Source organism: Balaenoptera physalus (genome assembly GCF_965194825.1).
Source record: "Balaenoptera physalus genome assembly, chromosome: 18".
NCBI lineage: Eukaryota > Metazoa > Chordata > Mammalia > Artiodactyla > Balaenopteridae > Balaenoptera > Balaenoptera physalus.
Window position 1 is genome coordinate 27,211,899 of NC_138899.1, and position 144,179 is coordinate 27,356,077.

The following is a 144,179-nucleotide window of genomic DNA, read 5'->3' on the forward strand; positions in this document are numbered from 1 at the left end:
GTATACAAACACAGAAGACCCTGAATAGCCAAAGCAATCTTGAGAAATAAAAACAGAGCTGGAGGAATCAGGCTCCCAGACTTCAATACTATGACGCTACAGTAATCAAGACAGTATGGTACTAGCACAAAAACAGAAATATAGATCAATGGAACAGGATAGAAAGCCCAGAGATAAACCCATGCACATATGGTCACCTTATCTTTGATAAAGGAGGCAAGAATATACAATGGAGAAAAGACAGCCTCTTCAATAAGTGGTGCTGGGAAAACTGGACAGCTATATGTAAAAGAATGAAATTAGAACACTCCCTAACACCATACACAAAAATAAACTCAAAATGGATTAAAGACCAAAATGTAAGTCCAGACACTATAAAACTCTTAGAGGAAAACATAGGCGGAACCCTCTATGACATAAATCATAGCAAGATCCTTTTTGACCCACCTCCTAAAGAAATGGAAATAAAAACAAAAATAAACAAATGGGACCTAGTGAAACTTAAAAGCTTTTGCACAGCAAAGGAAACCATAAACAAGACTAAAAGACAACCCTCAGAATGGGAGATAATATTTGCAAACAAAGCAACTGACAAAGGATTAATCTCCAAAATTTACAAGCAGCTCATGCAGCTCAATATCAAAAAAACAAACAACCCAATCCAAAAATGGGCAGACCTACATAGACATTTCTCCAAAGAAGATATACAGATTTCCAACAAACACATGAAAGAATGCTCAACATCACTAATCATTAGAGAAATGCAAATCAAAACTACAATGAGATATCCCCTCACACCGGTCAGAATGGCCATCATCAAAAAATCTACAAACAATAAATGCTGGAGAGGGTGTGGAGAAAAGGGAACCCTCTTGCACTGTTGGTGGAATGTAAATTGATACAGCCACTATGGAGAGCAGTATGGAGGTTCCTTAAAAAACTAAAAATAGACCTACCATACGACCTAGCAATCCCACTCCTGGGCATATACCCTGAGAAAACCATAATTCAAAAAGCTACATGCACCCCAACGTTCATTGCAGCACTATTTACAATAGCCAGGACATGGAAGCAACCTAAGTGTCCATCGACAGATGAATGGATAAAGAAGATGTGGCACATATATACAATGGAATATTACTCAGCCATAAAAAGAAATGAAATTGAGTTATTTGTAGTGAGGTGGATGGACCTAGAGTCTGTCATACAGAGTGAAGTAAGTCAGAAAGAAAAAAGCAAATACCATATGCTAACACATATATATGGAATCTAAAAAAAAAAATGGTTCTGAAAAACCTAGGGGCAGGACAGGAATAAAGATACAGACGTAGAGAATGGACTTGAGGACACGGGGAGGTGGAAGGGTAAGCTGGGATGAAGTGAGGGAGTGGCATGGACATATATACACTACCAAATGTAAAATAGATAGCTAGTGGGAAGCAGCCACATAGCACAGGGAGATCAGCTCGGTGCTTTGTGTCCACCTAGAGGGGTGGGATAGGGAGGGTGGGAGGGAGATGCAAGAGGGAGGAGATAGGGGGATATATGTATATGTATAGCTGATTCACTTTGTTATAAAGCAGAAACTAACACACCATTGTAAAGCAATTATACTCCAATAACGATGTTTTAAAAATAAATAAATAAAATGAAATAAAATACATGTAGGAAAGTCCTTCTGGTTTTTCTCATCATGTGTAGTTTAATACTTTAAAAGAAATCTTGAATTCTCTGAAAAATATACTCATGTTCCTGCTTTGGCGCTTCAGCATATATCAGTTTGTCTATTGCATTATGCACTACTGTTGCTTTAGGGAACTACAAATACTTTAGTGTGGCAGCACTGTAGAGTGTGAAAGGTAATGAAGTAAGAGATAAAGCTGGAGACTAGGCAAGCACCAGTTAATGAAAGATCTAGTAAAGATGTAGTTAAAAGATGTGGTCTTTGTTGTCCTACTGACCTGGGTTCAATCTCTGCCATGCTTGGGCACTCACTGTATATGACTGGGCAACTCAAAACCTTAATTTCCTCAGCAGTAAAATGGAAATGCTAAGCTGTGATGATTAACATAATAAATATAAAGCGCTTAGCACAGTGCTTAATATCGTGAAACACACTAAATTTCAGTTAGGTATTTTTGTTAATAAATTTGCTCTTCAGCCTGAGAAATGGAGAGTCAATAAAGGGTTTTAAGTAGTGATATGATTAGAATGGGATTTTATGGATTTCTTTGCTGCAGTGTATAGTCTAGGTTGAATGACAATGAGTAGATTCTAGGTGTACTTAAGAGGAAGAATCAATAGATAATAATGGGGCTTCCCTGGTGGCGCAGTGGTTAAGAATCTGCCTGTCAATGCAGGGGACTCAGGTTCGATCCCTGGTCCTGGAAGATCCCACATGCCGCGGAGCAACTAAGCCCATGCGCCACAACTACTGAGCCTGCACTCTAGAGCCCCCGAGCCACAACTACTGAGCCCACGTGCCACAGCTACTGAAGCCCACGTGCCTAGAGCCCGTGCTCCACAACAAGAGAAGCCACCATAATGAGAAGCCGTGCACCGCAACGAGTAGCCCCCGCTCGCCGCAACTAGAGAAAGCCCACGTGCAGCAACGAAGACCCAATGCAGCCAAAAACAAACAAACAAATAAAGTTATTAAAAAAATAATGATTGGATGGAGGTTGAAGATATATATGCATATATCTATATGTTGCATATATACATATATTACATATTCATACACACACACATTTATAAAGTCTCCTATATAAACTGCCACAGATGATGATAGGTGTAAATCTCAGTTTCCAGAGGAATCAAATATGTAATATTATTAAAATCATCTCTCAGTGAAATGATGTGATAATCTGTCAAAATAATTTTAAATGGGCTAAGGAGAGAAGATGGAGTGTCAATGAAATAAAATTGACCAGGAGTTGATTACTGTTAAAACTGGATGACAGGAAAGATTATACTTTTTTCTGCTTTTGGATACATTAAAATTTTTCCATAACAAAAAACATTAAAAAAAATATACTAAGGTAGGGAGACCCAGAAAACAAAAAGATCCCTGGGGGGCCTAATAGACTGGCTAGAATACAAGTTCCATGAAGGCAAAGACCTTGCCTGTCTTGTTTACATCTGTATCTCCAGGGCCTGGAGCAGTTCATAGCCACACAGTAGGCTCTCAGTATGTATTTGTTGAAGGAATGAACAAAAACCATAACCTAAGTGAGTCTGACAGCTTAGACTGAGAGCCAAGATTCCTGGGGATCATCTTTTATGCTACATATGATATCTCCCTAGCTACTGTAAGGAAAAAGAGCTCGAGAAAACCATCCCAAGAGAGAGCAAAGCAGATTCACAAACTTCACTTTGGTATTCCATGAGAAGTAGGTATTTACAATGGTAATATGCATATGATCCCTAGAAAGCTTCTCCGGGGACTCTGTCGTATCATTTCATGCCATTGCTTTTTAAAAAACAAATATTTATTGTGGAGATGTCTTTGTCTTGTCTTCAAGCCAAGAATCAGAAGAAAACTATGTATACCCTATCCTCTCCTTCCCTCTCTTATGGCTAATACTACTATGGCTAATAGAAGAGAGGGAAGGAATAAACAGTCTTTTGAAGAAGGTTCACCTCTACATTTTGTTCTCATTTCCTTAGTAGCCTTACGACAAAACTGTCTATTACAAAAGTAATGATGTAGAACCTTAAGCAGGGTTTTTGAAATTCAAGCCCACTCTTATGGGGGGCAGAACCTGAGCAGAGGAAAACGACCAATAACACTGAAACAACAGGCATCAGGTACAAGTAAATGCCCACATGAGGCACCGTCTAAAGTTTTAAAGCTGCACTGTCCAGTACCATAGACACTAGCAATGTGTGGCTACTGAGCATTTGTGATGCAGCTTGTCTGAATTGAGATGACCTGTAAGTGTAAAAACACACACCAGATTTCAAAGACTTAGTAACAACAACAAAGTAAAATATCTCAATTATTTTTATATTAATTGTACAGTGAAGTGAAAATATTGTGGATAAGTTAGACAAAATATATCATTAAAATTAATTTCACTTTTTTTTACTTTTTGAAAAAGTAGCCACTAGAAAACTTAAAATTACATATGTGGCTCACACTATATTTTTATTCGACAGCACTTTTTTTTTTTTTTTTTAGTACTTTTCCTCTCCTTATGTGGAATAAGAGCTCAGGGTATTAATAGCACAACTCCTAGTCTTCTTACTCTATACTGTTTTGGGTCCCTTCTATAAAAGTACTGCTATACGGAGTCATTATAAGCAATTATAGGTATAAATGGAGTGCCCACTGAAGAACTGGTGATTGTCCCACAAACTCTTTTTTTGCTAGAAGTGCTCTGAACTTATTAAGGGGGAAATGATAGAATGTCCTCTGATCCCAATTTACACTATCAGCAATTGCTGAAGTGTTTCCTCTTAAATTACCTAAGGATATACCTTACCACAGCAAGCATTATTTTTCTTTCCAAGTCATCAGTGCCTAGTCTCAGATGAGAAAACTGTATTCCCTTTATTAACATGTTCTTGATTCACTTTTTTTTTTTTTAAATAAATTTATTTATTTATTTTTTGGCTGCGTTGCGTCTTTGCTGCGTGTGGGCTTTCTCCAGCTGCGGCGAGCGGGGGCTATTCTTCGTTGCGGTGTGCATGCTTCTCGTTGCTGAGCACGGGCTCTAGGCGCACAGGCTTCAGTAGTTGTGGCACGTGGGCTCGGTAGTTGTGGCTCACGGGCTCTAGAGCGCAGGCTCGGTAGTTGTGGCGCACGGGCTTAGTTGCTCTGCGGCATGTGGGATCTTCCCGGACCAGGGCTCGAACCCGTGTCCCCTGCATGGCTGGCGGATTCTTAACCACTGCGCCACCAAGGAAGTCCAGCTCTTGATTCAATTCTAGCAAAATAAAAATCCTGGCATTATTATGTTAAAAGTGATTTGCCTCCCTTCTCTTTTTATTTAAAAATTCCCAAATTTAATTGAACTTTTTCTTTTAAAAGAAGTATGTACGTATGTTCATGCTTTCAATTCATCCTGTCATACTGAAAAACTTTCAATGGTTGTGTATCATATTTTAAATAAAATCTAGTTCACAAATCTTAATGTGGCTCTTGTTTACCTAATTTGACCTACAGCCATGTTTCCCCCTAAGTTGATACCCTCCCACCTCTCTGGCTTTCTTTAAGAGCCTAGCTCTTCCTTACCTCTGGAACATCCCACAAGCTATTATGTCTGCCTTGAATGTTCCTGTCTTTATTTTGTTTCACATGGCTAACTTCTACTCATTACTCCCTTTCTTAACCATTTAAACACTATATTCTAAGAGAAGCCATGCTTGAGTCTTTCCAGTCTAAATTGTTATAATGGTTCATATTTCTATTTTCTCTCATAATACCTAATATAATTTGTATTAAAATTTAAAAATTTAATTATAAAAATTAAAAATTTTTTCCTATATGATTTTCCGTTAAATGTCTCCCTTTCTAAATTAGGCTATAAGCTCCATAGGGCAGATACCATGCCTTGTTTGTCCATCACTGTATTCTCAGCAAGTAGTAGTATATCTGAAACAGAGCCGACCTTTAGTAAACATTTGTTGAATGATGAATTGGAAAGACCCAACAGAGTACAAGAGTTGCAAACATAAGATAAGGAAGTAACTGATGAAACAAGGTACTAAAGAGGCCACAGGGGATAAAGTATATGTGCATTAAAAAATAAAACAATAGGGGCTAAATCAATGATGGCCATAGAAAGTCAAAGGTTTGTTAGAATGTATGTCCTGAGAGACATCATATTAAATGAAGGTGGCTAGGGATGGTTTCAAAGAAGTAATTGATTGGGCCAGAAGGGACAGTTAGATTTTATTAACTATAATTTTTTTTAAAAATTTATAAAAATAGAATGAATCAGATGACTTGTGTCATAGGTTAGGTTCTCTGGGAAGTAGATGCTGAGGTGGAGTTAGAAGCACAAAAGGTTTACTGGAGGATAGCATTTGTGAAAGAGAAACGGAGAAAGTAGGATTAGGCAGGGGGACCCATCAGACTGCCATGCAGGCCTGAAAAAGCCTCTGTCATCCTAATGTTGACATTAGGTCCTTATACTATGCCTTACTCAGTCTTTAGTTGAGGATGGGCATGGAAGAGAGGGGTAGCCCTGAAAATAGTGTAACTTCAGTTTGGAAGATGAGGTGAACCCAGAAGAAGTTAATGACTGAAGGCTGTCAGCTAACTACATGCCTTGCAGTTGGGCAGTGAGTCCTTTCTCGAACGTAGATCTGAGCAAAGTACCTCTGTGACTGCCAATTCAACCCAATTCAACCCAAATTAATCTATAAATTCAATAAAGGATCTTTTTTTTTTTTTTTTTTTTTTTTTTTGCTAAGCTCAACAATTTTGTTCTAGGAAGTATTTAGACCAAGGGTTCACAGTTAGCTAAGTCAAATTTGAAAGACAAGAGCAAAGGGGAGGGATTTTTCACTATGACATATTAAGACAGTCTATAAGACAATGGTAAATAAAAACAACATGGTCGTGGCGTCATCATGGACAAAGAGACCAACTGAAAAAGAGGTCAGAACCAGAGCCATACATAAATGGAAATATGAATATATGATAAAGGTGGCATTGAAAATCAATGTGGAAGGGAGAGACTGTTCAGTAGAATTATAGAGAAGAATTGGCCTGCTGTTTGGAGAAAAAATAGGCTAGATCCCCACCTTACACCAAATAAAGGCATGTATCCCAGAGAGAATAAAGACCTAAACGTGATTCTCGGGACAGAGTACTGACTATAAAATAGAAGAAAAAATACAGAATACGTCTGTGATGTTGAAATACAGGCTAAGTGTTTAATCAACACCCCCAAAGCACCACTGAGAGTAATAAGATTGTCTCCATCAGCTAGGTGAGAGAACTGAAGAACCTAAGGAGGAGTTAAGTATACTCTAGAGAATATTCCTAGGATCAGGGCAGCTAAGTAAACTGTAAGGAGACATAGGCCTATTGGGAGATATATCATTATGACTTGCCTATCGAAAATATTTCCCCTGCCTCTACTTCCTTCTTATATCCTTCAACAAACATTTCTGAGTTCCAGACACTATGCTACGTGCAGAAAGAACAAAGAGGAATAAACTTGAGTCCTAGTCCTTAAAGAACTCATAATCTAGTTACACAGACAGATGAAAAACTAAATAAGACGTTTTAACTCCTATTCTACAGGTAAGAACCAAGAGGCAACAACCTTTGCCTAGGGCATCTGGTATTTGAGCAATAAGGAAAGTCATTCCAGGCAAAAGGAACAGCGCTAACAAAGTCACAGGGCTTTGAAGGAACATGGTATGTTGGAAAATGTTAAGGAGGTAACCTAAAAATGGACATTCTGAAATGTTTGTTACTGAATACATAAAGTAGTCTATGCGGGTTGTTTTAGTCTTTTCTTAGTTGCACTGCTTATCACATTAGCTAGTTATGACCTCTGAAGACAAAGCCAAAGAAGATGCAGCACTGAAGCGATGAGGGATAAATGATAATAGTTAAGAAAGAGAATCATGCTAGGAAGCACTGATGACTAGTCGTGGAGTGATAACAAGCACTGTAACTAAGGATTTAGAGGAGGAAGAGATTGCTATCAGCTACATCGTTCAGGGAAGATTTCATGGAAGCAGCAGGGCTTCGTTTGATCATTCAAAAAATTGAGAATTGAGAATTGACTGCATATATCAGGGGCTGTGCACGGAACAGGAGATTCAAAACCATAATCTACTAATGAAAAGATAATCAGATAATTGCAGAAATAAAGCAATGAGTGTTATAATAGATGCAAGCACAGGCTGATGTGATAAAACCTCAGAGGGACTCCTGCTTTAGAGCAGGGAGGTCAAGGATGGTTTTCTAAAGGTGATGCTGTATGCACTGAATTTAATGGATGGGTAGGATTCAAGTGCAAGGGAGGGAAACACATTTTGCAATGAATCAGTTTAGTGAGAGAACACACCTCTTTCAAGGAGCATGAAGTAGTTCAGGGTGGCTGAAGCAAAGGCTGAAAGGCAGTGAAAGACGTTTCTAAGGCATATAGGAAGAGTCTGATTTTAAAAGGTCCTTTATAGATGTTAAAGAATGTAGATTTTTATCCTGAAGACAACGTGGAAGTTGATGAAGATTTTAAGCAGGGAACTAACGTGATTAGATCCAAATTTTACAATAACTGCTATTAAAGGCAATGATGATGAAGGCAACTGAAGATGAACTGATAAGCGGGCAGCTAAGAGGCAGAGAAATTAAAAGGCTGTTACTATTGTTTAGGAAAAATAAGGAAGGATTAAAAAATACAGTAGCAGTGGTACTGAGAGAGAAGGATGGGCAAGGTTTGAATAGCCAGAGAAAGAAGTAAGTGGAAACATTCCCTGTGGAAATGATGTGAATAAATGTTTGGAGGCGGGAAAGGTGAGCAAATCTGTTTCCGTGGATTATATAGCATTTAACAGAAGAATGATCATTAGCTGGAGTGGAGAGCCAGAGTTACCCAACAGCTGGCGATGAGGTTGAAAACTGGAGTCAGTCTGTGGCAAGGCTATTAAACAGACAGGCTGAACAATTAGGATTTTACATTTTCCCTAGCAATATTAAATTTATAAATCATTTTTTTATTGTGGCAAAATATACAAAAATTTTAACCATTTTTAAGTGTACGGTTCACAACACTCACATTGTCGTGCAACCATCAACACCGCCTATCTCTAGAACTTTTTTCATCATCCCAAACTGAAATTCTTTACTCATTAAAAAATAGCTCCCCATTCTCCCCTACCCCTCTTGCCCCTGGCAACTAACATTCTATTTTTTCTGTCTCTAGGAGTTTGGCCACTCTAGGTACCTCACATAAGTGGAAACACAGAATAGTTGCCCTTTTGCATCCAGCTTATTTCACTTAGCTAAATCACTTGTTAATCAACAGCCTGGTTAATCAGTAGCAGGCTTCTAATTTGCATACTACTTTATATGCTATATTTTAAAACAAATGTCAAGCTTTTCTGACTTTATCAAATCTTTTCCACTTATTGCTTAAGGGCACTTCACTCCAGCAAATTATAAACTCAGAGTTCTTAACAATTTAGTCTACCACTGTGTCTGCCATAAAAAGCTTTTTATTGGTCTACTTTAAGTGTCTATATTGTGAATTATTTTCATTTCATTACAGTTAACAGGCACTAGACTTTTTGTAAAATTCCACCTAGTACCTTAATGGAAGTAAATAATAGCAAATAGAACAACTGAGGCAGGAATCAAACTTATTTGACCACCCAGGAGAAAGGAAGTTGCTTTATTTAGGATGCTGATATGAAGGCTCTCTCTTTTGATATTATGTAATTTCCCTATCTGGGGCTGAATCGGCTCTAAACGGAGAGAATTAAAAACACAAACACTTATTTCTAGCTGGGGAAAAGTCCGGAAGTTTCAGATGTTTGGAAACTATTTCAGAACTGTCAAGGGTTGGAGGAATCCCTAGGTCATTAGTGCTCTGCCCATGCATGAAGTCGAGTAATTCTGGACAAGACTTAACTATGCCTCTGGAGGTCTCAGTGCGTTACATGAGACCAGCCCGTTCTTCCCAATCTTGTCCACAGCACAGCACAGCACATGCAGAATATAGTACTGCAGGACCCTGAGGTAAACGGAGGAGGCAGCACAGCGCAGCACACCTGTAATCCCCAGGTCGCCTGCATCCCGCCACATCCGAGTGGACGCTCTCAGAGGAGCGCTCCCGTCGCAGGGTCGTTCCAGCCGATGCGCCACGCCGTCTGTTACAGAGGACGGGCTGGGGTTCCCGCTGATCCTGAAATCAGCGGCCTTTCCCTCCTTGCAAAAAAAATGAAGTCTTTATTCCTTAAGAGAATCAAGGCGTGAAAAAGCACAGGGCCCACAAGCCACGCAAAGACGCAAAATTCGCCGTACTTGCCTAGCGCGCTCTCCGCTGATCTTACGTCTCTTCCCAGCAGGCTCCGGGAGTCACCGCGACACTACAACAATTCTCGCGAGATTTATCGGCAGCCATCTTCTTGGGGGTGCTGGGAGCCGGGAAGACCCCCCGAACCGTTCCCATTCAGCTGCCCTTCGTCTTCGCTTTCTTCACTTTTGCCTCTTCTGCGTTGCCAACCAGCACCTGGTCTCAAAGCTGAGAGAAAGCCCGGGTCTAGGAGCGTGTCGCTCTCTGGTCCAGGAAGATTCGCTGGCGTGGAGAGAAGGGGGAGGGCCCGGGCAAACCGTTGCTGCCTCAGCCGGGGTCGGGTTCCGGGGAGGGGGAGCTCCTGGCACCCCGTGGACTCGCGGCCTGCGGCCGTCCCCCCGGAACTGTTGGCCCATCGGGGCTCGCGGGAGCCTGCCACCGGCGCCTCCCACCGCGGCCCACGCGGGCGGCGCGCGGAGGAGGGGGCGGGGGCAGCGGCGGCTGTAGCGGCCGCGACCTGGGCGGGCGGACTAGTGTGACGGGCCTCTGGGCCGCTGTGGATGGTTTCTAAAATGATCATTGAAAACTTCGAGGCCCTCAAGTCCTGGCTCAGCAAGACTCTCGAGCCCATGTGAGTATCCGGGGGCTATTTCCTTGCAGGGGTGGAAGTGGGAGATAGGTGGACTCACGGTTGCCTCAAGTGCCTGCTGTGGAGGCCGAAGCGGTGAACGGAGGTCCCAGGGCTCTGTGTTTTCTTCTCTACCACCCTCGTTCCCAGGTTCAGAATACGCCTGGGAGCCTGAGCTGACCTTTACCTTATCGCTGAGTTGGTTCTTAAACCAATGTCTCTTCCTCTTGTTTTCCCGTTATTTGTAGACCGACCCCAACAACCTACACACACAACTCGTATTTGCCGAGGGCCCCCAGATCGGTTTCTTCTGGTGGATCCGAGCATAATCCGCTGTCCACTAGACTATTTTTGTTTCTTTAAATGAGGTGAATAGCCCTTATTACGGATTAGAACAGTTCTCGTCTCAGCCACTCGCGTTTTACCTACATTCAGTCCCTGAAAGAAAGGCCATGTCTCCCATGTGCTGTCTGGCTCATCAGCACCTCTGTTAGCTGAAGATGTAACAGGTGCTAAGGTGCCCAGTAAAATTCCCCTTTCTCACCTACAGGTTTGTTAGCTTGGAGGAAGAAAATGCAGTCTATCCATATGGACTATTTAGCAGTTTTAAGTAGGTTTCTATAGGTGACTCTGTGTGCGTGTGTGTGCTTGAGGGGGTTCAGAGTGCTGAAATGTATTAGATTGGAAAAATTGAGTGTTTTAAGGATTTATCTTTTAATACACGCAAAATGGGCCAAGTGTTTTATCAAAATTGGTTGATTTACAATAAACAGCTTAAAACACAACGGGGAATATCCACTCATTTAATAAATTTATTAAGCTCCTTATACGTACTGTGGGAGGGTCGGGGCTAGAGTTTTTAAATTCCAAAATCAGCAAGACGTAATAAACAAGTAAATAAGCTAATTTCAGGTAATAAGAGTAATGACGATTGTAACAGTAGAGGATCATGTAAAAGAGTGACTAGAAGGCCTCTCAGAGGAGGTGACATTTGAGCAACACCTAAGGAGCAGAAGGAGCTCTGCATGAAAGTCTGGAGAGAGAATGCTCCTTACAGAAGGAACAGCAAGTGCAAAGGCTCTGTAGTGGAAATGATCACGGTGTGATCCAGGAAGAGAAAGCAGGCAGTTGTGGCTGCAGGGAACCTTGTGATGGGGGAGAGGATGGAAGGTTGTGAAGTTTGAGAAGTAGGCAGGGGCCAAATCATGTAGGATCTTCTAGGCTGTGGTCAAGAGCTAGGATTTAATTTAAACTATAATGGGAAGACATTAGATGATTTAAAGCAGGCAGGGATTGATTTGATTTTGTTTTAACTCTACCTGCTTTGTGGAGGTTAAGGGGTCAAGAAGGGAAGTAAGGAGACCATTCTGAAGGACGTTGTAGGCAGAGCTGTAGATAGTTTGCGTTAGAGTGAGAGTGGAGACAGAACTAAATATGTTTAATGAATAGATCTGGTAGAACTTGCTGATGGATTGGGTGTGAGAGATAAGGGAAAGGGAAGTGGAGGGTGATAACTAAGAAGTTAGCCTAAGCAACTGAATCCGTGTTGGTAGAGAAGGCTTGGAGAGAACAGGTTGAGGGGAGAAGGGTAGGGTGGTTGGTTTTGATCATTAAGTATAAGGTGTTATATATCTAAGTGAGATGTCAAATAAGTAGTTGGGTATGAGTCTAGAACTCAGGCCAGGACTAGAAATATTTGGAGTCATGCAGATAGTGTTTAAAGCCATGAGACTGGGAAGTTTCTGAGGAAGAATGTGTAGATAGGGAAGAGAAGAGAGTCCAGGTCTGAGGTAGGAAGAAAATTGGGATACATGTCACTAATAAAACAAATGTATGACAAAAGAGGAGGGTTGTCAATTTGATGGGATACTGCATAATAGATGAAAAAGGTGGAGGCAGATTAGTGGCCCTTAGGTTTGGCAAGGTAGAAGTCATTGGTGAACTTTGTGAAAAGTTTCACTGGAGTAGGATGGTATGGATAGAAGCCCTGTTTAAGTGGATTGGAGAGAGAGAGTAGGCAGGAGTGTAGTAATAGTGGTTGAGAGGGGGAACCCTGGACCCAGAATGGCTGCCTTTGAATTCTGCCTCTGCCACTTACCAGCTGTATGATATTAGGTAAGTTACTTAGCTCAGTGCCTCCTTCCTCATGTCTCAAATGGGGAAAATAATGAATATGTATTAAGAAAATCTTTGAACACTGCCTGGTTTGTAATTAGCACTCAATAAGTGTTAGGTGAACAGAAAACTAGAAGAATGTTTTGAGTTAAAATAGCATTCCCTTTTTTAAGCATTCAGTTCTCAAATTACCAGCTTTATTACCATTTCCTTTTTTTTTTTTTCCACTAATTGAAGATTATAGCTACTTTGCCTGTCATTTTTCTTGAGTTTTAATAAAGCATCTTCAGGTATCATATAGCCTACTCAGATGACTGTAGCAGTGCAGTCATTACTGCTGGAATAAAGCACTACTTGTAGAACCTAGACAGTGATGGGAGCTGGGATGGGTCCTTTTACAATGCACACTACTGTGGTAAAAATGTGCCCTTATCCAAGTTCCTGTCCCTTTAATTGCATTTCAGGTGAATTCTTTTAGATGACTTTTAAAGCTGATTCCAGTTATTTAAGACCTATGGTTTCTAACCTTGGTTTTGTGAAACTTGAAGACGTGTTTGTTATCTAAAGAGATTTTTTTTTTGCTTTACTTCGTAATTGCCATATAGCACCTATTTGAGGCAGGACCATATGAAGGACCAAGGATAAGACAGAACTCGAAACGTGTATAGAACTTTTTTAGCTATTTGTGCTAGTAAAGTATCTGATGGTTTTGGACTTGCCTCGTAGTTTAAATGTATTAATTCAGCACATATTTATGGAGCACTTAATCTACTCTGTGCTAAGCACTGTGTTAGATATTGGGGAAATAGTAGGAAACACGACATGAAATGACCATCTTCATATTGTTTACCGCTTAGCACAGAAGACAGATGGTGAACAAGTAACCATAAGACTAGTGAGTGTTATAAATCCAGAATGCTGTCAAAATATATGTCTGGGAGGTCAGGAAAGGCTTTCCTGGCACGATAATACTTCATCTCAACCGGGATGGATGAAGAGCAGTTTGCTGGGGCAAAAGGTTGGGAATGGAGAGCTGTGACAGCAAGGTTTTGGAGGGCAGATGGTATGAAGGCCCTAAAATAAAGGGAAAAAAAGGTGTCTTGGAGGAATTGAAAGAAACTGAAAAAAGAGCCAGTGGATAGCTCCAGAGAGAGAGGAGCCAGATCGCACAAGACTGTTGAGTCATGTTAAGGATTTGGGCTCTCATTGAAGGGTAGTGGGAAGCCAGTGAAGGGTTTTAGGGGAGGAAAGTTTTCAGATGGACATTAAGAAAAAAAGTCAACCTGGTTGCAGTTTCAACATGAAATAAAAGTTGGTAAATCTGTATTTTATTTGATTATAAGGTCTGTAGGTATATCAAGATTCTGAGTTTTTTTTCATAATTATTGAAAATATAGGTGTTAAAATTGTCATCTTGAAATACTTGATGTTTTTGTTCTCCCAAACATTTGCTTAGTCATGCATGCTAATAATAAAATTAGATGTTGGTCTTCCCTTTAACATTGATTTCTTTTTCATAATGTGCAGTCCTGGAAAAAAATTAAGCTATCTTCTTTCGATGTTTTTTTGTTTTTTAAACAGAAGAGGTTTTCTGCTGTATTTTAAAACTTTTTCTGAGTTTACACATCACTAAATGTGGTGATTTAATAAAATCATGGATTATTTTTAGTTTAAGGGAAACCTCAAGATCTAATCAAACCTCTTAATTTTTCAGAAAATAAAATTGAGAGACAGATGGACTTAATGATGTGCCCAGATTTTGTTGAGTTTAGTAGTAAAGAACAAAACACCTAGCTTTGTGCTCCTGCTACTATGTAGTGCTGTGGAGGTAGCATTGTGTAGTGGAAAGAAAACATTTTTGTGTCCCCATAGACCAGTGTTCAAATCTCAGCTCTGCCACTTATTAACTGAGTAATCTAGGCAAATGAACCTCCCTTTTCCTTGTCGGTGTGATAGGGAGAATTATACTTGTTTCTTTCTGTAGTTGAAAGGATTAAATGAGACATATTTTAAAGAGCCTAGCCCTTCCCTCCTTTCTTAAATACCGGGTTGATTAAACACAAATAGGTTGCATTACTATTATTGCTACCATTAACATTTGTATGCGTTGTTAAAGTTTTGTATTACTTTCAAGTTCTGTGAGGTAAATACTGTTACCTCCATTTTGCAAGTGATGACCCCGAGGCACTAAAGCATGAAGTTGAGATACTTGCCCAGAGTCACAGCTTTTACATGTGACTAAACAGTGATTTAAACTCAAGTTTTTGACTCTGGAGCCTTGTTCTTAATTTACTACAACACAATACAGTGTATTCTTTCCTATTACTCTGTGTGTGTGTGTATACACTTTTTTACTATTACATTTTTGGAGTAGTAGCTGCTATTGTAAAGTAACAAAGTTCTAAAGCATCATGGTTATCAGTGCTTTAGAGTTTAAGAAAGAAACCTAGAGTTTTTGTAGTCTTTTCCCCTTCACCCACACTTGTTATTAAACCTTTCTTACCACATTAAAATTTATTTTTGTTCCTGTTTTACAGGAAGAGCTGAAAAGTGATCTTTTTATTTCTGAACTTTATACCTGTTCCCTCCCTCGATCTTTTCTTTTCTACAGATCCTTTGGGCACAGAGTCAGTCTCCCATTCCTTAAGGAAGAAAAGCTTAGCAACAATAGCAAAAAATAAAACAAAAAATTAAATCATACTTCTAGTCACTTTCATGCTAGCTTTCTTTTCCTGTCACTGTTAAATCTTGAAACAGTAGTCAGCCTTTAATTTTTCACTCATTTGCCCCAGCCATTTACTTCTTAATACCTTACAATATAGTTTCTTGCTACTTGTATTCAACCAGAATTGCTTACCTCAATGTTACCAATGAATTTGTTTATTAAATGTAAATACTTTATATAAATTTTAATTCTTTGACCTCTGTGTATAACATTAGACAGTGTTGATAGCTGCCTTTTTTTTTTTTTTTTTAAACTTCTCATGTCTTGGATCCATAATATTTTGGTTCTCTTCTCAAATCAGTCCTATCTCCCTAAGTTCTTTTTCTTGCCTTTGAATTGTATTATTCTTAGTTCTGTTCCCAAGACTTTTTTTCTTAATCATTTCTACTCCTGCTCCCTCATTCACATTCATTCCTATGGATGGTTTCTATTGTAATACATGCCTGTGGTTTTTAAAAACTTTGTGTGTGTTGTAGATGCTTTGAAAGTTTGATTAAAGACTGTTTTCCCCAGGATATTGCATATACACATTTGCATTTGAATCTTAGAGCTTTTCCAAGAGTACCTGTATGCATTTATTTTTCACACAATTATGTTTAGGCTTAACCACTTCAAAGTTGTAAGCTCTTAACTCCCGATTACTAGCTCTGTACCTGATCCTCTCATCTGAACTTCAAACTACTGTATGTTTATGAAAATAAAATGTTCACTTATTTCCATTTCATTTCTCCAAATTATCTGGGCTTGAAGTTTCATTTTTTTGGCTTCTCCTCCCTTCATTTCTTTTCTCCCATTCAAGTTGGTCATTGGGTTCTGTCTCTTTCTTTTAATAATTCTTACTAATGACAGTGCTCAGTAGGGGACTCTTCACTCCTTATCTAAACCATCGCAGTTTGTTTCCTAACAGACCTCCCTATCTCCAGTCTTTTTCTCTCTTCCAGTTCTTCTGGCCTGGTTGCCCGACTTATTTATATCCTATTGTTAGATCAAAATCTTCAGGACTCCTAAGTAATTAATTGCATACTTTTTAACTTGGTTTTCAGAACTCTAATGTCTGTTTCAAATTATCTTTCCAGTTTATATCTTCCTACTTTTTATGTAAGTCTTAATTTCAGCAAAACTGAACTTTACATTCTGATTCTCTATCACATTGGTCATACTGTCCTTTTCCCCCCAACTTTAAGTAGAAGGTAACATTCATTGAGTGCTATTTGCTAATCCTTGTGCATTCATTGTATGTGAGCTAGGTTCTGTTATACCAATTTTAAGGATGAAGAAATTGACTCTTAGGAAGATTAAGTAATACATTTCATTCATAGCTTATAAATGATAGAGACAGGATTAAAAACAAGGCATTTCTATTCCAGAGCTTTGTTGTGCATTATGATGTACTGCCTTTATCCGTTTCTTTTTTATATGTTGAAATCAAAGGTCAAGTGTGATTTTAGTTCTTCCAGAAAGCCATTTATCATCTATCCAGTTGGAAGCAGTGACTCTCCTCCATGACTCTCCTCTCCTAGCTCTAGTTTGTACTCATCACTTGCAAAGTTGTTCAGTAGTTAATTCTTACTTGCTTTAGGGTTACTGTTAGAGTCTCAGGTCCTTGAAAGTAAACTCCGAATCTTAAGGTTAAGTGTCCTCCTGTTCTGGGTGAGCACCCAGCACAGTGCCGTGTGTGGGGTGTGCATCTGAGTTTCAGATGCATTAGTTGAAATTTCTACTTTGTGCACCCGTGACTTAAGAGAGAAGAGGCATTTGTGTAAAACTTTTATTTCAGAGAAGCAGGTACGTGAGCAATTTGAAGATTTACTAATCTCAGGGTCTGTTTTGCTTTATTTTTGCCTTTCAGCACTTTCAAATAAACTAAAGCTTAAGTGATTTTTTTTAAGGGGGAAAGGACACTGAAGAGTATTAACATTTACTCATTAAAGTATTAGTGAATGCTGCTATGTGCAAGATTGCGCACCTCCATGGAGCTGCACAAAAAATTATGTATGGTAATTCTAGTCTGATGAATTTTACAGCTGGTAGAAGAGTTTTTCTGTAATTATTGGCTAAAATATTTTTCATGACCTTCATTACCACATTTTACTGCTGCAACCTTAGTTGGGTTTTCCATCTGAGTGATGAGTAGTTAAAATGCATTTAGCAATTTTTATCTGTTTTAGCAATTCCTTTTCTTTGGCTTACAGTTCTTTTCAAATGAATTATTTTACATGCATAAATCAAGATACAGGGATAGTATTATGAACAAAATGGAAAATAAGATATTCCGGTGTTTGGTGTGTACATATTGAGAATGACTAACTAAAACTTGAGCTAAATGTAGCCTTCTAGGAATTTTTTTTCTTCCTCCTGCTTCCTTAGTCCCAGAGAATAGAGAATGAGTGAAATGAGTGGATGGTAAATGCTTCCTACTAGACTTACTCACTACCCTCCCACCACCTTGTTTCTGTGGAAAAATCCTTTTCAGTTTACAGATAGTAACTTCTGAAATAGGTAAAAGTTTATTTTTAACTTGGGGTTATATTTAGTATTTTGTGTGTGTATGAAACAATGGAGTATGTTGGAGATACGTTACTCATTGGTTCTCACTGCGATATTTTGCTTATGTACAAGCAAATATGTTTATATATTTTTCATTCTTTTTTATATAACTGGTATCATACTTGGAGGTCATTTGATATAATACATAAGAGACCTGCCCCCTTTTTAAGGGTTGCATAGCATTTTAATGTAACGGGTGTACCATGATTTATTTAACCAGCCTTTATTGATTTACTGAACAAATAGTACTATGGTGTATATATCTATCATGTGTCAGTTTATACTTAACATAAACATTAGTTGCATAAGTTTTGACAGTTATATATGCCTATGTAATCACCGTATAAAACAGGATCTAGAACATTCTCTGGAAAATTCTCTTGTGCCTCTTTCTGGATTTTTCTTTCCCTCTCCAACAAAGGCATCTACTTTCTAACTTTGGCATTATGAATGTGGCTGCTATGAATATTCTTATTCAAGTCTTTGTGGAAATATCTTTTTTTGGGTAAATACCTAGGAGGATATTTGCTAGATCATAAGGTAGATGGATGTATGTTTTCTGTTATAAGAAACTGCCAAATTGTTGCTACCTGTGATTTATGAGAGTTCCAGTTGCTCCATATCCTCAGCAATATTTACTATTGTCAAGGTTTTTTTTTGTTTGTTTGTTTTTAAACCTTTAGAGTGAGTATAAAATGGCATCTTTCCTTTTTTAGACTGACAGTTTAATTCTCTTTATGGTTTTAATTTGTATTTTCCTGATGACTAATGCTATTGAGGACCTTTCCATGTGCTTATTGACTATCATATCTTTTGTAAAGTATCTAAGTCTTGCTTTTTTTTTTTTTTTTTTTAAGTAGGGATTTAGTGAATTTCACTATGTCCTTATTGTGATGTGTATTTCTCCTCTCCATTTTCTTTCTGCCTATTGAATACTCATTTCTTTGACTGATCTTCCTTAGACCCTTTGCTTGCTCTCTTTCTTATTTATTTATTTATTTATTTATTTATGTCTGTGTTGGGTCTTCGTTTCTGTGCGAGGGCTTTCTCTAGTTGTGGCAAGCGGGGGCCACTCTTCATCGCGGTGCGCGGGCCTCTCACTATCGTGGCCTCTCTTGTTGCGGAGCACAGGCTCCAGACGCGCAGGCTCAGTAGTTGTGGCTCACGGGCCTAGTTGCTCCGTGGCATGTGGGATCTTCCCAGACCAGGGCTCGAACCCATGTCCCCTGCGTTGGCAGGCAGATTCTCAACCACTGCGCCACCAGGGAAGCCCGAAGTCTTGCTTATTTTTAAAATTGGGCTGTCTTTTATTGTTGACTTATAGGAGCTCTTTATTCATATACAATACATGTACTGCAGATTTTTTCCCCACTCTGTGACTTTTATACAGTAGTCCCCCCTTATCTGTGCTTTTGCTTTCTGTGGTTTCAGTTACCTGTGATGAGCTGCGGTTTGAAAATATTAAATGGAAAATTCCAGAAGTAAACAGTTTATAAGTTTTAAATTGCATGCTGTCCGAGTAACATGATGAAATCTTGCACTGTCCTGCCTGTGATGTGAATTATTCCTTTGTCCAGCATATGCCACCTGTTAGTCACTTAGTAGCTGTCCTGGTTATCAGGTCAGCTCTCGTGGTATTGCAGTGCTTGTGTTCAAGTAACCCTTATTTTACTTAACAATGACCGCAGCACGCGGGAGTAGTGACGCTGGCAGTGTGGATATACCAAAGAGAAGCCATAAAGTGCTTCCTTTAAGCAAAAAGGTGAAAATTCTCGACTTAATAAGGAAAGAAAAAATTCAGTACTGAAGTTGCTGAGATTTACAGTAAGAATGAATCTTCTATCTGTGAAATTGTGAAGAAGGAAAAAAATTCTTGCTGGTTTTGCTGTCACACTTCAAACTGCAAAAGTTGCAGCAACAGTGTGTGATAAGTGCTTAAGATGGAAAAGGCATTCAGTTTGTACAATAAAGTATTTTGAAAGGAGGAGAGAGAGACTACACTCACATAACTTTTATTACAGTATATTGTTATAATTGTTTTATTTTATTATTGTTGTTGTTAATCTCTTACTGTGACTAATTTATACATTAAACTTTATCATAGGTATGTCTGTATGGGAAAAATTGTAGTGTATATAGGGTGTATTTGTGGTTTCACGGGTTTCACACCTCCCCCCCCACAGTGGGTGTCTTGAAACATATTCCCCCCATGGATAAGGGGGGACTATTGTATAATGATGTCATTCGTGAGCAGGAATTTTTAATTTTTATTAAGTCCAATTTATTTTTCTTTTATGGTTAGTGCTCTTTGTGTCTAAGAAGACTTTATCTCCTCCAACATCATAAAGATATTCTATGTTCTAGAAATTTTCTGCCTCTTGGTTTTATGTTTAGGTCTGTTCATCTAAAATGAATTTAAAAAAATGGATATGGAGGAGTTTGGGTTTTTTGAGCACAAGCCACCTGTTCTTCTTACTTGGCCCTGCAGTAATCATTTCTCAGTGCCAGACTCTGACATTTTGGTTTGTTTCGCCTAACTGTGCGTCTCTCAGGCACATGAACTTGCGTTTGGTATCAGTTTTGGCGAGCCAGCCCAGTAGTCTATTCCTGTGGCAGGTTGACTGTGGCCAGGAGCAGCCTCTTCCCTGAGTCCCCAGCAGCTGCCAAAGCTCATTTCGTTCTGGGGCACTCAGAAGGACTCTCCTGGACAAGCACTGGCTGCCCTGGCTCAAGGCTGTTTGGAGTTGAGAAACGAAAAACAAACAAAGAAAAATGCATGTGGAATGAGATAGGGCTAAATGGCTCCTTTTTTTTCTTTAATAAGTATATTAAGTTTTCCAGAAATGGTTCCTAAAAAGACTTTCCTTTTCCCATGGGATGACTTGGCACGTTGGTGGATAATTAACTGTATGTATCAGTCTATTTCTGGATTCTGTCTTGGTCCAATGATATTTGGCATGTTGGTTGATGATTAACTATATATGAGTCTATTTCTGGACTCTGTCTTTGTCCAGTGATATTTATTTATTCTGATGCTTATACCACACTGTCTAAAGCCAACTACCTTTATAATAAGTTTTTTTTTTTTTTTTAATCAATGCTTTAACTTTTTTGGGGGGGCTGGATTTTTTTTTTTTTTAATAAATTCATTTATTTATTTATTTTTGGCTGCGTTGGGTCTTCGTTGCTGTGCTCAGGCTTCTCATTGTGGTGGCTTCTCTTGTTGCGGAGCACGGGCTTCAGTAGTTACGGCACGCGAGCTCAGTCGCTCCGCGGCATGTGGATCCTCCCGGACCAGGGCTCGAACCCGTGTCCCCTGCACTGGCAGGCGAACTCTCAACAACTGCACCACCAGGGAAGCCTGGGCTGGATTTTTTTAATTTATTTATTTATTTTATTTTTTTGGCTGTGTTGGGTCTTCGTTTCTATGCGAGGGCTTTCTCTAGTTGTGGCAAGCGGGGGCCACTCTTCATTGCAGTGCGTGGGCTTTTCACTGTCGCGGCCTCTCTCGTTGCGGGGCACAGGCTCCAGACACGCAGGCTCGGTAGTTGTGGCTCACGGGCCTAGTTGCTCCGCGGCACGTGGGATCTTCCCAGACCAGGGCTTGAACCCGTGTCCCCTGCATTGGCAGGCAGATTCTCAACCACTGCGCCACCAGGGAAGCCCTATAATAAGTTTTAAAATCAGGTTATGTAAGTCCTCATAGTTTGTCCTTTTAAAAGATTGAGTTATGCTGGATTCTTGGCATTTCCCTATAAAGATGAGAATCAGCCTTTCAGTTTCTGCAAGAAAGCCTGTGTGATTGTTGATAGGGATTGTGTTGAATGTAGAGATCAATTTTAGAAGAAAGAGCATCTTCATAATATTTAGTCTTCCAGTTCATGAATGTGGTAATCTCTCCATTTATTCAAGTTTAATTTCTTCTGGCAATGTTTTGTAGCTCTCCGTGTGGAGTCCTTGTAAATCTTTTGTTAGATTTTTTTCCGTGGGTATGTGATGTTTTATAAAATCATTTTAAAATTTAATTTTTCAATTTTCTTTGTTATTTATAGAAATATGATTGATGTTTGCATATTGACCTTATTCTGCAACTTTCTAAGTACACTTATTAGTTATAGTAGCTATTTTATAGATTCTTTGGAATTTCTTATACCAGTCATGCCATCTGTGATTAATGACGGTTTTACTTTCTGATTTTTTATGCCTTCATTTCTTACTGAACTGGTTAGGAACGACAGACAGTACAAGTTAAACTGAAGTGGTAAGAGTGGACATTCTTGTTTTGTCTCAGTCTTAGGGGAAAGAGACTTAATGTTTCAATATTAACTGATGTTAGTGCTAGATTTTTATTTTTTTTTTTGGCCGTGTCAGGTCTTAGTTGCAGCATGGGGGATCTTCGTTGAGGCATGCGTTATCTTTCGTTCTGGCGCGCAGGCTTCTCTCTAGTTGTGGCGTGTGGGTTTTCTCGCTCTAGTTGTGTCATGTGGGTTCCAGGGCGCATGGGCTCTCTAGTTGTGGTGCACGAGCTCAGTAGTTGTGGTGTGCAGGCTTAGTTGCCCTGCAGCATGTGGGTCTTAGTTCCCCGACCAGGGATCGAACCTGCGTCCCCTGCATTGGAAGGCAGATTCTTTACCACTGGACCACCAGGGAAGTCCCCAGTGCTAGATTTTTTTTATAACTGCCTTTTAAATACCAGATTGAGGAACTTCTCTTTTATTCTTACTTTGCACAGTGTTTTTGTCATGAAAAGGTATTGAATTTGTCAAATTCTTTTGTCTGCATTTATTAAGATGATCATAGGGGTTTTCTCTCTTTTTCTGTTAATATTGTGTATTACATGGATTGGTTTTCAAATGTTAGGCCAGACTTGCATTCCTGAGGTAAACCCTGCTTGGTCATGATGTATTATCGTTTTTATACATATTACTGGATTTGATTTGCTAATATTTTGTTAAGAAGTTTTGGTTTTGCTTATGAGGGCTATCTGCATTTTATTTTTTCTTTAAAATGTTTGGTAGACTTCACTGATGAAGCTATCTGAAACTGAAGATTTTGTTGTGAAATGGATTTTTTATTACGAAATCAGTTTCTTTAATAGGTATAGGTCTATTTAGGTATTCTGTTTCTTCTTGTGTCACTTTTGGTAATTTATGTTTTTCAAGGATTTTTCTCTTAAGTTGCCAGATTTATTGACATAGAGTTGTTTCTGTTGTCGCCTTACTATTCATATAATGACTATAGAATCTATTGTGATGCTCCCCCTCCCCTTTTAAAAATTATACTTGATGTTGGTAATATTACTCTTATTTTCTTGACCAGTTTGGCTAAGTTTATCAATTTTATTCATCATTTCCAAGAACAGTATTAGCTTTGTTTTCTGTTTGCTGTTTCAATATTATATTTTTATTATTTCCTTTTTTCCTACTTTGAATTTAGTTTGCTGGCCTTTTCCTCTTTCTTATGTCATTGGTTTTATATTTTTCTTTTAGTTTCAAAAGCTGGGAGCCTGGAGGTAAAGCACAGGCAGGTATCCAGAATCTTGTTAATGCTGAGATTCCAGTTTTTTTGAAAGGGAAAATCCTGATCATGCCCTCAAAACATTTGAAGCCAGTGGTGAACTGAATCACACTAAAGCTTCTTACAAAGCCCAAACCATGTCAGTTACAGAACAAGTGACTCCACTCTAGTGGCCTGACGAAAGGGCATGGCATTTACTGAAGATAAATCTTATTTACCTCAGTCTCCATCCACCTCAGTGTTCCTTTACACAAAACATTCAACATAAGATCAAATAACAAGGAACACAAAATAGTAAGAAAATAAGATCCACATGAGAAGAAATAGTCAATGGAAACATACCCATAGATGACTCAAATAATAGGATTATTAGACAAGGACTTTAAAATAACTATGATAAAAATGCTAAAGAATTTATTTGAACATGTGGACAGCATGCATAAAGATATGGGGAACTTCAGCTAATACACAGAAGCTATTAAAAAGAGCTTAATGGAAAAACCTAGAAATGAAAACTATAACAGAAATAAAGAATTCTGCTTTGCAACAGACTGGACACCATAGAGGAAAAAAACAGCAGTGAACTTGAATGTAGGAAAATAGAAAATATCCAAACCGAAAACAAAGGGACAAAAGTAATTTTAAAAGATACATCTGAGATCTGTAGGATAGTAGCAAGTAATCTAAAATACAAGTTACTGGGGCTTCCCTGGTGGCGCAGTGGTTGAGAGTCTGCCTGCCAGTACAGGGGACACGGGTTCGAGCCCTGGTCTGGGAAGATCCCACATGCCGCGGAGCAACTAGGCCCGTGAGCCACAATTACTGAGCCTGCGCGTCTGGAGCCTGTGCTCCGCGGCGAGAGAGGCCGCGATGGTGAAAAGCCCGCGCACCGCGATGAAGAGTGGCCCCCGCTTGCCGCAGCTGGAGAAAGCCCTCGCACAGAAACGAAGACCCAACACAGCCATAAATAAATAAATAAAAACAAAATACTTTAAATAAATAAATAAAATAAAAATAAAATCAGTGCTTTAAAAAAAAAAAAAAAATACAAGTTACTGAAGTCTTAGAAAAAGGAAAGAAAAATGAGGCAGAAAAAATGTTGGAAGACATAACTACCAAGGACTTTCCAAAACTGATGAAAGACATCAAAACATAGATCCAAATTGGCAAAACCAAACAGGATAGAATACACACACACACACACACACACACACACACACACACACACACACACACACACACACACACACACACACACACAGCCTTAAGCATATTGTAGTCAAACTGCTGCCCAAATAAAAAGAATCTTAAAAGTAGTCAAAGGGAGAAAAAAAGACAGATACATACAGGAAAACAAAGACTCAAATGGTAGCTGATTTCTCATCATAATCAGTGGAGGACAGTGGCAGTAGAACAATATTATAAAACAACTAAGTGTACAACCACTCAACACTTACCAATTAAAAACACAGGAGTAGGCCTTCCCTGGTGGCGCAGTGGTTACGAATCCACCTGCCAACGCAGGGGACACGGGTTTGGGCCCTGGTCCAGGAAGATCCCACATGCCGCGGAGCAACTAAGCCCGTGCGCCACAACTACTGAGACTGCGCTCTAGAGCCCGCGAGCCACAACTACTGAGCCTGCGTGCCACAACTACTGAAGCCCGCGCACCCTAGAGCCCGTGCTCCACAATAAGAGAAGCCACCGCAATGAGAAGCCTGCGCACCGCAACAAAGAGTAGCCCCCGCTCACCACAACTAGAGAAAGCCCGCGCGCAGCAATGAAGACCCAACACAGCCAAAAATAAAATAAAATTAAAAAAAAAAAAAAAAAAACTGTAAGAAAAAAAAAAACAAAAAAAAACCCCACAGGAGTAGTTCTGCAAGCAAGGAAGGAGAAGTAGAAGAGATCTACCAAGGCACTCCCAGCTTTCAGCTAGCAAATTGAGAGTAGAACAGGAGGGATGAGCAAAACTCCTCTTAGGCATTCCAGGCCTTCACAGAGAATTGCCTGGTTACCCTGCAAAAGAAGAGGGAAGGAGCAACAAAACAACTGCTCTGCCTATATTCTCCATTTATTAATTTTCCACCGCTTACTGGCAGTATAAAAGTTGATACGGAAAAAAACCTCCAAAATCTTTAAGTCAGTTATTATAAATAAAAAACATTTGAATGATTTCAAGTCCTACATATAAGCACTAATAGCAGTTCAGCAGATCATTTGTTGCTCTTTTTAATAAAGTTTAAGTGCAGGAAGTATTTTGAAACCTATAACTTAACCTTTTTAGGACATTTTAAAAAGAAATTGTCAGTGTGACTCTTGTTATTTTTATATATTTAATGAGAGCTAAAGTACTTATTTTACGTTTTCAAAAAGTTTAATTTTTTATAATAACAGACTGTGAAAGAGATAGATCTTATTTTGACAACTGTTTTAGAAACTTGTACTTACCAGGCTGTGAAAGTTTTTCAAGCACTTTCTCAAATTGGATTGTGTTAAAGTTTTTTTTTTTTTTTTAATAAATTAATTTATTTATTTATGGCTGTGTTGGGTCTTTGTTGCTGTGGGCGGCTTCCTCTCATTGCGTTGAGTGGGGGCTACTCTTTGCTGTGGTGTGCAAGCTTCTTATTGCAGTGGCTTCTCTTGTTGCGGAGCATGGGCTCTAGGCGCGTGGGCTTCAGTAGTTGTGGCACACGGGCTCAGTAGTTGTGGCTCTTGGGCTCTAGAGCACAGGCTCAGTAGTTGTGGTACACGGGCTTAGTTGCTCCATGGCATGTGGGATCTTCCTGGACCAGGGCTTGAACCTCTGTCCCCTGCATTGGCAGGCGAATTCTTAACCACTGTGCCACCAGGGAAGTCCCTGTGTTAAAGTTTTGAAGCTTCTGATGACATTGAGTGCCCCAAATTGGATGAATAGTTATGTTCTATGAGGAATTATAACCGTTCATTATGGGTAGGAAAAGGTTTTTGACTCCAGCTAGCCTTTGTTGGTTTCAAATTAAAAAGGTTTTATTACTATGTTGAAGTGTTTGGACATTTTGGGGACTAGGTTATGGGATACTGGGAAGGTTAATTAAAGTAGCAGAGTAACTTGGTCACATCTCTTTTTAAGAATGAAACTATGGTGTTTAGAGATTTGATTAAGTTGTAACATTTTGGAGACAAGGAAGACTAAATAGTTTTTTAATTCTAGTTTTAAGAGTGAGTTGTAAAATGCCTAAATTTGGGCTTTGGCAGGAGGTAGGAAGAGAGAGGTAATATACTTAAAACATATGTACTGGATATATGAGGGCCATTGCAGCAGTCAGAATATGGAAGAAAAAGCAACTAGGGAGGGCTTGTCAGAATGCTTGTGGGCTTTTTTATTGACCTTTTTTGGTATCTGTGACAGCTTTTTAAACTTGTTGGCACACCTTTGTACTTGTAATAATTGGGTTTGACCTAAACTGAGAATTGTTTTTTTGTGAATTTTGGTTGATATGCCCCTGACTTAGTATGCTATTGCATACTGTGATAATTAGTAGATACTTCTCAACCAATGTGATTGGTTCTAGGGAAAAGGTAGACATAGTTACCTAGTCTGAAACAGACAAGCACACCAGTAGTAACATTTTAACAGTGGTAGAAATATGTGCAGATCTTAAGGTCTGGCAATTCAGAAAAATTATGTAAAGTGTTTCTACCTAGTAGAATTTAGTTATTCTTTATCCTTCCCAGAGGCTCAAACTTTGCTCATGAGTGTTCAGAAAAGGGAATTCTATGGCTTTTGAAAAAGACCTAGAGGAAAGAAATTTTTTTCAAAAAATTTTTTTTCAGATTACATACTGAATTATTTTTAAGTTCAGTTAGAGTTCCTGGGAATGAGAGTAGGGGAGTGCAGTGACGGTGAAAGCTTTGCACCTTATTCCTAAAAAAATGACCCACTTTGTCAGATTGTATGGTTCAGCACCTTTGTTTTAAAAATGAGAAAACTGAAGCCTAGAGAAATAAAATGCTAACCCAGGATTATGTAACTAATGAATAAAGTAAGATGACATCAGACTAGAAATCTGAAAACCCCTGGGTTTTTGGAGTTCATTTCTGTGCTTTTTTTTTTTTATAATACCAGACTGCTTCAAGGAAAAGCTGTTAGTTTGGCTTAGAAGACAACATAGATTTGAAAGGGAATAGTGCTTAAAATATAGTAACTAGATTTTAACACCTATTCTAAGGGGGTGGCAATAATAGGCATCTTATTACTTCAAATTTTTATTTTATTTCATTCTTTAGTGGTCCATTTGTTTTGGTGTTTGGCAGGTTAATAAAATGCTTTCTTGTTTGCAGTCATATTTATTTGTAATTATTTCTAATTTGTCAGAGCAGCTGTTCTCAGATAAGGAAACTGAAGCTTAGTTTCTTTAGTCCTGAGATTTGTGAGGTGAAAAGTATCCCCTTTTTAATGAAAAAATTTCAGCGTGATTTGATAGCAGTATTAGAAAACTGTTGTGGCAATATTAGAAAAAACCCAGAAGTATACCATACAGCCACAGAGCATTAGCCCGACTTTTTTTTTTTTTTTTTTTTTTTTTAATATATGAGGGAACAGTTTGTAAGAATTTAGTTGAAAACAGAATGACAGAACTAGGTTTTTCGCATTTCTAGTCTTAGTGCTATTTCTTTTGGATAATTCTGCCCCTTCTTGGTCAAGAGAGAAAATGTTCCCTAGCCTCTCCTGTCTCTTAGTAACTGAAGGGATGAAGCGCTTCAAATCTGTTTTGTAACTAGGTAAATGTGAATCCACATATAAGTAACTGAAGGGGTGGCCTTTGGAAGCCCCAGAGCCCTTTCCCAGAGAATGTGATTCTTCCTCAGCTGTGAATTAGAATGTAAAACGTACAAGAAATAATGGAGTTTTGTTGTGGACTGCCATATCAGCATTTCACCTGCAGTTCCACTTTTCTTTTAAGAGAGAATTCTATGACATGATTCTATAACCACACCTATCTGTGCTCAATTTGCTCTTTGGGCTACTGCTTTTTGCACTGAGCAGTATACAGTCTGATTATTGGGTCTTTGGGAGTGTGAAGACTGACTTTGTCTTTGAATTAGATGCTTAACACATACTTTCTGAATCACTTCTAAAGCAGCGATTCTCAAATGTGGTGTGAGGACTCCTAGGGCTTCCTGAGACCCTTTCATGGAGTCTGTGAGGTCCCCACTTTCCCAACTGTATACCTGTGTGAGGCCAGATTTTATATTTCAACCAAAACAAGGTAGCACAACAGATTGAATATAAAAGTAGATGTAAGTATCAGTCTGTTATTTAAGGCAGACATTAATGGTATTTGCAAAAAAAAAAAAAAGAAAAAGAAAGAAACATTGTCAATCTTCTTACTAAATTTTTGTTTTGGTGTGGGAATATAACTTTATTCACAAAAAAATATAGGGTACAGGTTTCCCCTGATATGTGAAAGTAGAGTGTTCCTATGAAACTTTTCGTAAGCTGAAATGGCGTAAAGTGAAGAAGCAGTTACTTTAGGACACATCTTGTCAATGGATGCACAAAATAAATTGAGATAAAACATAGATGCTCACAGACACAGTTCAAAGCTATGGCAGCTTGATGCTGAGGTGCCCAGTGTAGTTCTTGGGGAAGGATCTGGGCAGTGCCACTCTGGCTGCTCATGATACGGGCTACCTCTATACAACTTGCTGCAAAACAAATGCTGGACACTATTTTTGTTTTTCGCCTGTTCTCATAAAAGTGAAAATCCTTTCTGAATTTCTTGTGGTTAGTAGTTACCAATGTAGGTCTTCTGTAAAAGCTTCACAAAGTGGCATAAAGCAGACTTTTGAAAAGCAGGGGATTCCTGTGTTTAGTTTCAGGTGAGGCTATTAGTTATTGAGCTCTGCCCATCCCTGCCTTGCAGTGGGGGTATAGCTCAAACTGGAGAAGGTCAGTCATTTTCAAGGACCAATATGATGCTCTGGGAGAGAGGGGAGGCTATTTTCTCTGGCTTCACTAGCTGTCAGAATAATGTAAGCCCAGAACTGCTCAGGGCTATTTTTGTTGCCACATGTGCCTGCCTCAAAATAAAGCAAGTTCAAAGGAAAGCAGAATAGAAGGGGAGTGTCCTGGTAACATCATCTGAACTCCTGGATCCAGCTATGCCTAAAGTCAATCCTACTATTGGACTTCCCATTTATTTATATCAATAAGTTCCTCCTTTTGATTACTCCTCCTGCCCCCCGCCCCCAAGTATTTATGTTAAATCATAATGGATTTATTTAGTTATTTTAAACTAAATAATTTAGAATTTTCTCATTTTTAAATTTTAATATGGTAAATACTGGCAGATATAACCCTTTTAAATAAAAGCTTTTCCGGGTTCTCTGTCATTTTTAAAGTGTAAAAAGATTCTGAGACCAAAAAGTTTGAGAACCACTGCTCTCAAGGTAAGGAGGAATTTCTGCCATTTCTTGGGGGGTAATATAAGGGAATGAAGGAACTCACTGAATAGTTTTCAGCATTATAATTACATGTTTTGTGCTAAGTTTGTGCAATGATAAGTGGTTCATGTGATGCTCATGGATGTATCACGTTTACATATGCTTATTTTGTGGTGGTCATTTTGTAGAATAAAGTGGGTATGTAATCAATAATTCTTAATGAGTAACCTTTGCTGTAACTAATTACTACATACAAGTAATCTATGTTTTACTCTTTTTGAATTGGATGAAACTGTATAATAAACTGGTAATTGAATTTTTCAATGTATATAGTATGTTTGTTGCAATGGAATTTGGGTTTTTAAAAGAGTAATTCTATGTACAGAATATAATTGCATGACTTTGATGTAAATTAGATATTTTTCTTGAATATAAAGTGAAAATTTGGTAGGAACAGACGTGGGTGTATATCCGTGTTCTAAAGTGACTGAGTTAACATATTTAAATTTAATTTTTAATTCCCACTGCCACCTCCAGCTCCTCCTTCTCAAGATTACTGAAAATGGAAGCTTGGGTAAAATTTCATCAGTTATCTTCCTCTGAATTTCTCAAGCCTCCAAAAAACTTGGGCAAAACAAAACAAACTTCTTTTTAAAATATTGTACTGGCGTGTTAGCTTTTTGTTTTTTGCTTCACTGTCTCGTTACTATTTTGAAAGTACTAAATTAAAAAGTAAAAACTAATATGATGAGTGTGTTAGGAAGATTAATTAGAACCTTTATATCTTGGGGTGATTCTTTTTTAATTGAGGTATAGTTGATTTACAGTGTTGTGCCGATCTCTGCTGTACAGCAAAGTGACTCCGTTATTTGATTCATGTTTTTTGAAGTCTTTCTTAAGAAAATTAAGTTCTTTCGGGAGATTTTATTAAAACATTTGATTTTCTGCATTGCTTTGGCCTTTCTAACTTATTTAGTGCATGTGCTCTCCTCCCCAGATACAGCTGGAGGAGAATGACCCTCTTAGATATTCACCCATGCTTTTCAGGGGTATTATTGTTAGTTGTATCCTTAACTGAGTATATTCAGAGATTGATAAAATTTTATTTTTATGCCTTTAAAATCATTGGTTTGAATGACTTCATAGTGATATGATGTAAATTTTAAATCCTTACAAAGGTGAGAGATTAGAAATCCAAATGTGCATGACACATCTGGATGGAATGGAGCACTTTGCTCCATTGCACTGTACTCCTACCCCTCATGAGTCAAGTATCAGTAGATACCCACCTCAGCCCTGTTGGTTCCTTCTGCCTGGGCTCACCTTTTTCCAGAAAGCCAAAAAGCTTGCTTGCACTACATTCTGTTCCCTATTTAAATTCTGACCCTGTTTAAATATCCTTACCTGATAATCTTATCTAGGATCTACTCATTCATTCCTTTTCCTCCCTCCCTTTTCTTTCTTCCTCTTTTTTTCCCTTCATTCCTCCTCTTCTATACTTTATCCCATTACCTGGCATTTTTTCTCTTCAGAGCACTTGTTTATATGAGAATGCCTTCTGTGTGCGTATTGTCTGGCTCCTTCCTGCACAAGAATCCCTAGCAAGTTATCTGATAATGATATGCGTTTACCATTCTGGTCATTTTCTAAGAATGTTTGACTTTGTTTATATATTTATAAAAGGTGGCACCTAGAAGTGAAAGCAGTGGCACTCCCTACTGCACGGGAGAGCTGCACTGTTTCCTCACTGGTTATGATTTGTTTTCCTCCATTTCAACGCCTTATCTCATTTGACTTTTGTAAGTTGAAATACTTAGTTGCTTCCCCTTCACCCCACCTTCCACAGTGCTAGTGGTAAGCCATGTCTTCTTTATTTTGTAGTTTCTGGTTTTCTTTGTGTTTTCCTTGCTCCCCTCCTTCTATCCCCTCGCTGCTCCCACCCTCCTGCCCCCAGCACACACACAGAAGGGTAATTGAAGTTGGAGCACTCTGTGGTCAGAATTGTACTTTATTGGCAGATTCTGTTTTTGCTGGGCTTAGAAGTACTTATGGAACAGAGACTTAGTGTGAATTCAGCCTGTTTTCTAAGGTAGGAGTGAAGTTTGTCACTCTTTCAGTATTATTTCTTTGTCCTTAACATTTTCAAAATCTGATTCTTTTTTTCTCTTTCCCTGATCTGAAAGAAGATTTCAGCCCCACTTTTCTTTCACATGTTTCTAGAATGCTGGCAGTGTAGCAGAGGGTAAAGACTAGCTTTGACAAGTTAATGTGTCATTCAGATCACAAACTTATTATCAGCAGTACCAACTGGTATAGTAAAGTACCTCGTGAACAATCTTGCTTACCATGGAGACAGTTTTTAAAAATAACCCCTTACTATCAGAATATAGTTTTCTTTTGATTCAGTAATTTAAACATTTTTGCTTCATTAATTTTGCATAGCAGGCTATTATTGCTAGATGTTCAGATGAAGTAGCATTGGTACTTTTAATTAAGATAAATAGAAAAGAGAACACACAGTTTGCCTTTTGTCCCTGATCCATAACATTTTGGTATATTATTAAACTTCTGTGGTTCAGATTATTTTTTACTTAGCTGTAATTTGTAACTACATACCTTTTTTTGTTTTCAAAAGTTATTAAAATAAAAATGAAGTGGCTTCCTGTAGGACTTAAGAAAAATTACCTCCCAAATGCATATTTACCTGTTCTGTTCTTAAATATGAAATTGTAAACCTTGCTTCTACTATGTAATTTGCAGTCTAACAAATTTTAAAAAGTGATCTGCCTTTCAGACTATTTTAAGTATTTAACATTTTTTTGTATGGTAGTTAATTCATTATGATTGTTGTGGCTTTTATTGGTCCTTGATTTGGTTTGAATTGCTTCTTTTTTTTTTTTTTTTTTTAAAAGAAATTCACGTTCTTTTATTTATTTATTTATGACTGTGTTGAGTCTTCGTTTCTGTGCGAGGGCTTTCTCTAGTTGCGGCAAGTGGGGACCACTCTTCATCGCGGTGCGCGGGCCTCTCACCATTGCGGCCTCTCTTGTTGCGGAGCACTGGCTCCAGACGCACAGGCTCAGTAATTGTGGCTCACGGGCCCAGTTGCTCCGTGGCATGTGGGATCTTCCCAGACCAGGGCTCGAACCCGTGTCCCCTGCATTGGCAGGCAGATTCTCAACCACTGCGCCACCAGGGAAGCCCTGAATTGCTTCTAATAGAAGATGTTGAGCAAAGATTGTTCAGGATTCTATCTTGCTGTTTTATAAAACTGTATTCTAGGCCACAGTAATTTTTTAAAAATGGCAAAAGTCTTTCTCCACATTTTTAGCTGCTAACATTTTAAAGTGTCTTGTTTTAAAGTGTCACTTTTAAAGTGTCTTGTTTAAAAAATAATGGAGGGAATGGAATAGATTTGGTGTTTAGCTAAGAGAAATGTAAAGTGACAGTTATTAGAAAGGCTGTTATTAAGTTGAAAATTCACCACAACAGTCAAACCAATACTCAGTCAAACTATAGCATTTGGACTCAATGTAGAGATTCTGAATTTGTTCATTAACAGTAGTTGCAATAAAACTGTATAACACAGTGATAGTATTATGTATCACAGTGATTTCCAGTAAACTGAAGTACGTTCAGCTTGGTGTCTAGTTAGGTTAATGTTTAGTTGATTGTGCTTATTCAGGTTACCTAACATGAAAAAGTACTGTTTCATGGTCTCTCATGCAGTGTTACCAGATTGCCAGATGTAAGTGTATCTGTAGATACATCGTAAGGTTATTGTCCCATTTCTTCATGCTTATTTCATCACAGAGGTTGACCCCAGCCTCTCCAGTTTCTTTGAATTCATTGTCCAGCTCTTTCCTATATCCTTATCTGTGGACTTTTTACTAAAGGAAATTCCTTGTTTAATTGGTGTTTCAGAAAAATGGGAAAATTCATGGCCCATTGTCTCTGGAGTCATATCATCATCTTCACTAGCAATTAAGTGAAAAGCAGGCTCTAAAATTTTTCTCACAGAATTACCAACATGAATATTATCTTTAATATTGTGCATTTAATATTAATGCACAATATTAACATTAGCATTGTTAATATTAGCATTATTTAATAATGCTCATTGTGATAAACATGAAAAAATTAACTTACCACAAATCACTTTGCATTTAAAAAATTGTTGGTATAAATAAATATATTGAAATAAATTTCAAAGAGAAAATGTTTAAAAATCTCATGTACCATTGAAATGAATTTTTTTTTCTTGTTTAGGTTATAACCCACTTCAAGTCTTTGTAAGTAAATGGAAATAGAGCTATGAGAAAAGTTGATAGACAATTACTAACAGATTACCCTGAAACTAAGCACAGCAGACATTTATCATCTCATGACATATATCATTCCTGTGGGTCAGAAATTTGGAGCAGGTTAGCTAGGTATTTCTGGCTCTGAGTCTTTCATGAGATTGTGGTCAAGCTTTTGGTCAGTGCTGCAGTCTTTTCAAGGTTCCACTAGGTCTGTAGAATCGGCTTCCATGTTCATTCACGTATGGTTCTTGGCAAGAGACCTTAGTCTTCCCTGGAGCCTTCATTTCATAGCCACATGGTGCTCTCTGTAAGGCTGCTTGAGTGTCCTTGAAACATAGCAGCTGATTTCTCTAGAATATATAATTCCAAATGACCTAGATGGTGTCTGACCCTAAACGTCAGACACCATCACTTCTGCCGTATTCTATTTGTTTAGAAGCAAGGTACTAAATTGAGCCTACTCTCAAAGAATGGGGAATTGGGCTCTGCCTTTTGAAGGGAAGATTGAAGAGTTTGAAGACACAGTCACCACAAAGATGTACACTAAGGAGTCTCAACATTATATAATAAATGCTGTACTAGTTCCTTAACAGAGTAATTCTCAACTCTGATACTGTATCAGACTTATCTGTACAGCTCTTATAAAATAAACAAAGCAAAATGCAGATGGTTGTATTAGACCTGTTGATTCACTTGCAGTCAGATTTTCCATAGGTGTTTCTACTGTGCAGCCAAAGCTTTAAGATGTACTTTTTGATTCAGTGACATGGTACTGCTATAATTCTGTAAAACTGTTACATTCCAGATATGTATAGGAATTAAGACTTTTTGGTATATGTATTAAAGTATTTTCTAGCTTTAATGTGTATAAGTTCCTTATTAATATTCTAGCATTTGAACTTTTGGTAGAACATGTGGAATTTCTATTTTGTGTTTAGTATTGTTAGAGTTAAAATTGCTAATAGTTGTTAGAATAAAGAGCGATAAAAATGAATTGAAGGATGTCATGTGTCATGTATGTATCTGTTTTTCCTCAAATGAACTATTAGGTTATCCTATCTCTCCCCCTCATTTGTAGTCATCTCTCCCTACTGTAATTCCCTAATGTATTTCTTTTTTTTTTTAAACCATGATTGGTAAGTCTTTTTGTGTCATCAGTATCCTTTGAAAATTTAATTTACTGAGCATTATTTGTGTTACTGGCATGAAACTAAGACAAGCTAGGAAGTTAAATCTAAGCTGAGGGTGGATTCTAAGTTGGGATTTTGCCAAGTTGGTGGCATAGAAGAAGAGTAGAAAGAAAGTGAGGCAAACGTGGCTGAGGAATTTAGAGGTTGTTTGAAATAGTGGACTCTGAGGGGAGAGTACAGGAGGAAGTAAATTAGAGGAACTGTGCCTTGGACAGCAACTAAGGGAGGTATTGTAGGGGGCTTTTACTAGGATGGATAGGGAGTTGGTGGCTGTAACTAGATGTTTGTAGCAGTAAGTTAATTGGAGGTCTGGTTTTTGGGTAGCTCGTTGTAAGAAGCAATTTGGTGTAGTGGTTAAGAGAGCGGACTTTAGAGTAAGAAATTTAGGTTTAAATCTTGGTTCTGTTACTAATTTACATGTAGTCTTGGGCAGTTTGCTTAGCTTTTTCCTGAGCCTCAGTTTCATCAGTAAAATGAGAACTAAATATAGAATGTAAAGTGTGGAGCACCGTTCATGGCGCAAATGAGGGTTCAGTAAATGTTAGTGCTTAGCTATTGCTATTATTTTATTATTATTTACCCTAACTTGTAAAATGATCTTTAATTAAATAGGTAGCAACTTTAGCTTAGTTGAAAAACAATTATCTGCTTTTTAGCAATTGGATGGGCATGGTTTGGGCATCAAAAACTTTCCCTCTTCCCTCCTGTTTCTTTTTCACTTCCTACTCCCTACCTGCGTCAACAAATAACCATAGTTACTTGTTTATACTTATACCTATTCATTATTCAGACATAAGCCAACCCAAATATATAATCTCCTTTTCTCTCCACACAAATGGTAATACACTATACAAGTTTTTTCTCTATCTCGCTTTTTAAACTTAACAAATTGATAGGAAAATTTCTCCATGATATGAAAACTTCCTCATTCTTTTTTGTCCTTTTGTTGTCATTCCCTTGTGTAGATTTGGTATATTTTCTTTTTCCAGTCCTCTGTAAATAGACAGTTGCAGATTTTTGATTTTACAATCAGTGTGGCACTGAATGACTTGTACACATGTCATTTTGAACATGTAAGTATATCTGTAAAGTTAATTCATTGAAGTAGAATTGCTGGGTCAGTTGCATTTGTGATCTTTTTACTGCCATACCCTAGGAGCTACCAGTTGACTCTCAGCAGCAATAATGTATGAAAACTGATTGTTTCCCTATAGTCTTGCCTCCAGAATATGTTTCCATATATTTAGATTTTATCAACTTTATAACAGAAAAATGATATTTCAGTATAGCTTAAGTTTGAATTTCTCTTATGGATGATGTACTTTTACTCATATTTAAGAATCATTTTTATTTCTTTTTCTGTTTAGTATTTCATTTGACTTAAGTCTTTTTTACATTCTTAAGTTTTTGCTTCTTTTTGTATAATCAAATTACTCTTTTGCAGTATATGGATTTTCTGTCATAATTCAAAAGGTCTTCATTACTCCAGAGTTGTAAAATAACTTTTTCTTGTTTTCTTCTAATACTTTAATGGTTTCATGTTTTTACTGTGGTATATGGAATAAGTTATGGGTCTAACTTAATTTTTTAGAAAGGCAGCTGCCAAGTTTTCTCAATACCATTTATTTTGTAGTTCATCCCTTCTTCCTTGACTTGGATGTCACCTTTATAAAATTTATGTTTCTATATATATTTGGGTCTATTTCTAAACTTGCTTTTCTTTCGTTAAAATTCTGTATTGTGTGGTATGTTTTCAAGTTTCCCTTTATTGTCCTCTTTTTCAGGGATTTTCTGACCTTGTTCTGGGGGAGAATAGCCTCTTGGTATTTTTATTGGCACCACACTAATTATTATTAGTTTTTGATGTTTTGGCATTGTTTATAATTTGTTATAACTTCTTTTTTTAATAATAGAGCCTACTGAATCTTTAGTACATGTATTAGTGTGTATTTGGCAGAATACTGAATGATGACTACATATACCATGTAAAGCATATTAAGATAAGGGAGAGAAACTTATATTTCTTCATTGCTTTCTATGAACCAGATGCTTTTTTACATATATGAACTCATTTGACTATCATACTGTTAGTTTGTAACTGGAATTCATAGACTGTGCAATTGTTTATGGTTAAATTTCCTTCAACATTGCTTTTTTCTTCAGCTGTGATGCAGATCCATCAGCCCTGGCAAAATATGTTCTCGCTTTGGTAAAGAAAGACAAAAGTGAAAAAGAGTTAAAGGCGTTATGTATTGATCAACTGGATGTATTTCTTCAGAAAGGTAAGATCTTTGGTTTAAAAATACTACTTTAAAAAGTTATTTAAGATAAGATTCAGAGAGTGTTAAAGGAGTTCAGTAAGAGACAGACTCTAACTGTAACAAAGTTGAACAAATAGTATTATTACTGATTATATTCATAGCTTATTTATAATGGAAATCTTTTCTTTCATTAACATCCATATGCTCATTCTTAAAGAATGCTGTTATTTTTTTCTTAAGAGATTAAGAAAATCACTGAAAGATAGTACTGCTTAGGAACCTACTTTGGATATTGTCTAGCACAGTGCTTCTCAACTTTTTTCACCTTGCCAGCATCTAGGTAATGATAATATTTCTGTTTGGCACACTAGGCAGGGTACATGGAGACTAGTGATGGTTGGGAGCGACTGACCCAGAGGCTCTAGCCATTCTAGCCCTCAGCATCCTGAGAACTGAATGGATCGGTATTACCATGGGACTTGTGCCGTAGCACACTGGTTGGGAAGCTGTTGGTCTTAGTATAATTTTTAGATTTATAAAAATCAAGGCATATTTCATCATACTGATGTGGAGAAGTAGAGGATAAATATCTTAGCAAATGTTTTTTAATCTATGCTGGTTTTGGTTTTATTTTTAGAGACACAGATATTTGTGGAAAAACTTTTTGATGCTGTGAATACAAAGAGTTATCTACCTCCTCCAGAGCAGCCATCATCAGGAAGCTTAAAGGTAGAATTTTTTCAGCACCAAGAAAAAGATATAAAAAAAGAAGAGGTAAGAATTTGTGTTAAACTTTACATGTTCTTTAAAAACATATTTGGAGTAATTAAACTGAGTTTTATTTTTTGTATCTGTGTTGGGAGTCCTCGAGACCACCTCCAGGTTTGATTATTTCACTAGGAGTACTCACAGAACTCAGAGCATATAGTCATGGCTATGGTTTCTTACAGTGAAAGGATACAGAGCAAAATCAGCAAAGGGAAAAAAGTGTGTGGTGCAAAATCTGGGGAGAAACAGGAACAAATTTCCAGAGGTTTCTTCCAGTGGAGTCAAAGAAGATGCACTTAACAAGTAGTGACAACATGTGTGAACCAGGGACGCTCATTAGAGACACAGTGCCCAGGGTTTTTATTTAGGGCTGGTTACACAGGCATCTTCAGCCTAGTATGTACCAAAATTCCAGACTCTGAGGAGGAAAGCAGATGTTCAGCATAGACCATATTGTTTATCCAGACAGTTTAGGCATAGTGAGCTGTTGTTATCAGAGAATGATGGGAACCTTCGAGAAATCAGTGTTTGCAGATGCCAGCCAAGGGCTTACCTTATCAGCAGGTCTTTCTAAAGATAACAGTCTCAGGAGTGCTTTTAACTCTTTTCTGCACAGTGTCTTATAGGTATGGACTCTTATTATCTGTATTCTATGAAAATAGTTAGATTGTCAGTAGATCTGTTTGCTTCTGCCTACATGCATTTTGTAGGGGACTATTTTTTTTTTTTTAACAAGTTTTCTTTTTTTTTTTTTTTTAATTTTATTTATTTATTTATTTATTTATTTTTGGCTGTGTTGGGTCTTTGTTTCTGTGCGAGGGCTTTCTCTAGTTGCAGCGAGCAGGGGCCACTCGTCATCGCTGTGCGCGGGCCTCTCACCGTCGTGGCCTCTCTTGTTGCGGAGCACAGGCTCCAGATGCACAGGCTCAGCTCATGGGCCTAGTTGCTCCGCGGCATGTGGGATCTTCCCAGACCAGGGCTCGAACCCACGTCCCCTGCGTTGGCAGGCAGATTCTCAACCACTGCGCCACCAGGGAAGCCCGTAGGGGACTATTTTTAAGGTAGTCAAATAAAAGGACCTTCACAGGGCAATGGAAATGACTTCATACTTTAAGAGGTGTTTACCTTTTATACAAGATTACCACTCTTGGTTAATAATCATATAATAATTCAAATTTCCTCAGTTTGATGTTTAAAGATTGTAATTTTAACAAAAATAATTGTTGACAATTAAGCTATCAATATAATATATCCATGGTTAGCCTAGTTTTAGGTCAAAGAAATCTTGGTTAAAATTTTGCCACCGTTTTGTGACCTTGAAATTACTGCTTTTCCAACCCTTAGTTTACTCAGCTGTGAAATGGAAATATTATAGGGCTGTTGTGAGGAATAGTAAAATAAGGTCTGTGAAGCACTTGGCAGAGTGTGTGGCACAAAGTAGGTTCTCAGTAAATGATAGTTGCTATTATTGTTGAGGCATTGTTGTGTGGTGGCTGATGTGGTTGTGGTTGTGGCCTTTGGTTTTTTTTCGTCTGATACTCTGTTTTTTTCCAGATTATGTAAGTAATATATGTTCGTTATGTTTACATATGTATTATATAATAATATTTACGTATGTATGATATGTATTGTAATTTACATATGTATTTACATATGTATTATATAATTCTCAAATGTATTTTTGTCTCTGTATATCTGAACATATTTGCACACATGTATATGTATATAGTTACACGCACTTATACATAAGACACCCCCATCACTTCTGTCTTCAGAGGAAGACCAGAAATAATTTTATAACTGCATGTTTTGTACCTAACGGTATAGGGGTTCTGTTAGTAAGGAAGAATGGGATAGTGGATATTGTCTCGGCAACTGCTTATGCAACATAGAGATATACAATAATTTATTTAAATTTTACCCATTGATGGAAGTCTGGGTTGGTTCCAGAATTTTTTCCAGATAATTGCAAATTATATTTTAATTCTTGGAAATCTTGAGTAAATCATGGGCTCTTTGTTTGAGAAGCAGTAAGCCTTAGTCTTACATCTGTTGATACAATAATATTTCACCACAGTTGTCTTGAGCAGTTGTGAAGGATATTTATCCCTCATCTTTCAGAACCGAAATGTCAGATGGCAGTCTGGATTTTAAATGTTGTGGGTGTTGTGAAAGTTCGCAGTTGGGCAGGTACCATGGAATGTGACAGTCTGTCAACCTGACTTACTTACAAGAGTGCATGGAAGCAAACTGAAGGGAAAAAGTGCATCAGGAGGGTTTTTTGTTTTGTTTTGTTTTTGCAGGGGGGAAGGTTGAAATGGGTAGCAAGAATAGAACAAAAAAAGTACTTACAAGAAAGAAAAAAAAAGGCAAACTGTTAAAAGAAGGCTTTTAAGTATTGTTTCTCAGAGTTTGGTCTGTTGATAGGATTTCCATTTAATTTATCATCCAGTGTGGGACACTTGACAGTGAGAGGCTTTTACCCAAAGGAATGCTGAAACAACTGGCATAAACTGGGACATATTTATACTATCTGTAGACTATGTGCATCAGAATATCTTAGGGTTTTTATTAAACATGCAAAATCTTGAGCCCTATCATATTTACAGAAGCTCATGTTCAGTATTTTCTCAATTTGTTTATCCTCTGAATTCTTTTTTCTCTAATAACACCTCTTAATGTCCTGTGGAACCAGTTTTTTGGGCAGCATGGAAAACTGGTCTAGATAAAGTAGCACTGATCAAGGGAATGTTTTTCAGGGCTGCATTCTATTAATTATATAATATGAATTGTAGGAAAGAGGAATATATAGCTGTCATACTGCTGTGAGAAACTAGAGAACTGTTTTCACTTGTTTGTTTATTTTCACAGGTATTGTTTTCTCAAATGTTTTCTTTTTCTATGACTTGGTTAGTTCTAATGCATTCCCCTTTAGTCCCTAATGTGTTTGGTGCTAGATCAGATCCATGAAACCAAAACTTGAATGGACTTTTGAAAGAAGGAGTAAAATTGACTTTCCATGAATGGTGTGTAAAATGAGGACACTTGCTTAAAATGTTTTTCTCGCTACTGTTATCTAAGATAAGCATTTATGAATTTCTTTACCATTCACTTTAACTTCCAGCAAGCCTGTCTTTTATTGTTAAATTAAATGATTGTACTTAGAACACAAATTTATTTTGTTCAGTGCTTTTACAAGAAAACCCTATTGCTCATATTTTAATATCAGTTAAGTCATTGAAACAGTAACATGGCAAAGAATAACTGTTGTTAAACTTGCACACATTTTTCTTTGTATATCAGATCACAAAAGAGGAAGAGCGAGAGAAGAAGTTTTCTAGAAGGCTAAATCACAGTCCTCCTCAGTCAAGCTCCCGATACAGAGAAAATAGGTGATTGATTCTTTGAACCATGTTCAGTGTTTAGACACTACTTTTATTTTATATGAATATTTAGACTTGATTTTCTTTTACATAGGGATAAGTAATGTCTACTCTTTTATTGGTCTAGGAAAGTGGTAACTCAATCCTTTTCTACCAAAAATATCTAGGTGAGATTTGTTGGTCCTGGAAGTGAGATTTAGAACAGTGCTCAGCATATGTTAGTTATTGTTATTATTTTTATTCCTAACTGCAAATTCCAGTGAAGTCTTAATGTGAGACCTTTTTTGCCCAAAGTTTCCCTTTAGAGTGAATACATTATTTTTCCCATTAAGGCTTCAAAAGCATTTAGAGTGCAGTGTGTGTAATATATGCCTATAAGTATGAGACTGTGTACAAGACAATATATACTATAGGACATATGTACAGATCCCTTAATGTATAGATGCATTTGTGTATAAAATGAAGACTTCAAAAGAGTATTGTTTTTTTTTTTCCTTAGAAGGGGTTTTAGAGTACTTTAGCAGATCATGTTCAGTTTTTCAGTTTTTTGAGTTTCTTATGTTTGTATTCTGATGGTGGGATAAAGAATCATGACGGTACAAGAATAAAATAGAACTTTTGCATTTAATTGGAGTTTTTCCTGTGTCCACTTAAATATTTTCGTAAAAGTGATCATATATTTCTTTAGAAGTCGTGATGAGAGAAAAAAAGATGATCGTTCTCGCAAAAGAGATTATGATCGAAACCCTCCTCGAAGAGATTCATACAGAGACCGGTACAATAGAAGACGAGGGCGAAGTCGCAGTTACAGCAGGAGTCGGAGTCGAAGTTGGAGTAAAGAGCGGCTTCGTGACAGGGATAGAGACAGAAGCAGGACTAGAAGCAGAAGCAGGACGCGGAGCAGGGGTAAGTGATCCACGTCCACGTACGTGTTGGCTGGCACTTGCATGGGGAAAACAATCCTGTATTTGAGGGCTTTAAAAATTGTTGTAATTTTGTCACTGTTATCTTTATTTTTTTCTATTTTGATGTATTTTGTGTGTCCAAGTGAATACTTTTTAAAAATTTCTTTAAAAATTTTTATTTTATACAAATTAAAGCCACAGTGAATTACCACTGTACACCCATCAGAATGATTGAAATTAAAAAGACTTGCTCTCCCCAGTGTTGGTGAGGATGGAGATAAGCTGGAACTCTTTGGAAAACACTTGAACAGTATCTTAAAAATGTTAAGCCTATACCTACCAAATGACCCAGTCAGCCATTCCACTCCTAGGTGTTTACTTAAAAGAAATGAAAGTGTATTTCCACACAAAGACATATACAGATGATCACGGCAGCTTCATTTGTTATAGCCAAAAGCTAGAAACAATCCAAACGTCCATCAACAGGTGAATGGATGAACAAATTATGGTATATCCATAGAATGGATAAAAAGGAAAGAACTATTGATACATGCAGGAAAATTCATGAATCTCAAAATAATTATGCTGATTGAAAGAAGCCACACAAAAAATGTGTGTGTGTGAGAGAGAGAGAGAGACATAGAGACATAGAATTTTAGAAAATGCAGACTAATCTATGATGACAGAAAACAACTCAGTGGTTGCCTGGGGTAAAGTAAAGGAGGGATGGATTATAAAGGGGAACAAGGATACTTTTGGGGGGTGATGAGTATGTACAGTATATACCTTATTTTGATTGAGATGTTTGGTTTCACAGGTGTATACATAGATCAGAATTCATAAATTGTACATTTTAAGTATGTTGAGTTTATATCAGTTAGACCTCAAAACTATGAAAACAGTTAAAAATTTTCATTTTAGATGTGTGAGTTTACAAGAGCGTCCATTTCCAACATGCATATTTTTCTTTCATTGTGTATTATTGAAAGGAATATATTGCAGGCAGTAAAACAACTAAACACCTTAAGAGTAAAACACCTTTACTCAACTTAGATTTTTACTACCCTTGCAACCTTTATTGTATAGTTAGTTTTAGTCTTTAGGAAATAATATTTATGGCTTTTGTATAAGCCCTGTATTTCTCTGTTACTCTTAGAGTTTTTTCCCCCTGTGATCTAGGTGTAATAGGCCTTTCTGCACATTGCTTCACTTAACTGATCTCCTTAATGTCTTTTCTCTTTCCTTGGTAAATTTTCTTTTCTTGACCCAATTAATTTCTTTGTGTTTATTATGTACTCCTTTTTCTTCCTCTTTACACATCCATTCTCATCTTCAACAAATAGTGTTCAGTGTATAAAGCCATGCTAGGACCTTTGAATGGATGACAACTAAATGTTCATCACAGAAAAAATAACCATACTTATATTGTAGATTTTGTTTTGTTGGCTAAAGTTATGCATACTAAGATTGCAGTGAAGAAAATTAAAAAATTCTCTGCTATAACTAAAACTCAAAGAAAAATCTCATTGGGTACAGCAAGTTTATGTGTGTGGTTTTTTAGTTTAGGTCATATTGAAAAGAAATAGCTTATCTTGGAACATTGTATATACATTGAATAGTTTTTAAAAGGAGGATTGTGTAAAATTTGAACTTTTTCTCTATGTTTAGCAAAAATATTGGGTTGGCCAAAAAGTTCGTTGGGGTTTTTCCATAACGTCTTATGGAAAAACCCAAACGAACCTTTTGGCGAACCCAATATCTGTTTCTTAGATTTGGGACATGTGTGTTTTTTGTTTTTTTTTAAAATAGAGTGTAGTTTTATAAGTCATTTGTATTTTGTTGCAGAAAGGGATCTGGTAAAACCTAAATATGACCTGGATAGAGCAGATGCATTAGAAAACAATTATACTCCAGTCTCTTCGGTACCTAATATTTCATCTGGCCACTACCCTGTACCTACTTTGAGCAGCACTATTACAGTAATTGCTCCTACTCATCATGGTAATAATACTACCGAAAGTTGGTCTGAATTCCATGAAGACCAAGTGGACCATAACTCGTATGTAAGACCACCAATGCCAAAGAAACGGTGTAGAGACTATGATGGTAAGCCTGTCAACTATTTCATGAGGTATCGAATTAATATTTCCAGCTGAGTAAATTCTGTAAATTTAGGTTATACACAGTTACTCAAAGACTTAACCTATTGGAGATAGTGGGAAATTAGTTTTAAGCACTTCATGAATTCCTCAGTATATTACTGAAGTCTTCATTAGTCACCACTGACTATTGAATATCAATTTAAAGATAGTGTTTATTTGCACCAAGTCTTACCATATTTTTGGAATTTGCCAAACAAGAGTAATATCTACTGAGTTACCTACCAGGGAATTGGCTACTGAAACATTCTTGACAAAACTTACTTCTTTAGAAATCAGTGGTTATTAGCATGTAAGTAAAACCTAGAAATATGAATATCACCTATGTAATCATTTTATAAATGAATTGAAGACTCTTTAAGATTTTACTATAAAAGTTTTGTAAACTGTATTAAAGCTGTATCATGTTGCTAGCTGGGTATACTCATTTTAATTTGGTGATACATTTTTTAGGGGGTATGTTAGCTATATTTTCACTTAATATGTATTTTATATTACTGGAAATGAGTAGGTAGCTCTTGTGATATGGTTACTTATACTTGCCCAGTATTAAAAATATTCCTATTTTTAAATATCTCCACTTCTGTTAACTTAGAGAAAATGTATATGTCCAGCACTTTTCATATTTCTTTCTAATTGTTCTTCCTCACAGAAAAGGGTTTCTGTATGAGAGGAGACATGTGCCCTTTTGATCATGGAAGTGACCCGGTAGTTGTAGAAGATGTCAATCTTCCTGGTATGCTGCCTTTCCCAGCACAGCCTCCTGTTGTTGAAGGACCACCTCCTCCTGGACTCCCTCCACCACCACCAATTCTTACACCCCCACCTGTGAATCTGAGACCCCCAGTGCCACCACCAGGCCCATTACCACCCAGTCTACCACCTGTCACAGGTAAGTAAATATGTTTGCCTGTACTTATTATCTGTTCATTCATAGTCTTTTATTAAAGTTAATAGTTTGATGCTTGCTTTTGTTAAAAGTATCTAAAGTAATCCTGTAGATGCCTGCTAGAAACTAAGAATAAGATGCTCCCATCTGGAATATACTCCTTATTTTTCAGGCTGTGCCAAACCTGTGGTTTACTGTGGTTTAGGGTGGCCCTGAATTATGCATGTTACTGATGAATCCCAGCTATCTGTAGTCCTTTATAGCTTAAGACAAACCTGTTTGGAATGCATTAAATGAACATTTTACCCTGAAAAACTCATATAGTTGTAAGAGCTTGGTGTTTGTAGATATTATAATTTGCTAAAGGAGAATATCACGTTTGGATATACAATAACTTATTTTATTTGTTTGCTTTCAGATGATATTTCTTATTCTTTGGTTTTGACAGGACCACCACCTCCACTTCCTCCTTTGCAACCATCTGGCATGGATGCTCCCCCAAACTCTGCAACCAGCTCTGTTCCTACTGTGGTGACAACTGGCATCCACCACCAGCCTCCTCCTGCTCCGCCCTCTCTTTTTACTGCAGGTGCGGTTTTGGCCCTTTCTATATTAATAATGTAATGTAGTTTAGAGAAGAGTTTTAGGTGAGGAATTTAAAAATGTCTAGAGAGTGAATTGCTCTATCAAGTCTATTTTTCTTACTAAAATTATATGGAATAAAATGTAGACATGGTGAATGCACATTAAATATAAGTTCTCAGTTACACTTTTTAAAAAACTAAGTTTTTAATAACATTTAATTTTTATAAGACTATTTTAAAAAATGCATATACATGTTAGTTATGAATTAGTAATATGTTATGTAGTTGACTTTTTCTATTATCAATATAAAAAAATTACCAAGCGGAGTTTTATAATTGTTTTTTAATTGCAGTTTTTGTGTTACCAGATACATATGACACAGATGGCTACAATCCTGAAGCCCCAAGCATAACAAACACTTCCAGACCAATGTATCGACACAGAGTGCATGCGCAAAGGCCTAACTTGATAGGACTGACATCAGGGGATATGGATTTGCCACCCAGAGGTACTATGATGAATCTTTTCTTCTTATCATTTTCATAATATCAAGAGTGGCAGAGCATTTAAAAAGAACAGTAGGTCCTGTGTTTATTGGGGTTGAGTAAGGGATGATGATTATGTTTGTTCCTTGGATCCTTTGGTCTCACATGAGAGAAAAGGTAATGTGTGGTACCCTATTTGTGGTGTTGGTGACATTTTATTCTGTCATCCAAGGGGAAAGGAATTTCCCCAAAGTCCTTATTTTCTAGCTTTTTGGGGGCATATGCTATCATTTGCAGTCTTAATTGGTTCATTTAAACTCAAGACTGATGCTTTAATTCCTAAAGATAAATTATTTTGTAGTTTAGATAATGAAATTAGCTGTACAAATTTAATGCTTGATACATATTTTATTTTTGTTTGCTTTTGACATGTTAGAATTTGATACTGGTTTGCTTATAATATTTTAAGCAAAAAATTATATTTTAGAAAGTGACTTGTTAGCTTTTAAAATTTTCTTAGAGGAGACAGACTTTTTGGTATAATTTCTAAATGGGAGAAGAAGATAGAATTTAGACTGGTCCACAAGCCAGGGCAGGGAAAGTGCTATACAGAGGTGCAAACTGATACAAAGGTTCAGAGGAGGGAGAGTTCACATTAATTTGAAAGATGGAGCAATGTTGTCAGACATTATAGAAAATATTACACAGGCCAATAAAAATATATCTTTTTTCCTAACTACTTCAACTAACTTTTAAATCCCATATTCTTTCCAGTCTTTCCTTGCCATCTTTCATTTCTAGTAATAAAAAAGAAAAAAAAAGGTCATGCATTGTCAGTTGTGAATAAAAGTCCAACTTGTTTAAATAAGTAATAGTCTGTACCTAATGTGGTTTAGTAAACTTGTGTTTACTTACACTTTGCACTTTTTTTGTTTGTTCATTAGAAACTGTCAGATTCTGAGCATCAACCTTGAGTGTTCAGGGAACTTTCTGTGGTGGTGGAGTGAGGAACATTTTAATTTATATCCTGTGAGATCACAGGACAACATTTCATGTGGATGTCCCTTTCCCCCCACACCTTTTAAAGTCTCCTTGAGGCATTCTAATGACTTTCATTAATAGCAATAGAAAAAAAAGGTTTCTTAACAATTTTTATGTAAGGGAAATAAGATTGCTTGTAATTGAAAAGTAGCCACTTAAGATTATGGCTGTTCATGGTATTTACTCATCCCTTGAGTGTCTCCTACCTGACTAGTTCAGAGAAAACCCCTTCCTTCTTTGGGTCACTACTTAGCACTCATTTTCTTTTCATTATACCAGTATTCCTTGCTCTTACTGGAACCTCTGACATCAAATCATCTCTTTCTTACCTTGCTGCTTTGGAGTGGCATAAATGTATGCCACTATAGATCAACATTTATTAGACCCATCCCAAATCTAGGACAGTTTTTTGCTGGTGATTGAGAGAAGACAGAAGGATCAAACCCTTTGCACATAAATCTTACCGTATAGAAGTTGGAATTATGGTAATTTCAGCTCCACATGCATGTAGTTACAAGTTATAGGAAATGGCTCTATTGAGATATAAATGTCTGGTATGCCTACTTAGAAATTTGAATGCCTTTTCTCATAGAATCATTATACATAATTATTATTTTAGTACTTTTTAAAGTTCGTTAGCTATATCATGTACTATTTCTGTAAGCTGGTTTAGGAATATGTTTTCCATTAATAACATTGTTTTTATGTACCAGACAACTGATTTAGCAAACCATTTAAATTGAGGATTACCTATACTTCTATTGCCTTATCTTTTTTCAGTCCTCCTCCCCTCAAAATGTTCTCATCTATTGCCCATTTGGTTTGAAATTTACTGGCCTGGATTGTGACATATACATAATTAAAAGTTTATAATATTGTTCATTATATAATTATTATACATTTCTAATAGCCTATAGATGGCCTCATTTATATTTGTCACAGACTATTATGTGATAACTATATTTTTATGCTTCATACTTTCAACTTCATAGGAAATTATTGTTACTAAACAAATGAAAAAACTTTAGGCCTTTTGATGCCTTGGAATCAAAAAAGTGACCTAGAGGTCCTGATAATGGTACTTTCTAGATTTCTAAGGCAGTGGAGAACTTGATAGACACTCCCTTGACTGGATACAGATAGGTAGGAAGAAGGGCTAAGTGGTTTTTCATTTGCCATCAACAAAACCAGTGCTGAAAACGTTAAGCAGAAAAACAATTTATTAAAAAGATATCAGGGGAAAACACAGTAAATACAACTAATAGACACATTTACTAATTGTATATCAAGAGGAACTTGCTTCTGTGTGTTTAACACTCCTTCTTTTAAATAAATAACAATGAAAGAGAATATGAGTGAGAGAATACAGATGAGTTGGAGCAAACACATCACTGCCTTTCTTGGTGAACCTTCAGATAAAGAACATATTAAAGTACAAAAGGATATTGGATAGCTCAAAGACTCTTTAAAAGGGCTAGTGAACATGTTTGGGAGGCAGGAATAAGGCCAGAAATTCTGTTGCAGAACTGGTCCTGTGAAGATACCACTCGGCAAAGAAACTACAACTTGCACTGTGAATGCCTGCAGTGCTAGATACTGGATGTTTCCACCTGATGTGCTGTAGAGATGTGGGATAAGTCAGAGTTAGCCAGAAAAAGGGGGTCGATAAAGCACATATATCCTGTGCTACTTTTGTGAAACTGGAAGATCTTTTTGATTAGAAACAGAGGGAGTAAGGGATATGGGGGCGGGGAGATGAGAGGCCAATTAAAGGCGTTTGAAAAATTCTAGAAAAGAGATGATAAGTAGCTAGACTAGTGTAGTAACAGTGGGAAGTAAGAGATTTAAGTTTAGTGGAAAGAGTTGACAACACCTTTAACTTATTGAATTTGGGGACTTAGAATGGGGGTAATGGAGAAGGTGAAATGAAAGACACCAGGTTTCTGTTTTGGATAATTGGGCAGATGATAATATCATTCATTGAGAGGAAGAACAGATTTGGTAGGAGGATCTCCTGCATGGAGATTATAGTGGTAGCCATGAGAGAGATTGTGCTGAAACAGATCCTAAGTTCTTTTGGTTAGTTATATGTTTAGAAATACTCAGAATAGGATTTATATAACCAATTTATCCATCTTTTAAGAAAGGAATCTTAAAATATATTTTTTCCGTGTGGACTAAGGTTAGCATGTTTTAAACTTTGGCGTCATTTGGGAATAACAGGTTAAATGTAGTTTTGTGTTTGTCAAACTCCATCTAAGTGTATGTAAAATGTTGAAAGTAGCACATATTTACAGCTCTTTTGCACTGCATTTCAATGTTGAATCTTTACCTTTTTAAATTTAACATGATTTTATTGTGTTAATATGCTGATGTTTAAATAAGCAACTCATTTCAGTCACAACTTCAAGTTATTGAGTCTTAAGGTTACTAGACTAGTGTTAAATTTTGTATCTTGTAGATTGTACATTTAATTTCAAAACTATAAACTCAGAGCCCCAAGATGATTTATTTATTATTAATTTGACATATGAGAATTACTGATTATTCTTCAGTTAAGTGTGAAAGGAATTCAAAATAAGTTAAAATCCCTTAGATGACTATATTTAGATGTACATATATTTCTATTTCTTCTAAAATGTATATTTGGACAGAAATTCAGAACTTTGTTTTTAATGCAGATTTAAGGAGGTGGCTATGATTAACAGAAAATATTAATCTATGCTTTCTTTTCTTTTGTTTCAAACAGAAAAGCCTCCTAATAAAAGCAGTATGAGGATAGTAGTGGATTCAGAGTCAAGGAAAAGAACCATTGGTTCTGGGGAGCCTGGAGTTCCTACAAAGAAGACTTGGTTTGATAAGTAAGCTGGCAGGGGAAATTGAGGAATTTTATTATGCAGTGATCTTTAGGATCATTGCAGTATTATTGTGACAGTATAGTGGTCTCTTTCAAAATAAAATTTATTCTGTAGGCAGTCCCCAACTAAAGCGTATAGTATTTGTTTTCTAAAAATGTGTTAGTTAGTTGTCTGGTACTTGGAAGGTACTTTCTTATAGAAATGGTGCGGTGGTTGAGCACATAAGTTTTCCTATTTGTACCTCCCCCTACCTTCACAAAAAAAACAACAACCCACCCCTTAACTTAGCGATGTTGTTGAATACTAGCTGTTTAAAGGATAGTCATGAGCCTACTCTCAGGGAAGGAAGGAAGGGTTAGGTATGAAAGGAGGCTTTACATGTGGGCAATTCCTGTTAGGAGTTAGAAAGCAGCCTTTGTGGGGGTAGGGGAGGCTGTGTGTTTGATGATTCATTTACAAATTTGCATGTTTGAGGAAAGACTGGGATCACACTTTTAGAGCTTTAACATATGTTTAATAATGGATAATTTCTAGTTCTGTCTCTGCCTTTAATTCTGTGATTTAGGGCAAGCAATGTAACCTCCCTGGGCCACAGTTTTGCCCCCCTTTCTTCAAGTGTCAAACGTATGGTCGACAGTTCTGACTTTTTTTTTTTAATTGGAAGGAGGTCGAGACAGTCATTTCTTGCTTTTAATCAATGTTTTGAAGTAGGAAATATTTCAATAAGTTAGCCTTTGCAGAAACGGCAAAGATTATATAGGCAAATTGACTGAAAGAGGGTGCTAAGACCTTTCCTGCTAAGAATTTTAAGTAGGAGTGGAATAGAAGTGGAAAGGAACAAATGATATGGAAGAACCCTTCTCACTTGGCTTCCATGAAAGATAATGAACACTGCTCATTTGGAAACTTCATTTTTTGAGGAAAAAAAATAAATTCCCTTTATCAACTAGCAATTTCAATTTTGAAAAAAAAATTGAACTTAAGTTGCAAAACTTTATTCTTTTGTACTTGATAGGGATCAGGATTTATAAATGAATGTATTAATTAACTTGATTTTTGTTACAGACCAAATTTTAATAGAACAAACAGCCCAGGCTTCCAGAAAAAGGTTCAGTTTGGAAATGAAAATACCAAACTTGAACTTAGAAAAGTTCCTCCAGAATTAAATAATATCAGCAAACTTAATGAGCATTTTAGTCGATTTGGAACCTTGGTTAACTTACAGGTAAGAGCTTTAAAGTGATTCTGTTGTCTCTGCTTAATTATTTACAGAGGGAACCTTAATATAGTAAGAAAAATAGTTTTATAAGAAAATATTATGGAAACTTTGGTAATATTCTAAGTTTAGAAAATTGGATATGAAGTGAAACTTTTTATTTTAGGAAAATGTGTGATTTTGAATAACATATTTACTTTCAAAAGGCAGGAGACTTGATTGATCTTATTATACACTTTTTACCTAATAGAGATTATCATAAAATTACAGCAAAGTTAAATAACCACAGTGGTAAAATCTAATCTTACAGTAGTTTTCATTTCCTTAGTTTCACGTTAGCAGAATGCTTCAGTCAGATTTATTTTTGCTGCCCCTATGGTGGGACACATTTAATAGATACTTTGGGGGCCCAAATACCAGGTAATCCATAATCAGTTTAAACATTTACTTTTTTCTCTTCCACTTTTGAACATCTTTTAAGATAAATATCAGTGTAATTTGTATTTGATTTCACCTAAAATAAGACCTTGGCTTAGGTGTATGTTACTTGTGAGGTTATTTAGTATTGAGTTGACATTATGTAATATGTTGAAAGTGTTCAAATAATGTTGGGCTTCTTTTCCAGTTTGTGCAGCATTCTTTTGAACTAAATTATTTCCCATAATCTGATAAAAATAAGAATAAATGTTAGAGAGTACAGCTTAAGTTGATATTTTGGAAAAATTTGTTTTCTTTCCATTTAAAAAATAATACTATAAAAGTAATAGATGAGGGACTTCCCTGGGGGCGCAGTGGTTAAGAATCCACCTGCCGGGCTTCCCTGGTGGCGCAGTGGTTGAGAATCTGCCTGCCAATGCAGGGGACACGGGTTCGAGCCCTGGTCTGGGAAGATCCCACATGCCGCGGAGCGACTAGGCCCGTGAGCCACAACTACTGAGCCTGCGCGTCTGGAGCCTGTGCTCCGCAACAAGAGAGGCCACGACAGTGAGAGGCCCGCGCACCGCGATGAAGAGTGGCCCCCACTTGCTGCAACTACAGAAAGCCCTCGCACAGAAATGAAGACCCAACACAGCCATAAATAAATAAATAAAATTAAAAAAAAAAAAAAAAAAAAAAAAGAATCCACCTGCCAATGCAGGGGACACGGGTTTGATCCCTGGTCCAGGAAGATCCCACATGCCGCGGAGCAACTAAGGCCGTGCGCCACAGCTACTGAGCCTGCGCTCTAGAGCCTGTGTGCTGCAACTACTGAGACTGCATGCCTAGAGCCTGTGCTCCACAACAAGAGAAGCCACCGCAATGAGAAGCCTGCGCACCGCAACGAAGAGTAGCCCCTGTTCGCTGCAGCTAGAGAAAGCCCTCAGGCAGCAACGAAGACCCAACGCAGCCAAATCAATCAGTCAGTCAATCCCTAAAATGAAAAGAAAGTTCAACAAAAAAGGGTGGGGCAGTAGAGATTTATATAGAATTTAAAGAAAATGTGTTCAGTTCTCTGTCTCTTCCATTCTTCTCCTCATATATACCCATAATATTATTACGTTATTGGTAACAATTTACCATGTGTTATTTTGGGTTTTTTGTTTTGTATTTCTGTGAGTACGTATCTACCTATAAATCAGTATGCAAACTTAAAAATATGTACGTATTTAAAAGTATGTAGGTCCCTAGTATACATATTACCCTGTAGTTATTTCCTGTATCTTGAATATCTCTAAATATCTTTTTATGGCAATTCAATTTATCTACCACGTTTAGATCTAGACTTTAAAAAGTTCTTTTCCTTACACAGTTAACTACATTAGTAATATTAAATTTAAAGAAGTTTAAAGCTGAGGGTTAAAACATGGTATCTCACTATTGTTTCAACTTGTATTTCCTCAGTTACTGGTAAGATTGGTATCTTATCTCTGTATAGGTCCTATTGCTCTATCTGTATACTACCTGCATTATTATTTATAAAATACATATATTTGAAAGTTAGTTTAAAGAAACCCTTTAGCTTTATCCTAATAGAACTCCCCCCCCCCCACCCTGCTCTGTTTTACATGAATTACTATTTAATTCTTAACAACTACTGAGTGGGTATTGTTATCTGGAGCGAGGTCGCTTGATTCAGGGTCTGTGTGCTTAATCCCTATTTTGTATTGCTTTGCATCACCAGTAGTTTATATAACACACTTTGGAAAGTACTGGTGTTATTGAAAGAACAGGAAATTGAACACTAAAAAGCCCTGGATCTACTACTTATTCGTTGTATGGATCTACAGAATCACTTAGTCTTTGAATCTTAGTTTCCTTATGTGTAAAATGTGATTGTTGCTATTGTTTTGTAGATCTTACTCCCCCCCACCCGCCTTAAATTTTCTTATGCTCTTGGAAATATTTTTGTGAGAGTTACCAATTTGGAAAATTTTACAGATAGATTTTTCTGTAATTTTCAATTAGAGATCACTCCTTTCAAAGTAGTTTACTGCCTTTTTCTGACTCTGGGGATCTAAGTCATGTCACTCAGTGACATAAGGATTATTTCTCGTAGCCTTAATATTGGGGGTAGAAAGTGAAACATTCTAATGTTTGTATATAACATTTGTGCAGTGAGCATTCTCTACTAAGTGTTATATAGAGGAGGCTCTGATTCCACTCTGAACGGTCCTCAGTTACCATTTCTTCTGGAGTGAAAGTAGGCTACGGTAATAATCTAGATATAAGGAGTGTAAAGATAGACTCTTACTTGGAGGACCAATATTTCATTTCTTGGGGAATTTTACTGTATGAAGCAATAGATTCATTTGCAAATTCAATGTGCTTAATATTTTAAATCTTAGGTTGCCTATAATGGTGATCCTGAAGGTGCCCTTATCCAATTTGCAACATATGAAGAAGCAAAGAAAGCAATATCAAGTACAGAAGCAGTGCTAAATAATCGCTTTATTAAGGTTTATTGGCACAGAGAAGGAAGCACCCAGCAGTTACAAACTACTTCTCCAAAAGTAAGAGAGAAATTTGTGTGAAATTAAATGCTTTTCTTGGAACGCTCTTGGCACAGTGTTTTTTAAAAGCAGAGGTATTGCAGTCAGGTCGACTTGAATTCAGATCCTGCCTCTACCATTGTTAACTGTATGCAGACTTAAGGAAGTTACTTAACTTCTCTAACCTGTTCTCTCATTTTATTATGACATTAATCCCTAGTTGAGATAATTATAAGATGATATGTGTAAAGCATATAGAACAGTTCCTGGTACATGGGAGATACTCCAGTACGTGGTAGCTGTGTGTATTCTAGAAACTCAGACTGTGGGTTCATATTGGAAATCCTTCCTTCCTCTCTTTTTCTTTCAATCAGTGAGTCAATGAATATGTAAAGTTTAATTGTTTGCAGAGGTGTACTGCAGCAGTTTGTTTTTCTGTTTAACTTTCTTCTGTTAATTAAAAAAACAGACAGAAGATAGTGAAGGTTAGATTTTGATTTTCTCCTCTACTTTATAAATATCTTATGCATCTATATACATGCATGAAGGAATTTGGGAGGTGGTTAGGTTTTGATTATAAGCTGCACTTCTAAAACTTTCTCTGCATGGGCAACTTAGTAACAAAATAACAAAGGTTACCTTCCATGCTCATGAACTAATCAACTTGTTTAACATGTTTTTCTTGTTCTGAGGTAATGCAGCCTTTAGTCCAGCAGCCCATTTTGCCTGTTGTGAAGCAGTCAGTCAAAGAGCGGTTGGGTCCGGTACCTTCAAGTACTATTGAACCAGCAGAAGCCCAGAGTGCCAGTTCAGAACTTCCTCAGGTAAATGAAAAGTCTTACTGTGCCTGTCATGTAATAGGTTCTCAGTCAATTAGTTTGCCTTGGTGATTTGAATTATAATTAATTGTGTGTGTGTGTGTATATATATATATATATATATATATATATATATATATATATATACAGTGTATTATATATACGTTTTATACAGAAATATGATGGTCTATTCATATTTGAACACCACTTGTAAAATTTTTTTTTTTACCATTACCATAACGTTTTCACAGTCTACTTTTCCTATAGTATTTGAATCTTAAATTCTTTTCTGTAGCTAATACTTATTTATGAGAATAAATACTTTTTCACTTTGTAGAGGAGACATTTTCCAGCAAAACTGTCTAAAATGTAAAGTTTTAGTACATTAAATTTTACTTTTCCCATCATCTTTTACTTAACTAGAATGCTGTTCCAGAGATAATTATGCAGTAGACTGAACTGAAAGCTTTTGGGAAGGGAAGGCTTAAACCTTGAAGTTACTTATGCAGCTCTCTCAGAACTTTGCATCACTTATTCCTGACTCTCAAATTCTCTCTCCATATGCCATTGCCTTCCCTCCCTTCCACACTTGAGTGGCACTTTCTTGTTTCTGCACCCTCAGTCTCTTAGGTTTCAATATTTGCTGTGTGAAATAGGATGTAGTATCCTACTTAGCCAATGGATGCCACCTTGTTAAAATAGTCTTTGTAGATAATTCCTGAAGAGTAAGATATTGAGATTTTACAAAAACATGCAGAATGTAAATTAGTAAATTATTAGGTACTAAAAAAAACCCCTCCAATCCTGCTATCCCAAATCATCACCAAATACAGTGTATTTGGCTATAAAACAAACATACTTTAGGAAAGAATGGCGTTTGTTTTAAGCTCACAAAGCAGGCACGTATTTTAACTACTCAAATCTAATATTTAGAATGTACAAACTTTCTACTTGTCAACATAGGATTCTAAGAATGTATGGTTCTGTATCACTGGAGGGGACTTTAGCAACCACCTGGTTCAAACCTCTTATTTTACATCATAATTTTCCATGATTGAGTAATACTGTATACTGTGTATTTTTCCAAACATTCTCTTTCTGTTTCTGTCTTTGCAGAAGGCCCAAGGTTTTGTTATTAACATCAGTATACTTACAGAGTCAATATATGTTAGTAGAATCAGAATGTTCAAAATCCCTACAGACTTATATATGTTTGGGGAAACACTGAATATGTCCATTTTAATTTTTTTAGAATGTAACTAAGTTATCTGTGAAGGACAGGTTGGGTTTTGTATCAAAGCCATCTGTTTCAGCAACTGAAAAGGTAAGAAGAATAGCATGATGTGTGTGTCTTGGCTTCATAAATGTTTTCAGGTGGCACCTTAATTTTTTAATTTTTTTCATAGTTCCAAAGTCTTGCTTCTTAATTGTATCTTTTATTCCTACCTTTTTGCTTTCCATTTGCTGAAAAAGAAAAATATTTGCCTACCTCTTTTTACTTTTTGCATCAACATTTTAATAATTGCTGCTCACTGTATTTCCTTATGCTCCATTCTTTTTGTTTTTAGTTTTTATTTACTATTTTTTCTTTAGAGATACCATACATTTTAATTTGAAAACTCTGACAACCTTATAGAGAGGGCCATGAATTAGGAATTTTACCTGAGTTTGAGCTCTGGCTGGCTCTTCACTTACTAACTGCATGACTTTGGGCAGTGCTCTTAACCTTTCTGAACCCTTTTCCTCATCAATAAAATGGTGATGGTAATATTTGTCTTGTGGGGTTTTAATGATGATTAAATAAAATCAGTTATTTAAAGAGTATTTTGTAAATTAGAAAGAATGATATAAATAAGTTTTTTATTTATTACAAACAGGTATTGTGTATAGCCTGACAATATAGTTAGTCATTTCTTTTTTTAAATGAGGGGAGCAAATGCTGATTAAATTGAGAACATTTTTGGACCTGTCTTATAGTTCTGTGTAGATGTGTTATTTTTTTCTGTTTAGGTATGAGTGAATGGCCCTGATCTTTAGTCTTTTTTGAGGTATGTCGAATCACAGAATATTAGAATTAGATAATCTTTCTCATTTCTTTATCCTCACCTTAAGGAAGGTAACCCCCAAATAGTTTTATGGTTGACCTATACACTATGAGTTACTGAGCTAGGACTGGAATCTGGGTCTTTGATTTCTTCCTAGTCCATGGCTCCTTCCATTATGAAGATTACGTGGGAAATTGACATTATAGATAATTAGAGCATCCCGTGAAATAGCTGACCTGCTCTCTTCACTGGTTCTTCAGTATATTATTTTCCTTATTTACTGTGTTAAACTTTGGCAATTCTAGAAATTTGAGTATGAATCTCATTTTGTATATCACATTTTCTTCTTGGGCACCTCAGCATTACTTTAGGCATAAAATGCCTAAAATGATTCATTATTTCCCCTATAAGTTAATTTCTCCTCCTAGCCACCCACCTCTGGAAGTGATGCCACCATTTTCCTTGTTGTGCAGTCTGGAAGCCTTAGAGTCATTCACTTGTGTTTGTAGTCCAGTTGTCTCCTGCAGTTCCCTGGCCTCTGGGCTGGCATCCCCCTCCTCTAGTTTACACTGCCACCATTCTACTCTCAGACTTATTTTAATGTTAACTTCGTACAGAAACTTTCATTTCCTCAGCGAAATTTGCTTGATTCATAACTCATCATACCTCAATTATTGTGGTTCTGTTACCTCTGCTTTAGTTGTTCCTTTCTACCCTAAAGAGCCCTTTTCTGTTCGTTGTCTCTTGCTATTTCCTGCCTCTTTTTTCTTTTTTTTGATGGTGGTTTTTCTGGAGTGATTTCCTTCTGCCTAACAGATTTCTAGTCATTCTTTTAAAGATTGAAAATCTCTCTAACCTCTACTATGAAACCTCCAGATTTTTCCATATATGCACCCCCCCAAATTTGTGTGGCTTAGTCTATGCCACTAAGTTTAGCAGCATCTAAACATTTACTTTGATTATTTTTATCCTCCTTGATAATAAGTAACTAAGGAATAAAATAACAATATAAGGGCTGTTACACTTAGTATAGTGCTGAGCAATTCTGGTGAGGTCTACAACCCTGATTATGTTTAGGATCTGTTTATGTCAAGATTTGGATTCTGAAATTGAAGTGTACTAATTATAGCTTTTACAAAACTTTTCTAGTGTGTTTTGCTACTTGTTCTCATTATTGTTTTTTAACGTGTTTTGTATAGCTTTAGATAAAAGGTGTCCAAATTTGGAATTGATAGTATAAATTTGCTAATATAGTTAGCATTAAGTATATTTGTGAAAAATCACTAATGGTAGTGGGCTATTTATTAAAAAAAAATTAGTCAGTAAATATTGTAAAGAATCTTCTAAGGAAAGCAATTATTTACAAGTATGTAACTTCCTGTCATCTTCAGTGAACCTGTTTACAGAATAGCATTTGGTTTTTGCTTATTGTTGGTTATTTCTGTTCCCCTAGTCCATAGGGGTTTTTACTGCATAATCCTTAGAGCTCAGTGATTCAGAGACGTCTTAGGAAGAGTAGGAGAATATTCCCCATCATCAAATGTTATTTAAATTTTTTTTTAAATCGAAGGCTGGGGAAAACTCAAACCTTGCATCTAAACAATATCTTTTGTCATTGTTAAAGCAAACAAGTACACAAATGTAAAATTTTATCCCCTTCCTGTAAATAGCACCCACTAAACCCTCTAGTGATTCTTTGTTATTCTAAGATTGCATGTGAGAGGGCTAAGAAAGAGGAAACTTAAAACCTAATTTTTACTGCTAAATATTAAGATATTGTAATAGCTGTTAAATAAGTATTGTTTGAGTAGAGTGATCAGTAAAATGATGTTTGAGTGCCTCAGCTTACTCTAGAGAGATTTATGAAGAATAAAGGTGGCATCTGCATATACCATCCTGGTTAGTTTTTTTTTTTTTTTTTTTTTTTTTTTTTAATTTCGGCTGCGTTGGGTCTTTGTTGCTGCATGCGGGCTTTCTCTAGTTGTGGCAAGCAGGGGCTACTTTTCATTGCGGTGCACGGGCTTCTCATTGTGGTGGCTTCTCTTGTTGTGGAGCACGGGCTTTAGGCGCACAGGCTTCCGTAGTTGTGGCATGCAAGCTCAATAGTTGTGACTTGCAGGCTCTAGAGCACAGGCTCAGTAGTTGCGGCGCACGGGCTTAGTTGCTCTGCGGCATGTGGGATCTTCCCAGACCAGGGATCGAACCCGTGTCCCCTGCATTGGCAGGCAGATTCTTAACCACTGTGCCACCAGGGAAGTCCATCCTGGTTAGTTTTTTAAAAAAAGTTTAGACTGTCCAAATTATCCCCGTAAAGCTCTTCTAAATTCTAAGAAGGTAAACTGACTAATCAGTTGAATATTTAATGTTCTTATATCAGTTTCAGGTATATCAGACTTATGGTACAGGATGTTATTGTTCCTTAGCAGGGTTTTTTTTTTGGTAATCTAAAAATATATCCTGGTCCCCTTGCATGATGATAAGCTGACATCTGTACCATGGAACTTTTAAAAGGGAAATTGTGTGGCATATTTGAAGGAACATTGCATGTCATATAGAGAATTTGGCTGTTGGGATTTAGCAGCTGACATTCTGGATGATCCTGGATAAGTCTTACTCTCTCTGTTTCCTTAACGATAAAATACAGTCATTTAAGTAACCCTTTGATTTTTAAAATTTGTATTTGTTGTGTAATTTTGCTACTTTATTATAAAGATTAAGGAAAGGTATGATCATTTCTTTTCATAACTGTTATTGACTAATTTTAATTTTAAAAAACGAATTGTCCTCTGTCAGGATTATTCTGTGGATTACTCAGGATTATTACCAGGATTATTTTTCTTCCAGAGAGATATGATTTATATAAAATTATTTGCTATGCTGAATTTTCTGGGAACCAAGCTGTTGTAGCAAAAATTGATTACTGACTTAAACATTTTTTTCTTTGATGTTAAAATATTTCTCTGCAAGATCTTCAATCCCTTTGTCTCATTTAAGCTACTTGGTATTCTTGTAAGAAATAAAATCGTTAATTCCTGAAAATATTTGATAAACTTAATTTTAAAGTAAATTCCTGTTGTCCTCACTAGAATTCCCAGTTAAGTTTTGCTACAGAAAACACATCTGTATGCTGCTTTAAGGGAATATCATTAAGTGAACATTGAGATTTATTGAAAGGCTGATTATTTACTTAATATGAAAGTTGACTATATGGTAATTATATATTAATAAGTTTCCTACACATAACTCCTCAGAATACTGTCTTTTTATTGCGTTTAAGCAAAGCACTTCTGCTTTAGACACCTGTGAGAACTAGCTTATTGGGAGTGTTGCTTTGAGGCATACTAACTATGTTTCTTTTGTATTTGATTTTAACTTGGGCACTTGTTATTAAAAAATGATACTTGGATGACTTAATTTGTAATAACCTTCTTTTGCAGTAGGTAATTTTTACAAGATACTTTTTTTATTCCGGTTTTATCCATGAGAAAAATCTATTTTTCTTTTTTTACAAGTACTAGTAATATTCATGGCTTGTAATATTTTATATAGGAAGTAAGATAAGGCGGTGTTAATGGATTATAACCTATTTTATTGGAGAATTGGCTTTTATCTTGGGAAGTAAGAGGTATTAGTGATGTATATTTTAACAACAAAGCATGTGATACTTTTCAGCTCATCTTATGAATTGAAGAGAGCTTTGATACCAGACCTGACAAGTGTACTACAAGAAATGAAAATTACAAGCCAATATCTCATGAACATAAACGCAAAAATCATAAGTAAAATGTTAGCAAATGTACAGTGATATGAGAAAGATAATACATCCTGACCAGGTAGAGTTTATTCCAGAAATGCAAGGTTGATTTAACATTTGAAAATCATTTATTTCACCATATTAACAAAATAAAGGGTTCGGAGGAGGGATGGGGTAGATGTTGGAGGGAGGGAGAAGGACCCCATGTGATTATCTCAGTAGAAAAAAAAATGTGGTAAAATTCTTTATTTAGTCACATTAAACATTCTGCAAACTAGGAATATAAAGAAACTTCCTTAATTTTGACAAAGTATATTTGCAAAATAACAAACCCCTACAGCTAACATATTCAATGGTGAAATATTGAATACTTTCCCCCTGAGATCAGGAACAGCAAAGGATGTCCACTCTCGTCACTTTTTCCAGTAGTATAGGGCCTAACCACTACAATAAGGAAATAAGATAAAATAAATGGCATAAACGTTGGAAAGGGAGAAACAGAACTATGTTTACTCACAGATGATATGATTGTATATGTAGAAAATCCAAAAGAATTCACAGACGATTGGAATTAATAAGTGAATACAATAAGGTCACTGGAAATAAGGTCAATATGTAAAAATACAGCACATGCAGAAACCCTTTTGGAAAATAGAGGTGTGGTTGTTTAGAAAGACCACTATGTTTTTATTATATTCTTAGAATCGTAGCATCATCTTTTCTGTTGGGTTCATTACTTCCCTCCACTGGTTTCATTTTTAACAGATTTTCTTCTCTTTTGTGACAACTCTATCCTCATCTTTTGAAAAATACAGATATTTCTTGTTATTCAAACTCTTACTATCTAAACTCTGGAACCTCATAGATTCAGATAGTGAGCAATATTTGTAATCATATAGTTCACTGTTTCTAAGACATTTTATTTTCACACCTCTGAAATTGGGCTACATCTTATAGTTGTTGGTATTTATGATTATAATTGGCACCCTTTTCCTTTAGTAGGGTTATATTAAATGACAGTGTGTCTCTAGGCAGTGATATCTTAAGCTCAATGAAATATGTTAGCTGATGTTCTGTTTTTACAGAAGGAAGTTCCTGGAAAAAACAAGGAAGTGAGATGCTTGTAGCAATAAAGGAGTCTTCTTACTGTTATCAGATACTTTTATTCACCTTGCAACAGCAATCCTTAGTGTGATATCTGGTATTAATAACAGTACTTGGAAAGGGAGTGTTCCCTACCCACTGAAATTGGAGAAATGCTGAATTAAACAAATTATATGGGTTTCTTTACTTCTGGCTTTCTCACAGGTCTTATGATAATGTACATTTTGAAACTAGAAAGTAGGGTTATGATATTGTTTCCAACTTTATTTGAGTATAGAAATCCTTTTTGGGTCACAGCTGTTCAACTTGTTATGGAACCATCATGGCGAAAACAGTTTATGAACACTCAGTCTCTTTCTTCAGCAGATTATCTTGTGTTTCTCCCTTTATAAAGTTATTAACTCACCCTGTATAATCATACAGTTTGACATTGTATGGTGTGGTAAGGTAGCATGGAATAACTTTTTCTCTAGAATTACAGAGAATGTGACAAGTTAGACTATGAACTAAATCTGTGTCTACTTTATATTTTACTGAATGCAACCATTTCATACTTGTTAGTGATACCTTGAGTATGTTCATTATTGAAGAAAATTATCAAAGTTTGATATACATCAACTATTGTAAAGAACCTTTATTTTTAAACATCAGTTGTGCTGTATGGAACTAGTGTAATTACAGTATTCTAGGTTTTTATTTCATTTAGAGGCTAAGACATTCTTGGATACTTAGACTAGTGATGAGTTGCCTAAGCTTTGTGATGTTCCCTAATCTAATTTCATGATAAAAGATTAGAAAGTAGTGTCCAGATTGCTACTTCTCTGATATACCCAGTTATTTACATTTTAGTAGCGAGAAAGTAGGGCTCTTTTTCTCATTGATACTCTTCTATTTATGTAGTTCTTCTAACCTCTTTTAGGTCATGAACTCCTTTAAGACTTTGGAAACTATGTTTTTTCCTCTGGGAAGTTACACTCTTCACACATATGGTTTCATGTTTAGATTTTATAGCATTCATAGCTCTCTTTGAAGGGATCTCTAAACTCCTTTCCAAGAACCAGTAACCAACCACTCTGTGGAACCTACAACTTTCTGCTTTCGCAGGATAAAAAAGGCAGCCTATACACTTTAATTTTCTTAAATTGACCTTTGTGTGGAAAAGATTATCCACTCTGATCTACCATCATTTCATTTTAACTTGGTGCAAAAGTGTTTATTGAGTATTTGCTGTGTGCCCTGGTGCTGTTCTAGGCACTGAAGATAAAGCAGTGAACCAAGCAAAAAAATCCCTACCCTCATGGAATGAATTTTTGGGTTTGTGAGGACATTAGACACCATCAGGTTGAACTTCTTTTTAATGAGCAAACTGAGGCCCAAGAAGGTACCTGAATTTACCCATTGTCTCATAATTAGTTGGTAGTAAGGTTTAGGTACTAGAAGAAGCACAAAGAGGAGAAAGACATGTTTTTTTTGTTTCAGGGCTCTTACAGTGAAGTAGGGAGAGAGATATAAAATAAATTAATATGTCATCAGGCCATTTTTACTAAATATTTTAATAGGAATAATATTTCATCGAAGGACCTAGGTAGAAGAAATAAATGATTAGAGCTTTGTGGAGGTCTGGAGTGGTTGTGCTGAACCTGAGCTGAGTTTAAGGGAATAAGGTCACTTAAAGTAGGAGCAGTGCTAGCAAAGGAATGGAGAGAGAAAACAATAAGGTTAATTTCAGAAATGTAAATTACAAATGATCATTTTAAATTGTTTGCAAGACAGCGTCTGATTTCCTCCTGTGCTGTGTTCTTGTGTACAGTTTTTGCTTTAGTCACTAGGAATACTAGTAATGTATTCAACAACTAATATTTTCTCAGTGATATAGTAATGGCAGTGTTTTTTACTGATTTGAAGTTTTTGTATGTTTGCTTTTCTTCTAAAGGTATATGGTGTTAATTAAAAATTTTTTCACTTTATAGTTTATCCCTCACTCATACCCTTTCTTTCAAATCACTAATGTGACTTAGTTATTACAAATATATAATACTTTTAGTTCAGTGTGCTAGATTTTGACAGGAGTGCTTTAGAGTTTTGAAGGAAATAGTACTCAGGAAATCATGAATGCTTGATACATTTTTTGAGAAATTGAATTTGTATTGGTAGGTGTTGTCTACATCTACTGGCCTAACAAAAACGGTGTATAATCCAGCTGCTTTGAAGGCTGCACAAAAAACCTTACTTGTTTCCACCTCTGCAGTTGATAATAATGAAGCACAGAAAAAAAAACAGGTAAGTATAGTAGTGTACAGAATTTGCAGGTCCGGGAAGCTTTTCTGCATGTATGTGTTTTTTCAATGCTTATCATAAAATAGAGCTAAAAGAAAGGTATATGTTGGCTGCCACTGAACTTTTATTTTCCCTAGTATATTAGTAAATATTAATTTTCTTCTTGGAATGAAAGGCTCTCCTGATTGGTTTTTGAAACTTGTGTACTTATTTAAGCTTTACATAGGAAAACTTGGCATTTCATTTTTGTTGCCAAGCTTCTTCAGTTACAACCAGTTCTGTCTTCTTGGGTAATTCCATTTATCGGAAAGGTAAATGGTAAATATTCTAATAATGTTATTGATCCCTTCTCTAGGAGGCACTGAAACTTCAGCAGGATGTAAGGAAAAGAAAACAAGAAATTTTAGAAAAGCACATTGAAACACAGAAGGTAAAATATTAAAGTTAGATTTGGCAAAATATATTTATAAGTGTCATAATTTTTAGTGAATTTAATCATACACTCTATAGATAGTCCTGAGAAACATATTTACTGTAATTGATAATGGTAAAACTGAAATATTTATCAATAATAATGTATATATTAATTGATAAAATGTTGGGGATGAAGTGTATTACATTGTGTAATATACATTACACAGTGGACTGGGAAATGGATTAGTTTAAACTGAGCTATGACTGTCAACTTGAAATGAAAATAAGGAATATTTATCCAGGTATGTTGCTGCACAGTAGTTCAATAGATAGTAAATGGAACCTTTTTCTCATTGTTGACATATGTACCTTTCTTTAATTGGCTTGGGATCCTCTAGTCCTATGTTGTCTGGTACAGCAGCTAAGAGCCACATCTGACTATCAGGTACTTGAAATGTGCCTAATCCAAATTGAGATGTGCTGTAAGTGTTAAAATACATACCAGATTTCAAACACGTAGTATGAAGAAAAATGGTAAAACATCCCAGTAATTTTTGTTGAAATGTTACTTTTGATAAAATGCATTAAATAGAATATGTATTTAATTAACTTTAATGTATCTCTTTTATCTTTGTAAGGTGGCTGCTAGAAAATTCAAAATTATGTGCCTTGCAGTATTTCTTTTGTACAGTGTTGCTCTAGTTATGACATTTAATTAGTGTCAATTCTTGATTATGTCTGGTAATAAAAGTTATGACACTTGAAAATATTGAAAATACACAAACTTTTTACCTTTTGGTTTAAAATGTATGTCTTTTCTAATTTAAATTTGTATGTACTTGATAAAGAGACATCACAATGCTTTACACCCAAAACTGAAACCATCTTGACTCAGAGAACCTATAATACTTTGCGATGTCTTCTCCATATTACCATGTTTATCTTCTTACTTCCTATCTATGTTGGGCATATTGTTCTTAGCCTAGCCAGTTACTGTTCCCTCTGACAAAGAAAGTAGGTAACTAAATATGCCATTTTTCTAATATCTCATATGAAGGGAAACCGTAAAACTTTTCCTCTGATTCTTTCTGGGTTGCGGACTATGTTTGGAGTGGGAATACTTAGAATCAGTAATATCAGCAAGTGGATTAGAAAGTAAGATTGTTGCTATTTCAAAATGACAGCTTTTCAGGGATTGAATTAAATTTCTTGTGGTTGTATGCTTTGAACTTATGTTCTAAGAGACTTAAATAGTAATATAGTTCTTCACAGCGTAAACCAAGATTAAGACTTGAATTGAGATAGTTAGCATCACCAATCTGCTATTCTGCTGTCTCAGTGATTGTAAGCCTTGTCATGAATACATAAACTAAAAGTAGCAGTGACTTATTTTTATATTTACTTTGCCCTGTTTGCTTTTTAAATAATAGTAGGAATGTGTCTTATATATTTGTTTTAAAAAATTTGCCAGATGTTAATTTCAAAACTGGAGAAAAACAAAGCAATGAAGTCTGAAGATAAAGCAGAAATAATGAAAACTTTAGAGGTTTTGACAAAAAATATTACCAAGTTGAAAGATGAGGTCAAAGCTGCTTCTCCGGGACGCTGTCTTCCAAAAAGTATAAAAACCAAGACTCAGGTATTTCAATTTGTGTTGTTATTCATATTACTACTTGTTAAAAAAAACATTAAAACACTACATTATTTAAGATTCAGTTTTCCTTTAGCTAATACTCTTTGTTTAAAATTTGATCATTATATACTACCATTCTTCTCCTTCTCTAGTAATTAATAAGTAAATAAACACAAACAAGCAAACTTTACTCATCTTTTGAACCCTGCACATTGTAGTTAGAAAGTCAGTAATTAGACAAATAGTTATGGATAATCTTGAAAAGGTAGCTAGAGGACAAAACGATATAGGTACTGGAATGCTTGACTGAGGAGTTTGAGCTTTATTTTGTAAGTAATTGGTGGTATAAAATATTAATGAACAGAGAAGTAACAATCTGATGTCACTGTACAGAATGATTGATTTTTTCTTTTAATAAATTTATTTATTTATTTTTATTTTTTGGCTGCACTGGGTCTTCATTGCTGCGCATGGGCTTTCTCTAGTTGCAGCGAGCGGGAAATACTCTTCGTTGTGGTGCACGGGCTTCTCGTTGCAGTGGCTTCTCTTGTTGCAGAGCATGGGCTCTAGGCACGCAGGCTTCAGTAGTTGTGGCACGCGGGCTCAGTAGTTGTGGCTCATGGGCTCTGGAGCGCAGGCTCAGTAGTTGTGGCACATGGGCTTCGTTGCTATGCGGCATGTGGGATCTTCCCGGACCAGGGCTCGAGCCCATGTCCCCTGCTTTGGCAGGCAGATTCTTTAACCACTGCACCACCAGTGAAGTCTCCAGAATGAATGATTGAAAGGGAGAAAATTCAGGTAGATTAACTGATTAGATACAAAAAAGTGAGCAAGTTAATTTCGGATGACAATAAGTGATTTAAAAAAAAACCCATGGAGTTATACAATACTTATACTTAGTGTGTGTGTATGTGTGTATTTGGTGTGTGTGTGTATGTATATATGTGTGTGTATATATATATAAAATCATGAGTTTGTATTGATATTTCTCATTCTAATCTAATACCACAGGGTTCTTCTTTTCTTTCTCTTATGCCATATCTCCGTGTTTCCATGATGACAACTTGGTTCCCACTAACATCAATACAGTATACGTTTGCACAGTCCTGTAATCCATTCAAATAGTTCCAGAATTGCTAAAACAATACCACTTCCAACAACTAACTAAATATAAAATTAAGAATTTGTTTGCATTCTTTACAACCTCATAATATACTCCACTAAGAGTGTCGAGTCAAACCTGTGGTGTAGGATCATGTGTTTTTCCGTTCGTGTGGTTATGTTATTAATTTGGTAAAGTTAGGTTTATTTCTGTCTGTATTCAGTTTTGGATCCCCCTCCCTGTCATTCTTGCTGATTTAATTTTATTTTTTGAATAGGTAAAACATTAACATGTTCAAAAGTTATACTATATAAAAAGGTTTATATAAACAACCATTCCCCTTTGAGCCCTGACACTCTGTTCCCCACTCTTCCCTCCCTCTTGGTGTGTGTGTATGTATTCTTTCCTACGTAAAAGCATACTGTATTCCTTATTAACACCTTGGTGTTTTGTTTTTCTTTTCAGTTATTTCCTGAAAATTACTCCATATCAGTCCATAGAAATCTCACTCTGGCTTCTGTATGGAAAATGAATTACAGGGAAATCAGTGGACGTAGGAACAAGTTAGGAAGCTGTTGCAGTAGTGTAGACCAGAGGTGACTGGTGGCTTGAACTAGGATGGTAGGACTGGAGATAGAGAAGAAATGTACGGATTAAATGGGAATGTGTAAAAAATTCTTTGTAAAAAGTTTTGTATAGGGCTTCCCTGGTGGCGCAATGGTTGAGAATCTGCCTGCCAATGCAGGGGACACGGGTTCGAGCCCTGGTCTGGGAAGATCCCACATGCCGCGGAGCAACTAAGCCCGTGTGCCACAACTACTGAGCCTGTGCGTCTGGAGCCTGTGCTCCGCAACAGGAGAGACCGCGACAGTGAGAGGCCCGCGCACCGCGATGAAGAGTGGCCCCCGCTCGCCGCAACTAGAGAAAGCCCTCGCACAGAAACGAAGACCCAACACAGCCATAAATTAATTAATTAATTAATTAATTTTAAAAAAGTTTTGTATAAATGCAGGATATTAATTGTCATCACCTAAAATATTTATTACTATTTTCTAGATGCAGAAAGAATTACTTGACACAGAACTGGATTTATATAAGAAGATGCAAGCTGGAGAAGAAGTCACTGAACTTAGGAGAAAGTATACCGAATTACAGCTGGAGGTATGTTTCATGATAGCCACACAGTACGCTAAAGAGGAGTAGTTGTAGTCTTGATGCTTTATTTGAAAATATATTCCTCTCATTCTGGTCAATGGTCGTTGGCAGTCTCTGGTAAACATATTGGGAGTTGATGTAGAAAAGAGGGAAGAGGTTGGCAAATCTTTCAGAACCAATAGAAAATCTCTTAGTATTTAATGAGGGATGATAGCCATTCTACTTTTATACACAAGGCCCTCTACTTCTAGTGAATTTTGTTCCTTTTCTATTTTTGGTTTGTTTTTCTTCCTAGGACCAAAATCTATTAAAGGCTTTTCAGATATACTTAGGGAGATATTCCGTGCACATATAGGCATGTTATGTTGAGTTCCTATAAGGATCAGACTTCTGGTGGTAGAATTATATTGAAGAACATGCTTACTTAAGTTTTGCCTATAGATGGTGCTGTGGATGTTAAAGAGAAAAAAACTAACTTCTTATAATTTAGTTATATGATTATTTATATAAGAAAAATCTAGTAAAATTGATCTCTATACGTGAGAATTTTTAACATTTAGCAAAAAGATGTTTTAGAATCAGAATTACATTTTGAAGTACAGGGACATTTATGTCATTAGTGTAGTTGGTACTTGTCTGTATTTATCGTTGCCACAATATAAATTTTTGTATTTTAGCTTATTCCTTTTGCTTAATCTGAAAATAATGCTTTTTTTCCATATTTGTTAGCAACTTGATTTTCTTTTTCCAACATAGTAGAAATCTGTATTGAGTACTGGTATCCAGCTATTAAAGACTTTAACATTTAGCAGCCATTGTTCTTGTCTTAAGGCTCTGTCTTGTCTGTCATAGGAAGCCATAGGATGGTGTATTAAACCTGCATATATTTTGCATTCTCTGGAAAACTGATATGGTTGTCTGTGTGTCCTGCCTAAGATAACAAGTTTTGGAAAAGATAGGTTCCTTTTATGTTAATATAGAAATTGTGTTTTCACCATTCTGGAGATTTCATGCCTGTGTTGATGCAACTTTAAAAAAATACATTATCATTTTAAAAATTTTGGCCCATAATTTTAGCAAATAAATAATAGCATTACTAATATCCTTTATATTATTAGTCCATGTTTTCATTCTTTATCATGATATAGCTAAACACTGAATGACATCTTTTGTTTTTCTTTTATGATGGCCAAACTTTAGTTTGCAATTTATATTAGTATATGCAGTAATGCAGTGTTTGCCAGAGTGTGTTCATTCTCCACACCAATTCCATATTTTAATAGGTTAATAGGTATTAGTGAAAAAAGCTTTTGAGGCCAAATAAGTTTGGAAGAGGTTATAGTAAACATGGGCTTTTTTTTTTTTTTTCCACATTCTATTTTCTATTTTTTTATTTTTTTAACATCTTTATTGGAGTATAATTGCTTTACAGTGGTGTGTTAGTTTCTGCTGTATAACAAAGTGAATCAGCTATACATATACATACATTCCCATATCTCCTCCCTCTTGTGTCTCCCTCCCACCCTCCCTATCCCACCCCTCTAGGTGGACACAAAGCACCGAGCTGATCTCCCTGTGCTATGCAGCTGCTTCCCACTAGCTATCTATTTCACATTTGGTAGTGTATATATAAACATGTGTTTTGTATATGGTTTTCGAGAGGCTTGTAATTTGTGAATCTCCAAAGACACATGTTTAAATACTCAGTATTGCTCAAACTTACTTGTCCAGGGACCCCTTTTTTAAGGAGCATTTTGAAGTTCCTAAGAGTATACTTTTGTATATGCTGTGCTGTTGTTGACATTAATCCTTGACCTTTGAAGTTTATTATTTGGATTTTAGATGATTACTTTAGCTAATGTTAAAATTAACTGTCTTGAGATGAATAAACTAAAATATTTATACTTGCAGAGATTTTGGCAGTGGTGCCTGCTTGACATTTCCACTTGGATGTCTCACATCCTCAGGCTCAACATGTTCAAAATTGTGCTTATTTTGTCCCTAAACTCATCTTACACAATTACCCAAACCAGAAATCTGGGAGTCATCATTGATTTCTCCCTTTCCTTCAGTATTCATACACATTTAATTACCAAGTTTTATACATATTACTCCCCAGTGTATCTTTTTTTTCCTTAGTTAATTAATTAATTAATTAATTTTTGGCTGCACTGGGTCTTCGGTGCTGCACGCGGGCTTTCTCTAGTTGCGGCGAGCAGGGGCTTACTCTTCATTGTGGTGTGCGGGCTTCTCATTTCAGTGGCTTCTCTTGTTGCAGAGCACGGGCTCTAGGCACGCAGGCTTCAGTAGTTGTGGATCGTAGGCTGAGTAGTTGTGGCTCACAGGCTCTAGAGTGGAGGCTCAGTAGTTGTGGCGCATGGGCTTAGTTGCTCCACGGCATGTGGGTTCTTCCCAGACCAGGGCTTGAACCCATGTCCCCTGCATTGGCAGGCGGATTCTTAACCACTGCGCCACCAGGGAAGCCCCCTCAGTATATCGTAAATGTGTTTATTTTACTTCTTTCTATCTCCGTGGCCACCATTGTAGACTAAGCTTCTATCTTCAGTTGTTGGCGCTATTGTAGTAGCCTGACTGGTTTCCCAGCTTGTTCTCTTTTCCTTTTACCAGAATAATATTTTAAACACTGATTTGATTACATCACCCTACTTCTGAACTTTAGTTGTTTTAATTGATTTTCATGGCTCTTGGGATAAAATCAAAATCTTTAACGTGGTCCTTAAAGTTGTTCATGATCTGGCTCTGCCTGTCTCTCTAGCCTCATCTCTTCATCCCATGTGGTCCAGCTGTACTGGATTTTATTCCTTCTTAGAAGTACCATGTTCCTTTCAGCCTTGGTTCCTTTGTTCATGCTCTAACCCCCACCCCTCACTCTTGCCTTGCTTGTTCTTTGTACCTTCTTTGATTCATTGAACAAATATTAAGTTTCTGCAATCTGCTAACTGCTATTGTAGGTGCTGGGGATAAAGTAGAGAATAAAACAAGGAAAAAAATTCCTCATGGAACTTTTATTCTAGTAGTTTATTCATTGCAGATCTTTAATATTCTATTCAAATCTTTAAGTAGAGCATTTCCTCATTTTTTGAGTCACTTCTCATTAATATAATCAAATAACTTGATTGCTTAATGTCTCTACTCTTCTAGGATTTGAGCTTCATGAGGGTAAGGACTAGACCATAGGAAGTGCTCATTAAATATTTGTGGAATGAAGGAATGGTGTGCTATTCATATAGAGTGATAAAGTGGAATATAAGTTACTATGCTACATTGGTTGTATGATGGTGTTAGTGTACATGATCAAAATGATGAATTTGAAATAACTGTACATACTGAAGTCAACAGGCAAACGAATGGAAACACTGTATTCGAAAGTCATAACTGGAAAAAATACACATATATATATAGGTATCTTGTATGTGTACATTATGCTAACTTCTTTTTTTTAATAGATTTATTTATTTGTTTATTTTTGGCTGCGTTGGGTCTTTGTTGCTGTGCCTGGGCTTTCTCTAGTTGCAGCGAGCAGGGGCTACTCTTCATTGTGGTGCGCGGGCTTCTCATTGCGGTGGCTTCTCTTGTTGTGGAGCGCAGGCTGTAGGCACGTGGGCTTCAGTAGTTTTGGCACACGGGCTCAGTAGTTGTTGCTCGTGGACTCTAGAGTGCAGGCTCTGTAGTCGTGGCGCACGGGCTTAGTTGCTCCATGGCATGTAGGATCTTCCCGGACCAGGGCTCGCACCTGTGTCCCCTGCATTAGCAGGAGGTTTCTTAACCACTGCACCACCAGGGAAGTCCCTATACTAACTTTTGAAGTAACATTCAGCACTGTGCCTTATTTGGAACTCAAGAATTGCTGGTCTTTTTGTGATATAGTTTGATGTCTTAGAGAGTAGGGGCTTAGTAGAAAAGGCACATTTATTAATTTCAAAACATTGCTTAAATTAATGTTATTTTGTTTTCTAAATTCATTAGCTGCCTAAATTTGCTTTCACTTTAAAAGCTAAAACCCTAACTTAAATTATGAAATCCTTTTGTAGGGCATTATTTGAATATGTAAATATGTATCAAATTGTGTAACTCATATCAGATTGTATGGCTCATCTGGCTGAGTATAACACTTGGCTCATGTTAGTAATTGTTTAACCTATTTGTCTTATCTCTTCTAGGCTGCGAAACGAGGGATTCTTTCATCTGGTCGTGGTAGAGGAATTCATTCAAGAGGTCGAGGGGCAGCTCACGGCCGAGGCAGGGGTCGAGGTCGAGGTCGAGGTGTGCCTGGTCATGCTGTGGTGGATCACCGTCCCAGGGCACTGGAGATTTCTGCATTTACAGAGAGTGATAGAGAAGATCTTCTTCCTCATTTTGCGGTACTTTCTTACTGTCCAACAAAACAAATACTGATAATCATTGTTGGGGATAATGGATATTAAAGGGGAAAGTATGAAAATGAAATGAATAATTTAAACCCATTAATCTCACCAAAGGTTTTGATTAATCTATAATAATCCTTTGTTAATTACTTAAAAAACAAGCTCCAGGGGTTTTTTGTTTAATCATTGTCTGGAAGAAATGTTACTATTCTTACACTTAGTAGGCCTTCAGATTATGAAAGGAATGATTTAGACCTTATTGTTTCAGAGAGGGAAGTCCTATAGTTTAGTTTCATTTGATATTTACTTTTAGGAAAAATTTAGCATATTACATGGGCCATCCAGATTTTTAAAAATTAAGATAGAATTTTATTTGTTAATACTGTATTCTTGACCTAGCTAACCTAGAAATGACACAAGACAAAATTTTGGAATACGATCTTGACGTTGCCTTAGTTGGTGCCAGGGTATAATTAAAGGGAGTCAGTCTAATGGCAATGGACTTCCTTCTGTGAGGAAGGAGAATAAGATTCTAGTCCCTGCTAATCCATTATTTTACTTGGATTTCCTGGGATCTGTTGGGTTCATGTGCAGAATGGAGATTATATCTGCCTAAAGCCCTTTTCAACTTAAATGTTATGATTCTTAGTGGTATCCCAAAGGTTAGTTACTAAGCATCGGTCTTGCCTGCAGCATTAGAGTAATTGCTCTGGAGATATAAAGTAAATGACCAGTTCTTTACCCTCAAGGATTTTACATACAATGGTTTAACACAAACCAGTTAAAGTAAACTACAAATAATTTATAATCAAGTTAAATTTATTAAAAACTGTAAATAGTTCAGTAACTTAGAGAAGTATTTTTCACACAGGCATATGATGGTGAAAGAACAGTAGAGGAAAGTTTCAAGAGGTAGTAAAGCTGGAGCTTGGGTCTTGAGGGATAGGTAAGCTTATAGATAGGTACACAAGTAATTTAACGTTTTGAATATTCAGATTTAAATGTTTGACAGTTATATTCCAGACTGTTAACTGCAGTTACAAATGTGAAACTATACTTTTTCAGGACATAGAGAGGTATTGAAAGAAATGGTGTATGTTTAAGAAATAACTGAAATGATTAATATTTAAGGATGGTGAGTCTGGAAAGTCTTATGCTTTATGGCTTCAAAGGGAGAAAATAAGGAATCAGCTTTCTAGCTTGGAAATACTGTAGCTCGATTCTTCCCTACTGCACGCCCTGTTTCTGCACCTTCCCCAGGGGAAGAAGATCCAGATAACTTAGGTGTATTGCATATAGTTGTACAGCTAATCAGGAAATTATCAGAGGATATGCTAAAGTAATCCAGACAGACGAGGTGAGTTTAGGAATGTGTTTTGATGAGACTAAAATGGTTTTGGTTTTAGAAACATTCAGAGCCTCTAAATGTATATTCTTGGATGTATTTGGAGATTCGAACTCTTCTCAAAGTTAGTAGTGGTGATGCACATTTAAAAAATTGTCAGTCTTTAAATAAGATAGCTTCTCTATCTCAACCTGTGATTTGAACATATGACAGGTATCAGAAAAAAAATCTACATTACTAAAGGACCATTGACGGTTACAAATTGTGATTAACAAAATGCTTTCTTTAATTTATCCATTGGAACCGGTAGCAGTAATAAACATTACAGCTCAAACTTACAGAGCACTTATTTTGTGGCAGGTATTTTTCTGAATGCTTTATATAACTCACCATATTATGAGTTATTTTGACAACTCTATGAGGTAGGTACCTTTATTATGCTTATTTTAGAGATCGGGAAAATGAAGCATGAAGAGATTAAGTAACTTGTTCAAGTTTACACAGCTAGTACTAACAGAGCTGGGATCTGATTCTGCGGTCGTTTTCTTTACTATGCCCTACAGAATTTTCTGTGTGGAGTGTGTATATTTAATGAGATTGTGGTTATAATTTTATTTGGGGGTAAGAAAGAAGGAGGTATTAGTAATGATATATAAAGGACTAAAGTTTTATATGATAAAGGTGCTATTTTCTGCTGTTTGCAGAAAAATCTTCCTACACAGGGAAAAATAAAATCTAGCACACCCAAAACCAGCATAATTTAATATGTTTAGCTTTTAAATGTCCTAAAAGAGTGTGGTCTAGAGGAGGGTAAAGTAAGAGTAAAAGCAGAGTCAGTTCAAGTTTTGCATCGAAAACTTTTGAATGGAAAACTGGACTCTCATCCTGGTAGTTAACTAAGTTACTTTGGAAAAATTACTTAAATTCTCTGAACCTCCCCCCCCCCCATCTTTAAATTGGGAGTGATAAAAAAAACTCACAGAATATTCTGAGGATTAAATATTCTGCTTTAGAAAGAATTTAACATACTCTGGAATTGGAATAATGAGTATAGAAGGAATGGCAATAAGGAAGCTCAATCTTTCACCATTGTTTCCCTATTTAAAGAATAGTTCAATCAAGTGTAAGTTACCCTGGTTCTAGGAAGTATAGAATTGTAAATAATATTGGAAAATAGGAACACCCTTTATCATACAATATTACGTACTAAAATGAATTATTCATAATTTCTTTCTGCTAATCACCCTGAATTGTTATGCATTCTGGGTTATATTTATTGGTATTTTAATATTTTAAAAACCATTAGGATTTTGGATGTTTCAAAATATTTATTTGGAGGAAATACTTTTTTTTAATTTAAAGCAATATGGTGAAATTGAAGATTGTCAGATTGATGACTCTTCACTTCATGCAGTAATTACATTCAAGACGCGAGCAGAAGCTGAAGCAGTAAGTATTATAAATATTCTAATTTATTGAAATTCAGATTTAAATGTTTTATAAATATTGCCTCTAAGTTTTAATATAAATGAATTTTTTTTGACTTACTAAAGAACTACACTGTGACAGTAGATAGACCGTAGGAAGTGGAATTCATGGCTACAAAGAATGTCCTAAAGCAGTTAGGCAGTTTTATATATAACATGAATATTTAGAATATATAGTTAATCACCAAGTTGAATGTCAAGTTGTACTCTCTTGAGACATTAGGAATTCTTCTATTCTCTTTCATAGGAGATAGGGCCACTCCACTTTCCATTATCCCTTTCTCAGCTGGCCCAGAACAAGTCTGCTTTGGCAGAATGAGTGGTGAAGGGTAAGGTACAAGCGGAGCTAGAATCCTGATGGCTGCTCTTCTTAACCATCCCTCATCTGCTGCTCCCTAGTCCCAGTTGGCTGAACCCTACAGTGTCCGTAGCTCAGCATACCCGCAACTAGGCCTCTACAACTTTTTGCCCAAGACAGGAATATATAGCGCTAGCTTTTAGGGTCCTTTTAGTATAGTTGTCTTAAAATGTGTATCTTGAATTATCTTTCTAAAGAATGACCAGAAGTATATGCAGCCTTGTCTTTCTTCTGGGTTTAAAAGATTTAAAAAAGGAAAATGAGTGCGAGGTGTAACAGGTTCATCGGAACATTTTTAGCCCTGTGTATTCTTTGTTCAAGATTGCAGAGAAATAGATGTACCATTTTGACCTTGGAAAAATGCATTAAATGTTCCAAACAGTTAACCTCATGTGAATGGAAGAGTAGGATGGTTTTCAGAAGTTTTAAGATGATTGTGGTCTAACTAAGTTTTGAAAATCTTCTAAATTGATTTATTCTCTTTGTAGTGAATACTCCCTGCCGGTACATTGCTGGGAACTTACCTGGTAGGAGTTGCTCTTGGCGCATTGCAGCATATAAAAAAGACTGTTGGTCTGATTAAGTCTCAAGAAAAGTGTTTAACTGGGCCCTAGAATAACATAGTTTCAGGGTTAGGCGGGTGGGTAGTGGATAGTTTTATAGAATAGGAATTCCTCATCCTAGAGTTTTATTAAGTTTTAAGAAATCTTCTATTTAAAGGTCTTCTGTGAAAATAAAAGGTAATCTATAATTGATGAGAGTTTAAAACTTTCTTATAAGCTTATATGTATACATGTTATACTGAAAAAGTAGATTTTTGATCAAGTTTTCTCTGAGAGGTATTGTTGAATATAAGTTAAGAATGAGCCTCCTTTAAATGACAGCTTCAGTGACAGTTTTCAGTGTAATGTTGGATAGGTAGCTTGAGTACCATCTTTTTATGTTCTATTTATTTTCTAGGAAGTAGTCTTATTATAAAACAATGGTAATTGTTATGTTCAAATGGTTACAGTATTACAAGTTTGTGAATTTAGTAACTACTTTAAAAATATATATTACTACTTGTCCCTGTTTACTTATGTGGCTGAGGGAAAAAAAAAAAAAAAACCCTCCTGCCTCTTAAATAATTTTTGGATGTTTTGCTTTTGATAAGTAGGACCTGTTGACGTATATCTTCTTGGGTTTTGCTTTTTCTATCTCAGATGTAAATTTTAATATATGTTTTTATACTATGTATATATCTTCCAAATGAATAGCAGTCATTTCAAAGGCCAGGGGTTAATGTATAAAGAAAGATTTTAACAGTGAATTATATGAAGGTTGAATAAGTGGCAGAATAACTTAGCTTAAGTTAGATCTGATGAGAGTTAGCTTTTCAGGGTAAATACCATTTTAGTTGGATTTACTTAACAAACTAAAAGGAACAACTACCATTGCTAGGATAAACATTTGGAATTAGGTTATAGAAGTTGTTAAACATAAACATTTCCTTAAGCCAAAAAAATTTCTTAAAATTTTGTAACATTCTATTTTAGAAGAGGATAGAAAATTAAGTTGAAGCTAATCTTATACAAGCAGAATATAGGCTAAAATAGTGTTTTTCAAACTTCTGGATTTTAGGGAACAGTGAGGTTTAGGAATTTAAAAACTAGTGTGTTTGACATTAGGTTGCCAGTGTTTAATTTTGTCAAGGAAGAATGCTTAAAAAGTACAAAAAAAATTGTACCATCACCATCATTATATAAAATAAAGAAAAATTTAATACCAAATGTAGGTGGATATAAACTCAAGGTAAAGGATAGTCCTTCCCAAGAAAAGAAAATTGTAAACCTTTGCTAATGTTTATTTCCAAATATTTCATTGTTCATAATTTCTGAATCATTGTATTAGATGACTGAATGTATGTCTATTTCCTTAAGTCAATAGATACATAATATTTCAAAGGAAAGTACAGGAATAAGATAATCAAGACATTCAAATATGACTGAAAAGTAAGAAATTTTCCTCAGAAAAGAGATTGAAGTATTTTAAGGAGTATAATATAAACAGAACCATTTTAGCTTTAGGTTAAGATGATTAAGGTTTGACTCTGGTTAGTTAGAAGATGGATCCTGCTGCTTTATTTTCTGTTTTCCAATTTGTCTTTCACCACCCCTAATGTACTAAAGGTGCATAAGTACCCAAACAGGACAGAAAAAAGTAACCTCTTCCCATGACTGGTTAGAATGTTAGTTTTCCTACTCTGACTTGTTCCTATACTTTTGTAAGAAACCAGGATCCAGTTTTAGAATAGGAATAGTTAAGTTCCTATTTTATAAGAATCAGTCCCAAAGATGAAACTCTACAGTCACAGACTCAAAGAGGGTATATAGCTTTTTATATCAAAAAGAAAGAGAATCTTGTTCTACTGTTGCGTTTTTGACACCCATGCCTCAATTCCCAGTAGTTGTGTGGATTCACTGATTCAGAACTTGTATACTTAGAACAGTGCCTGGAACATAGTAAATCCTCTTAATGTTAGCTATTTTTAATATTTGTGTGTGTGTGTGTTTAAGAATGAGAATTGATTGGTAAATCAGTGAAACTGAATACAAACAAGATAGAGTGATTTCAAAACTCTCATTCTTTAGACCTGAAGATAGAAGCACAAAATTGGATTCATAGAGGATAGTGCAACATGAAGAGTAGGGCTCTACTCTTATGGGGCTGACTGAGTAAATAGTAAATTTACAGCAAGAAGTAAATGTATAAGTGGATTCAGTCAAGAGAAATCAAATCATGTATCTCACAGTCTTTGTGTGTGTGTTCTTGCTGATTTACTTAATGGTTACTAAGTATTGCTATGTGATGGGCACTGTGCTATGAGAATTAGTAAATCTAAGTCTGAAGCTTGTGAGACAGTGGCCATGTAGTCTTTCCCTATAAGTTCTAAAAATCAGATTTTACATGTTTTTGTGGTCCTTTAATGTAACTCCTGCCTAAACCTTGTATACTGTGGTTATTACAAACATTAATAAACTTGGTTTTAACCTTCTTTTATAGATAGTTTTATCGTTATGGTTACTAAAAAAAGTTAGGTACACTAGGCTTGCAGCTTTAGCTCTTCTGGCCTTAGGTCAGATTTCCCCACAGTGTTTTTAACAGAACACTGGTTCTATAGGAGCTCCTCTAGCAAAGGATTCTCTTGTCAGTAAATTTATGAAGAGCTGCATTTTGTATATTCAATTTAGAATTATATTCTCAATGACTTGAAAAGGCAAAAGGCAAACACACCTGTTTAATTTTGCTTAATCCAGCCTTTTCCAAATGTTAATTGTTTCCAGAATCATTTTCCATGTAAGATATGGAACCTACCTCATAACTACTTTTCATACTTTTTTTTTCTTCCTTCATTTGTCAGGTCTTCAAAGCCTTTTTTAAAATTTTTTCTTCTGTCACTGTGTATGCCTGCTTTCCTTGCGTCCTAATATGGTACAAACTTTGAATGACTGTGCAAGACTAAATAGGCAAATGTCTAGAGCAAGCCTATGAATAAAATGCTTCAGCTTTTAAACAGACTTTTTATTTACACTTCAAAGCATAGAAATGAGAGAAAATTGTAAAATGAACCTCTACACACTCATCATCAAGCTTCAGCAATTATCCACTTATGGCCAATCTTATTTTGTCTGTATTCCACCCACTAACAACCCTCTGCCTCCTTATTTTGGAGCCATTCCCAGTCATCATATCATTTCAGCTGTAAACCTTTCAGTGTTTATACTGAACCTGTTCTCTCAATATTAGAGCCTTAAAAAAATAAAACAATACTATTATCGCACCTAAAAATGATTAATATTTCTTAAGTATTACCAAATACCAGCATTTCCATTTCTCTGGTTTTCTTATAAATATTTTACTTACTTCCTTTAAGGATCCAGAATAAGATTCCTATTTTGATTTAACTTGATTGGTATTGTGGAATTATAAATTCATAGGTTTAAACATTTCATGGGTATTGATCCATTGTTCTCAGTTATTGATGTCCCATCTTTGGCTAGTGGCTAGTATATAGGTTTGTTTCTGAGTTCTTTTGACAGGACTCTAGTGGGTTATGATACTTTCTCTGCTTTCTGGTATGAAAAGGTGTTCTAGGTTCGTCTTACAAATTTTCTCTTCCAGACCAGGAACTGGCCATTTCTCTAAGGCGCTCTGGTTCTTTTTACTGGGAAAGGTATTCAAAGACCACAATCTGAGTACTAGGGGTGCTCATTACTACTGAGTTTGTTACTATAACTAATCTTTTTCAGTGGTAAGAGCTGGGAGTGGGGAAAAATGCATAGGTTCATATAGACGTGTGCACATATACATACACATCCTACTGATATTTCCCATTTAATTCTGTACTATATGGTTTTTAAACACACACGTATACAGGTATACCTTGTTTTATTGTGCTTTGCTTTACTGCAATTTGCAGATATTGTTTGTTTGTTTTAACAAATTGAAGGTTTGTGGCAGTCCTGCATTATGCAAGTCTGTCAGCGCCATTTTTCCAATAGCATTTGCTCACTGTATGTATCACATTTGGTAATTTTTGCAATATTCCAAACTTTCTTCTTCTTATTATATTTGTTCTGGTGATCTGTGGTTATTTGGGGGCACCACAAACCATGCCCATATAAGACAGCAAATTTAATCAATCAATGTGTGTTCTGACTGCTCCCACTGACCAGTCATTCCCCATCTCTCTCCCTCTCCTCAGGCCTCCCTATTCCCTGAGATAAAACAACATTGAAATGAGGCCAGTTGATAACCCTGCAGTGGCCTCTAAGCGTTCAAGCGAAAGGAAGAGTCACACATCTCTCACTTTAAATCAAAAGCTAGAAATGATTAAGCTTAGTGAGGAAGGCATGTCAAAAGCCAAGATAGGATGAAAGCTAGGCCTCTTGCACCAGTTATTCAAGTTGTGAATGCAAAGGAAAAGTTCTTGAAGGAAGTTGAAAGTGCTACTCCAGTGAACACATGAATGATAAGAAAATGAAATAGCCTTATTGCTGGTATGGAGAAAGTTTTAGTGGTCTGGATAGACTATCAAACCAACCACAACATCCCCTTAAGCCAAAGTCTAATCCAGAGCAAAGCCTTAACTCTCTTCAATTTTGTGAAGGCTGAGAGAGATGAGGAAGCTTCAGAGGAAAAGTTTGAAGCTAGCAGAGGTTGTTTCATGAGTTTTAAGGAAAGAAGCTGTCATTGTAATATAAAAACGGAAGTGCCAATATAGAAGCTGCAGTGCGTTATCCAGAAGATCTTGCTAAGATAATGAAGGTGGCTACTATAAACAACAGATTTTCAATGTAGATGAAACAGCCTTATATTGGAAGAAGGTGCCATCTAGGACATGCATAACTAGAGAGGAGAAGTCAATGCCTGGCTTCAAAGCTTCAAAGGTCAGGCTGACTCTCTTGTTAGGAGCTAATGTAGCTGATGACTTGAAGTTGAAACCAGAGCTCATTTAGCATTCTAAAAATCCTAGGACCCTTAGATTTATGCTAAATCTACTCTGCCTATGCTCTGTAAATGGAACAACAGAGCCTGGATGATAGCATCCAGTAAATAATTTTAAAATTAAAACTTGAGAGAGTTGTAGATTCACCTTATAAATTTGAAGTGTGTGCTAAATATAGAGATTTACAAAATTAGGTCATAAGGAATTTTTTTTAAATATATAAGTAAATAAATTTATGTATGTATGTATGTATGGCTGCGTTGGGTCTTCGTTACTGCACGCGGGCTTTCTCTAGTTGTGGCGAGCAGGGGCTACTCTTTGTTGTGGTGCACAGGCTTCTCATTATGGTGGCTTCTCTTGTTGCGGAGCACGGCTCTAGGCACGCAGGCTTCAGTAGTTGTGATTTGTGGGCTCTAGAGCACAGGCTCAGCAGTTGTGATGCATGGGCTTCATTGCTCCGCGGCATGTCGGTTGTTCCTGGACCAGGGCTCGAACCCGTGTCCCCTGCATTGTCAGGCGGATTCTTAACCACTGCACCACCAGGGAAGTCCCCATAAGAAATTTTTGAAGAACTTACTACAAAAAAACATCACTTACATTTTTTGCCTTTTTTAGCTGGATGAAAACATGAGTTTTATGAGTAGACATTTTGCATGAGACAATTGGAATTCCTTAAAGGAATATATTTTTATGTAATAGTTATAGCTTCAAAAAAATTACAATTTGTTTCTGGCCTTAAATATTATATATAAGTACTTAAAATTTTTTAGTTATATGACATGATAGGGTCATGGACTAAAAACTCCTGAGTTGCATTTTAATAGGCATGAAATATTTTAAATTTATCATAAATTTATATGTGCAGGTTTAAAATTTATACCTGGGGACTTAATATCATGCAACTCATAGTCAAATGTCATTGAACATGTAATTGTTTCTACATTTCACATTATGCTGTACTTTGAGATTGTGCTATAAATCTTTTGTGACTATGAGTTATTTTGGTATGTTGCTAACATTGATTTATGTTAGTTCACATTACTTAAATTTGAAAGCATTCTTTCTAAACCAGCCATTTAATGTAACAAGTACTTAGACTTGACTGTTTACTCAGTTACTTGACTGTTTACTCAGTTTTACCATATGCAGGTCTGAAAGCTTTGTAGGGAAGTGCTTTAGTTTTCAATAGAAAAAGTTCAGGGCTTTTGTTTGTTTTTTTCTTCTTCATTTTGCATTTTAACATATACAAAATATATTTTGTAATAGTGATGCATCAGACATTTTATGGTATTTTGTGATTATTTGATGTAATTTAAAAATACACATGCAAAATTATTCTTATATTTGTTAAAGGTTTCTAGTTTCTAGTTATTATATGAGCCATTTGTGAATTAACAAGAATTAAGATCTACAGCCAGAATCTTGAAATGCTTTGAGATTGTTGCCTTGAGTAGCAGTTATCCTTTTACTATAGACATGGAGACATAGTTCTTCTAGTCAGATATTGGCCAGTAGTGAAATAGCTCTACTCGATTATGAGAAATTGTTCCTGTTTTCTTTTTATAAAGGAATTTACAAACACTAGGCTGGTTTTAGAAGTAAATAACAATATAAAGTACGTTATAAATTGCAATAATAAATAGTAAATAAAGAAGTAAACCACAAAGCAAAAATAGACAACTGTCTTTCACTTGTGTTTAGCTAATTTAATTTAAATATTAGGTACTATAACATTTCATTTTTTTCTTTACAAATTATTAATGTTCTATATTCCAATGTTCTTAATTGTTTTAGGCTGCAGTTCATGGAGCTCGTTTCAAAGGGCAGGATCTAAAACTGGCTTGGAATAAACCAATAACTAATATTTCAGCTGTTGAAACAGAAGAAGTTGAACCTGATGAAGAGGAAGTATGTTTTTTTTCCACTTGTTTTTACCCTTAAATGTTTACATTTTTATATAAAATGTGATTTTATGGCTGTGATTTTAACATAAAACTTTTATTCCTGAGCCATCTCCAGGCAGGGGATATCAGATAAATGCAGACAACTTTAAATTTTATGTATTAATGAGAACTGTGGATTGTTAATCCAAAAAGAATATATGAAAATCATATATATACTCAGTTTTCATTTACTCTTAGAAAACATTAATTATTCATTAGATTTTTATCCACAGGAAATCTTGTGATATTTTAAGTTTTAGAGTATATATTCTATTCAGTTGCTTTATTAACATTTCAGGTTTCATTTTAATTCTTATCATTTTAGTTCATTAGAATGAATGCCTGCTATATGGTAGATACTGTGATAGGCACAAAAATGAATAAGACACGGTCCCTGTTATCAAGGAGCTTATAATATGGAAAAGGGGGTGGTGACAGACACATAAGAAACTAATTATAATAAAAGGCAGACTGATATGGTAAATAAAGATTTGAACAATATGCTGTGGGAACCCAGAGGAAGGAGTGATTGTTTCTTTCCAGAAGAATCTTGAAGGAGGTGGTGGCAGTGGAGCTGAACTCTGAGTGATCAAAAAGCTTTTCATAACCAAGAGCTGGGACTGGGAGTATAGTTGAGAGAGGCATTTTAAATGGCAGAGGTATAGGTGTGGAAGAGTACATTTTTTCTTGGGTAACAGCAGGTAGTCTGATGGCTGAGAGGTGGGAGCATGAAGAACAGTGAAGTGGAGAGCCCTTTGAAACCAAAAACCTAAAGATAAGCAACTCTGTTTTGTTTAATCATGAAGTAAGCTGTAGGAAAAAGTTGAGGAAGTTAAGGAATGAAAGGTAAGGTGGGGAAACTAAATGGTTCCATGTTTTACCTTGGTTAGATTTTCATAATGGCACTTCATTTTGTTTGAAGAGCATTCAAGGCTGTTATACATATCCATAGTCAAATGCAAGAATAAAATGTGTATTTTGAAACTCATATACATGATTTGTCATTTTATATTTTAGATTATACCTTTGTCCTTCCATGAGTTTGAATTGAATGGGGAGAAAAGCAGGAGAGCTCCTGGTATTAGGTATTTTGAAAAGTTTGAAAAGTAGTCTGAGAAGCTTTTATGAAGGGAATGGGGAAAAGAAAAGAATGCTATAAAAGAAAATGTTTGTTACATACAGCAGAAAAATATAAATATTGATAAACTTTATTCAAACTGTTGGTTGATTTAGTGTCAGAGAAGACATTGATGTTTTCTTTAAAAAAAAAAAAGTGTGGAGCAATGTTTTGTAGGTATAGAAGATGGCATAATTTGATAAAGAGAGGCAGGAAAAACGGCATGTACAAAGGCTTACTTTGATATTTTTTTAGTGTCTATTTGGTGCAAGCGATAGAATAGATAGTATTGAGAAACCATTGAGTGAAGATTGCTTTTCTTTGTTTCTTGAATGTTCTAGCTATAGAAATACCGTTTGTATTCGACTCTGTTGAGAGTAATCAGTGTTTAAAAGTGTCACCTTTTTTCTTTTCTTTTTTTTTTTTTTTTTTTTGGGTAAATTCCTAAATGCATTTTAACCTAAAGTTTCAGGAAGAGTCTTTGGTGGATGACTCATTACTTCAAGATGATGATGAAGAAGAAGAGGACAATGAATCTCGCTCTTGGAGAAGATGATTTGACTGATCATTGATCTGCATATGATAGAACTCTACCTGTGTTTCATTAGTATTATCTAATGTACTTTTACATATTTGTAAAAATAATTTTTGGTAAAATGTGATGAAGATGAATTTCACAAATAGACAAAAGAGAAGAAAACTACCTTCTGAATCCTGTATTTTGAAAGATTGATGTTTGCGTTTTATTTCAGTAAACAATTGGTAAAGACATCACACTAGACATATGCAATGTTTTTATTACATACTTCTACTGAACATTACAGAATTCTTTGGGTTCTTTGTAATTTAATGAATAGGTCTGAAGACTTAATGACCAATACTTGTTATAACTTAGAGGATTTTGTTTTACTCCAAATAAGGAATGAATTTGCATTTAAAATCTTAATGAATGTTTTCAAAAATGAGTAGGTAACATAGTACTCTAACTAAAGTCTCCAAGTTATGTATTCATAATATTACATAGTAGTATGCTTAGGCTTTACTATGTATTAGCCTTTTGTTGGACTTGTGTATGTATTTTACCATATGGGTTTTAATGATAACGGTGTATGACTGCTTTGCATTTGAGTCCTTATGCATTCAGATGTTAAAAATAAAGTGGAATGGTCTCTTGAAAAGAAAAGAAAAGAAAAGAAAAAAGCAATGACAAAAAAAAAAAAAAGACAATGTTCCTTGATTTAAAAAAAGAAAAAAAAAAAAAGAAAAGAAAAAAAAAAGTTAAATAGACCATTCCAGATGGTGATCTACCCTTCCCCCCAATTATCACAAAAGGAGCTATAATCACTAACTTATTCTTAATAATAATAATGGTTACTAGTACCTTTACAATAATGTTCAATCCATTGTTTAAAATTTATACCACTTCAGTTTGGTTTGATCCTATAAACTTTCAACAGATGTCTTAAATTAAAAGCAGGCTGATTAGTTTGGAACCAGACTTCAAGTAGAGCTAACATTTGGTGAATAAGAAAACATCACATTACATTTTGGATGTATGAAAGAAAACTTGACCATTTGAAGATGTATGAATAAAGAAATGTACTGTAGATACTACTTTAGGAAAACACTGTTTGGTAAGTGTTCCAGTCTGATATTTTAAGTGTGCATTTCCTATACTTGTATAAAAAATCTTTGACATTTGCAACAATATTGTAATTTTTAAGTGGCTTTCTCTGACAAGTGAACATGATCATTGAAAGTTGATACAGCAGTTTCCAGGAAATAAATGCATTCTTTGTAGAATGGAGGGTGGGAGATTACATATTTATCTTTTACAGTTTATCCTTTTGGTTGCAAGTGTTCTACCCCTCCTGAGAATATAGTGATTATATTAAAAGTCACATTAAAAAAAATTACTTTCTTCCCATACTGGGGTCCTCACAATCACAGACTGTAATTTCACCACCATAGACTTTTGCCAGTGGAGTAGCTAGTGGATGCTGTTCCTCTTTTTCTTTTCTTCCCACACTTAGGGTTAAAGTTGTATATATATTCTTGATGGTAATAGTATTTCATAGGAATGTTGTGGCTTGCAGTTGATGCACATGTTTATATTTAAAATTTCACTATCAGATTTCTTTTGTCAAAATAGTGACTTTACTTGAAACTTCTTTACTCTACTTAGAGCTGTGATATATTTTGATGTAGTCTCTTGTATGTTGACTATGTGCTATTCTGATTCATTAGGTAAGTTTGTTTTCTTTTCTTTTTAGTAGTCGTGAAAGATGCCAAATTGGCAGAGGCTCACGTTTCTTCTCTTTACACCAAACAGGTATTATAAAGAAAGAAAATCTTGCAAAGGCCAGTTAAATCTCCATGCTGATTTTTGGCTTTATAATATGATTAGTAAATTTTAGCATGATGTTTTGCAATTATTGTAAAATTCCCTTATAATGTAACTGAAATCACATACTATTTATTTAAACCCATAAATAGCTAGTCACTTTCCCTAATCTTAAATTCTGTAGTAACCTAAAATTAAAATGTTTTACACCATGTTGCTTTGAATGAATCAGAAGACAAGTATGTTTTGATAGGGTCCTGCAGTATGGGGATTAAATATTAGCAACATTCATTAGGTCCATAATTATATTTTTATTATCATTAATATGATTTTAATTATAAATATTACGTAGTATGAAATTGCTATTGGATTTTTTCAAATTAATGAGTATGTTTATAAATACTAGTACTCTACATGTACTTTCATGTGTTCTCAGTTAAAACTTAAGATATCCCTTTGAAGTAGTTGTTAATTCCCATTTTACAGATAAGGAAACTTAGGCTAATAGAGATGGAATGACTTGCCCAAAGTGACAGCTAGTAAGTAGAAGGACTAAATTTGAATGCAGGCATTCTGATTTCAGTGCCAACTTTTTTTTAAACCTCTACATTGCTACCTCCTTCCTAATTATTGATTGGGCATGAGATTGTGTTCACAATAAATGTGGTAGTTGTTACACAAAATTAGTAGACTTCTTGGTCATTAGCCAGTTCATACCTTAACCATCCCTTTTAACACAGCACTTTGTTCATATCTCTGTTACAGTACTTATGTTGTAATATAATTTATCTGGTTTATATGTCTGTCTTCCCCACTAGATTACAAGCTCCTCTAAGAAGGGGACCATGTCTTATTCATCTTTTTATCTCTAGTGATTATCATAAAGCCTGGCTTATAGTGGGCATTCAGTTGTTTGTTGGATGAATTAATGGATGAATGCATATTTAAATCTCCAACAATGGAGTGACAATTACCTCCCTTGCTAATTCTTATCAATTTTCTAAAAATCTCTCTTGAAGGTCTTCTCAGTCATTGGGACCGTCTTAGTAAACAATTGATACTGTTAAGTATTGCACCAGTGGGGGTTACAGATACTGATGGAGGAATATACACGTAGTCTTAGTGGAATTTCTATAACAATTAGTAGGCTATTAAAATTTTGGAGTATTAAATGTTGTCCCTTCAGGAGTAAAATCACCTTTTGGTTTCTATCAGTGTGTAAGAATAGAGATGTCAAGAGCCACTAATCTAGTCCATCCCGTTAATTTTTTATATCCGAAGATGAGCTAGTGTAGAGTACTGGACAAGGGTTAAGAGATTTAGCTTTTGGTCCCTAGCTCTGTAACTTGACTCTCTGGCCTTAGACAAGTCTCTTAACTTATCCAGAGTTGTTTTGTTGTCTGTAAAATGAAAGGGGTTGGACTAGATGATCTCTAAGGTCTGTTTCACGTCTTTAGTTTCCCTGGTGGTATATTAGTGTTTGATCTAAAACAATTTAACATATCTATGCCAATTCTCCCTACCTGTTGTTGCTGTTGCTGTTTCTATCATCTTATCAGTGGAAACAACTTAGATTTGGTTATGATAATTCATACAGTGTGTACTTGGTACAGTTTTGTATATAGTGTTCCCAAATGTTTGCCTTTGCTACCCAAATTCCTTTTAACCTAGGAAGTGTAGATTAACTTCTGTATTCACACTTTTTCTTCTTGCTTGTAACTTTTCCTTTCACTTCCAAACTTAAAGTTGAAAACTCTTTCTTATTACAGTATGCTACCTGAAACTTGATACACGCTTTTAAATTTTGCAGTTCTAACAAGTTCTTTGCTGTAGTATAGATCTGGGCTGAGGTGGGAGTGAAAAAGGGATTGAGATGTAGGTAGCTACTTTTTCCAGGAAAAAATTGAAGGAAATTATATATCATTGGTTTAAAAGATTGATTAGGATTACCTCAAGGGATGGTTGAGTTGTCATTTTACAAATTTCACTCAATATTTTATGTCTCTACATAAGCAGTGTTGCTTTAACTGTTATTGGATAATTGTAACATTTAAAAATTAATTTTAGTATTTAACCAGTACTCAAGCATTTAATGAAACCATGTTGCATGAATGGGAGAGTATTCCATAGCTCTTGTTTTATTTTGTAATATGATCAAATGTATCAAACAGTAGTTTACTATAAAGATAAGACTTCACTGTTTTAGCTGATTACCTGTAGAAAGTATGGCTGAGCTTAACTGAAGGAAATTTCTTGTTACTAGAACTGTTTTATGGGGACTGTATTTTCAGTCTTACTTGGAACACTAATCACTGGCTCTAAGGGTTACAAAAAGAAGGCAAACAGTTGCTTGTTTGGTATGTTGAAACATCAATGGCTATTGTAGAGTATTATACAAACTTTATCAGTCTATATTTTTCTTTCTTTTTTCCCCTTACCTATAGTGTGAACTAATTATAGAAAATCAGCTTTAGTCCTTCCAGAATTTATGTAAATATTTGTAAGATTTTCTTTTTTCTTCCCTTACAAGAAGTCTTTTAGCCTTTTACAACAAAAATGTCCTGCATAAAGTTCTGGCTTATTAGGTTAGTTCACCTTTTGGTCTTTCGCAGGGCTTTTCTCATTCTTCCGAAACCCTATAATTAAAGCAGAAATTTAATCTAGGAATAAATCGTCAGCATACACTATTTGTAAGGCAGAAAGAAAATGTCCTCTTCCCAGATCTCAGGAACTACCTTGTTCTTGTTAACTTCTTGAACTGGCTAGTTGCTCTGAGGTATGTATATAGCATATAGGCTTTTAGAGAAGAGTAGATTTTTTCTCTCTGTTCATTGTATACCTATCAGATGACAGCAGATTATCTTCCAAAATAGCTATCTAAAAGACCTAAGAAAGGAAGAAACCTTGGTGAACATGACTGACATGCTCAGTAATTTCTAATGAAAACTTGTTCAAAGAAAAATTTCATACTTGTTCAGTAGAAAAATTCCTAATTTGGTTAATAACTTTTTGCAGTTTATCAGTATTATGTACTCAGTATAATTAAAAGCATTTTTATTTTACTTTTTTGTATCAATTTATTACATTTGCTTCTTCCTCATCCCTCCCTCCCTGTCACTTTGCTTCATCCATCCTCTCATCTTCCCAATCATCCAAGTTAGTCTTACTTTGTATACGAACCACTGTCTCATTTTGATATGTTCCTTTTTATTTACTTTTGTTGTTAATCATTATGCTTAGTATAGTATTTTATGTCATATAGTGTGATTGAAGAATGAAATGGTTATCACATGGAGTTTAAGGAAATGAAGTCCTTGGGAAACTTAAGACACTTGTTCTTGCTTTTATTTTATATCAATATTTTGGAATTTGTTCGTGATTTCTTAAAATTACTACTTTGCCAACCCACACTGATAAAAGTTTACTATGTGGTCAGTTATGACATTTCCTAATCAAAAGTTTTAGATCGTAACCATGTTGCAGAGCTGTGATCTTTGCAGCTTAATGTTTCAGTGAAGCATGATGCAGAGAGGTTTTGTTAAATCATTTTAACCCAAGGCTGATCTTTGCGAAATTTGTCTGCAGCTTTCATTTTGATTCCTTTCTCAGATTTTATTTAATGTTTAAAAAAATTGGAGGTCAATGTATGGTATGATTCAGTTTTTAGATTTATTTACTGTTTTCACAGTTTTTTTTAATAGTCTTCTCTTTTTCCAGCAGAGAGAGATCATCATTGCCTGAATTTAGCTTTGTGACTACAACAGCAAGACCTGTTCCTGTCTGGAGACGACTGTTATAATAATATGATACTATCATTTTATGTTTGCCCTTTATCATTTTGAATAGATGTTTACATGTACCATAATTAGCATTTTATCTTTACAGTTCTTTTAGGGTACATCTGAGTCCAGAAGTAAATCTGACTGTGTGCTTTGTCTGACCTTATTCTTAAATGTTTTCTCCCCTTTATAGCCATTTATTTTTAAACAGTCTAAGAAGGATAAAAAAGAAAATCCCCTTGGTTTTCCTAACGTGAGATAAGTTTTCAGTCTCAGCCAAACTGAAATTGTGTCTAGGAAGTCTATAAAGCCATGATACTGTGTTCATTAGCATGAACAATTTAGAATGATGAAAATGATTAAAAAGTTAAACCTTGGTTTGGCTTTAATTTTCCTGAGTTTTTAGGATACATTTCTGGAGTTAGGATAGTCACTTAAAATAATTTTGAACAATTAGTAAAATACTTTTTTCACATGGTGATAACTTGCCTGTTTCTTCTAAATATACTTATTGAAGTCACTGCCAAGGCCACTTACCCAAATAATTTTTTTTTTCCAAATAATTAAAAAAAAATTCTTAACTCTTCAAAATAAACAAGGAGAATAATTTTCTTTCTTTTCAAGTAGTATAAAATGATCTGTGGATTATAAATATTGAGAAATATCTAGTAAATGTCTGATTTACACAGTTTTTCCTTATTTTCCTCAGTTGCAACCAAGACAATTTTAAAAGCAAGGGGAAATAGTGTTGTGTGTGTCTAGCATTGTTAAAACTATAGTTTTCCTGCCTTAAAAGGTGTATGTCCGTATTATTTATTTATAAGCAATATGGCTTGGAATTATTTATAAAGAGTGTGATTAAATTTTATTCTAAATATTCACCCAAAATACCCTCTTTATAATGGGCACCATAAAGTTTTCAGAAAATTAATTTCTTAGTATTCCTTCATAGATTCTCATTAGCATTTGAGAAGTCAGAAGTTACACTTGATAGCAACTCTTATTAGAAAAGTCCAAATTATACTTGATTCTTTTCTCCCTTGTTTTTTTTTTTTTTTTTAGTTCCATTCAACCATGCTCATATTTTCACCTTTTTGTACAAAGTTAACTATTCTGCAAGCACTTTTTCTTGAGTATGCGTTGTATTTGTCTTCATGAAAAAAAGAATGAACCCGTCAGACATAATGGAAGTTACCTATTTTGATCCATGTTAGTTGGAGACAGCATGGTTAATGTAGGCTTGGTTTAAAGGAAGGTCTTCTTAACATAATTATGACCTTACAGCCTACAGAGCATTTTAAAAATTGGACTTCTCTTTTAGTTCACATTTGCGAACAAACATATAGCTGCTGGGAGTTCACAAATATTTTCCCAGATTAGTTCAGTAGTTTTTTCTTTTTAAGGAAAGATTCTCTGCCTGTGTAATAGAATAGTTCTAACCTACTGGGCTAAAAACCCAAAGAACATTCTCTGAAGAGACCATACTTGCTGTTAACAGTTTTGGTTGGTTAATAGATGTGGATCATATCCCACCACTCTCAATTTTATTTTCTCATCTTCCTACCCTGCTGCCCCTTGCTTTTAAATTAAAAACAAAATAAATTGAACATGCCATTGGGAATCAGAAGTCGAGATGATTTAATTCTCATTGAGATCATTGTACTTTTTGAAAATTGCTGTGAGATCTGGTAGGTCAGGTACATATTTGAGTTCCCATATGTTTATTAATTAAAAATAGGGATTTTCATTATTTCATTTTCCTGAAGAGGATTCTTACGGAGCTATGTGTAGATAACTGTACAGAATCACTTTTGTGTAATTGAGTGAAGCAGTTTACCTCTGCATGATTGCATTATGGAAGCCTTTTATATATCTTTATATTTTTCAATATACTTAGATTTTACACTATTAGCTGCCCTAGTCATGCTATATTTGTTTTTTTTTAATAGAGTTTATAAATATTTGTGCTCAAAATACAGATCAATTGAATATTTTTGGTCTTGTTTACAAGATAAATAATACTTTAAAGTGATGCAGCCCCTCAAGTGTCTTAGGAAAAAGTCATTGGTGCTACAAAACCTTTCAATATCATTTTTCAACCTGTTATCTAGACTTTGCTAGGCTTAAATCTATGATTGCTTATAACTTAATCTAATCTAGCAGCATAATTATAAAAGTGGTCTGTGGTGAGTCGGGTAAAGAGCCCAGCCAATTAGAAACATCCCATAATTTAAAGATAAGATGGAGAATGACATTATACTAATTTGTGTCCAGCTTCCCCAAAAGAAAATAGTTTCTTCAGTTTTTCATTAGCTCTTTTGATAAAAGGAGTGGTATTAATATGACTAGAATAAAAAAAATGATACATTCAGCATGGCTCAGTTTTCCCACATTTCAAATGGAAAACTTTTCTAGTCCTAAAATATGGTGTAATCCTGTTCTGCTTTAAATTCCCATCTGTCTTTCACTCAGCAGGAGGCAGGGTAATTCTTAAATATTTATAGAACATTTGATGAGTTCTAAAGAGATGTATTATTTACATTGTACAAGTTTTGTGTTAATGTGCAGATTGTCTTCTACATCTGCAAGACTTCATTCCAGCACCTTAGTGAATGTTCTTAAGATACAATTTTTAAGTATCAGCAAAGCATTCATAGATGTTTACTTTTGATTCTCAGAATCCTGAACCTGTTTTGAGTATGATGTTACTTCACAACATGTCTGGCACAAGATTTCCTTTAATAGTGGTTTAGTTTAACTCAATTTCTGTGGATTGTTGAACCGAAAAACACCAAAGGAGTTCTTTCTTGTCTGGAGACTGGATTGTTCCAGTTTTTAATACCTGTGCCCATAAGTATCCCATTTCACGAATGTGTGTTGGCATGGTGGAAAAATTCCCTGCTCTTTGAGTGGAGCGAAAGTAATTGGTTAAGCTGTAGCAGCTTTTTCTGTTTATTTTTTAAAGTGATAATAAAACTTGAACTGAAAATGGTAAAACTTGAACTAGAAAACTACTCTTGTATGCTTAGAATGTTTATAGTATTACGTGTTTATGTGAGGTTGTCAACATTTTCATTATTTATAGTTGAATTATGTTTTGTTTGTTAAATATCCATAATGTTTATTATTTTTATATTTTGAAAAATTTTAAAATAAAATAGTCTTACTAAAAGCAGTTGTTAACTTTTTAAAATTGTCTTGCATTTTGCATCAATTATAGTAATATAGAATAGAAAGGAAAACTTGCAGCCCTCGGGCACTGCACAAGTAGAAACATAAAGTGCTTATACTGTCAACTTCCAAGGCCAATGAAAGTTTTTGGAACTTCCCTCCATAATTTTCAGTTTTCATCTGAACATTTCTTCTCCTGATCTAATTTGATATACTTTTCCAGCATTCAGCATGTTCATTTCATATTTATTTTTATTGAATGATAAATATTGCAGTATTTGTTTTTTGTGTTTGTTTTTCATTGCAGATATCCCTTCCATCATCTATAACGTGGGTTAAATAAGTTTGGTAATAACCTGTCTTCCACTGCTTCTACAAGAAAATACATTATCATCTCAGTATATAAGTTTTGATAAAAATCTAGTTAAAGAGATCTGGTTATGAAATAGTAGAAGTCTCTGGCTTAAAATAGAGGACTTTGGTTAATAAATAATGATACTTGGTAAAATTATTAAAAAGAATTATATATATATAGATATATACCTATATATAGTACAAATTACATACAAAAAAGTAAGCCTTTAAAGTCTTTCATATTTTGAACCATTTTTTAATCTTAAAATGTTATTTGTCCCTAAGATCTCATTTAAATCAGAATTTTCAGGGACATTACCAACCTATTTTTTTAAAAAAATAACATCTGTGATTTAAAACTTCGTGGACATCCTGTATTTTTTATTAGAAGTCAGTGTTAGGAAGAAATACTTAGAAGTTATAGCCGTCTGCAAGTTTGGAGTTGGATAGCTTTCAAATTTGTACTAAGTTTAATGCAGTATTTGTTGTTGTTTAGGGTTTTTTGGGGGATAAATAACTGGATAATATGCCAACTTCATATTTTACTTTTTTCTTATCAAGTTGATATTCAGAGTTAACAGAAATTAAAGAATGATGATAAAAAGGAAGATCTCTGGCATTTAACAATTGTCATGTCTGAATGAGGTAAGAATTTACATAAAAACCAAACAGGTAACTCTTGACAAAAATATTGAATACTGAGCTGATTATTAGTCATGACAGCCCTCACATACGTCATATTTATAATATTAAATGGATGAAAACTGCATATACTAAAAATGTAATATAATCCTAACCAACTATTTTTTGGTCAACCTAAAAGGAGTAGGTCTTTTAAATTTTGTTTTGTCAAGGTCTCCAGTGAAAAAGGAGAGAATCCCCAGATTGGGAGTGCTCACAAAAGAATAGAGCCATATAAGGTGCCAAGGATGGGAAGAGGAGGATGGATTATAGATTTAGTCCTGCATTTGTGAAAGTTCTGACTGAAGCAGCCTGGAAGCAAGTAGTACATTTTTATTTTTCTCCTCAACTGATAAGCTTTATGGAGCATCAAAAGACATGAAAATTTCATAGAAAAACGTATCCAGGGCATGTCTGTTCAAGGTCCTGCTTGTGTTTCTCATGGGGAACCACTTAAGGAAGGGATGATGATAGCAACCTGAGCGAGTTACATTGCCCCCCCCCCAATAGCTCCCTTTTATCTGCCACAAGAGCACCTCAGCACAGCTTATCACATAAAGCCATAAGCCACGCCACGCAGACCTAACGTCCAGATTCAATGTCCCAAGATTTTTACTGTGCTATGTATGTAACCTACCTGTGACTGCGCTTACCCATTTGGACCTGGGAACGTTCCAAATGTGAACAATTAGGGCCTTCCTGTGTGCATTTCTAACTATGGCGTACTGCAAACTATAAACATAGAAAAATCAATTGCATTTCTGTATACTAGCTTTGAACACCTGGAGGCTGAAATTAAAAATACAGTGCCAATTATAATAAGCGAAAAAGTGACATACTTGGGTGTAAATCTAACAAACTGTGTACAGGACTTGTATGCTGAAAACTACAAAATGCTGATTAAAAAAAAAAAAGGAGACCTAAGTAAATGGAGAGACTCATGGGTCGGAGAACCCAATGTAGTAAATGTGTCACTTCTCCCCAAACTGATACGCAGGTTTGACATAAGTAATTTTCTTTTTGGTAGATACAAGATCATACAAAAATTTATATGGAAAGTCCAAAAGGAACTAGAATAACTAAGATGATTTTTTTAAAAGAAGAATCAAGTGGGTGAAATTATCCAATTTCAAGACTTATAACTATAGTAATCAGGACTGTGTTCTTGATGGGAGGGATAGACATATAGAGATCACAGAAGTAGACCCACATGAGTGTGCCCAACTGATTTTTAACAAGGTGCAAAAACAGTTGAATGGAGGAAATAATTGCCTTTTCAACAAACAATCCTGGAACGATTGGTCATCCCTCGGCAAAAACAAAATGAACCCTGACTTAAATCTCACACCTTACTCAACTCAAAATGGATCATGGACTTAAATATAAAACTATAAAACTTTTAGGAAGAAAAAAAAATCCAGAAAAATCTTTGGAACCTAGGGCTAGGCAGAAAAGTTCTTAAGACTTGATACCAAAAGCTTAATCCGTAGAAGTGTGATAGATTGAACTTCATCAAAATTTAAAACTTTTGCTCTGTGAAAGAATCTGTTAAAAGGACAAAGAGATAAGCTACAAAGTGGAAGAAAATACTTGCAAACCACATTTCTAGTATGTATCAGGATTGGTATCTAGATTATATCAATAACTCAAAGCAAAACAAAAAAGCAAACAATCTAATTGGAACATAGGCAAAAGACATAGAGACATTTCCTCAAAGATGACATTCAGATGACAAATAAGCTCGTGAAAAGATATTCAACATTCTTTGCCATTAGGGAAATGAAAATTAAAACCACAATGTGACATCACTACATACCTATCAGAATGGCCAAAGTAAAACAGTGACAACACTAAATGCTGTCAAGGATGCAGAGAAACTGGATCACAAATACTCTACATTGCTGGTGGGAATTGGATAGCCACTCTGGAAAACAGTGTGGCAGTTTCTTAAATAGCTCAACATGCAACTGTCATATGAACTAGCAGTTATACTCCTGGGCATTTAACTTATTTTCACGCAAATACCTGTACACAAATGCTCATAGAAACTTTATTCATAATAGTAAAAAAAACGAAATAATCCGCATCATTCAATGGGTGAATGGTTACTGATGCATCCGTTCCATGAAAATACTACTCAGCAGTAAAAAAAAAACTAATACATGCCACTCCTGGATGAATCTCCAGAGATTACACTGAATGAAATAAGCCAGCCCCAAAAAGCTACTGTGTGAATTCCATTTATATAATATTCTTGAAATGACAAAATTACAGACATGAGGAAAAGACTAGTAGTTGCCAGGGATTATGGAGGTGGTAGTGGAGGGAGGGAAGCGGATGTGGCTGTGAAAGGGAAACGAGGGATTCTTATGGTGATGCAAACTGTGTTATCTCGTCTATCATCGTAAGTATACTGGTGATAATTGTACTATAGTTTTGCAAGATACTACCATTGGATTAGCAGAAATTGGGTAAAGGGTAATGGGATCTCTGCATTATTTCTTAAAACTGCATGTGAATTTTAATTATCTCAAAATCAAAAGTTTAATTTTAAAAACAAAGGCAGAATAACATCTAACTAGTCCCATTTTAGGGTGCAATCTAGGGAAATGTCTTGGATGTGTGCTCCCCATAAAGAATGAGGTTTTGGGAATTCTCTGGTGGTCCAAAGGTTAGGACTCCGCACTTCCACTGCAGGGGGCACAGGTCCCCTGGTCGGGGAACTAAGATCCCGCATGCCATGTGGCGCGACCAAAAGAAAAAAAAAAAAGGTCTTGAGAACAAGTATTTGAGGTATATAAAAGCAATGAATTGAGTTTGCACACTTGAGAACTTTTGGAATTACTGCAGACATTTCTCTCACTGGTTACACCACAACCAGTGCCAGTAAATGAAGCAGTTCTATATATATGTTGCGTGTTAATTCTTCCCATCAGCATTGCTGCCTGAAAGGGACTTCAGACTGAGAAATGGCACAGCTCACCTACCTATGAAAAGGTGGGTGAGGAGTAAAACAATTCATTCTTATCTCGCTCTTCCTGCCCTTTACCATAGTTCAGGAGTGTTGAAATCATCCAAAAGGGGAAGGAAACAGAACAAAAGCAAAATTTTAAATGCTCTGAAGGAACAGAGTTTCATGAAAGTATAAAGCAAATGGATCTGACTTAGGAAAGGCTTCCCATAACAAGTGATCTTTCATTTGAGATGAGAGCTGAGCAGGAGTTTACCATGGGGGAGCATATTCTTGAGGGAGTGAACAGCTTTGTACAAAAGTACTATAGAGGGACCAAATGTGCATTTGAAGAATGAGAGAAACCCAGTGTGGCTACAAGGCAGAGATGCACAATTTGAGAATTATTTACTACAGATATCTTAATCTGTCAGGGAGCATGAAATTCCTAGAGATCAAGAATAGAGTGAGGAACTCTACATTTAATCCAGATAATGTGGACAGATTCTGCAAAGGAAAATTAGAAGGGGCAATTACAGAGGTAGAAGAAAACCCAGGAATGGGAATTATAGAGGCCGAAATAAAAAATTAAAAAAGCCCACTTTGTTTTATAAGGAAATGATCAACAGTTTTAAATGTTGCAAGGTAAAGTAAGACGAAATGTGAAAATGTCCATTGGATTTTAGGATAAGGAAGTCATTGATAACCCTGGAATGTGTTTTTGTCTTTTTTTATTTTGTTTTGCTTATTTGCTTTTTAATGATGGATATCGGAGACAAAATGGATAGGCTAAGGAGTGAAATGAGGGTAAGGATATGGAGACAGTATAGACAGGCTTTTTGAGAAGAGTTTTAAGAATAGAAGAGAGATTAGTAGTTTGCAAGGCAGATGGGATAAAGGGAGGCCAGAGGCCTAATCATGTTTAAATCTGCAGAAAGGCGTCCCAATTAGAAGACAGAGTAGACAATAATGATAGTTTACGGTGCCCAAAAGATGGGATGTGAAAAGATCCAAAGCACAATTAGAAGGACTGCCCCTAGGTAGTAATACACAAAAGTCGTCCACTGGAGGACTAACTGGAGACAAGGAGAGAAAGAAAATTTCATTATGATTTTAGGTTTGGTAATGGAATTAAAAGAGTTCCCATCAAATGACCTCAGTTTTCTTTACAAGTAGGAATATTATTTGCTGCATAGCCCTCACCTGTGTAACTGCTGTATAGCATCCCCCTTTTACCATCTTTCCCAGTTATACCTGAGAATCTCCTAAATATCTAGTCTTAACTAGTCCACTCACATTCTTCCTTACTAGATTCATCTGGACTCTCCACGAAGGCCTCTATCACTATCTGGCTTCTGTTAAAACACTGCTTTACTGGTAACCCTCATAGTGTCCTCCCCTACCCAGGGACACCAAAGCTGCACTGAGGTGTGAGAAAGTCAATGACCCTTCTCCAACTCTGTCAATCTTTGTTCCTGGGATCCAGTGTATAGCATCTGCTCAGAGCCTGTCTCTCTTGAACACAGCTCTTCTATTTCCTGCCCTAAGCCTCTCATGCCAGTGGGTAAACAAACATCTTGCTATCTCATAATCCTTTTTTGGTGTTTCTACTCTCTTTTTTGATATTTAGGGGAAAAAGTAGTTTCCATAAATATCAGTTAATGAAAATAAGTGGTCAGAGGAGTGACAAAAGCATGAAGTAGTTAGAATGTAAAGGGTTTTAAGGAAAATAGAAGGAGTCTGAAAAGAAACAAGGTTTAGAGCATGGTAAGAACTTTGAACTTCATCCTGTGGTGTTGCCACTGAAAGGTTTGAAAGTTTATAAGAAAGAAGGTGATGGAATGAAAGGAAGACAGGGATGAGGGTAGGATAGTGTTAAATGATTATAATCGCAGTTTTGAAAGATCATTTTTGCAGTGGTAAGGAGGGTGAATTGGAGGCAGGGAGGACATTGAGCATAACAAGGGCAGAGAAACCCCAGGTTTCTGGGCTGAGCAGTAAAGCTGAATGGTTGTGAGATGGGGCATGTGGGATTGGGAACTGGTTTGTAAAAAAGAAAAGAAGTTGAATTCATTTCTGACATGTTGAGCTTCAGGGCCTTTAGCATATCAAAATCGAAATTACCTGTGGGCAGATGTCTGCCATCTGAAGCCCAGGAGAGAAGTCTGGGATGCAGATATAGGGCTGGGAACCATATATAAGAATGAGGTTCCCCAGTGAGGACACATAGCATTCAAAGAGGGAAGACTAAGGATGGTGAACTCCATTGTTTGCAAGGACTGGCGGAGGAGGTAACCATGAAGTAGATGAAGAAAGTTGCTAGAAGAAGACCAAACTGAAGTGGTGTCACAAAAACCAGTGAAGGAGAGAACTTCGCAAATGGGGGCTTAATCAAATAAGAAGTCAAGTAAGGGCAAGATGGATTGACAGTTCATAAGTCTGTACATGGTTTCATGGAAGGAAAAGACATACTGATGTGGAATGAAGAGTAACTGGGATGCTAGGTGAAGACAATGTAGGAAACTCAAAAGTGGAAGGCAAAATTCAGTGTGGTAGCTTGCTGGGTAAAGGAAAGGTGGTGGTGGTTTCTTTTTAGAATGGCAGAAACATGAGCTCATTTTATAGACTGAAGGAAAAGAGTCAGTGGAAGGAGGAGATTAAGAATGTAAGGGAATTTGTTTATAATTGATAAGACATTTCAGGGTGCACCGTGGAAAGGGATGACAGAGCAGTTGTGAGAACAGTGATGAGAGTATGCTAGAATGTGGTCGCCAAGGCCCAAGTGGAATGTGGCAGAGAGAAACGCATGGAACTAGACAAATTCTGTATTTTAAATCAGTTTTGATAGTGCTTTTGGTCATTACTGAGGCAGGTGTCAGGTGCTGGGGGATGCTGGTTGTCATTTGCAACCAATCCCCACAAATCTAAACATAACTGGAATATTGTAATTGTCCATTACAAAATGTAAGTACTTTGCTCATAATAAGCATCCAAAATATTTGTAAGATAAATGGATTAGACTGCTCTGGACTTTTCTGGAAAAGAGAGAAGGGAAATTATTAATAATAAATGTGTAGGAAGGGGTAGTGAGGAGAGGGAAAATACCAAGGAAGAAAGATGAAATAACAAAGCCTGACACCAGAATTAAAAAGACCGTGTGTAAGAAAAACGTGTTTTGTCTATGCTTTCCAGGAATAAAAGACAGAAAATTTTGGGTTTTTCTTTTCTTTCTTTTTCTTTTTATTTTTTTTTTTAACTCTGAACTATTTATTTCTTTCAAGCTGTGTCTTGATGCCTGGAGTAATGAAAATCTTCCCAGGGCAAGAGTTGGTAACTTTGGCTCCTGCTACTACTTCCTAGCAATGAGTAACGTAAGGTAAGTAGAGAGAGGAAGCGCCTAGGTTTAGTAATTGTGTGACCTCCAGCAAATGATTGGAGTAAAGATATCAGTCTCCTCATATGTAAAGTGGAGCTAAAAACAGCACCTTTCTCACCGAACTATTGAGAAAATCTGATGAAACCACATAAAGTAAGGATTTATTTGGGACATAGCAATGACTCAATGGGTTAGTAATTATTTATAAAGCCTTGGGGGTTGGAAAACACCACCTATGAGCTCCTTGTCTTGGGGAAAGGAAGGCCCAGAGGAAGGTCCATGAGCTCCTTGTCTTGGAGAAAGGAAGGCCCAGAGGAAGGTCCATGAGCTCCTTGTCTTGGGGAAAGGAAGGCCCAGAGGAAGGTCCATGAGCTCCTTGTCTTGGGGAAAGGAAGGCCCAGAGGAAGGTCCATGAGCTCCTTGTCTTGGGGAAAGGAAGGCCCAGAGGAAGGTCATAATGAAAATGGATGCGGGATAGTTCCATCATCCACTCCCAGTGCCTCATCTGGGAAGGTGAATTGGATTTACCTTCTCATCTGGTCTGGTTTAGTTATAGGGAATCCTGGGAAAAGCCTCGGTATTTCCCCTTCTTTACTGCAGCTGCTTCTAAATATCCTGGAGCCCTAAATTAAAGGGGTATGGAGCCTGTGGAATAGTGACAGCTGAGCGTTTTGTATTGCAAGGAATTAGGGCTGCTTCAGGTACTCCCAATGAGCTCTGTGTCTTGGGGGAAACTGGCTTGAGAGGTATATATGGTGAGGAATTCCGAAATTATTCAAGGTTAAAAGATGTGCACAAATTTCCCTTACCACAGTTTACTTAAATAGCGCCAGTCCCCAAATGCCATGATTCAAAAATCAGTTATCACAGTATATTGGCATGTAGTTGTGTTGCCTTCTTGTCTCCCAGTGATAGACTCATGAAACAGTTTACAAAAATGGGTAATGAAGTGCTAGTTACAGCAGTTTTAAAGTGGCGGAGAGGGTCGTTGCTCTCTCAAGAGTGAAGAATAGAAGGGAACAGTTAACTGTCATGGAAGAGGGGCCGGCTCACAGGGGCTGCTTGGACTTCTGAGGAGTTCACACACGGCTGATTCTGAAAGTGATAAAAGATGCTGGAAGGATACACACAAGAGCTGGAAGTGGGAGATTCTTTTCTTCCTTTCTTTCCCTGGTAGTCTCCCAACAGTGCCTCCCAATGGCAGTTAGTCTGGGAAATGTAGCTCGCAGACACCCAGCGTTACAAAGCCAAGTATAGAGGGGTTGGATTGCGTCTGAGAGGCAGTAGGTAAATAACAGCATAGCTGCCATCACCATTTCTCCCAGGGATTGCTGGAAAAATAGGACTGCTAATGCCTTGCTTTGACACCCCAGATCTTTGAAGAGGCATGTCCACAGGGCCACTTCATATATTTGCAGCACTTGTAAGTCATGCATTGAAATAAATGGACACTTGTTGCCCAAATATCAACCAGAGGTCAGTTACAACTACTTTTTCTTGGTCTACAAAAATCAGACACTTTTTCCCAAAGGCAATCATTGTTATTGGTAATGGTTCATTTCATTTCTTATCCTCAAACGGCTAACCTTTGTGTGATTCCATGTCCAAGAACTTTGCTGGCCTTTTATCTGTTCTCAGGCTGTGAGTTTGCTTTTTCTTTACACCCTTTCTCATTTGCCTCTCTATTTCTGGTAATGAGGTATCCTGGGTGTTCATTCTTTGAGAGCATTTTCCAGTATGCTACTCAAAGAAAAAGAGGCTAAGGAATCTGAGATTTTAATGCATTTCAACTTTCTTTGTTTCTTTGTTATACCCCTCCTGACCCACTGGGAAGAAACAAATCTATGCCTTTGGAGAATTTTGAGCTTATGCTCTGGAAACGAAAACAGAGGCTTGCACATACTTCTTAATATATTTCTTGTTTTCTTTTACATACATTCCTTTACACATAAACATTTGTGTGTGATAAAGATAGATAACCACAGCATTTGAGCGGTTTAAAAATACTCTTAAGACAGTTCTGGGATCCTACCTGATACCTGCTTGTACTGGTGGCAGTGACACCAGGATGGAAGAGGATAATGTGCATATACAGAGAAAGTTAATGAAAATTACTAAATGAACTATAGATGACAAGTCTTGCTTATATTCTAATTTTCATAGCTATTTTTTTCAAATACATCTTTGATATGCTAAGAAGCTATAAGAAGGATACCAAACAGTTAAACTGATGAGTGCTTCTTTTTCATTGCATCATTTTGTGCTTTATAACTTTTTATGGAAACTTTTAGAGGAACCTCACTTTTTGACTTAAAAAATGGAATGTTTGTCTCAGAGAGCTAGACCTGGCTGCAGTCAGATTTTGAAAAATTATGCCTCTATGGCTTTAAGGGAAGACTGGCTTGATATAACATGCCAAGGAAGTCTTTATGATACATTGGTTTGCTAATAACACCGTCGGCTAAGAAGTAGTAAGTGAAGGTTCTAAACTAGTACGTATCATACATAACATGCACATATGCATAAAATGAACAAAACTAACATGTTCTATGAAGTATTCATTTTTATTAACTGACTATAGCAATAAAACGTGTATTCTAGTGGAAAGAGCCTTTGGTGACCAGGGTTCCATTCCAGTTCAGTCTCTACTACTAATTAACTCTGTGACCTAGGCAGTCATTTAACCTCTCTGGACCTGACTTTGCTTATCTGTGATAAAAGAAAATGAATCAGACCAGGAATGACAAGCAGGATGCATCCTGACCACCAGCTCCAGAAAGTAGCCTGTTAAGAGCTGAGTTGAAAATTCTCAGGCTGAGTCTGGGCTTAATGAGGAGTGCCATGATTGATTAGTGCTGTCTGCTGTGAGTGCAGGATGTGGAGAGCAGCAATGTGAGTGCCAGATATTAGCTGTCTCCCTAGACTAGCTTACCTCCAAGGCCACTTGTGCTATGCCATATAATTCAAGTTATTCATCATTTAAATTTAATTTACAAACATAAAGCAAACTGGAAAAACAAATCTTGAGGTTCCCTGACCTAAACATGGATTTTGGAAAAACACAATTTTTCCTTTTGGAAGTAGAAATAAAAAAGGAAGTTTCTGCCAGAACTTTTTTGAAAGCATTTTAAAGTAATGTAAACTTATCTCCCTTCACGCTTTCATTATCGCATGAAATATTAAGTACCAACTTTGAAATTGTCACAGTGTGGGTGTTGAATATTTGCTGAATTGAATTGAATTGGGGGATAGAAAGATGAATAGACACAGCCTTTGCTCTTGTAGAGTTCATGGCCCAGTGGGGAAAGCAGACATCCTAGCAGGTAATTCCAATACAATATGTTAAATGCTATAATGGTTTTGTGAAGCTTAAAAAATGAAATGACTAACTTTGTCTGAAGGAGTTCCTGGGGGTTCCACACAGAAGATGACATCTGAGCTGAGTGTTAAAGGGCGAATAAAAATCTGTCTGGTGGAGCAGGGTAGCTTAGGTATTTTGGCACTATTGAAAAAGAATTCCTTCCCACAAATTATTTGTATTTTGGGGTTTTTTTTTTTGGTTAAGTTAGAGTCTAGAAAATTGAACTGTAATTGTTAGTGGTTATTCTTGTTTAAGAAAATATTGTCAAATTATGTAGGCCTGGAAATGCAATTTGGACTGCCTGGGAGAGGAGGGATGAAGCATTTAGGTGGAACTTTAAATATCTCTGGATGACAACTGCAGGGAACAATTTGGAAGGAGAGATGACAGAACCGTGCTGATCAAAACTGGAGACTCAGAGAGAAGGGTAGAGGGCACACTGGATGAGAAGGGGCTTGGGGGTTGGAGGGGTTCATCAGGGAATTTGTGTAAGGATTTGGAAAGAGATTGTCCTAAACCAAGGGCCTCCCAGGAAAGGACTTAGCATCTCCAGGAATACAGAGATGGAAGCAGTATCTCATGCTGCAGTATGACAGTGAAATAAAGTATTACGTTAATGAGAATGACCATCAAAAGTCAGGCGAACGAGAGAACTCAGTCACCAGAAGAAAGGTTATGTAGAACCCAGCATGGAGGGACATGCTGATTGTGTATTAGTGGGTGAAGCCTTCATTTTTAATACTTGCAAAAAACAATAGAAAAAACTTACTCTGTAGACTGTGATGGTTTCCAGGGTAAAGTGGGGAAATTCTCAGACCAGGTGCCGCCTTAGAGGGAATAGTTCGAGATCTCAGCTCCCTCTCCCTTGGAGCTATTGAAAACTGTTGGGAAAAGTGAGAGTGGACCAGACTGTAAATTTCCCCGAAATAGACTTAAATGTTGCTCAGAGGGTTTGGTTGCTGATGCTCTGAGTTGTGACTATGTGTCGGCACGCCTGGTAAGTAGAGTTAGCAATTGGATTTGCTTTTTAAGCTGCATGTACGCATTTGGGCAGCAGATGAGCCTTATTCGTGCAATGATTGGCTAATAGTATTATCCAGGCCCTCTCCTGTGCAAGACGAGCTGTGACAGTGAACAGTGAGGACTCTGTCCATTTACCCACTGAAAAAGCACATTTATAGATTGAAAGTGCAACAGGTCTTTTGTTGTTTTAAAAGGATAAAATCAGATGTGTTAGATGAATAAAAACGTGGCGCGTGGACTTCCCTGGTGGCGCAGTGGTTAAGAATCCACCTGCCAATGCAGGGGACACGGGTTCGATCCCTGGTCTGGGAAGATCCCACATGCCGCAGAGCAGCTAAGCCCGTGCGCCACAACTACTGAGCCTGTGCACCTAGAGCTTGTGTTCCACAACAAGAGAAGCCACTGCAATGAGAAGCCCGCCCACAGAAACGAAGAGTAGCCCCTGCTCGCCGCAACTAGAGAAAGCCCGTGCACAGCACCGAAGACCCAGTGCAGCCAAAAATAAAAACAAAAAACAAAAAAATGTAGCTTATGTTCTGAACGGTATAAAGTGGGTCCTGTGTCTGCAGCATAGAATTGGGATTTGTGGGCAGCTATATCTAACTTTAGTTGCATAGCACACTTTTGGGAAGTCACTCAACAAACTGATCATTTTCCAGTCCATTTAATGAACTCCTTAAGCAGATGGCATCAGAGTTGCCGCCTGGACTGCCACTCTTTCTTTTCACAGCAAGTCATATACGATATTGGCAGGGCTAGCAAATATCAACATTCAGGTTTCAATTCAGGCACATTATTTTCTGGCTGAGAATTACACGTGTGGCATGTGTATTTAATTTTAGTCAATTTTTTTCCTTGGGTTTTTTTTTTGGTAACCTAAAAGAAAATTTCATAGGACATAGTGAAATTTCCTTACTATATAAAAAGGGCTTTGTTCTGCTTTAGAAAACTGTTAGGCAGGATCTACTAAAGCTATAGAGTCGTATTCAAATATATGTGTACACCCAGTGACCCAGGAATCCTGCTTCTAGGTATTGGACTCCATAGAAATGAAAATATATGTGCACCAGGGCAAATGTACAAGAATGTTCCTAGCAGCAATCCAAGTGGTCACCAATGGTAAGAATATGCTGTGCATACAACAGAATACTATGCAATGAGAAAGTATAAACTACTGTTACACAACAACACAGATAAATGCCACAAACATAATATTGAATAAAGCAGTCAGGCACTCCCACCTCCCCAAAAAAGAAGCCAGACCACAAAAAGTAGACTTTGTAAGATTCAATTTATGAGTTTCAAAAACAGGCAAAACCGAGCTATGCTGGCGAAATTCGGAAGAGTGGTTATATTTGAAGGGGTTAATTACTGAGAAGAGGCATATCGGGGGCTTCTGCGGCATTGTTAATGCTGCATTTTTTTTTTTTTAATCTGAATGGTGGTTACACAGGTGTGTTTACTTTGTTACATGTCATTGCTATATACATTTACGATTTGTGCACTTTTCTGTATATGTATATTTACTTCTATAAAAAATTTAAACGGGTTTTAGTAACAAGCATTTAAGTTGTAATATTATTCTAGCCTTGTAAAGTTAGGTTTAAAGATTTCTTTCTCATTAGCATAGTAGGCTCAAGTATTTTGCACAAGAATCAGTATTTTTATTTTGGTTTTTCATTAAATACATGTGTGTACCAGTTAGTATTTTCTGAATTTTATGACATTTTCTGTAGTAGTTAATCCTGCGGTAAGCAATGATGATTTTAAGAGATAGACTAAGGTAACAAATTATGTCAGAGTTTCTTGCAGAGCAAAAAATGTGTATTAGCTAATAGTATCAGTTGCCTGTAACAAATTATATTTTAACATTTGTGTATTTATTTTCTTGAATATGAGTACTATATAACTCATTTAAACATGGTTTGCCTTTGTTACTATCTTTACTTTCTGCATCTCTTCATAAAGTATTGTATTGTTTGGTATCCTCCCTTTTTATGAAAAGAATTTAACATTACATTGCCCCTATATATGTATATATATACATATATATATATATATATATATATATATATATTTATCCATAAAGTACATACGTGTGGGCGTTTTCTTTTTTTTAACATCTTTATTGGAGTATAATTGCTTTACAGTGGTGTGTTAGTTTCTGCTTCGTAACAAAGTGAATCAGCTATACATATACATATATCCCCATATCTCCTCCCTCTTCTGTCTCCTTCCCACCCTCCCTATCCCACCCCTCTAGTGGTCACAAAGCACCGAGCTGATCTCCCTGTGCTATGCGGCTTCTTCCCACTATTTTACATTTGGTAGTGTATATATGTCCATGCCAGTCTCTCACTTTGTCCCAGCTTACCCTTCCCCATCCCCATGTCTTCAAGGCTGCGTCTTTATTCCTGTCCTGCCCCTAGGTTCTTCAGAACCTTTTTTTTTTTTTTAGATTCCCTATTTACATGTTAGAATACGGTATTTGCTTTTCTCTTTCTGACTTACTTCACTCCGTACGACAGTCTCTAGGTCCATCCACCTCACTACAGATAACTCAATTTCATTTCTTTTTATGGCTGAGTAATATTCCATTGTATATATGTGCCACATCTTCATTATCCATTCATCTGATGGACACTTAGGTTGCTTCCGTGTCCTGGCTATTGCAAAGAGAGCTGCATTGAACATTGTGGTTCATGTCTCCTTTTGAATTATGGTTTTCTCAGGGTATATGTCCAGTAGAGGGATTGCTGGGTCGTATGTTAGTTCTATTTTTAGTTTTTTAAGGAACCTCCATACTGTTCTCCATAGTGGCTGTGTCAACTTACATTCTCACCAACAGTGCAAGAGGGTTCTCTTTTCTCCACAACCTCTCCAGCATTTATTGTTTGTAGGTTTTTTGATGATGGCCATTCTGACCGGTGTGAGGTGATACCTCATTGTAGTTTTGATTTGCATTTCTCTAATGATTAGTGATGTTGAGCATCCTTTCATGTGTTTGTTGGCAATCTGTATATCTTCTTTGGAGGAATGTCTCTTTAGGTCTTCTGCCCATTTTTGGATTGGGTTGCTTGTTTTTTTGATACTGAGCTGCATGAGCTGCTTGTAAATTTTGGAGATTAATCCTTTGTCTATGTAACTCATGCTATGTAATTCATTTAAACATGGTTTGCCTTTGTTACTATCTTTACTTTCTGCATCTCTTCGTAAAGTATTTTGTTTGGTATCCTCCCTTTTTATAAAAAGAATTTAAGATCACATTGCCCCTTTATATATATATTTTTATAAATATATATGTATATATATTTATCCATAAAGTACATATATGTGGGCGTTTTCTGTCTTTTTTTTTTTTTTTTTTTTTTGGCTGCATTGGGTCTTCGTTGCTGTGCGCGGGCTTTCTCTAGTTGTGGCGAGCGGGGGCTACTCTTCATTGTGGTGCGCAGGCTTCTCATTGCGGTGGCTTCTCTTGTTGCGGAGCATGGGCTCTAGGCGCCTAGGCTTCAGTAGTTGCAGCATGCGGGCTCAGTAGTTGCAGCACGTGGGCTCTAGAGCACAGGCTCAGTAGTTGTGGCACATGGGCTTAGTTTCTCTGCGGCATGTGGGATCTTCCCAGACCAGGGATCGAACCCATGTCCCCTGCATTAATTAGCAGGCGGATTCTTAACCACTGCGGCACCAGGGAGGTCCCCCGTTTTCTGTCTTTTTGTCTAAAATCATTGGTGTCTTCCCAGAAAGGGGTGTGTGTGTGTGTGTGTGTGTGTGTGTGTGTGTGTGTGTGTGTGGTGATAATTAGAGAAATTGTAAAATCAGATATTAAAAGGAACTGAGGGCAATAGTTCATATTCCTGTTTTCAGACAGCAGACCCTACCCTCTGAGAAATTTGGTGTTGTAAAGCATTTTATTAAGAACTTTTAGAGACTACAGAATTATAAAGCCTCAGAGAAGCAAACTAGGTAACAAACTCTAGTGTTTTTTAACCCTTCTGGCTTCATAGAATCATAGACTGTTTGGGCTGGTTGGGACAGAGGTCAAACACCCTACACATTCATGGAAATTGTCCCTCAGAGTCTCCTGGTTGCTGCTGATTGTTCTCCAAGGTCCTGAGCACAAAGGAGATGCCGCCCTGAACCTGAACCTCTTTGCAGAGACACACTTGAAGATGAACTGACTATATTAACTACAGAGAGGACCTCTGCCTTGTTGGAGATGGAAGCCTGTTAAGAGAAAAGCTGTGATGTCTCGGATTTCTTTCCATTGTGCTTCGCTTTAAAAATTTTAGACTTTGCTCCAGTCCTAAAGCCTGTGGTACAAGAACAGAGTTTTCCAATCTTATCTATTTTCCAGTGTAGGATAAACATGTTGGGTTTAGTTAAATGATGAATGCTGATAATATTCATTTGGTACAATTTATATTCTTCTTTTACCTTTTTATTTTTGACAGTTTAGGCTGGGGCATAAAGCATTATTATATTCCTGGCATCCCCCCTTAGAAGTTTTAAATCAGTTCATGAGGCTTTCAGCGCGCTTCCTGTCGTTCATCCATCAGCATCCAGTCCATTTAATCCCGGCCTCTCAGCCTAGCTGCCCTGGCCCCTGTTGTGAGTGATTGGCCTGCCCCAGCGCTCCCAGCTTCTCCTGTCACATCGCATTTGCATAAAAGAGGACAGATAACCAAATTTGAGCACACAAATGAAAATGCTAAGCGCTAAACCTGTCACAGTTGTTGTTCAACTAATTGTGAAAAATTTGATTTGCTTGCCTTTCACTGTTTGTCATGTGGACCCCCGTCTCAAATGTGTCTTGGCTTCTGCCTCTGTACATGTAGCTTTTAAACTCTTGAGCACAAGCAGCCCACCCTGGGGATTACTTACCTCTCCTACCAGCTTTTAATGTTGGCTCATCTTCTTGACTAAATTAGGCCACCGTGGCAAACAAACACATAATTAAAAACCCAGGAAAGACAACTGCAGTTGCACTTCTTAAATTGATTTTTACAATGCTGGTGGATGCCTCTGTGTGTTCTTCCATTTGATAATTTTATTTCTTTATATAACCTTTTGGTAGGAGAAAGTTAAGAATGGGCGTTGTAGAAACCTTTATGTTATTTTAAAACCTATGTGTTATTTTGCTCCTTTCTGTTCCTCAAATAACAAAACTTGTATAATGGGTCTTAAAAAGCATATTTCTGTTCCGTAATACTTTACCTGCCATACCAGTATACATTTTTAATCAAGGTTTCAAATGATTCCGTTTGAAATTGTATTAGAAACAATGGATAAAATTCCTTTGCTCACAATACTCAATCACATGAGCTCTGTTTAAATGGTAGGTAGTATGAGTGTTTTGAAAATTTGTATGTGTACTATGTACAGTCTGGTTCAATATTTGTTGTAAAGAGGCTTTAACTATTGTTTTTACAGGCATTAAGTTGGTAATTTCTTGATGCTCATTAAAACAATGCATAATGGTATCTCTATAAAGTCAAAAAACTTGTTTTTCAGGAGTCGCACGAGAAAATGTCTCTTTCATTTATAACAATACCTCTCATTGCTTTACTGCATTGATTTGTTTCTAATATTTTAGGTATGTGATGTTCAAGCAACAAAGAAGATGGCATTAAATAAAGTTGAAACCTTTTAGGGTTGAATACAGCTTAAATTACCTTGAAGAACTGGAGGGTTATATTCTTGAAATTGGGTTAAAATGAAATGTGACATTACAGTGACAGTTTGTGGTTTAAAAAAGTTGGATGTAACATCATTTATTGCAGTATTCCTTTGGGATTTATTTTTAGTAGGTCATATGAAATGGGTTAAAGAAATATTTGAATGGTATAATTTTATACAGTCTTATCCTAAAGAAAAGAAGGTCTTTCTTTTTGCTACAACCCCCTAAAATGCTGAGGGGTTAAACCTAATGTGAAAATTTGAATGCACACTAATCTCTTTACAATGTTTAATCCCATTTTAGTTCAAAGGAGTTAAATTATGGTATGAAATGCTCACCACTTCAACACATACATGATAAACTTAAAGTTGAACTTTTTTTTTTTGATAGAGCTAGAGGAATAATTTCATCCCTATTACATTTTGTTTATACTTCACTATTTTTATGTCATCGTAATTTCTTACCGTGTGGGTGAAAGTCTCTATGACCCTGATGTATAAATTTCAACTAGATATGGCTAGTCACATATGAACATTATTGATTATAAGATATTTTAATATCTCTAAACCAAACATCTGGAAAAGACCACAGAAATTAATTTAACACTCTAGGAAGGGTTGAGTGAAACTCTTACCAGAGAAATCTCTTATAGCATTTAGCACAGGACCTTTTACAGAGTAGAAACAAAATAAATTAATAAGTCTACACCATTGTCTACTTTCATTCTACTTCCGTGTTGTGCTGATTCCTCTTCAGTAATATTTATCCTTTATCCACATATATTTTCATTTTGCATTAGTTTAATTATGGATCATGTAATTATGGAGGTAGCATTAACACTGTGGTTAATAATTTGGGTTTTAGAACCAGGCATGGGTTGGAGTCCTGTCTCATGCTCTCAGTAACTGTATGACCTTCGGAGAAACTCCCTGTTATCTCCAGATTTCTCTCTGACATACTGGAGATGATAATAACGCCATCCTCACAGATTAGTTATTAGGTTTAAATAACTTAATGCATGTGATGCTTTTAGATCATAATTTGGCACGTAGTAAGTGCTCAAAAGTCGTAGCTATTATTGTAGTGCATACAAAATTAATGCTTTACTTTTGCCTTTGACCTATTTTAAATACCTTTTAAAGGTTTCTGGGCAATCATTTAGCATTTTAATGGTTTTATATAATATTCCATAGTTTACCCAATATTTCCCCAACCAGTGGATGTTCATATTATTACTAGTCCTTTTTCTTTTATAAATAAACACTGTTATCTGTATCTCTGTTCATTCAAGCCCCCTACCCTACTACCCCCACCTTTTGTATTATTCCTCTGAGTTAAGTTTCCAAAGTGAGATTCCTGTTTCATATGGCATGAACTCTTTATGAATATTGAACTATATTGCAAAATTGTCATCCAAGAAGTTGAACCACTTTACAATGTCAACCGTAATCTCTGCCCTCACTAGTGTTGGTCTTGCTCGCATTTCCTGCTTTGGTGTGTTCATCCCCTCAAAGTCGCATCCCAGCTCGAAACTACTGCATAGTTACCCCTTATTCGTTTCACATTAGAATAATTCTTAACCATTGTCTGTCTTTTGGCACCATTAGAATTATTCTTCTGTGGCTTCTTGAATAAAGTTAAAAGTTTTTATTAGTTAAAATAAACCATTGAATCAATTGCCTACTAAGTCTACCATTTAAATTTTTTTTTTTCTATTAGGAAACTGCACAGCCTAGTTCCAAGAATACAGGCTTCAAGTCATACAGATCCGGGTTTAAATCCTGATGTTATTATTTACCAAGTTGGGTAACCTCAGGCGAAATCTGTGACCTTCAATTCCTCATTTAGGATAAGAACAACCGTACCAAACTTGTTTGGTTATTGTGATTTAAGGAATGTGAAATCTCGGCTGGCTTTAGGCACTCAATAAATATTAGTTAATTTACTCTTTCAATTACTACCCTGTTCCTACTCTTGCTCTTTTCTCGGAATATTTCCTGGAAATATTTTTCCTCTCCCATTTCCAAACCATTGCAAATGCTAGATTCTTTATTCTCTCTGCCGAATTTTGATATTTTTTTCTTTGAAATCATCTTTACTCATTTCTCCATATTAGACTCACCTGCTTCAATGACTACTCTTTTTGGGATTTGAAGAGCATATAGAATTTTTTAATTGAATATTAAGCTTATATTGGGATAAAATACTGAAGGAATCCATGAGTTAATATGAAAATAGAAGCTGTCATTTGGGTGGGGAAAGCAGAAAAGAGGAGAGAAGACTTTTATGAAATCACTTCTCTTCCCCAGTGAGTGAAACCATGTTGGTTCCTGAATGGCTCTAATATATCCTCCTGGTCTTGGAGCTAGCAGAACTTGAGATAAAAGAGACTCAACAGCTCTTTGGCTAATTATGTTTACAAAGTGCTTTCCACTCATCTTGGCCTATTTAAAATTTTAATTGTATAAAAACATTTCCCTGACCTTAGAAAACTTACAAGATGGTTGGAAATATAAACAAAACACATTTTAAAAAATCACAGATAAAGATTAGGAAATAAACAACACCACCAGCATGACATGCGTAGACCAGGGTTTTCAAACTTCAGCAGTATGGGAACTGAAGAGTGTATGTGGTCCCTGAAAGTATTAAAATTTAATCAATAGCAACAACAACAACACCATGTTGACGAAACAAAATACATCTGTGTGACATTCTGTGGGATGCTGCTTTCTAACTACTTGCATGCAAATTATATTTACAGAACCAACCATGGTTCAGGAAGAGTTTATGAAGACATTGGTTCTAAGCTTTAAATGACAAGTGGGACTTGAAGATAGGAGGCTATATGCTAGGTAGAAGTGATGGAAGGGGAAAGGCAGAGAAAGAGAAAGTAGATGATCTTTCCTAAGATCAGTGAATGCTTTGATTTTATTTGAGAGGAAATTCATGCCCAAGACAAAAGCTCCAATGGTGAAAAGGAGTTGATGTTTATACTGTGTGCAGGGGCAAATTACAGAAGGGGATGCCTCCCCATGCCATGCCCCTGGAGATGAACCTAATGAAAGTAATACTTGGTTTAGGATGATTGTGCAGGTGGTGTGCTGAAATTAGGGGACAGAGAAAAGCCTGGAGAAAAGGAGACCAGTTTGAAGATGATTTCAGTGGTCCAGGTACGAGGTCCTAAGTATAAAGGTGGTGAAACATGGAAATGGAAGAGCACGTAAAACAAAGGTTTCATAAAAAGAATTAATAGGTCTTGAGACCAGATAAAATTTGGAGCTAAGAAAGATAAATCAAAGTTCGTTGATGTTTCAAACTTGGGCAGAATATTAACTAATGAAACAGAGCTGGCTTTGGGGGGAGGTTCTGAGTGTGAGTCGAGATTTATAAAGTAAAATATTTAAGTGATGTAGTGTATAGGTAGTTGTGGTGATTGAGATTGGAAGTGCAGGTGTGGAGATCAAATATGAAAGTTACATGGAAGGAGGAAATGAAAAATGATAAACTAGAGTCAGGGGATATAACTTGTTTCAGGACTTTGACAGTGAAAGAAAAGCTAGAGAGATAGCTTGAGCAAGTAGGAGAATTATAAGAGAGTTATTATTTTTCAAGAAAAGGGAGGAAAATTGGGAGGGACCAGTAAAGTAGGGACACCTCTTTCTCTGCCCAAAGCAAATCACATGATCATATTGTAAAAAAATTAATAAACAGAAACCTCAATTAAAACATTGGGGAAACGAGAGAGAAGTGGAGGGGCTCTTACTTTTATGATGATACTGGAGCCCAACAGAAGAAGAATGATTCCTCTTCTTTCCTGGTAACAACTCAGCCAATGAAAAGCCATTGGACTCTTTGTTTACTAGAGCCCTCTCAACTTCCTTTTCCCCTCTATAATAGAGTTTTCCTTGACTTGTCAAGTGGGGACTTGTACACGGCTCACAATGGTTGTAGACCACGAATTGCAATTCTTTGCTGATCCTGAATAAATCCATTTTTGCTGGAGAAGTAACTGGCAGTCTGTTTTAGGTAAACAATATCAATGAAAGTCCAAATCCCACGCTGGATTAGACTCAAGAATTAGGTTCCCTTTTTTGCTGCTCTGGGGACAGCAGAGAAAGGGAACTCCCTTTCTTGTAGCAAGAGGTAAGATCAGAGTTCAGAGTGGGAAACTACCATAAATTCCTGAAATTGTGTGTGAATTTAAAATGTTTTAGTAGGATTCTTTTTTCACGACCTTTGATATCTGCTTTAGAATTTTGTTAAATGTTTTATTGGAGTTGTAAGATAATAATAGCTGTTTATTAAAAGCTTTGAGAAATTATAACTGCCAAGACCCAGCCACTGCAGTGAGTGACTACAGTAAGTGATTATTGTGATCATTCACAACCACGGCAGGCATTACCACTCCTCTTCAATGTCTGGTTCTCCTTCACCTTTGGGCAGGCAGGTGGGTGGGCAGCTTTTCCCCACCCTGCTGTTCTGGAGATAGGTATGCATGCAATTTGCTTTTCCCAGGGCGTGTGAGTGGAATTACTATGTGTTAGTAATGACGCAACTCTTCAACCTGCTTGTCCCTGCCGTTGTGATTGATCACGGACACGCATGTTGATGTGAAGATGCTGTAAGACTCAAGCAGATGATAATGAAGCCAACATGTGAAGATAAGCCGCCCCAGAGTGCTATCTGTTGTCTGTTGTCTGGGAGAGTGAGAGAGAAACTTTTGTTGAACATTTTTTTTTTTTAAACCGCAGCTTAATCTAGCTTATTCTGATAAATAAAATGACTGAATTGAAAAATTAAATATAAAAAAGGCAAGTTACAGAATGCCTACAGGTCTCCCTTCACTTACCTGAAATGTTTATAGTGGTTCCAAGTATAAATCCTTATACTTGGAATGTAAAATTTTATAACAATAACTAGGTATAAACAGGGTAGTAATAACAGCTAACATTTAATAAGCTCTTTCTGTATGCCAAGACCTGTTCTAAACCCATCTAAGCTCTGTACGTTCTCTCATTTAACCCTCATGACAATCCTAAGAGGAGACTATTATTAATAGGGCCACATTACAAATAATAAAACTAAGGACAGAGAGGTCTGGGAACTTCTCCGTGGCAAATTCAATGTTCAAACCCACATATCTCTGTTTTTAGGTTCTTTGTGCTTCCAGATGTGTGCGTGAAAGGTACATAGTAATTGACACTGATGTCTGAATGTCCTGAATCCTGTGTTGTCTGAATATAAAACCCAGCCTTTTCTTCTACTATAATTACATGCATCAGAATTTCAAACTTGAGATCCTTTCTGCTACTAATTAGTAACTAAATCTTTGAACTAAAAGACATGATGCAGATTATTCTGAAGAATTTTAACAGTTTGACAAAATGAGAACCCTTGATTAGCCTATGGATGGAAATCAGGCAAAGCCTAGTCAAAATGATTTACATGCAAACCTTGAGAAGTAATTTAACTGATTAGTTGATTCTACACATACATGAAAAACACCACAGATAAGGTGAGAAATCTTTGATTATGCAGATCACTTCATTTATTTAGCACCTCTGATGTGCAATGGACAGTACTAGGTGTGAAGATTCAGAGATGGATAAACATAGTTTAGGGAGCTCACAACTAGGGATTATGCGACATCAATAATAACAATAATAACAACACTTAATATCTCTGAGCATTAAAAATGTGCCAATATACCAAAACCCTTTGAATTTGCACTTAAAAATATGTGCTAGGCATTTCACATACATTTCTTATTTCATCTTCAAATTAATCTTATTTAGTAGTTGTCCACATTATAAAATATCCATGGTTCAGTGAGGTCGGGTAACTTACCTGAGGATACACAGTAGGTGGTAAAGCTGGGATTCACGTGGAATTTTCTTGGACATCAAGGCCTATGCCTTTCTTTTCTTTACTAGTATATCTAAAGGTGTGTTAGATCTATACTGGTGGTAAATCAGAGATTTTAATGTGGTACAAAAATAAGCAGCTTATTTGAAAAGTTAAGGGTTTTACAGTTAATTTTCTACTTACTAAACAATAAGAATATATAGTTTTATTTTAAAGTAAATATTTTTAGGTAGATAAAATTGATTTAAATGAAAAATAGTATATAGGTTTGCAAAAAATTGTGAAGATAGCACTTGAGTGCTTAAGTGTTGAAAATATTGCTCTAGGCCACACTGTAGTATGGCTGCAGGAGCGCTGAGGGTCAGGAAAGGCTGTGCTGCTGTAACAAACAAGCCCTGAATTCAGGAGTGTAAGAAAAATGACTTATTTATTCATGGTTCATATTATATACCCAACATGACAGGAAGGGACAGTCGGGAGTGTGGAGGTGTCTCTTTTCCAGGTAGTCACTCAGGAACCTAGGTCCACTGGCTTATGTCACTCAATGGGAGTCTGGAGGATTAAGCAGGGACCATCCATGAAAGGTTGAAGAATTTGGACTTTATCCTGAGGGCAAGAGATTAGTGCTTTTAATGCCTTTTGCTCTATTCACTGCAAGCGCAGGCAGTGTCATGGCTAAGAAGATAATACAATATGTTGCCTGGGGACCCATCACTAAGATTTCTGTGATTCAAACCTAATATATGAAAATCCAGGCTTATACTGCAAATAAATATGGGGATTGCTCAAACTGCAAAAGGATTCTTTGCTTAAATAAAGGATTAATTGCAGGGTGCTCTGTAAGAGTAAATATTCCTTAGATGGGCTATTTGAAATGAATATTTATTTAATTCTGTGTAAACCCAGCTTTTTAGAAGCTCTTCTGTGATGCGGAGTTTTACCTGTTTCGCAGTGAAGGTAACAATGTACCTATTTAAAATATATGAATATTGTTTCCATTAACATTAACAGCAGAATAGAGTTGTTGGGGTTTTTTTTCCCACGTGAATGCAATGAAAGCAAGTGTAATTTAGATTCTAAGCATTGGGACAAATACAATTTTGAGAGGCAGGAACATTTCTTTAGTGATTATTTGAGCTCCCAAACTCTTGGTTTATGTTTCTATAATAGCCCTTATCAAGTAGAATTACAGGCTTACAGGGCTGTCTTCTTCACTAGCTCTGTCACTGAGGACAGGAGATGTTAGTTAACTTTGTCTTTCCAACACCTGACACAGGTCTGGGCTCTTAGTAGGTGCTCAGTAATATTTGCTGAGTGACTAAATAAATACCTTGCATTTTTCAAACCAAATTCTAAAGCAGAAGGCTTTTCCAGTCAGTTTCGCCTCTGCCGACCATGACTTTATTCTTAATTCATCAGTCCTTACCTCTCTTTAGTTTGCAGGTTTGCTAGAGATAACAGCTAAATCTTTCCTCTAAGTAATCCAAGATAAATAAATACACTTCAAGAGAGCCAATGAATTCTTAAATTGTTGATTCCTGTGACTAAGTGAGAAAAATGAATGTATCTGTGTAGTCAAGAAATAAATTCCAGGCAACCTTAGCATAGTTGTCTAGTTTTGAAACATTAAGGCCAATTTATCAGCCATTACACTCCAGTTAAGTACTAATCAACTTTATGTGTCCCCTCCAAGCTAAGTAATAAGAACTCTGATTACAGGAGAACACTAAAACCATCTATTACGCAGTCTTAAAATGCTTGTGACTTTAATTTCCATGAAGAGCATATGCTTATTGTGTTTAAATGTCAGTTTCACAAAAGCCATACATCACAAGTCGGACAGTCAAGTAACTGGCAAACAGTTTGCAAAAACTTGAGTTCTTCCATTATCACCTCCCACTTTGCAATTATTTTTTTTCCCTTTTGGGTAAATTTCTATTACATCTCTTTATGTCCTAAAGTGTATGTATTGACGCAGCTTCAGCTTTCAAATTCGTACCACTTGTGCTGTTGAGAGCTCTGATTCCCAGATGATCTCCATTCCCTCTATTCGAGCTTAAGCATCATTTGTTATCCTTGAAATTTATGTGACAAGCCAGAATTGTGGCCACGTAGGCATTTGCTTCTGAGAGCGCAAAACATACAAAGCGAAGAGGTAGAAAGCAGATGCACTCAGGGCTCAGATTAGCACTTGAGCTCAGTAATAAAGGACCTGCCAGTAATTAAACCACTTCAGAATAATGAAATGATTGTACACAGTATGGAGGGAGCCCCACCATTAGATTGCTCATCATAGCTAAAGGAAAGGAGGACCTGGGCCTTCCAGGGAAGAGGTATTGACCTCCAGATGCTTTCTTTTGACACCTCCAAAACATGACATTGTTCAGAGGTATTAAATCAGTGCATCTTTGTTTAGATGAAATATAATGCTGGGCTGTTAATATATTGATACTTTCTCTATGTTTTAGAGCATCTAGGTCTAGAGACCAAATTTTTTGGAGTTCTTTGTTAATCAGAGAGGCACTATGTAAACTAGAACAAATTTCCTGTGGATGGGGACCAGCCATTGTGTACAAGCAGGCAGAGTGAGTCTTCCTCCTGTTATTGTAGTTTCCGTTCAGAAAGCAACACTTAAAGCTATTTAGATGGAGGGGAGTGAATAGGGATGAAGAGGCCAATTAACCAATTTTTCTTGGCCTTTCCTCACACATAGACACATTCTGTACAACACCCCAGTTTTGATGTATTATTTTAATTAATCCCAGTCTTTTGAATCCTGCAGAAAGAAGGTTAGCAATTGTAACAATGCTCGGGAGTTTCTTTATCGTAAAAGACACATAATTTCAAGCATTTAATAAGGTAGATTTATTCTGGGTAGTTTAGCTTGCACATTCACTCAAACAGCCCTCCCCAAAGACAACATTAAAAATGTGATTAGTTAGCTGCCATCAATAACACAAAATAGGAAAATGCTCTCTGAAGGGACAGCTTTGTGGAGGGCACTGCACAGTGTGTAGTAAAAATATATGGCCTAATAAGTTTACATTTGCAGGCTCATTTGTTAAAACTCTTGAATTTCTAATTTGTGTCGGAAAGATAAATGGATGGAGCCACAGTAAAGTGTGAGATTAATACTGATGGATGGGGATTCAGTTTTTTGCTAGCCTCTTAGTTCCACACAACCCAGTAGGCAGTTTATAGGAAAACCAAATGTAAATAAAAAGGACATTATTTACTCCGGTTGAGACCAATTACCAGTTATTTTGTTCCTTTCAACCTTACAGTTAAGGAAATTTCTATGTAATTTAATTATTATACTTCAGTAATCAGAAGGGCTACAATTTATAATTTGATGTTTCTAAGATTGGCCTCCAGAAGCTCTATTATGTGAGGAGCAATTAGGGATTGCCCAATTCGTTGTTTTCCATAAAATATTTCCCCAGATTGTCCCTAAAATTTTTTTTCTGGACACAACATGGGAAAAAGACATGGGTTCTGAGGAAAGGCAGAAGAATGGTCAGCTTTTTCACAGCCAAGGGTTTAGGAAAAACCAAATGTGATTTCTGTAGCTGAAATAAATTTAATGCCTCTTTTTGTTGTCTTAAACCACTCCCCTTCCTCTCCCACTCAAGGCCTTAAGCAGCCCCCTGGTATGGAGTTTCCTAATGCCTCAGGAACTTCCTCCCTCTGTGTCACTGTTGGCCATCAGATCAGTAATGGCAACAGTGGTCAATGGCAGAGAGGGAGGGAAATCAATACCCCAAACACTTAGTTTGATAAAAATCACTCTAAAATCCTGAAATGGGTGCTAACACATTTGTAAACTCTAGCTCCTTTGACTGAAGCTAGACATATTTCTAATTAGGAAACATGTGCTACATCCTGTGCCAACATTTCATAGGATCTACTTGGAGGGGTGGGAACCAGCAAGTTAAATTCCCCTCCCCTCCTCTTCCCTTCACCCCCCTACTCGGTCTCTCTCCCCCTCCACCCTCCTCTCTATCAGGGCATCATCACACACCTGAAAGCGGTCTCCAGGAGGGACTCTCCAATTGTCCCTGAGTTCCTCACTGATTCCATTTGCCTCAGCAAGTCCCAAGAGGGAGTGTAGCACAGAGAAAAGAGCTTTGGCCAAGGGGACAGAACAATCTGAGAGGTGGCTCTGGTTCTACTACCTAAAAGCTGTGTGATGGGCAAGTCCCTTACCTTCTCAGAGTCTCATTTTCCTCATCTCTAGAATGGGAACAGTATTTATCATAAAGGCTATGTACAGTATATGCATGGAATAAACATATAGTAGTGCTTTAAACAGTAGTTTAATTCCCTATCTTTAATTAGGCTGAAAAAAAACCTTTAAAATGTTAAAAATTGTAAAGGGGAATTAAAAAAAAATCAATGTAGAGTTAATTGTGTGGCCATGTCTGGAGGTGGTGACGTTCCCCAGAGAGCACCTCCGTCCACAGGATGCCGAGGGCACTGCCAACAGGTGCTGGCTGGCTCAGGGGGGCTGCGTTGGGGATTCTGACGTGGGGTGGGAGCCGGGCTTTTGCTCCCTCTGCTTCTCTACAACATGAGAAGCCCAAGCTGTAAGTGTGACGTGAGTGGCCTCCAGGCCTGGACTGACCTCTCCTGAGCCCCAGTGGCAATTTTTAGCCTAGAGCTCTCTGGCGAGGTTTCTGAATAAACTACATCTGTCCATCTGGCGCTGTATGGTTCAGCTCTTCAAAGAACCATCTCCAGCCGGCATTCAGCTAAGGCTAATTTTAGTGCTGATGGTTTTGGTGTGCTCTAGTTAGATCTGCCCCGGGAACGTTGCCTTGTCCGGAGATCCACTGCTCCTCTAATCTGCTGAGAAATGAGCAGGAGGTGCTCACAAGTCCGGCAGTTAGCATTTGTTGAGCACTTACTATGTTTTTTTAAAAGGGATCTCTTTTCACAGGAATGCAAGAAAATGACTTTCGTCTGTGTTTAGTATGTGACCCAGGGTCAAATGTTTGCATCTGAGGTGGAGTGTGAAGGAATGGAGGCATTGTCATGACACATAACCACCAACTGGATTGGTAAAAGCGCAAAAAATCCAAATGCACTGAAATTTTCTATTGGGAAACATCAGTCCTAGAGAAGGAAGCAGTATGTAGTCTGAAGATGAGAGGCTCCTGAAAGTTTTCTTTGGTGAAAGTTATTTGTAGAAGACTGAAGCTGTGGATTACTTTAGGAAATTCTAGGAATAGATTTAGCATGCACTTAAGGCTCCCTTGCTTAGGGCTAAACGGAATTAGAGGGAGTATAAAGCACACAGAAGAGAAGCATTCTCTCCGTTTATGCGCCCTTGATCTTAGGCCACGAGAGAAATTTGTGTTGGTGAGTGAATCCTCCTATCAACTCTAAAATGGAGAGAAGAGCCTTTTCAGAGTTTTCTTAGGCGAATTTGTGGTAAAACATGAAGAAGCAGATTAATCTTGAAACTTCTAGAACTATATTCTCTTACTTAAAAATTCTGAATGGTTCCCTATTGCCTACAAAATAAAAATCCAAGCTCCTTAGCTCCACATAGCAGACTCTGTCATTTTTTTAATATATAAATTTATTTATTTATTTCTGACTGCATTGGGTCTTTGTTGCTGCGAGGGCTTTCTCTAGTTGCGGCGAGCGGGGGCTACTCTTTGTTGCGGTGCGCAGGCTTCTCATTGCAGTGGCTTCTCTTGTTGTGGAGCACGGGCTCTACGGGTGCGGGCTTCAGTAGTTGTGGCGTGCGGGCTCAGTAGTTGTGGTTTGCGGGCTCTAGAGCGCAGGCTCAGTAGTTGTGGCACATGGGCTTAGTTGCTCCGTGGCATGTAGGATCTTTCTGGACCAGGGCTCAAACCCATGTCCCCTGCATTGGCAGGCGGATTCTTAACCACTGCACCACCAGGGAAGTCCAGACCCTTTGTCACTTATTCCTACAACTTTGCAGCCTCAACTCTTTCATTTTCTACCAGTGCATTTTGGCCTCAGTTACACGGAACCCATTTATGGGTTCCTGAGAAGCCTGTTCAGATGCTATTCCCCAGACTGGAATGTTGCCCTTGGCCTCTGCTGGCGCCCCTGCCTGCCCTGACCTTCAAGGCTGCCCTCAAATGCAGTCTCTACTGGAGCCCGAGTGAGCACCTTCCTTCCCTCTGCTCCTCCCTCACGCTTAGTCTCTTCTAGTCCTCAGCTATTACCCAGAAGTTGTCTGAATTGTTCGGCACATAAACGATGAACCCTTTAGAAAGAGGAACCTGTGCCATTGTCCTCACACACAGTGTAAGGACAAAGGCACAAGGAGTCTGAAGGAGAGCCATTGTTCCCAATTAGTGCCTTGTGTTTTGTGACTTGGGGCAAGACAAGACAGACTGAGGAGGGTGGTTGCCGGGAGAGATCGGCCACTTGTGTGTCATGGTTAAACACGTTTACAGACACTTTTTAAAGTGTGTGTGTTTGGGGTAGGTTGGGGAGGTGGAGGGTTGGCTAAGCCACAAAGCAAAGGCAAATTTAAGTGTTTGGGTTGACTAATTGGCACAGAGGTCTGAGATAATGTTTCCCATCATTGCTCTAAAAGATTTATATGTTTTCAAGGGACTTTCAGACTCATTAATGAGCATGTCTGTGGCCTTTTGCTCTCTAATGTGATAAAAAGAAATACAGCTCTTCAGGTGACAGCTCTCTGTCTGTTATAAGTAGGAAGAGACTGTATAATGTTAATTTGAATACAGCACACCCAAAACGAATGTCCTTTATCTAGAGGCCACACACTTTCAAATCTGAAGTTCCGTTTGATCAGACCATGAGGAGCTCAAGTTCCTACGTCAGTAATCAATAACTCGAATCCCCCCCAAATCCAGCAACCTGTCAGTTCCTTGTTTAATCCGAATTTTAGGAAGGATTAGTTCTGCAATGAATTCTTGTTAATTTGCTTTCAATCTTCTCTACGTTGATGACACCCTTGCATATGTATATCCACATTTGCCTCTCAGTGGGAATGCATATTTGACATTTCAAAGACTACAAAATATGATCTGGAAAATAAACACTGCTGTAGTAATTTTGATGGTTGATCATCTGTTTAATGTAATGTCAGTTAACTTTGAGACTGAAAATTAGGCTGGCTTGATTTGTTATCAATTTTCAGTGCTGTTTTCATCCTGAACGAAAAACAAAACAAAACCTCCATAAGATCTAGGGAGGATGAAGAGTAAAGATGGATTTTAATCTTTATGGGAAGAGCTCTCAGGTATTTTCCAGCATCTAAATGTAGGTTACTTAGATTAATTCTAAGACACAAAAGGCACTTTATACTTTCAGATTTAAGGAAATGATATTCCAGACAATGGACCTATTGTTTCATTCTCTATTTTATTTCATGGTATTGGTGAGCTTCCCTGTATGGAGAAAAACAAGGCCTTTCTTTTAGGTTGTACTGATTCATAAAAATAACCTTCTATGGAATTCTGTAAATAAGGGTTTGGTGAGTTTTGTGTTTTTGTTAAAATGTTTAGTCTTTTTTTTTTTTTTTTAACTGAATGCTTTAATGTCATACAGACCTAGTTTTAGAATTGAAGTTGTTATTCTATTTTAGATCCTGATCATGTGGAAAACTTACTTGGAACATAGAAACTTTTATGACTACCAAACTGCATTTTCTGAAAACAAAGATATGAATTTAAGAATCCCAGATGTGACAGGATGATAGCATTAATCGAGATAGAAAGATTCCTAGACTGGAGTAGGAGAATGAAGCGCTTCAGGAGTGAGGATGGGGGTAGGGCAAGAAGAAGAAGGATTTGCTAGATGATCAGATATATTTGATCACTTTAAAAATTGTATTGAGACGATGTTGGTAGGATTGGGAAGAATTAATGAAAATAACACAGAAAAATGAGCAAGAGAAAAAACTAACAATCATTAATAACAGGAAAATAACTTTTATTGGAAAAGAAATTTAATCGTAGTACACTATTTTGCTCAGCAATAAAAATTACATTGTCAGAATAATGTAAACAGTAAAGTTTTTAATAAAAATTATGGCATAACTATATTGAAGATAGGTGATATAACTATATTGATGGGGGGAGAGGAGAGTGAAGAGAACTATATCCTCATCTACCACGGTAGCAGGTCAATAGATCGTTCTAATAGTGGTTAATCAATTTAAAGTTGATTAAATCAATTTAAGAAAATATAATAGCAATATGAGCATATTATCCAGAAATACAGAGGTAAGGACCGTAAGGAACAACACAAAGGCTTGAAGGTAGTTGTCTCTGGGGAACAGGACAGAGGGGTAGATGGCTGTGGTTTTCATCAAAAACTTTGATATTTCAAATTATGTGTATTATTTTGATAAAAACTGAAATTAATTTTTTGAAATTAATTTTTTGAAATTAATTTTCTATTCCAACTATTCCACTCTCGTCTTCTTTCCTTTCCTAAAATTCTAAATACCCATAAACACATACCTTTATATTGAGCCACACAGGGCAGGAAGGCAATAATCATACTGGTTATTCAGTAGCATACACCACAGGATTGTTGAACTGGATTGGGGATTATCTGCCCTTCTTAGATTTATGTTACATATAAGACTCTTAAATTCATCTTTATTTTCAAAAGATGGAGTTTGGTAGACACAAAAGTTTCTATGTGCCAAGTAAGTTTTCCACATGGTCAGCATCTGAAATAGAATAACAACTTCAATTCTAAAACTAGGTCTGTATGACATTAAAGCATTCGGTTTTAAAAAATGAACATCTTAACAAAAGCAATAATGTCATATAAGCACAGAATTCACCAAACACCTATTTGTAGAGTAGAAACTTCATTACCAGAGATCTAGTGACCAAAGGGTTGAGGGTTTGCTGAAGGGCTGGGATCTTTCTGTTTTCAATCTGATATTTCACCTCAACCTGTCCTTGGTGACTGTAGCCTCTATGATTCAATTTACCCAGATCTCAAATGCTTTGATAAACTGTCTTGAGGGGTTGGGGAGGAATGTTAATTTGGTGCCATATAGTAGAGATGGGTTATTTGGGCATTTCATCCATTGCACCTTTTTTCAACCCGATGTCTAACCTCCACTTGATATGTACTTGATATCGCCAATTATTGAGACTTTCTGGGGCTCTGGCTGGAAACTGCTTGCTTCTTGTTAGAAGATATGCAGGTTACAACTCCTATAAGTCAGATAGAACACCTTCAAAAGCGTTGCATTTTCTGTTCTCTTTGTCCCTATGGGTTTATGATTTTCTTTTTTTTTTTCCTCTGTTGTTTTTGTGATTTTTCTGAGAGAGTAAAAACATGATATGTATGTTTAAACTGACATGTTTTTAAAGAGAAGTCCAAACATTTAACTTATTTAACTTATTAGTAGTCCCACTTGTACTCAGTAAGATAATTTATAGGTATCTTATCATCGCAACAATCTTAAAAAGGAGATATGACATCTTTACTTTGTTTTTGTTTGTTTTGTTTTGTTTTTTGGCCACGCAGGATCTTAGTTCCCCGACCAGGGTTTGAACCTGCTCTCTCAGCAGTGAAAGCATGGAGTCCTAACCACTGGACCGCCAGGGAATGCCCAGACAGCTTTACTTTGTAAATGAGGAATCCGAGGTTCGGAAGAAATAAGTGATAGATCCAACATCATATGATAGGTAAGTTGCTCAGATTGTGTTTGAACCTTATCATATTCTGTGGTGCCATAGTACCTCTTCTTCATGTGAAAGACATGTTGTCTTCATTTTAGTACATCAGTAGGGCCCAACATTGCTCTGATGTTTTTACTGCTTTGCTTGTATTCCTAGACACACAGCCTCCGGATGGCGCTGACTATTGAGGACATCCCCCTTTTCTTTTTCTGTTCTTCAGGCAGGCTCCCTGTGCCTTACTCACCCTCTCTACTGGGCTCTCTCTTTGGTGCCTCACAGTCTATGTGTCACTCCCAGTCTTGATCACCTCTGTACCCAGATGTCACTCCATTTTCTGGCTCCCACTCTCCCAGATGAATGTTTTATACTCACTCTGCTCTCCTCCAACTTGAACACTCTCTTTTCCCCACTCATGCTCCACTGATGACCTTGTTTCTTTTATCACTGAGAAAGTGGAAGCTACCAGAAAAGAACTTCCACATCCTTCTACCAAATCTACTGACCTGTACCCATACCATGTACACTATTTTCTCTCTTGTTGCACTGGATGAACTGTCCCTGATCCTAATTTAGGTGAACTCCACCTCGGGACACAGGATCCCAGCCCTTTCTGCCTACCTGAAGACTCTTGTATCATCATTTTTTCCTTCTCTCTTGGAGGACTTCATAAACACACGTCATGGAATGGTATTCTTCATTAAAGAAAAAAAAATTCCTGCCTTGACTGCTGAGCCCTCATCTACCTACCCTTCTACCTCTCTCCCGCCTTTTACAGAAAAGTTGCTTGAGTGGTATCTGTTTGCTTTCTTCACTTTCCTTCTCACATGATTTCTTGAATCATCTCACATCAGGCTTTTGCACTTAGCCCTCCACTGAAACTACTTTTATCAGGAACATTGAGGGCTGCCCCACTGCCTAGTCCACTGGGCGAGTCCCAGTGTTCATTTACTCAGTCTCTCAGCAGAATTTCACTCTGCTGGTTTCTTCCTTCTTCTAGAAACACTGCACCCTTCTGGATTTTCTTCTTTCATAAGGCTATCTATCCATTATAGACTCCTTTTCCAGATCATTCTCCTCTTCTTGACCTCTTCATACTGGAATGCTCCAGAGCTCAGTCCCTGGACTTCTTTTCCTTTTTCAATTTTTATTTCTTAGATGATACAGCCATTTCTGAGGCTTTAATACATCTCTGTACTGATGATGCCAATATTTGTTCTTCACTGAACCTCAAACTTGCATATTCAACTACCTGCTCAACTTTTTCACTCAACTGCTTAACAGGCTTCTGAAATTTAATGTGCCCAGGAGAACTCTTGATTTTTCCCTTTCACACCCATTCTTCCCCCAGCGTCCCTGATTTCTGTAAATGGTTCCTCTTACGGCCAATATTTCTCCATCTCCAAACCTTGAAGTCATCCTTGGCACCTTTTTCTCACACTCCACATCCAATCGATTCGCAAATCCTGTTGCCTCTTCCTTTAAAATGGATTCCACATATGACCATTTTTATTTTATTTTATTTTGTTTTCACCGTGCTGTGTGGCTTGTGGGATCTCAGTTCCCCGACCAGAGATTGAACCCGGGCCGCGGCAGTGAAAGCACAGAATCCTAACCTCTAGGCCACAGGGAACTCCCATATGACCCTTTTTTTTTATCCCTTTCATCACTAGCACTCTAATTCACATTGTTCTTTTCTCTTGCCTTGTCTAAGACAATACCTTCTAACTAGTGCCCCTGCTTCCATAGTCACCTTACTGTAGTTTATTCTTTACACAGTAGACGAAATGGTACTTTAAGAATGTAAATGAGATAATGCTGTACTTTGCTTAAAAGCATCATGTTGCTCTGTTCTATTTTCTTCATAGCACTCACCACCTCCCCACAATGGGACATTATATCACTCTTTGCTAATTTGATTGTATTCTTTACCTCCAGAATGTAAGCTCCATGAGGCCAGGGATATTGCTGGTCTTGTTTACCTCTACCATTCAGACTGCTGAAATAAAAATACCATAGACTGGTGGCTTAAACAACAGAAATTTATTTCTCACTGTTCTGGAAGCTGGGCAGTCCAAGATCAAGGTGCAGGCAGATTTGGTGTCTGGTGAAGGCTTGCTTTCCAGTTTATAGTCAACTGTCTTCTCTCTGTGCCCTCACATAGTGGAAGGGGTGAGGGAACTCTGTAGGGTCTCTTTTTTTTAAAAATTAATTTATTTTTATTTTTATTTATTTTTTGCTGCCTTGGGTCTTTGTTGCTGCACGCGGGCTTTCTCTAGTTGCAGCGAGCGGGGGCTACTCTTCGTTGCGGTGCGCAGGCTTCTTATTGCGGTGGCTTCTCGTTGTGGAACATGGGCTCTAGGAATGTGGGCTTCAGTAGATGTGGCACGTGGGCTCAGTAGTTGTGGCATGCGGGCTCAGTAGTTGTGGCTTGCGGGCACCAGAGCGCAGGCTCAGTAGTTGTGGCTCACAGGCTTAGTTGCTCCACGGCATGTGGGATCTTCCTGTACCAAGACTCAAACCCATGTCCCCTGCATTGGCAGGTGGATTCTTAACCACTGCGCCACCAGGGAAGCCCCTGTAGGGTCTCTTTTATAAGGACACTAATCCCATTCATGAGGGCTCCACTCCCATAACCTAATCACCAACTCCATGTCCTAATACCACCACACTAGGGATTAGGATTTTGGAGGGACACAAACATTCAGTCGGTAGCAGCCTCCATATCACTAGTGTTTAGAAGAGGGCCTGGTACTTAGGAGGTGCTAGGAAATGTTTAATGAGTGAACGAATGAATGAATGATCTTGAAAGCACTCCTGGGATCCTGTAATTGTTTTTTCAAGTACCATTGCTTACTTCATCCTCCTGCCTTATCCTAAATAACCAGTCTCCCATGGATCTCTTAAATATATAAAAATTTAGTGTTATGCAGTTTGTTCTATTGCCCTGTTCAATTTATTTAAATATAGTTTAGAATGTTGGATAATGGAATAAAGTATATAATAAATAGATGATTAAATTACTTAAATATGGCTATTGTAGATTTTTCTATAAAACTAAAACAGTCTTTCTTTATGAACAGAACTCTGTCATGGCGTTTTTAGTGGGGAATAAATTTGAGTTAAATTATTTCATCTTATAGAAAGTTTACTTTGAACATCAGCTGTGGTAAAGACGTAGGTACCTTTCTGTGCCTTGCACTGTGTGTGCATGTGCATGTGTGTATGTGAGCACGTTGTTTTAGAAGCTGGGGCAGTTACACAGTGGAAGGTGCAGGCTTTGCCTGATCCACGTAGCATGTGTTTAATCTAAATTTTCTAATAAAGAAAAATGCTTCACTGCCTAATGCCCTTCATTTAAAACAGAGAACATGGTTATTGTTAGAATATTATCAGAGACAAACGCAAAATATTATTCATGACCCAGTTGAATTAGGCGCAAAGTTTGTTTGCTACTCTTATGTGACACTTTTTCTCTTTTTCTTGGAAGTGTTTGTGCAATGAGTTTTTTCCATATATTTGTAACAAAACGACGAGTCCTCCACAGACAGGAGTCTATCAGTTTAACTTAAGAGCATACGGCAATTTACATACAAACTGCTTTATGTTTGGAATAATAAAAATGTCAGTACAAACAGGAAATGTTAAACATGGTGATATTTTTATACCATGTAAATTTATTGTCCCATTTAAAACTAAAGTTATAAAGGAATGTGATTGATACTGCACAGTTTAGTTGCCAAAGAGGCTAGGCAACACTGCTGGAATCATACCTTCTCTTTCAGGCTGAGTGCTGTTTTATTGGTAAATCTTTTGACTGCCGCAGTGCTCTCTTTCATCTTGTAATCCCGTATTAAGCCTACCCAGAAAGCATAAAGAATGTTCTGGATGTACTGACTTGTGTGTAAACAAGTTTCCTTTGCTGTCTTCCTCATAGGAATGGGAGTGAAATATCGGTCAGTTTCCCCATTCTAGTTGCTTCCCTCTGTGGAGTTTTTTGTGGTTTGGTGCTTCTGAGGTCCTGAAAGAGAGCTGGTTTTCAGACACTTTCCCAGGTTATACAAGGGTACAAGGTCCTTAGTGAGTGAAAACTGAAGGCACTTACACTGGCCTCTTCAAATGGAATAAAATAGACTAGGCAAGGAAGGAAACATGGAAGGGAGACAGGTCTGAACAAAGGACGTGCCAGACAGTAGATCTTGTATGATTTACTCAAGGCTCGTGTTTTTATTCCCTCTAAATGTTGAAGGAGGTGAAAGATATGTGTGAACACCTAGGAGTATATATAAAAACAAATGTGTGCATAAAATTTTGTATCTAAACCATCTGAAATAACTCTAGTCTGCCAGCTGGATTCCCTTGAAAAAAGAATTGGTGGAGAGAAATTCTTTAAAGTAGTTATAAGCTCTTTGGGGATCAGAGAATGAATTTTGACTTGTGTTTAGAGACTACCTTAATATGAGTAGTACAAAGATCTAGATAACATATCCCAGCCATAAAAAAAAAGATAAAACCAGGAAAATGGAAATGTTGCATCAACTCAAAACTTGGACAGGGATCAACAGGGAGTGGTTCTGCTGAGCTTTTCAAGCACACAGGTGTCTGCTGCCCTTTCTTGATGAAATGCTGGCATAGGAGGTAAATTGTGGGCATTTCATGTCTTTGGAGCAGACAGATAGGTGTCTAGTCCTACGGGCACTAATTATAAGTAATGCTCTCTGGGAGTGGCTCCGTACTTAGGTCTTGGCAGTTACTCACACATATGCCATCCCTCATAGCCCCAACTGTGGGGATTTGAGTCTGCACCTCACTGCTGGCAGAGTCTTCAGGAGGCATTCAAGTAGTGAATTCCTTCCAGCAGCCCTTACTCTTGTTTACAGCCTTTCTGCCCATGTAAGGTAGAAGAGGTAATAAGAGGGACAGGCCATCCCAAACCAAAAGTCCTTCCTGGTTATGATATTTCCTGAAACCTTCTTTAAGAAGGCATTCAGAACTGATCTGAGCATCTCTTGCCTCAATAGTGTAGAGTCAAAACAGCTAGTTTTCATCTCCCCAATTATTATACAAGGTAGTCTTGTTGTTGTTATTGTTGCCATTTGAAAGAGGAGAAAAGAAAACTGAGGCTGAGAGATATTGAGTAATTTATCCATGTTGCATAGTACAGTGCGGAGCCAGGAATTTACTTGTTCCCAAATGGAAGCATTAATGTCAACATTGTGCTCAATAAATATTTGTGAAATAAATTGATAAGTGGGATAATTTCAAGTCTGCTGGTGGTAGCATATAAATAATATTTTGCTTTTGCTCAGTATTAAGGCATCTTCAGAAATTATGGAAATCATTTATTACCCCAAGCATATTGCTGATAATAAATCACACTCCTTCATAATAAACTAGCACTTTAAAATTAGGAAGGCACTTTATAAATAGAGAAAGTATATCTATATTACATGTTTAGTTCTTACAAGAATCTTGTGAGGTAAGTAAACATTATTGTCTCTATATTATAAAACTATGGAGGCTCATGACTTGCCTACATCTGTCCAATGCCAATGGTTTTCTTGAACTATAAGAAGTCAGGATCTTTTTTTTTTTTTTTTAATTTAATGGGTTTAGGGTGGCACCCTTTCATGATTTTTAAAAAAAATTATTTATTTATTTATTTATTTCTGGCTGTGTTGGGTCTTCGTTTCTGTGCGAGGGCTTTCTCTAGTTGCAGCAAGCGGGGGCCACTCTTCATCGCGGTGCGCGGGCCTCTCACCGTCGCGGCCTCTCTTGTTGCGGAGCACAGGCTCCAGACGCGCAGGCTCAGTAGTTGTGGCTCACGGGCCTAGTTGCTCCGCGGCATGTGGGATCTTCCCAGACCAGGGCTCGAACCCGTGTCCCCTGCATCGGCATGCAGATTCTCAACCACTGCACCACCAGAGAAGCCCCAAGTCAGGATCTTTTAATTTAAACCTCCTCCTCTCCTCTTTTTCCTCCCTCTTTTCCACTGTTACAGGCAACTGGTCGCTTAACCCCACATTAGGGATATAGTTGAGAGGCTGTATAAAATGCATTTCATGATTGTTCTTCAACACAGCACAACACAACACAACACGATAGAAAAGAATTTATCCATTGGTGCCTCTTCCTTATTCTTCCTAAAATGTCCAGATTATGTCTGCCTGTGTGGCATCCCCAGAAGCTACAGGGCAGGAAGTGAGCAGCATATACCATGGGACTGAGGCAAGATGCTGTCGGTTTGCTTCTGTGTGAAGCTGGTTGGAGCCCACAGTGAACTGGTTATTGCAGCAGTAGCTGAAATAAAAGACAGGTAGGGCAAGAGACTCGGAAGTTAAATATCAGATAGATTCAATACAGACAAAGCAACAAATAAGCAAACAAAAGTAAATTAAATATCCAAAAAGGTCCATTAAAAATGGAACAAATAGAAATAAAAAAGATGGTAACAAGAAGTCCAACTATATTAATAATACAATAAAGAAAAATAGATTAAACATATTAGTTAAAGATAGGGATGATCAGATTAGGTTAAAATATACTAGTTTACATCTAAAGTATGAAGGAATAGAATGGTTTATAGGATAGAAGGACAGTATACCAAGCAAATATTAACCGAAACAGGAGTGGTATGTTATATTATCAGACAAAAGAGGCTTTAAGACGAAAAGCATTATTAGGAATGTAGAGAGTTACTAAATAATGATAAAATACTGAAATTACCGGGAAGACATAGCAACTCTAAACTTGTATGCCTCTAATAAAATATCTTAAACATATAATACAAAAATTGAAAGAACCAGAGGAAGATAAGTCTGCCAGTAATGGTGAAAATTTTATTACACCTGTTTCATTGTCATATCCAAGATAAAAATAGTTAATAAAGATATAGAAATTTGCACAACACAATAAACAAGTTTGATTTAATAGAACTCTGCATCAAACTCGTAAGGAATCCAAATTCTTCTTAAGCACACATAGAACATTTACAAAAAATGATTATGAACTGGATTAAAAAGTGAGTCTCAACAAATTTCAAAAAAATCAGTATTATATACACTGACCTATAACCTACATCTCCCAGATCCTCAAAAGTTCTGAAGCTTTCTGGTAAATGCTTGAGCAGCAATAGTTGTGTGGGTTAACTCCACGTGGAGAGATTAGTAAGTGCCCAAATGGGTCTACAACCTTGGGTTGTTGTGTTGGGAAAGGGGATGAATAGGCTTTGCTGCAAGCTGAATTATGAGGTGACAAACTACTTCCAATGATGCCTTGATAGAAATACATACACTTGTTTTGCAGAAAATGCAAAGAAACCAACAGCTAGGCAAGAGCTGCAAAGAATTTAGTTAATCAGCAGCTTCTAGTAAGGGTAGTTATGGGAAATCTAGCTGAACCAAGGTGAAGAGATGTTTAGTTTATTAGAGAGGAATGAAAAATTTTTAGGTGCTGAACTATGTCAGAGAAGGTCAGATTATATGAGTTAATGTGAAACTAACCAACTCTGCAATGGCTGTTTCATGCTGTGTCTACAATTTAAGGCCATTTCTTCCAGGTGGTATATGCTACATGTACAGCCACATACAATTTTAATTTTCTGGATAATATCCTCATTTTGGTTCTTTTCCTACCTTTTCTTGTTGCCCAATCTGTATAGTTGATGGCAGCCCTTTAATTCCTACTCCTTTACATTTGGGTTATTAATCTAGGTGATATGAAATTGGATGGACACGTGTATATATTGCAAACCTCCTTTGATTTTTCTTCCTTTAAGGATGGTTGATAATTCTTGAGGCAGGGAATATATTAAGTGCTAGTTGGGCACTAAACTTTACTACTGACATTACCTATTAAGTATCTCTAAAGGAAATAATAAAATAGCAGCTTTTTAGAGCCCATTTGTGACTCATAAAATATGGGTTAAAATCTCCCATTTTATTACACTTTTACTTCTGTAATTATTACTGTAAATGATGGAACAGTGCAGGGCAATCAAGAAATCAACTCTCTCAACTCCTACACTCGAAGACAATCTATGAAAGTCTAAAGAACAGCCTGATGAATTAAAAAATAAATAGATCAAACGACAAGGCAACAGAAACAAAAACCAAACTCCCAATAAAGTAATCGAAATAATGCTAAAATCATAGATCGGCAGAGCCCCTGAGCCCATACAAACCTGCTTATTCCCCACTTCAACACTCAAGGACGACCCCAGGAGATTTGCTCAGTGTCTCCACACCTTAATTTGCTCATTCAGTAAATGGGACATAAAAGAATTGTACATAATGAATTTTGTATTTTGGGGGGAAGTTAAGTGAGCTGATATATGTAAATACATTAGCACCAGTTCTGACATATAGCAAATGGTCAATAAATGTTAGTTAATATTAATTAATATCATTATTATTATAATTATAATGCTAATTGTCTTCTTATACATGGCCCATTAGATTGTATTGTGGTATGTCTGATGTGATGTTTCTGAAGCTATTTTACCAGTAGCTTGTCTATTTTTTTCCCACCTTGATATGTGCTTGAAGTAGTAATCACAATTGACTTATACTCAAAGCCTATTCTCACTCACTTTTGTTGGGAGAGGATGGGAAGACTGTAAATCTAGCTGTTAGTTTTTACAAATGCTATGTGAATGCCCTTTATTTACAAAGCATTACTCTTTTGGTTGTAGGAATAAGCCATGGTCCCTGGTTTCAAGAATGGTATGGTGTAATATAGTACCCAGACACAGATACAAACACTGTCATGCAATAGAGAGAAACAGAAAGGGGTTGCATGGGTGAAGGGAAGTGTTGTGCATGGGCTAAGATTCAGATTTAAATTAAACCAATATTTAACCAATAAGCTCCTGGATTTCAGGCATTTTTCTCAGAATTAACTGTCGTTTGGTATTGAACCAATCACCCATGGCTCTAAACTGGGACATTAGTTATTGTGATATGCAGTAATCACTTTAAAATCCCATTGCAATAGTGTTATTTAAGGTAGTACTGTCTGTGTTTGAAGCCAGGAGAAAAGAAAAAATGTTCCTTTTTTATCACCCTCCATTGCCTGGATTCAAGAGACTCACGGTCTAGTGAAAAAAGACAACAGTGTATTAACAGATATATTACTATGTCATGTGATAAATTCTATAATTGAGGAATGAAGCAGTGATGTATGTACGGTTTTCCTTGAATTAGTTCTAGTTTATCTCTGGGGAAAGTGAAGTTTGTGAAACGTGTTTATGCCCCTCAGTGCCCTGGGTGTTTCTGTAATCCTTGATTTTCTATTCTACACATTGCAGGCTCCTACCCTAAATACCATGCCCATATCACGGGTTCTCTTTTTACTTGTTATCTAATTCACCCCAAAGAAGTACTGACATTTCTCTGCTTTCAGGGTTAGAATTTCAATAGGGACATCTTGAAGAAATAACTACTTATGTGCAAAACGAGGAGTGAGTGTTTACGATAGAGACCTTTGGCTGGCATGCTTGTCTGAGGGCTCCATCTGCCCACCATAAAGAGTCTGTGTCAGATGGTGAAAAAGAATGGACCTTGGATGTGACAGACCTGAGCTGTAACTCTTGCTCCAGCGTATACTGGCGGTCTTGGGCAAGTTATTCAGCCTCCTGGAGTCTGTTTCCTTATTAAAACAGGATAAGAATCTCTATTTCAGGGAGCCACTGTGCAGATCAAAAGAGGTCAACCTATATAAAATGCCTAATGCAATGTTTTGTATGTTGCAAACAATAGAGAAATTATAATGGGGAGAGACAGACAATAGATGAAACTAAAAGCTAAAATATGCTCTTTACTGCTTTCTTTTTCTCACACCCCCCCACTGAAATCTGTCCATTTTGTATCTCCTTTACCCTGAAGCTCTTCGATTTACCGTGAAGTTCCATGGGATTCCTGGAGTTCCATGGTGATGTTCTCAAGTGCAGAGCACTGACCTGGGAGCCAGAATATGTGAGTTCCAACCTGCTTCTTTTCATCATGAGCTGAGTGACTTTCACAAGTTGCTCCAAACTTCTGTGATTATGTTTTATTGTCTTGATATTCTCTAAGATTCTTCTCCTGCAGATATTGCCTATTAAAGGTAATTACCCACAGAAATCTCATTTAATTCTCACAGTGACCCTTGAAATAGATATTCTCTGTTTCTGGAGACAATATTCTCAGCTGTTGGGTCTAACACAATTTTGGATTCTAAATGTAAGGTTTTCAGTCCAGTTTGTTTATGTCTGAGATCTATTTATACATTCATTTAACAGGTATTTATTGAACTCAGGTCCTGGGTGAGCAGGGAGGTGGGCCTTTTGGAGCCCCTCAAAATCATGCTCATCAAGCTGTTCCCTGGGACTTCCCAGGAAGAGTCATTCTTGGCAGCCAGACTGTGAAGACCCAACAAAGTGTCCATGGGTAGGACTTAGAAAGAGCTGGGAATGGACTCTGAAACAAGAGAACATTGTGAGAGAAAACCAAAAGCAATAAGTTCATTGATCCTTAAAGAGTTTTCCTTAGAGTTGGCTGGAACTTCAGTCATGGGAGCCCTGGCTGAAAATGGTATTTCTAAAAGAGATTAAGGGTATCTATTCTGAAGATTTGAAGACATTTTAAAATGAGTACAATCTTTTGAGACTGCAAAACTTTCTTGTTGGGATGGAGGGAAAGGGTCCACATGAGCTCTCATGCCTTGTAAGGTATCTAACCAGTTACAGTATCATTGCAGTGCTGTTCTAGGCCACTTCTAAACTCTCCTTTTTAAACCCCAATAGGTGAAACTTCTCCTTTCACCTCTCATATCCATGTGACCAAATGAAAAATCCCTACTTACTGTTATTAACCTGATTCTCAGTGAAGGGAAGCAGGCCCAGTTGCTATGGAAAGGAAGCAAACTGTAGGAAGATGTGAAAGCTCTTCTTTGCCTTTGTTAACATGGCTAACTCTAGGTAGAGGGGAAGTGGCTTTATTTTTATACTAACATAATTAGCAATTATTTCAGGTTGAGCTGTGTTTTTGTGTTTGGTTGTGTTTTAATACGCATAATCAACTTGATCATTAAGAACCATAGGAGTTGCTGAATGTTTCATTTTCACATCTATCAGCATAAGTAGTTTTAATAATTGAATGGTCAGACTCGGTTGCGAAGATAATCTGTGAACTCTTTTTTTTTTTTCACACACACACACTGTATTTTATTTTTACAAGAGATAAATAGACTGACACCAAGCATTGTACATGGATGACCACAACAAAAGCAACAATGATTGCAATTACCAAACATGAAACACACTCATACTATGTCATAATATTGACATTCAGTCCAGTAATCCTCCACTGTAACAGCTCCTTTACTTTGCATTGAAAATTGATAATCTGTGAACTCTTAATTAACGTATTGAAAATAAAGGTAGAGTTCAGTGACAGATTTTTTTTTAGTTGAGAGGGTGGGTCCAGCTTGTAAATGCAATCACATTACTCTGCCACTCTACCTTTTGCATAGGTACAAGAGTATAAGGTCTGCTATATTACTACTGTGCTGATAATGTCACTGACAATTAAAACACCAGAAACACCAAAGCAAAAGTAAATTCCTCAAAGTAAAGAACAATAAAACATTTAAAAATTAATATTTTATCTAACCAGCTTTTTGCCACAACTGAGTGACATTATTTTTACAGCTTTATTGAGGTATATTTGACATGCAATTAACTGCACATATTTAAAATGTAGACTTTGATGAGTTTTGACCTATGTATACACCCATGAAACAATCACCACTGTCAAGATAAATGAATGTATCTACAGCCCTAGAAGTTTCTTTGTGCCTTTTTGTAATCTCTCCCTTGCTCCCTTCTCCAACCTCCTTCCAATCCCTGGGAAACTACTGATCTGCTTTGCATCACTGTAGTTTTGTTTGCATGTTATGGAATATTATATAAATGGAATAATATGATGTGTACTCCTTTTTGTTTGGCTTATTTCAGCATAATTATTTTGGGTTCGTCTATGTTGCTGTATGTAGCAATAGCTTATTCTTTCTTATTTCTCAGAAAATTAATTTCTTTTTATTGCTGAGTAGTAGTCTATTTTATAGATATACCACAACTTATTTATCCATTCATCAGTTGATGGACATTTGGATTGTTTCTAGTTTTGGCTAATAGGATAAAACTGCTATGAACATTTCTATGCCAAGTTTTTGTGTAGACATAGGCTTTCATTTCTCTTAGGAATGCCTAAGAACAGAATTGCTGAGTTGTATGATGGGTGTATGTTTAACTTTTAAAACTGTCAAACTGTTTTCCAAATTGATTGTACAATTTTATATTCCCTCCAAGAGTATATGAAAGTTCCAGTAGCTGCCCATCCTCACCAACACTTGGTATGGAGAGCCTTTTAGCCATTCTAATGGCAATGCGGTGAGATCTTATTGTGGTTTTCATGTGCACTTCACTAATGACTAATATTGGACATATTTTGATGTGCTTATTTGTCATCTGTATATCTCCTTTGATTATATACTTGTTCACATTTTTACCCATTTATAAAAGTGAGTTGTCTTCTGATTGAATTGTAAGAATTCTTTATATAATGTAGATGCACTTTTTTTCATATACATGCTTTGCAAATGTTTACTCCCAGTCTGAGGTTTGCCCTTTATTTTTTGTAATAGTGTCTTTTGAAGAACAACATTTTAATTTTGATAACATCCAACTTATTATTTTATCTTATAGTTTGTGATTTTTCTGTGTGCCCTATTTAAGAACTGTTTCCTAAACCTAGGATCACTAAGAATTTTTCTATGTTTTCTTCAAGAATTTTTGTAATTTTAACCATTACATTTAGGTCTATGATTCATTTTGAATTAAATTTTGTACTACAAATCATTGCTTAGCAAAATTTTTAAAAGACTTAAGTAAATGGAAAGTTACCCGGATCAGAAGACTCAATACTGTTAAGCTGTCAATTCTCCCCAAATTGATCCCAATAAGGATCCCAGCAGCCTTTTTAAAATAAAAATCAAGAAGCTGATTTTAAAATTTATATGGAAAGGACCTAAAGTAGCCAAAACAAGTTTAAAAAGAACAAATTTGGATGACTTACACTACCTTATATCAAGACTTACTGTAAAGCTATAGTAATAAAGGAAATGTGGAATTGGTATATAGATAAGCAAATACATTAATGGTACAGAATAGAGAACACAGAAATTAAACCCACACACATATGGTCAGTTGGTGTTCAACAAGTGTGCCAAGGCAATTGGGGAAAAAGATAATGTTTTCAACCAATAGTGCTGGAACAATTGGATATTTGTATGCAATGAAATGAACCTTGACCTTGTAGACATTTTAATGAATCATTATCAAGAACCTAATAAAATATCATGGTTTGAATAGATTTTCCAGATACTAAATAAATGATTAGAAATAAATGGTTCAATTTAAAAAGTTTAAAATTTCGAATTGGGCTTCCCTGGTGGCACAGTGGTTAAGAATCCACCTGCCACTGCAGGGGACACGGGGTCGAGCCCTGGTCCGGGAAGATCCCTCATGCCGTGGAGCAACTAAGCCCGTGCGCCACAACTACAGAGCCTGTGCTCTAGAGCCCGCAAGCCACAACTACTGAGCCCGCGTGCCACAACTACTGAATCCCGCGCGCCTAGAGCCCATGCTCTGCAACAAGAGAAGCCACTGAAATGAGAAGCCTATGCACCGCAACAAAGAGTAGCCCCTGCTCTCCGCAACTAGAGAAAGTCCCGCGCGCAGCAATGAAGACCCAACACAGCCAGAAATAAAATAAATAAATTTATTTAAAAATTTATAAATTTTTTTTCACCAAACAACTGTGGAAAATTCATACAAATGATCATATAAATTGTAATCAATAGTGACAAATACAGTTCATCAGTCTCTGGTTTGCCTTCTATAAAAATATGAAAAAATATTCAATACAATGTCATATATAGAAAATGAAAACAGCCAAATAGAGTCACATTCTCTATCATTCTGTTTACACAGGCAAACGAATTTATCAATACATCTTTTAAAAGATTGGATAGAGGGCAAGGTTAGGTTGCTTTGAAAACAGCTTGCTAGATCGGTAAAACAAAACTTTTTTGTATCACTATATTTACCTCTTTTGTGTCCAGTTGGGGCCTGTAGTAGCAAATACAAAATTGAGAAATGAAGGTAAAAGATTTACCAGTTGAAAAAAATTTTATTTATTTGTGATCAGTTCTCTCAATACTACTTATATTGAACTCTCCATTCTCTGGCTGTTATCACTGTTCCACAGAAAAAGTAATAAAAAACTTGTTTACCTTCTGTATCTTTTTTCCATTTAAACCACATGCAGATTTGTTAGAGCCCTCGCTGCTTTCCATGCCAGTAGATGGCATGCTTATTCTTGTTTTTATTTTAATAGGCTTAGATTCATGATAAATGTAATGCTCTGAGCTGGACTTACATTTGGTTCTGGTTCCTACAGTCCATGTTTGGGGTGAACAATTTCTGATGCACATGAAAAGGAGAGGAACACACTCCAGAGAAGGATAAAACTGTGGTACTTGGAAAACTGAGATGTATCCAAAAATTTGTAGCTTCTTTCTTCCTTCCTTCCTTCCTTCCTTTCTTTCTTTCTTTCTTTTCTTTCTTTCTTTCTCTCTCTCCCTCCCTCTCTCTCTCCCTCCTTCCCTCCCTCCCTCTCTCCCTGTCTCTCTCTCTTTCTTTCTTTCTTTCTTTCTTTCTTTTTCTTTCTTTCTTTCTTTCTTTCTTTTCTTTCAACAGACATTTATTTCTCAAGTTCTGAAGGCTGGAAGTCCAAGATCAAAGTGCCGGCTGATTCAGCTCCTGGTGAGAGCTCTCCTTCTGGCTTGAAGACGGCTGCCCTCTCACTGTGTCCTGTGGCTTTCAGTGAAGTTCTCTGGACATCTCCCAACATCTGTCTGCAAAGGATCCGGCAGGTCATCAGGGAGAAAACTCACACTGTGGATGAACTCCAAGTTTTGCTGGCTTCTCCATCGTGTTTTCCTGCGACAGGAATGAAGTGAGTCCATGAAGAAGCGGGAGAGGAAGAGAGCATCAGGGGCCTGGAGGTGGAGGCAGGTGCCACAGGCTCTGGATGGAGAAGGGCAGCAAAGAAGCTGAGGGATGCTTCTTTATTTTTTACTTTGCTGAGTAGTGTCTGGTCTAGTGATGGTAGGAATTTTTGGTGAGGGGTAGGCTGAAACTTGACCCTTCAAACTATCTGCATCTCTGCAGGGCAGCAGTTTCTTGTAGGTTAACTCCACCACTTCTGGGTGGTAACTCAGGCTTTCTGGCTGTCTCTGCTCCTTGTTCGCCTATGTGGAGCAGCTTCTGGATATTGGGGAACATTGACCTTGTGGCAACTGGATTGGGTCTTGGGTCTGCATGCTGGCTGTTTTGGATGTTCCTTGTTCACCTGGTGGCTTGGTCCTGATGACTCTGCTGCTGTGATGTATTCCCTTGACACAGTCAGGGTCCTTCTCCCAGCTCTGCAGGTGCTGCAATCTGCTGATCTCAGCCACAGCTTCCATCTGGCCGGGCTTCAACCATCCGCACCACAGCCTCTGCTTCAGGGTCACTGTGTCCTTGGTAGGGTGACCTGTGGCTCACCTTCTCACTTGCTGCTCTGGTCTGTGAATTGGCTCCCTCACTGAGAGTACAGACTGTGAATGTCTGTATCCCTTCCACAAATGGAGCCACCAGAATCTCAGGGCCACCATTTCTGGCTTGCTCTCTCTATGTGCCCCACTGTCATTTCTATTCTTCTGTGATTACCGTGTTCTGGGTAAGGGCATAGTGCAAAGTGTCATCTCTCCAGGATTCCAAAGGGGAAATAGGTCCAGAGGCACCTGCCTTTAGCTTAACTTTCCATCTCCCTGGGATGGCTACATATTTACTGTGTCTTCAGGGGCCAGTCATACTTCTCCTCCCACTTTGTCCCCAGAAAGCAGACAAAATTTTACCTGTTTCCAGAAAGTACAGTTCTTCCCATTCATATTTGTTGAAAACGCCCCTTAATTCTTTTTTACCACACAGATTACCTTTGCCTTAGATCGGTGTTCTCAGCACTTACACAATGCTCCCCTTTTATATAACAAATATTTGTAATATCTTGACTGTAAGTATTAAAACAATGACCTAAATTTATTATAAGAAACAAAGGAAAATGATTTGTTCTAAAAAGATGTTTGCCCCTGTATGTAGAATCACCATGAATCTCATAGCCATGAATGCAGACTGATACAGCTGTCCTATTGTGGACTCAAATATCATGAGTGGCAAAAATTTTCGAAACTGTGAAAACTCTTGATAAAATCTAATCATAACAAACTATAATTTTTCCTTCATTTACTTTGCAGTTACCATCCTAGAAAGTCAGTGCATATTAAAACTGGCCAAATAATTCTACATGTATGCTATATATATATATATATATATATATATATATATATATATATATATATATATATGTAAAGCAAAATTAGATCATTATAGATATAGCTTCATTCATG

The 144,179-nt window shown here is 36.7% G+C and overlaps 1 protein-coding gene and 1 long non-coding RNA gene across 24 annotated transcripts; one reads left to right on the top strand and one right to left on the bottom strand.

Annotated features, from left to right (window-relative positions):
* Positions 1-4,578: 4,578 nt before the first annotated feature.
* Positions 4,579-9,872, bottom strand: LOC309647480. Its single transcript, XR_014256067.1, has 2 exons — positions 9,742-9,872; positions 4,579-4,931 (listed from the first exon to the last, which is right to left on the bottom strand). It is a non-coding gene; the product is annotated as an uncharacterized lncRNA (long non-coding RNA).
* Positions 9,873-10,477: 605 nt separating this feature from the next.
* Positions 10,478-114,059, top strand: RBM26 (RNA binding motif protein 26). Of its 23 annotated transcripts, XM_082434809.1 has the most exons (27): positions 10,478-10,617; positions 37,605-37,723; positions 38,340-38,476; positions 41,774-41,862; positions 42,542-42,759; positions 44,604-44,864; positions 45,570-45,809; positions 46,225-46,395; positions 46,744-46,899; positions 50,667-50,778; positions 51,841-52,000; positions 54,817-54,981; positions 55,653-55,784; positions 57,031-57,102; positions 64,836-64,961; positions 65,314-65,388; positions 66,844-67,011; positions 69,164-69,268; positions 73,444-73,644; positions 76,355-76,441; positions 84,120-84,233; positions 85,852-87,019; positions 87,659-87,717; positions 91,447-95,678; positions 95,888-102,040; positions 107,456-107,543; positions 113,821-114,059. In XM_082434809.1, exons 1-22 carry the CDS (start codon positions 10,547-10,549, stop codon positions 85,939-85,941), a joined length of 3,069 nt encoding a protein of 1,022 aa, XP_082290935.1. In that variant the 5' UTR covers positions 10,478-10,546; the 3' UTR covers positions 85,942-87,019; positions 87,659-87,717; positions 91,447-95,678; positions 95,888-102,040; positions 107,456-107,543; positions 113,821-114,059. The 23 variants fall into 23 exon arrangements, with proteins under 23 accessions (XP_082290935.1, XP_082290928.1, XP_082290934.1 ...); XM_082434802.1 differs by having other exon boundaries at positions 95,888-107,543; XM_082434808.1 differs by lacking the exon at positions 107,456-107,543 and having other exon boundaries at positions 110,580-114,059.
* The last annotated feature ends 30,120 nt before the right edge of the window (positions 114,060-144,179 follow it).

Bases quoted from the DNA above. Each gene is read 5' to 3' on its own strand.
- RBM26 (XM_082434791.1), top strand. From the start codon at position 10,547: ATGGTTTCTAAAATGATCATTGAAAACTTCGAGGCCCTCAAGTCCTGG. The intron at 37,724-38,339 runs GTAAGATCTTTG...TTTTATTTTTAG, and splicing joins GGATGTATTTCTTCAGAAAG to AGACACAGATATTTGTGGAA. The intron at 76,442-84,119 runs GTAAGTATTATA...TAATTGTTTTAG, and splicing joins CGCGAGCAGAAGCTGAAGCA to GCTGCAGTTCATGGAGCTCG.